This window comes from Notamacropus eugenii, chromosome 3, assembly GCF_028372415.1.
Source record: "Notamacropus eugenii isolate mMacEug1 chromosome 3, mMacEug1.pri_v2, whole genome shotgun sequence".
In the NCBI taxonomy this organism is placed as follows: domain Eukaryota; kingdom Metazoa; phylum Chordata; class Mammalia; order Diprotodontia; family Macropodidae; genus Notamacropus; species Notamacropus eugenii.
Genome location: NC_092874.1, coordinates 432,042,589 through 432,180,315, shown reverse-complemented (window position 1 = coordinate 432,180,315; position 137,727 = coordinate 432,042,589). Strand labels below are relative to the sequence as shown.

Below are 137,727 nucleotides of genomic sequence, written 5' to 3'. Positions count from 1 at the left end.
GGCTGAGGCTGGCAGATTGAGTTCAAAAGTTCAGAGCTTCAGTAGAACTAAAGACATTGGGCATTCACACTAAGTTCAGAATCAAGATGGTGAGTATCTGGGAGTGGAGAGGCACCAGGATGCCCAAAGAGGGGTAAATCAGTTCAGGATGGAAATAAAAGAAATCAAAGCTCTCATGCAAATCAGTAGTGGGATCAGGCCCATGAGTAAGTAGCCACTGTACTTCCAACCTGGGTGACAAAGGAAGGCCTAGTCAAAGGAAAGAAGGTAAAAGAAAGGAGCAAATGAGAGAAGAGAAGAGGGGAGATGAGAAGAAAAGAGAAGAGAAAAGCAAACAAATACCAAAGAGAGGGTAAAACTCTAAACACATATGTGAAAATGAAAACCCACCAAAACTGGAAAGAGCATAGTTAAGAAAAGTGTTAATCCAGCACACATTTTGTTGCAGTAAAAATAGCTAAAGGATGAGGAACTACAAAGATGAAAAAGGAACTTTATAGAAAGAGATACCACAAATGGATAGATAGCACATTTTAAAAAATTAAACAAGAACTGGTATGAGTAAGAAGTCACAAGAATAAAAAATAGGTCTTAAGGAAAGAGGTTTTTTTTTTTAGTTTTTTTTTTTTATCACAGGAGGAACCAAAGCTCAAATTAAAAGAGGCTTTTAAAAAAACTAGAAAATAAAGAAGAATATGAGCAATAAATAAAATTTAATAGAAAACTACAAAAAATCCAACAGGAGTAGCCAACAAAGGATATACTGCAGCCAAGAATGGTATGGCACATAATGGAGGGTTACTGAAATACTCAGGCTCAAAAATCACAAAATTATCCGAGGAGAGAGAAAATATACAGACTCAGTGATGGCCCTAGAGGATGGTTTTCCTCAGAATTCCAAATACTCCAGAAAATTTAGCAAAATAAAAGAATCTGAACACTATATTCTAGAAAATTTTCAAGAAAACATTTTATAATTAGAAAAAATAAGCACTATAATACAAATAGAAATAATCCACAGGACTGCGACAAGAAAGAATCTTTTATTGAAAATACCAAGAAACATTATTTTTAAACTCTAACATTCCGATGATAAAGGAAAAACACTTTAAGCTGCCAGAAGAAATAAGGAACTCACTCTCCAAAGAACAATGGGATCCTGTACTTTTCAGGGAAGACAAAGGACAGTCAGAGAAACTGGCATACAATATAGGCAAAATTAAGAAGCCTGGATTAAAACCTAGAATTCTCTACCTAGGAAAATTCACTATGCATAGTGAAGACTTGAGAAGCAGGTTTTGAAAATCTTGCAGAGAGGCACATCTACTTCAAGGAAACCTTTGAACAATAATTAAGCCCCTGAGCCAAAACCGAGTGTTTCAAACAATTCATACTTCTTAAATCAAGATAAACCAGTTGCTGACAAAATGTGAGCTACCTCAGGGTTTTGCATTGACTAAGCTTTAAGAGAAACAGGAAAAGGAAAGGTGGGACAGAAAAGGGGAGGGAAAACGGCATAGGGCAATCCCAAAGTAAAGGTCTTATCACTGATAAGTGGGAAGTCCCAATTAGAGAAAATGACATTATTAATAACATAAAACAAAACTTTGTTTATCATGATCCAGTTAAGTCTGGGTTGAATCATATAAAAACTAACAATGAGAATGTACATATTCTCTAAGAGAGGAACAGAAGAAAAAACAAACCTAAAAAGTGCTATGCTAAATATAAATTGATGAAACTCTCCAACAAAATGAACAAAACTCATAGAATAGATTTTTAAAAAAAACTCAGAATCCTAAAAAATGAAATCCATTTAAACACATTTAATACGCGAAGGAACCCTGAGCCTTGCCATATGACCTGTAGCTATGCTATTAAGACTTTTGGGCTTTTCTATCTATCCTGAAGTTGAATTCTCCTTTAAGTCTTGTTTCCAACTGTGTGGGATGGCTCAGGTCCCTACGTAAATCAATTACTCAGAGGCCTCTCAAAGTGATGACAGAAAAGAGATTTATTCGATTCTCGAGAATCTGGACAATCCTACAGCAGTTCACCTGGAGTAGGAAAGCCGAAGACAAAGAAAGGGCAGTGATTTATATAGACTCTAACGCAAGTCCCTCCCCCCCCACTGACCATTATTCTCATTAGCTGAGAATATGATCTTACATTCTAGACACGAAATCTAACCAATCCCTTTTGAAATGAAGACATTGAAGAATTAGGTAAACTTTATCCAATCATTGAGACCCCAATGTACTACATAGTTTTATATCCTTATATGGAATTATTCTGTTCTAAAAATATAGTAACCTTGAGCCTCTCAGTCTTACCTCACCCCTGGGAGAAGAATTACAATCTGAGAAGTCTTCACTAAACCTATCCCACTCACCTCCTTGCACCCTCCCTCCCCTCATGTGAGGACCCTGAGAAGAGACTGTCTAGTTTTTTCTGTTTGTATCCCCCATGCTTAGCTATTTTTTAATTCAGTCATTCAATCTGGAAAGATTTCAATAGATTCAAAATGAAAGGGTCATCAAAGAATTGTAGAATTTCAACATCAGACGGGATCTCAATGACAACCTGTCTAAAAGGTAAAACTGATCTGAGAAAAGAAACTCGTACACAACATACTTGGACTAGATCTACAATTTCCTTGGTGTAGGTAGCTTTTTGTGGGGAAACTCCCTCCCCATCAGCTTTTGCTCTGATTTATAGTTGTACATACATACAAGGTACTTGACAAGTGGGAATTCAGTCTTTGCTTTCAGAACACTAGCAAAGGGAACCCAACTCTCTTCCAAGGAAGTCCACTTTTGAGATTACTTTTAAGTTTTTCTTTGCCTAAAATCTAAATTTGCCTCTTTGCAACTTTTATCTATTACTCCTATTTCTATTCTCTGGGTTTAAGGAGAACAATGTGGCTACTAGGACTTCAAGTACTTGAGGATAGCTCTTCTATCCTTCTTAAGACTTCTCCAGGTTATACATGTTCAGTTCCCTTAAATGATTCCCATATGGTATGAACTTGCCATTTACCATCTTTGTCCCCATCCTCTGGATCTCTTCCTCTTTATCCATATCCTTCCTAAAATGGTGTTCAGAATGGAACACAACACTGCAGATGTGATTGGACCAGGACAGAGTACAAAGGGACAGTATTTCCTTCATATTCCTGAATGCTATGCCATTCTTAATGTGCACCATATGTTTGCACTAGTTTACTTGATCATCACATCACATTGTTGAATCATGCTGAGTTTGCTTTCCACTAAAACCCCCAAGTCTTTTTCACATAAACAGCTTCCTCTCTATACCTATCCAAGTAGAGAGGCTGATTTTTTTGAACCCAATTATAAGGCTTTACTTGTATTCCTACTAAATTTAATATTTGATTTGACCCAATATTCTAGCCTGATACTTTTGAAATCAAACATTTATCCAATGTGTCATTGACAAACTCCTTAACAATGCCATCTATGCTTTTACCCAAGTCAATCAATTAACAAGCATTTATGAATCATGTACAGTGATTTCTGCATAGGGTTCCTTGCTGGAAATGCAAAGACAAAATATAAAACAATCCCTCTTCTCAAGGAATTTTCATCTTATTGGAGGATGCAGTTACATAAAAAGTAGAATATGCATATACCTATATATACATAAAATAAATACAAAATTCATATTGAACCCCAAATTATGAATATAATATGGTTAAATAAAAGAGTCATGGGGGGAGGGTACTAGCAATTAGGATATCAGGAAAAGGCTCAGGTCAAAGGGGGAATTTGACCACATCTTGAAAAACTTGAGGGATTCTATAAGGTGGAGGTGAGGAAAGAGTTCATTTCAGCCATGTAAGACTTTTAGTGCAAATACAGAGATACCAGAGATGGAGTGGTTTGTGTGAAGAACAGAGAGAAGACCAGTTTATTTGGACAGTAGAATCTGGAAATATAAATGTTGTAAAGGGCATTAAAACCAAAACAGGGTGTTTTCTCCTGGAGGCAATAGGGAGTCACTATAATTTATTGAACTGGGGAGTGATATATTAAGATCTAAGCTTAAGAAAAATCACTTCAGTAGCTGTGTAGGAGATAGATTGAGGTGGGGAAAATATGAGATAGAATGACCAGTTAGGAAACAACAATGATAGCTCAAACAAGAGGTGATAAGGAGCAAAACTAAGATGGTGGTTGTGTGAATAGAGAAAAGATGCTGTATGTGAAAGGTGCTGTGGAAGTAGAAATGTCAGGATTTGGCAGTTGGTTGGATATGGGAGTGAGGGAGACTGAGGAAGAGTGTGAGATGCCATTATTATCAAATCATTATATTATTAAATTGGGTAGAGCTAAGTACAGAGTATTTAGTACTAAGTACTAGAGACGTCTTTCAAAGGGACTCTTTCTCTCTCTTCAGAATTTTTTCTTTCTGTATCTTCAGAATTTCTTTCTTTAGAACTTCTTGAGAATGTCTCATCCTTCTTGGGATGACAGTCCTGTAAATGTTAGACTGTGGCACCTACTTTCCCCTTTGTCTGGATCTTTTGAAATCTCTCCCCAAATTTAGGGTGCAAGTCAAGACTAGTCACATTTTTTTCTCCCTCTTTAATACAAAATCTGAGATGGGGGTAGTAGATCCTCTGGTCTAAGTTTCCCATTGTTTTCTTAGCAAAAACCATGACTTTCTGTCATTAACAGAAAGCTCCACAACACAATTTCCCCTTGTTGGTTCTGTCATTTTTTGAAGGACGAAAAAGGTCAGTAAGGCAAGTTAAGAGATGAATAACTCTACTGTTTCTGGGAGGCAAAAATTCCAGCTTCCCCTGGATAATTGAAACTCCCCCCCAAAATATCTTACTTCTGTGTAAGAACATGCCCTAGGAAGCTCTTTGAGACTCTAAGTCCTAGAGTAGATACTGATGTGAAGGGGGTTTCCTCTCAAGCAGTTCCCAACACCAATGAAATCCAAAAAGAGTCTAATTATGGTTACATGAATTTATATCATAGTATTAATATTACAAGGACGGACAATTCTGAAAACTTTGATAAAGTGATGAAGAATGAGATGAGTAGAACCAGAACAATTTATACAATAACACCTACATCGTAAAGACAAACAATTTTAAAAGCTGCAAGACCTATGATCAATACAATAACCATCCATGATTCCAGATCCATTATCTAGAGGACTAATGATAAAACATGTTATTCATTACAGAGACATGACAGATATATAGGGCAGAATAAGACATATTTTTATACACAGTGAATGAGGGAATTTGTTTTGCTTGATGATACATATTTATTGTAAAGGATTCTATTTTTCTTTCTTTTTCCAATGAGATGGGAGGGAAAGAAATTTCTATTAATTAAAGAAACAAAATTTTAATTAAAAAGACAATCTTCCCCCAAACAAAATCTACTTCAGCTCTGATATGTGTCCACCAATGTATATGTAACACATGTGTATGTATATATACACAATGTATGAATTCATTGCAAATACACTTATACATGTATGTTTACATACATATATGAATATGTGTGTGACTATAACAATAAGCACCCTGACATACACAGGGGGGCCTGCTATCACAGGTTCTTTGATGTGCTTCTCTAAAAGGAAAGGCAACTTTTGAGGGGTTAACAATCACTTTAATCAAGCACATGTATCATTCAGTTAGTTCAGGGGGAAAAGTCAGCAACCTGAACTTCAGAGAAAATACAGAGAAATCAAAAATCAATACACAGCTTCCAAACTGTCAGACCATTAACATACATACATCTTTACCAGAGAGGGAAGCACCAACATCTGGGTGTTCAAAGCTGGGGGGCTCTTTAGGTGCTTCCCAGAGTCATGTCTGGCACTCAAATCTTATTACAAAAACTAAGCCCCAAAGTAAAACCACACCTCAGAGTCTTAATATATTTTTTAGAGCCAGAGGGCATCACATCCCTTGAGAACCAGTGCCTCATTAACAAAAGGTATGGGCCTTCCTACAAGTCTTCCCAGGCCAGACAATGGGTGGGAAAGATCCTCCTTAATCACATTATTCAGAGGCATTATACTTCTTGGTATAAACAAAAACAGCCAAAGATCCTACTTTGCTTGTCCTCACATTCCACCCTTCCAGGATCTTTGGCCTTACAATCTAAATGGCCATGGATCCTGGAACCAATAGAGGCATTATACTTCTTGATTATACTAAAACAAAAAACAGCAAAAGATTCTATTTTACGGGCCATTACAGTGCCACACATACACATGAAAAACAAAGCCAAAAGTAACAAAACTTCAGGTTGATCAAATGCATTTTTCAGTTGTTTGTTGTTTGCTATTTCACTTAGTTCTATTTTTTTAAGCACTAAGGATTATGTAAGATTTTGTTTCCTGGAAGCTTACATCACTCAATTAGATTCCATTTAGCCCTTGGACTGCTGATTCTCATAGAACTTTTTTTTAAGAGATGGGGAAATTGTGGCTTCCAGGGGAAATGACTTTCAGTGGCCTTCTCCCAGTCCTCATGCTTACAGTGATGCATCCCTCCTCTGAACTATTGACTCTCTTACTCAAAAGGCAGTGATGTGGGTTTAGTTATTTGCACATTTACTTGTGCCTTATTTCTCCAACTATTTAGTATTTACATAGTAAGTTTACTATGTAAATACTAAATAGTAACTTTTTTCCCTTTTATCCAGGAACCCTGAGGGTCTTCCCTTCCAGTGTGATTTTTTTTTTAATTAAAAGGGGCCATCTCCTGAGTAACTACTTAAAGAGACCTATTCATTGAAAGGGTATATCTCACTCAAAGTGAGAATGTGATAAAACCTTAGCCTAAAATGGCCAGGGTCTCACACTGCATCCTGAGTCATCTCCAATCACCTTGAAGAATATCTGGCCACTGGCCCCAGAAAGCTCTGGAGGAGAAAGTGAGGCTGGTGATCTTGCAGAGCCTTCCTTCACTCAAATCAAAGTTAACTGCCAGTTATGTCATCATCTTAATGCCATGGTCCTCTTTGAAAACAAAGGACAAAGCACAATTTCCCCAACTTGATCTGATCAGTCACAGTCAGACACACAGTACCTTGATCCTGACGAAGATTTTGATCCTCTTTGAGAATGAAGGACAACAACCAACCACCCATTTCCCTAACTAGCCTTCAAGCCCATCGAAGGCAGAGACTGTTGGTTGCGTCATGTTTGTTTATATCCTCCCACCCAGTTGATGTAGGTTCCCAAAGAGGAGCAGCATGGTACAATGGCTATAGAGTCTGAGGACCTGGGTTCAAATCTTTCCTCCACTTAACCGTTCTATATGTGTGACCTTAAGGAAATTACATGACTGCCTAGCCCTTAGTTTCCTCAGTTATAGAAAGAAATGGTGGGGCTTCTGAAGTCCCTTCCAATTCTAAATCTTTGTTCTAGGAAAGTATTTGTCTGATTTCTGTTAATGATACTTCCTTCCACTCACCCCCCCCCCCCCCACATTTTATTCTATATTTACCTGTCTTTCCTGGTTATATTCCCCCAACGGGGCTTCTTAACCTGTAGCCCTGAACTTTAAGAAATATAATTTGATAACTGTATTCAATATAATTGTTTTTCTTAGTAATCTTATGTTTTTCATTTTATATACTTAAAAACATTATTAGAAGAAGGGGTCCATAGGCATCACCAGACTGCCAAAGGAGTCCATGACCTCAACGTGGATAAGAATCTCTGCCCTGGTAGAATGTAAATTCCCTGAGAACAGGGACTGTTTGTTAGCATCCTTTTTGCCCTCATCCCAAGGCACAGAGCCTCACACAGCCATGTCTGACCCTTCATGACCCCATGGACCATAGCATGCCAGGCCCTTCTATCCTCCACTATCTCTCAAAGTCTGTCCAAGTTAGTATGTGCTTAGTATCATATATATATATATAGTCTTCTCCTATTGAGAATCAGTGTGAGAGTTGGTGGCCAAGACAGATAGAGCTGGGTTTCAAGTTTTTCTTTTAACATGACACAGAACAAGTCATGTAACTTCTTGGTGCTCTTGCCAATTGTCTTAAGACTGTAAGCTTCAGAGAAAGCTCTCTAGAGTTCCCTCTACCAGTGAAATCCCTATCCTCATGATACAGTGTACACTCCTCGAGGCAGGGACCAATTTTGTCAGTCTTCTTAATCTCCAAGGACTTAAGGCAGTTTGTTGTTTAATAAATGCTCATTGACTGATTAATTGACTAAGTATTTGTTTAAATTGTAGATTTGTCTCTGGAGTCCAGGTATGGAGATTTGTTCATGGCGTCATTGGCCTTATGGCTAATGGCTAACAGAAGACTTAGAAACTCTTTCTACATGGGCCTGTTTGGTCTCCTTCTGAAGGGAAGGGGTCCTTGCTGACTGAGAGCACATCTCTAACACCGTGACCTGGGGTTAGGGTTTGGAGGAGGCCTGCCAGGTGGCTCAGGACTATTGAGTCACAGCCATGCCCTTAGAAACAATGCCAAACACTACATGAGTTAAGTGAGTTATGACAGAGTAACTAAATTCATTCAGTCAGTCAACAAATAATTGTGCTGAGCTCTGGACTAAAGACTTTGGATAATGAAGATAACTTTAATATATGATTGCTGCATGAAACTCATAACCCTAGAATGTGAGGGTTGGTTCCACCCCATTTGTTGAATAAACCAAGGTCTGAAAAGGTAAACTAACTTAACCCAAATCTCACAGCTGGTGAGTGATCTAGTCAGCACTTAAACATGGGTCTCCTGCTGCCCAGTCCAGCGTCTTCCACTATACTAAACTATATAAAATATTTGAGTGTGAAACTGAATTGGACCATCTCCCTTTTGTGGACTCTGAACTGCTCTGACTATTAGGGCAGAGGGCCTAACAATGTTGAAACAACTACACTGATGCTCCTGTGACCTCCTGGAACCAGGTCTAGGCTGTGTGATCAGTACCAAATGTACCAGAACTGGGTGAAACCCACATCCAGAAACCATTCCTTCCCCCTGCTGTTCTATCATATAGACTCCCCCTCACCCCCACCACTAAAGCCAACATTTCAAATGGCTCCATGGCTAAAGCAGTAAACATCTTGTGATTCCACCCCCCTACTTAGCTGCCCCTCCTGAGTGTTTGTAACTCCCCTCTCCACGCATCCATTTGAGAAGACAGTGCATTGCCCCAAATTGCAATTCCTTGGCCCTGCATAAAATGTCCATTAGTATTTACTGATTGTTGGGGTTGGAAGCTCAATTCCGTGCGGACAGTCTCGGGCGGGTAAAGGTGGGAGCTTCTAAATCTTAGAGCTCTCACGAGACCTCCCCAGGAAACGGCTAGGAATCGAGGTGAACCGAGCTATCTCGTGTATTTCCGCCTCTTCCCGTGAGAAACGTGATGGGAGAGAGATCTCCCCACCCTCAAGATTGTCCCGGATTGGAGCACACCTAGTTACCTAACAGGCACGGTATTCAGATGCAAACTATGCGACTGGAGAGTTAAGTAGGATCAGGGAAGCCTGAAAGCTCTCTTAGCACGTGAGGAGCCAAAGAGGACACAAGGCTCTGCTTTTCCTCTTCTCCTTCTCTCCCCTCCCCCTCTCTCCCCGCTTGTACTTCTACTTCCAATCTCTTATTGTAAGATCTTTGCCTCCTTGGGAGATTCTTCTATCCCTCCTAAGGAAGAATCCCCTGCACTTGTAACTAGACCCTGAAATAAAGCTCAACCCTTGTTTGACTCTGGAACGTCCTTTCTCTCATACGAGCATCCGGTTTGGCCAACCGAAGACCTCGGGAGGTGAGGTAAGAAGACTCGGGTAGCCCACAGGCCTCTAGGCCTGGCAACTGATCACCTAGTTAGTCTGAGTTTTTTTAGGTGGACATGAATGAAAGATGATCAAAGGGATTACAAATGACAGTTTCTTAACCCCATTTTTAAATCATGGACCCCTTTGTTAGTGTAGCGAAACCTAGAGACCCCTTCCCAGAATAATGTTTTTAAATGTGAAATGAAATACAGAGGATTACAAAAGAAAGCAATTATATCAAAATGCAATTATCCAAAAAAAATGTTTTAAGTTCATAGACACACATTAGCTATGGGGCACAGTGAATACAGTGCTGGGCCTGGAGTCAGGAAGATTTGAGTTCAAATCTGGGCTCAGATACTTTATCAGCTGTGTGACCCTGGAGAAGTTACTTAATTTCTGCCAGCCTCAGTTTTCTCAACTGTAAAAGGGGATCATAATAGCCCCTACCCCCCAGGATCAAATAAGAAAATATTTGTAAAGTATAGCGCAGTGCCTGACACCTTATAGGCATTTAATAAATGCTTATATCTGTCTTCCTTCCTTGGTTGAGCCATTGGTACAAACAATAAACACAGCTTAGGAACTTAGATTCTACTTCCTAAATTTAGAGCTGGCAAGGGCCTAGGAGGCCATTGAGTACAAATGCCCTCCTTTTACAGATGAGAAAACTGAGGCATGAGGAAGCTGACTTGTACAAGACCACACCTTTCACAGGAGGGATCTGAAACTATGTCTCAAAGTCAGTGGTCTTTCTATTGACCCAGTATTGGAAGGACAGGCTTCACAGGGTAGGGAACCAAAACAAATCCCTGGGCAGAAGGCCCCAGATCAGGTGGTCTGAAGAACTTAAGGACCTCAAGGAACAGAGTGATGTCTCGGCCATCATGAAAAACCAATAGGTCTACCAATATGGAGAAGAAAGAGGGAAATGCTCAGTTGGTGACTGTCACATTCCTCAGAGGTGCCTGCTAGCGGGTGAATAACCAACTAACCAGATCATGTCTAGTCACAAGGTGACTTCTCCTAGGTGCTCTTTGAGCAGGGCTGTAAGTCTGAGATCCACATGATTCAGACTCATCACCGGTGATGAGCTATCCATTTCTTAGCATGGCACTATGCTGATCTTTCTTAGCACATAAAAGAATGTGCATACCCAGGTGCTCCCTGAGTCTGATGGGAGTTTCCTGAAATGGATTTTCAGTCCCTGGTCCTCAGATTTCCCTTCCCTGGGGTATAAAAAATATCACTTTTTGTCGAACTGTGGAGAAACCACTGAAATCGCTATTTCATAAAGGTGTGTTAGTGGGCCCCTGGAGCTCACTGAGGAGATGCACCAGGTGTATGCTTTAGAAAACTCTTTCTGGCAGCTAAATAGAGGGTGGGCTGGAGTGGGAGAAACTAGAGGTGAGGAAACCATGAGGGCCTGGATGAGGGTGTGGTTGTAAGAGCTGCGTGCAAGGCAGCTAGATCAGAGAGGTTGTAAAAGAGGAAGGACGTGATTGGGCAATAGGGTCTAGCATCAAAAGAAAGGAAAAAATAGGGTCTAACATCAAATATACTACCCTGCTTGGATTAAAGATGATGAATTTCCCTAAACTGCTTTTTCCCCTCCCCTTTCTTTTTATTCATTGTTACTCCTTGTTATTGTTTATTCATCCTTACCCAGGATAGCTCCCTGGGCAAGGAGGGAGCAGGGATTCATTCAGAATTATAGGCTATATAAAGACAATAGATGATAAAATTTTAAAATTCAGAAAAAAAACACTCTTGTTCTGATAAGGGTTGGGAATTTTGTAGTTTTTCATAGCCTTTAGGAGAGAGTACTTGGGCAATGTGGCTTTGGAACCGAAAGACCAGAGGTGTGAGGGTAGATATTTAACAACCAGCTCTCTGAGAGAGAAAAAATTTATTCAGGACACACTTTGAAGTTTATTCTGCACTATTAATATTTTGTCCATCACTTTCTTATGTCTAGACAATCAAAAAAATAATAAATCAAACCTTGATTTGTAGTGTTTGCTGACTTCCAAGATGTAAACGCTCATACTGAAAATTTAATAATTAGCTCTTAAGAGCTGGTTTGAGCTGACTCCAGCACCCTCCTGCATTTGAATCCCACCTATGACACTGATCTCATCTCCACTTCACAAGAACTGGAGTCTGCATGTCAACAAGCCTTTTTTAAGTATCTTCTGAGGGCCAGGGACTGAAGATACAAAGAAAAAGCAAAAACAAGGTCATAATCCCAGAAGGAAGGCGTTCAGAGGTGTAGAGGGGAAAGGATTAGTCTCTGTGAATTTCTTAGGAATTTTCCGGGGCTGCATACTCCCAAGAGCTAGGAATAGAGCCCAGACCTTCAGATTCCTTTCTATCTCACCATTGTTACTAGAGGACAGCCCTCCTTCCAGAACTGTGGGGTCCAATGTGGCAGAATCTTTGATAATGCTAATCAGAGACAGCAGGATGGGCATTTCCCTTCTAGAAAGTCTACTCAATGGGCCTCTTCCTTCCTCCAGACTCCTTACACTTGACTACTCTACAGCGATCCTTGGACAAGTAGGTCCTTTTCCCTTTTTTATGATCAAAGAGTTCATATTCTAATGGAGAAGGAAATATATACGTGAACAAGTTCATACAATGTACATGCAAAGTGAATAGAAGGTCACCTTAGAAGGGAAGGTACAAGGGGCTAGAAGGACCAATAAAGATTCCTTCAGATGGAGGCATTTGAGCTGATTCTCAAGAAATCCATGGTAACTAAGAGGTAGAGGTGATGAAGGAACCATCCCAGGCTCCAGAAAGGGTGCTTATCAGAGAGCATCTTCAGAGAAACGTCACATAGGAAGTAAATAAAAGGGCTGAGATTCAAAATGACATCTGATTTCAAATCCAACAGTCTTTCTTGTTGGTATAACTAACAAGGGATAGGATCATAAAATGAGATCTGGAGGGAATCTCAGAGGGAGGGAAGAGGAGGGGGGAGCTGGGGAAGAAGAAGAACAGGGAGAGGAAGAGGAGACATCCTCAATGGAGGCAAACTTTAGAGAATGTTTTATACAGATTCTTTTGTTTAGAGTTTTGCCTTTGTATCCCCAGTCTAGTACTGTGCCCAGGACCTAGTATGTTCCAATTAAATATTTGTTTATTTAAATCTAAATAAAGTTTTGTAGTTTGGGGGATCCCAAAGAACAGGGACCCTGACTTATCCACTATTGTATTCCTGCTGTTTAATTTTTGTTGAACTAAATTCCCTTTTCTCTTCCACCGTAAAGTAAGCATTGTTTAAGATCCCACAATGATTCCCTTAGGTATTTTCTTAATTATTTTACACAATTTGTGCCTTTTTGTTAGCATTTATCCACCATAGTTTTCTCTAGACAGCACTGTACCTGTGGAATTTTCTCTTGGTCTTTGTGACCCTGCTTTCTTTGGGTTCTACCTAGGTGACAGTTCCTCCATCTCTTTTGCTTCCAGGTCACACCTGGAGGTATCTCCCAAAGCTCTGACCTGCATCCTCTTCTCTTCTCCTACTCTTACTTCTCTTGATGACCTCATCAGTTCCAATGGATTCCAATGGATCATCTCTATGCAGCTGATTTTCCAATCTATTTACCCATCCCCCACCAAACCAGCCATCTCATGCCTCCAACTCCCTAATGGATATCTCAGACTGGAAGTCCTGTACACATATATCTTAAACTCAACATGGCCAAAAAGGAATTCATTATCTTTCTTAACTTCCTTATTACTGTTCAGGGTATCACCATCCTTCTAGTCACTCAGGCTGGAAACCCAGGTGCCATCTTCAATTCCTCCCTCTTGCTAGTTTCCCATATCCAAACAGTTGCCAAATCCTATCTGTTTTATTTTCAAAACAGCCCCTTCTCTTGTCTGAAACTGCCACCATTTGGGTGCACGCTCTCAACCCTTCACACCTGGACCATTACAATAACCCAAGGATTGTCTTCCCTGCCTGACCACTCCACATTACATCCCAGCCTCCATTCAGCTGTCAGACTGATCTTAAAGCTCTTGTCTAACTATGTCTCCCACACACCTACCCACACACACACCTATTCAACAAACTCCAGCGGCTCCCTTCCGGTATAATGTAAAATCCAATCAAATATAATATCAGTCCTATTACCAATATAATATAAAATGCAATCAAATATAAAATACTGGTTTTAGCTTTCAAAGCCTTTTATACCTGAACCTTCCTACCTTTTCAATGTTCTCACACCCCACCAACCTCTATCACAATCCAGAGACACTGTTCTTGCACAACACCCTCCATCTCTCAACCCTGGCTATTTTATTCCACTATCTCCCATGCCTGGAAGAGTTTCCCTCCTTGTCTGTGCCTCCTGGCTTCTATTAAGTCCCAGTTATAATCCCACCTTCTACAGGAAGCCTTTTCTGATTCCCCTTAATTCTAGTGCCTTCTCTCTGGTAATTATTGCAAATTAATCCTGTCAGTATCTTGTTGTTGTTATGGATGCTGTCAGTATCATGGTTGTTATTTAGTCATGTCCTGACTCTTTGTGACCCCATTTAGAATTTTCTTGTCAAGGACACGGGATTGGTTTGCCATTTCCTTCTCCAGCTCATTTTATAGGTGAGGAAACTGAGGTAAACAGAGTGAAGTGACTTGCCCAGGGTCACCCAGCTAGAGAGTAAGTGTCTGAGGTCAGATTTGAACTCAGGAAGGTGACTCTTCCTGACTCCAGCCCTGTCGCTCTGTGCACTATGGTGCCACCTAATCGCCCTGTTTGTACATAGTTGTTTGGATGTGGTCTCTCCCATTAGATTGAGTTCTTCAATTGCAGGAACTGATTTTTTGCCTTTCTTTGTATCCCCAATGTGTGCAATGCCTTGGCGCATAGTAGGTGCTTGATAAATGCTAATTGACTTGACTTGAATTGTTGAAATGACTATGACTCCAAGGCTTGGTTTAAAGACTCTCAGTTCTCATACTAATTAGCTGAAGAAGCTTGGGCAGGTCGCTCCACAGATCTGAGGTCTCCTTCCCTGAGGCAGCCTGATGATCTATTAGACTAGACATGGAATCATGAAATCCCTTCATATCCTGCTTGTTCCTCACTACATGACCTTAGTCAAGTCCAATCACGTCTCTGAAACTTAGTGTCCTCATCTGGAAAATCAAGATACCAATAGCAGTAGAATCTGCCTCACAGGTTTGTTGTGAGGCTGGTGTGAAAAGAAAATATGTGTAAAGAACTTTGCACGTTTTAAAGCACCAGATTTAAATGTCAGCAGTTATATTTAAAATGTTCTGTTTGGAATAAATTCTCAGCTCTGACATTTTATATTCTAATGTACCTTCCAGCTGCTTTGTACAGTTGGATCTGACGAATTCCTGATTCCTTATCAATTTGATGAGTTTTCAGGGTCATCACCCTTTGGGACTAAGAATCTATCTTTCCAATTTTCCCATGCGGGGTGTGAAGGTACCCACTGATAATCTCCTGGGGAGAATGAGTCCCTCTTCTTTGCCTCATGGCTAAGGATTAATTGAGCATAAATATATTGACTCTGAATATTGTGGGTCTCAGGTCTCCCCTTTTGACTGGGCCTATAAAAAAAGAGGTATTTGTCCCTTTTCCTCACCTTTTTTTAGGAGAGATCCATAGGGAGTTGAAAATAGACCAAAGAACAGATACCAGAGTGGGCTTTGGTTCCTGAGGGTGACCAGCACATTGATACAGCTTCCTCCAGGAACCAGCCAACCACCTTTCCCTCGGTTCTAGAGGACCTTGGTAGAGTGAAACTGAATTGGACCATCTCCCTTTTCTGGATTTTGAACTGCCCTGACTATTAGGGCAGAGGCCCTAATAGTGCTGAAACAGCTGCCAAGACTACTGTGACCTCTTGGAACCAGGTCCAGCCTGTGTGATCAGAGCCTGTTCAAATGTACCAGAACTGGGTTAAATCTACCTCCAGAAACCATCCCTTCCCCTGCTATTCCATCCTATTGACTCCTCCTGTCCCCACTGCCAAAGCCAGCATTTCAAATGACTCCAAGGCTAAAGCAGTAAACAGCTTGTGACTTGCAGCTCCATCACTCTATCTGGCCTCCTCTCCTGAGTGTATAGAACCCCTATGGTAACTCCCCTCTCTGGGCTTCCTTGTCTAAAAAGGCAGTGCACTGCCCTGAATCACAGTTCCTTGACTGAATAAAATGCCTCATCATTATTCACTGATCACCTGATTGGTCTGAGTTTTTGTATAGATTGGCAGCAGCACCCAGAGAAGTAGTGGGGTAGCAGGAGTCCCTGGACCCAGCCCTAGAGGGATGCTGCATAGTTCATGGGACCATGATTCAGAGGCCATCAAATCCAACCTCTTTATTTAACAAATGAGGAAACTGAGGTCCAGAGGTCAAGTGACATCCAGGGTCACACAGCTAATAAATATCTGAGGATTTATGCTCAAATCTTCCATGCTCCAGGTCCAGCACTCTATCAGAGGATGTAAAATGGTGCAATGGTTATGATGCGGACACAAACAGTGCACTAGGAGTTAAAATAATATTAAGGACTGACTTTGTAAAACCCCTGGTTTATTTTCTAAGCTGAAGGTGCCCTGAAGTCTGTCCTCCTTATCTTGAAACACCATAAAACTTCCCCCCTATCCTGGACCATAAAATTCCTTGTTTCCCCCCATCCTAGGTCATAAAGTTTCCCGTATCATCCTCATCCTGTGTCTTTATCTTGCAAGACTTACCCTAGATCTCCAACCCCCTAAGGAAGCCCTAAAATCATCCTATGTAAGTTTGACCCTTTTCCTATATCACAGCCTTTGTTTAGTTTCTTGCTAAACCTCAGGGCCGTGTGCTTTTGTGTCAATACAGCCCCCTGTGGCTGCAGAGAAGGTCTAAGTGAGTTCTTTCAGATCTGAACCAGCTCTCCCATCTCTCTCTCTCTTCAACATTTAGAAGTGAACCTGGGGGAAGATCTGAGCTCAGCTTTGACTTCAGATGTTTACTACCTGGCCAAGTTACTTAACATTACTCTATCTCAGTGGCATCCCCCAAGAGAGGGGAGGAAATAATGGCACCTCCTTTCCAGAGTTGTGAAAATAAAATTAAATAGTATTTATAAAGTGTTTTTCAAACTTTTAAGTAAAATATAAACATAATTATTATTATCATCATCATCTGTGGCAATTAAAAAGGTTTGAGAGACAACATTTCTGGGTAATTTAATCATTTGATTAACAACGTCAGCATTTTAACGAAAGGATGGTCATTCGGCTTGTCTCTTGGACCCAAGAGAATCATGGTGTCACACTTACCTTACGTGTCCTTTTGAAAGAGGGCAGTTCCCCAGGGTAGCGATCAATTCTACTTGGTTAGCAATTAATGAGAGAATTAATATTACAAGAAAGGCCTGAACCTGAACTCTGATTAGGTCATTTGGTTCTCCAGTTACCCCCCAGCCTTGGGCAGTCTATTCAAAGAACTGATCTCCACCCAAACCCTTGTGGAACACAATAGCTATCCCACCTCCGTGGGGTCTGAACCAGAAGGTCATTATCACCAATGTCCTTCAAGAGACTGAACTTTTAAAATCAGGTCTTTGGAAAAAGGGGAGAACTCTAGACCTCCCCAGATCACTGGTTATTAACAAGAATTTCTCTTACCTCACTCCTGGTGTTCTCCACTGAGCCACCTAGAGGCCTAATACAAGTGTCCAACCACTTAGCCCCAGGAGAGCAAGGCCTACCATGTCTGCTTATCCATAGCTATGAAGACCTATGCATGAGCCATGGCTACATTCCGAAACTTCTCAAAGGAAATTCTGAGTGAGGGCAAGAGGAAACAAAGAGCTATCTGCCCAGGGCTGCCACCAACACCGAACCCGCTTTGTATAAGCCTAGGAAACTAGGCTCAAGTGACACTGATTTCTCTGAATTATGCTCCCAGTCTTTTGGTTGATCCAAATGAAGTATGAGTACTAATGTTTTGTAAACTAGAGTGTCATATAAATGTGAGCTCTAATCTAACAGGGGACATTAAATACATATAAATTTAAAGTGTAAACAAAACACTAGGTGGTAAGTGTTCATGGGAGCTAGGGGTGGTGGCTGCTCATACCTAATCCCTACTGCTACTGGCCTGGCTAATTTTGTTATCAATAGAGTGAGCCTCCAGGAGTGGGAGGCCACCTGGATGCCAAAGGAGAGGCCAACCAGCCTGGGGCAAAGGTTCTGAATTGATCAGCTGTGGGACTGGGCCTGTGAGGAGCCACTAGTGTTTCAGAACGAGGAAGGGAAAACCAGATTTTTAAAAAATGTTCATGGGAAATTGGAAGTAGGGGTGACACTTCTCAGTCTGGGGCTTCTGGTGAATCAGGGAGGCGATCATGCAAAATTTCCTGTAAGATGTGGCATGAACACATTGTAATCAAAATGTCCTGAAGGCAAACGCTGTCTCCAGGAGTTCTTAGGTTATGGAAGTGGAGATGATACCCAAAAAAGGCACAAGATGGCAGTGTTACAATGGGAAAACACAAGCACTTCTGATGTTTTTCTTCTTTCTGCCCTGAAAGTTAAATGCATTTGCCACCTGAAAAAGAAAAGGAGCTTTTGAAAGAAAGAAAAAAAAGCCCAAGCTCACAAACTTCATTCAGTAAGAAACTAAGGTCACAGGGTTGCACGCAGGACCACAGACTTAGAGCTAGTAGGGGCCTAAGAAATTGCCTTGTCTCACCCCCTCATTTTACAATGGAGGAAACTGAGACTCAGATTAAATAATTTGCCCAAATTCACAAATGTAGTGATAGAGATGGAATATTTTATGCTGAGTTTTAGGGGCATTTAACACATTCTCAGATAAATGAGTAAAAATAACATTTATACAGAGCTTAGTATTGTTGACCTGAAAACTTACCAAGAAAAGGCAACATGGCTAAATGCATACATTTTATGATTTAATTAATTAATTAATCAATTCCCTATTCAAGACAACGGTAACATAATGCATTATGGAGCCAGAAATGTTCTGGCTACCCAGTACAGAAATCTTCTGGCTTATATACATTTTGCCATGAGAAAAGAACTCTCCTAGTTGAACAAATCATAAATTTAGTAAGACAAGACAATTAACAAAGCAATGTCGGTCAAGTCTTGAGATTCCAAGCTGGGTAAACATATGTCCCAGGTGGTAAGGAAATCCCACCACTAGTAAGTGGCAGGCTTCCTGCCCCAAACAGGTAACTGACACAGGAAAGGGCAAACAATGTTCAATAGAAACCCAGGATGCCTATTTTTTCCTTACCATTAATATCCCATAACATAGTATGTGTCCATTATTCAAGATATGTCATAACATAGTATGTGTCTATAGATAATAAGATATAAAGGGAAGTCCCATTATTCAAGATATGTCATAGGTTAAAGGTCTCCCAAGGAATGCAGAGTCAGCTTTGGCTGGCTTTTGCTGACATAGGAAGAGGCATTCTCTGAGTTTGCTTCAGAGAGAACAAAGAGATTATTCTAAAATTTTATATTAAACATTATCAGTATGTACCAGGAACTGACTGTATTAAGTGCCTTCAAATGTTATCTCATTTGAGCCTCACAAACAACTCTGGAAGGTAGGTGCTGTTATTATACCCATTTTATAAATGAGGAAACTGAGGTAAACAGAGTTAAGTGACTTGCCCAAGTCACACAACTAGTAAGAATCTGAGGCCAGATTAAACTCAAGTCTTTCTGACTCCAGGCTCAGTGCTCTCTCTCCAAAGACATCCTCATACGTGTCTGCCTGGGGGACCCTTTGACAAGACAGGTTTTGTTTTTCCACCTATGGGTACAACCTCAATGCAATAAAAGCACGGACGTATAACACTTATTTTTTATTTACATAGAGGCAGCTTGGTGTAGTGGTTAAAGAGTCAGCTATGAAGCCAGGAAAAGCCCAGTTTTGAACTTGTCTCTGTCCCGTCCTGGCTATGTGATCCTAGGCGGGCCTTTGACTGCACTAGATAAGGATACATTTCGAAGAAAGTGTCAAGCCTGCACTGATGGGGAGAGTTGCCTCCCCTGACAGCCCCTCGTTGACAAGGCAACTGCAGACCCAGTCCCCATCCTCACTCTGGCTGCTTTGAGATGACATTTCCGGGGGAGGAGGTGTTCCTGGGGGGGGGGGGGGGGGGCGGCAGATTTTTTGGATGGATTTTCTGCAATTGAGTTTCATTCTTCAGTTTTGTAAGGGAGATTACATTTGAGGAGATTCAATTATTTTGAATAGGCCTGCTAACCCAACAGCTTCACATAATCACAGCTGTGAATTAGCATTTCAAATACTTTACAAAGCCACTACAATACCTTTCTTTCTTTTATCTGGGGATACCACTGGTTTTTTAGGAGCAAGTTTTCACATGTAAACTGTATACCAAACCTTGAAATAAAAAGGTGGTACCCTAGGAGAGTTATCAGTTAGTCTAAAGATAACCTGCTAGTTGCAAAGACTACCCAGCATTCATTGCCTTCCCTCCCCTCTAGCAATGACAAGTTAAATAATGGGTGCCTGTCTGAGGTGAGACTTGAACCCAGGTCTTTCAGATTCAGAGGGGCCTTGCTATCCACTCTGCCTAGTACTCTTCATTTCCCACAAGGTTGCGCTCTTCAGGACTTTGCCGTCAAGCCGCAGGAAAATCATCATCCAGCAAGGTCACATCAACCCTAGAATTGGAACCTCATCGCCGTTGGGGCCCCTCCCTCCCTCTGGATGGAGAGCTCCTCAGAGAACTTCCATTTATGGAGAGTGCCCAGGCCATCCATCACTTCATTTCCCACCCTGCTACACTACCCCTGGACTTCTAGGTGCCTGGTACCTTTCCCCAAACTGGCTCTATCTTCCTTTTTTCAGCTTCCTTTTGTATATTGCCTTCCCTATTATATTGTAAGCTCCTTGAAGATTCTCTCTCTGTCTCTCTCTCTGTGTCTGTCTCTGTCTGTCTGTCTGTCTCTGTAACTCTGTCTCTCTGTCTCTCTCTGTGTCTGTCTGTCCATCTGTCCGTCTGTCCATCCATCTGTCTGTCTGTCCGTCCGTCCATCCGTCCATCTGTCTCTTTCTCTCTCTGTCTCTCTCTCTCTCCCCCCTCTCTCCAGTGTTTAGCACATGCCTGGCACACAGTAAATGTTTCTCAACTGACTCCCCAAATCTCTCTCTTTCTACTATCACACAGTTGCCTAACAGGGACTGTCTTCAATCGCAACTAGGAGGAGAACAAAATGCCATCATAAACATTCATAAATGTTATTATAAACCAGCCAAGTTAATATTCTTTTTAAAAAATTCTTATTATGAACTTGACAAAAGTCAACCAACATGAACGCTTCCCCAGACATAGAACAGCCTCGTAGCCATGGAGGTAGGTGAACTAGGGCAAGAGGGCAAACAGAGTTTCCCCATAGCTCATCAGCATGGTCACATTGCATTTGAAAAGGTCCGGGCTCTTGAGGTTTGGCAGCTTCTTCAGGGGCTCCACGGTGTCGATATCCTTGATTTTGTTCCCACTCAGGTTTAGCCGGATCAGGCTGGCTGTTGGTTGGGCCAGGACCTCCAGGCCTCCAGAGAGATGGTTATCACTGAGCTCCAACTTTCGAAGTCGGGAAAGCTTGGGTAGGTTGGCCAAAGACACAAGGTTGATGTCGATCATGCTGAGAAACTCAAGGTTTTCAAATTCTGAAGGCAGGCCCCCAGTATTCCCATCATCTGAGAAGCAGCTATCCCCAAGACTAGATCCTTCACCTCCCCGGCTTCATGTTCCAGCGTAACCCTCCTCTTGATGAGCAGCCCTAGCGCAGCCCAGCCAAGGAACCCCAAGAGTCTGGAGAGCCTCCGGCACCAGAGAGACTGGCAGGAAGGCGCCAAAGGCACCCAAAGGGGCAGGGGTAGGGGCAAGGAGGAGATAGCACCCGGAGGGCCCCAGAGCACGTTCCTGGGTGCAGAGCACTCTTGTAAATCTGGACATTCTGAAGACATTTGGAGGGATTTTTCTTGATGGTGTTGTAGCTATTGAATAAATTGCTTTCCCGATTCTTCTCACGGTACTCTAGGTACTCTACATCAATTCATACAGATCTTCCAGGTTACTCTGAACACAACCCTGTCATCATTTCCCATAGTCCAATCAAGTTTCATTGGTCTTATATGCCATAATTTTTTCAAAACCATGCCCTATTTAGTAGGTACCCACTTTGATAAACCAAGCAAGTACATTTTTCTTTCTTTTCCTTCCTTCCTTCTTTCCTTCCTTTGTTCTTTCTCTCTCTCCTCTCCCTCCTTTCCTCCTTCCCTCTCTTTCTTTTTTCTCCTCCTTCATGATAATGATCATCATCATCATTTTTCTTCTTAGTCTCCTCCTTCTCCTCCTCCTTCTCCTTCTCCTCCTCCTTTTCATTCTTCTTTTTCTTCTTCTACTTCTTCTTTCTTCTCCTTCTCCTTCTTCTTCTTTCATCTTCCAGGCTCCATGAAATAGAAAGATCAAGGAAAGAAAGAGGGTAGCAGTTCAGCAGCCACCCACTTGCCATCTACATGATCACCATGATCCCATGGTGGTCTGCACAGAAACTTTGATCTGTTCCATTTCTAACTTGTACTGGTTCACCCTTTCTTAGGTAGTCCCTCCACTCCCAGACTGACCATATTGATGCCAGATGTAGTGCAGATACCTGATGGACTTTAGCCTTACTATAGCTCAGAATTCCTGAGACCAAGAGATCGACTAGCCTCAGCCTCTCCCAGTAGCAAAGATTACAGGCCTACATTACCATGTCCAGCACATGTAAATTTTTGATGAGTTTTTTAAACAAAATGACCAAAAAAGTAATCACCATTTTTGAAATGGTCAGAGATTCAAAGTGTTTCTTCATATCCTTGTTATTTTAGAATGTATAAAGGATTATTTAATTTTTAAAAATAGTATGTCTTTTGTTTTTTATATCATGATCATATTCTCCTCTATAAAACATTCCCTTGTAACAAAGAAAAGTTTTGGAGTAAGTCTACCAACACAGGAACCATGGCTGACAGCTTTAAAAAAAAAAAGAACTTCCACACTCAAGGGCCCCCACCCCTCTACCAAAGGGAGAGTTTTAGCCCAAATACACTAATTCATAACAACAGAGCAAGAATAGCACTTTTTATCTGCATTAGCCATCCCCTTCCAACCTTCTACTTTCAAAGTTCAGGATGAACCTGAGCCTCATCTTCCTCATCTGAAAACAGAAGTAATAACCCCTGCCTACATCTCTGGGAATAGGCTCTAAAAAGCTCTCTGGAATCATGGAACTCTACAAAAGCACAATGGGGAGTATTTTATTTTATTATATTATTATAACGGGTATTATATGGGTATTATACAATCAGCAAGAGATTGGGGCACATCCTACAGAAGGAACACACTTTAGGTTTAAAAAGGACAGGAATAGAATGTTAGAGAGTATTTGCTACTTTAAATTTGTTACTTTAAACACATCTCAGAAAATGTGTCAGTGCAGTCATATTCTGACACATGGAGGGTTAACCTTCAGATTCTCTGTAGTATTCCGTGGTGTCTAATCATCATCTGCTATTTTAATATCTACTCTGAGCTATTGGTACCAGAGATACAAAGAAGCATGATTTTCTAGCTACATCTTTTCTTCCTGGAGCATCATCATCCCCATAATTCCTTGAACTCTTAACTCCTCCATCCTCCTGTTCCATTCTCCCATTCATCACCCATGGAACTATTCATACCCTGGACCTCGCCATCACTCAACAATAACTATTCCCTGTTCGAGATCACAAACAACCCCTTTTGGACCCCAGTTTATGCTCCCATCCCAGTGTCTAGTCCTACCCCCTCAGTTTATAGATGAAGAAACAGAGACCCAGAGAGGTCAATAATAGCACCTACCTCCCAGGGTTACTGTAAGAATCAAATAAGATAATGTTAACTTAGCACTTAGCCTGACACATAGTAGGAACTATATTATTACTATTTTTATTATCACTGCAGGTTAGAAAAGTAGAATCAGAGGCAGGATTCAAACACAGATCTGACTCCAAAATGAACATTGTTTCTATTGGACCATTCTTATTAATGTGAGCATTATCACCAGTGGGATGACTGCAAACTATCCAATACTTTCTTGTTCTGTTTGACTCTGGTCCATTATCTTCCAATAAATCTTCCAGAGGAGTGGTACCCTAACGTCAAAATCCTTCCTTTAGGCATTTTAGCTTATGTGGTTACCATTGCAACTCTTGGACTGTTCATCTGTCACCCCTCATCTATGCTAGCCTACTTTCTTTGCTAATCATATGTGCCCTGTAGGACATCTTTTGCATTTAAAGTGCAAATTGTCATTGGAAATATGCTGCCACCCAACTACATATAACGTACACTTCCTCGTTGCCTTGCCAGTTGGGTCACTGACATGAGGTTGTGTTGTTCCATGATTCGCAGTCATAGAGAATCACAGGAAGGCTCTCTGTGTTACAGTAATAGCAACTAGGTGAAGGAGGATAACCTCAAAGGGTAATAAAACTTATGGTAAACAAGAGAAAACAAGATGTGCAACCTGGGCAATGTTAACACAGGTGGTCAAGTCATCAATAATAGAAGGGCACAGACACAGGCACAATCACTCACAAGTACTTTGTGTTCTTTTGTTTATTTGGTGGCCAGAGTACCTTTGAGTTCCTGGTTCAGTAGAAGAAAACACACACACACACACACACACACACACACACACACACACACACAACAAGAAGGTTCCTGTTACTTCGAAAGGTAGAAATGAACAGAAGTGTGTGTGTGCGGGGGAAATCCCCTAAACTCCTCATAAGCCAGAGAGGGAAAAACAAGGAAAAATCAACAACTGGAAATCTCTCTTTTCAAACCAGAAGCAGGAGTGAGAGAAAACAAGAAAGAAGGGCAAAACAAAACCTGCCTCTCCTCTTCTGTGTTTTTGTCTCTTTCAACCTGCAGAATACATACAGTAGATGTGACTGTCACTCACAGCGGAGATGCGTATATGATCATTCTTTGTTCTAAGATATCTCATTCAATTTCATTCAGTCTGGTCTTGCAAACATGTGTTTCTTTTCCACATACACCAGCAAGATAGTTACATAAAGAATGGTGCAGGGTACTTACTTCACTGTCTTTTTCAAGGACCAAACTCATTTGTTGTAGAGTTGGGGGTAGGGTGAGGAAGACCCCAGTGGGAAACTTCTGTACCTTGTGTTCTGCCAAGTATGGGTCTGGGAATTTCAGACTGATCTTGAGTAGTTTTTCTGGCTTAGTTCCTTGTAATATTGTTTTCAATCTTGGCAAAGTTTGGTTCCAGAATTGTAAATCCATGAAATTTGTCTTCATACTAACCAATGAATATACTTAGGTTTTAGGTTAACCAGGTAGGGGGCTGCCCTGTTCAAGGAGAGGAAAATGATGGGTTGTTCAGACAAGTTCTTTGGCTATATTCCTGGGGCCACTTCCCCAGTTCCTCTCACCTGGGCTGGTTCCAATATTTAGATGCATATTATAGAACCATTACTATGGGTTTAGTCTGTTTTTCAACATTTCTGAATAAGCTATTGTGTTAGATACTGGAGGAAATACAAAGTGTAGATGAGATATGGTCTCTGATCCCTTGAAGACTTATAGTCTAGTTAGGGAATAACACAGTATCTTCCTCACAACAACTCTACAAGGCAGATAGTACAAATATGCTCACCATTTCATAAATGTTATACACATACCACACACATACACACACCATTCACTCTTCTAACCCTAACTTATACTGGCAGGTTTGGTCCCTCTCTAGAAAGCATCTGACTACTCTCATCAGGGTTCTAAGAGTAACTCCAATGGACTAGGGTTTCCAATACTATCTTTGACGAGCCCTTATCCAGTGAGCTATCCCCAGTATGGACTAACTAGTTGATTTTATCGAGAAGGTTTAGCAAGCACTAAAGTTATAAAACAATCCCCCAGCTGGGGGCATATGCTCCCCTCTACACACATTTGGTCTTTGGGGAGCACGGGCTCAAATCTGAAGCACAAAGGTACTGAGGCACACGTGTATGGGTTATGTAAGGTTGGAACCAATGCTATGCAGAAACTCTGCTGAGCTGAAGTCCATTCTCCCCAGAGCCTGGGAGGGATGAGAGAGATTGTGTCTTCAAGGCGCTGGGGCAAAATGGTTGTACTTTTTTCTTGCAATGCCTTCGAAGTAAATATCTCTTTGTAAAGGCTAATTGATGTTAAGTGATTAAATGGATCAGGGACACAACTGGTAGCCAACACTTAAAGGAACACATCCATAGTGGGAGCTTGAGCCAATGGCATTAGAAAAGAGATATCTAAAACTCCTTAGGATCTTAAGTGAGAGGTGTAGTTAGCTTGACTCTAGATTACTATGCCAGAGAGTACTTGCTATGATCACATGGGGGATCAAGAGAGGCAAAAGAAGAAAATGGCATTTTTGTGGGGCTATAAATAATTGGTATAAATAAAGTAGTCAAGAAAGGAGAGGGAGGATGTTCTAGATGTACAGACTGATTTGAACAAATACAGGGGGGAAGAATGGGGATGTGCAAGGTATTTTGGGGAGGACAGAGTAGTCTATGGTGTAGAGTATGTGGAGGAGAACAATATGAAAAAGACAAAAAAAATAAAGAGTTGCCAGTTGTTAATGGAACCAGCTCATATGGGTTCTGGAGAGCCAATTGTTCAATTTCAGTATGCGTATTTACACCTTGGAATGCCACAAATGCTACCAACTTGATTTGTTGTCTTGTGGGTTATCAAGACTTAAGAAAGTGATGGCAAAAATATTAATAATGCAGATTAAACTTAAAAGAGAGTTTTCATAGAGAGTCAGCTATTAAACATCTACCAGCAAACCCTGGATGTTGCCATGCTTTGGAAGGCTTTGTATGACAAGCAAAGAAATTTGGTTGAACTTTATTCCATGAGCAATAAGGGGGTCACTGAAGCTTTGTAAGCAGAGGAGTGAGCTGACTAGATGGAGACATAAAATTAGACTGGCAGAAGGAGGAAGGCTAGAAAATAGAAGATGGGGAGAAAGTAGAAAGCCTTCTGTATGTGGGTAGTGATGGGGGCTTATACTCTCTACTAATAGTGCAGAGGAAAAAAATAGATGCAAAAAGCCAACATGGAGACCAAATTGCTAGAAACTGGGAACACCTTGTATATGAGTTATAGAAGGATATGCTACAAGTTTCATGTCTGTAGGAATTAGAAACTGAATCCATAAGACGTTCCAAAACACAGGACCACTGAAATGGGAATTCAAAACAGAGATGAAGCCACATGAGGGGTCTAGGTACAATTTTGCTTGAGAGATTGCATATATCTTGATCTTCTCACCACTCCTGTTCACGGCCTTCATCCTGAAAAGAGCAGTCTTTGAACATTCCATTCCACCCAGTTCTTTCCATGTTTTCAGCAGTTACTTTCTCCTATTTGTTGCTGGTTTGGCGGGGAGGGCGTGTGTGAGCTGAGGGTGAGAACGATGGAAAACATCTGGACTGACATTTCTGCTGCCCAGAGCAACAGATATGACATCTAAGATGCCTCTGCTATGATCAGGAGAGGGTGTGAGCTGAGATACAGACCTAGAACTGAGATGTAAGCTGCCTATTAGGACTATAGAAGTCAGCTCAGCCAGGTCAAGTCAGGGATAGAGCAGAGAAGGATTCCAGAACACCTAACTTGTAGCTTTTGAGAGTGCTATCGACTGTCAAGATAAAAGTAGAGACCAATTTGTCACCTCTGCCACTGAAAGGGGGTCTCAGATGCCTAACTCCTGCTATGAATGCTTTAATGATTTGACAAAAAAAAAAAAGAGAAAAAGAAAAGCAGGAAAAGCAATGAGAAGATTTTTGCATTTTAGGAAATGATCGGACAATTTTCCTCTTGTTTGTGTTTTGCATAATAAAATGAGTGTGGCTACAGTGGGGATAGCCTATATGAATAAAATATAAAGAGTCAGTCATATAAAGCATAATTTGCTTAATATGAGTAGGGGACTTTGGCAGAGATGACATATTTTCCCCACTTACCACCTTTGGGTGCTAAAAAGCCGTATGAGTTGGGTTTAGTGGGAGGAGGAATAATCCAGGATTTTTCAGGTTGAGACTTGGAGATGAGCAGAACACCTCAAAATACCCCGTGGTGGTGGCCTAAGGGTCGCTCCACCTGGTGGTGAAATGACATACTACTTTCTTTAATGGTTAGTGATCCCTTGCTTTTTTTGTAGGGTTGGTTGCCAAATGAGCTGGAGAAGAAAATGGCAAACCAGTCCAGTATATTTGCCAAGAAAACTTCAAATGGGGTCACAAAGATTTGGGCACGACTGAAATGACTGAAAAAAAAACAACAAAAGGTTATAGAAGGCAGGGAAACGAACCCAAAATGGGTTTTAATTCCTTTGGCAGCATCACCATATGCTGACATAACCTACCTTGACTGACACAGACATGTGGGAGAAAAGGAAGGCAATGTCAAGGTCTGGAACCTGGAATGCTGGGTTACCAATGATAGTGAAGTCTGAATGAGGATGACCAGGTCTAGAAGAAAGAGGATAAACACAGTTTTGGACATGTTCATGTTGAAGTGAGGGAGAGATGTATGACATACAGGTGGAGTTTCCTAAAGAAAATTAGAAACATGGTCCTGGAGTTCAGAAGAGAGGTCAGGACCAGATATAAGTATTTGGGAATTATGTGCACAGATGCAGTAGTTGAAGAGATAGAGATCAGTGAGAATGGATGAGAGGAGAGGGAAGCAAAATCATTTATGCTTGTAAAGTATTTTAAGGTTGGAAAAGCACTTTTCAAATATCTTAACTGATCCTCACAACAACTCTTTGAGGTAGGTGCTATTATTATCCCCATTTTACAGCTGAGGAAACTGAAGCAATCAGAGGTTAAATGACCCACCAAGAGTCACATAGTAAAGGTCTGAGGTTGGATTTGAACTCAGATCTTCTAGACTTCTGGCCCAGGTCTATCCACTGTATCACCTTAGATAGCAATGAAAAAATTAAAGGCAAAGGGAATTATAGGAAATGTGATGATACGACACATAATATATTTTCAAATGAAACTAGGGAGCTGGACTCTCCAGGAACTGCATATGAAATGTGAGAGGAGAAAGATCAAGGAATGGGAAGGAGATAGAATCTGGGGGAGAGAGGGAGAAGAGACTCCATTTTCCCAGCACCTTCTTTGTCCTCTCTCCTTCTGATCAGAATTCATCTTCTCCTTTGTTCCTTTCATCCAGGGCTCTCTTTTCTTCTTCACCACTCATTAACCTCTAGAATCTCTCTCACACCTCATTCCCCAGAGTTTGGGTCTATGCCCCCAATGAATGTAGCTATGAAAAATAAAACTCACTATTGTTACCCACTAAATTGAGACCATTACTTTACTAAACTTGAAGAATTCTTGATATGTTTTATTTTGACATCACCTGCATTTCTAAATACATCCTTCCCTCTCCCCTCCCACAAGAGCCATTCCTTCTAACAAAGAATTAAAAAGAGAGAGAAAGAAAGCACATCAGCAAAATCAACCCACAGGTCAACTGAGTCTGACAGTACATGCACTATTCCATATCCATAGTGATCCACCTCTACAAAGGAAGAAGAGAGGAGAATTTTGTCTCTTTGTTTTGTTTTTTGGGGTTTTTTTATTATTTTATTTGTTGGAGAGAGAGTATGGAGCCCCACGTAACTGCAGCAGCCAATCTACTTCTGAGACTATCAGCTCCCATATTAAATGTCTGTAAGTCACCTACTTGAACTTCAGAGAGCCAAGATGGTGGAGTTCTACTCCTCCCCTTGTTGACCTTGAAAAGCCCATAAAACATTTCCTTAGGAAAAATTCTGTAACAGTGGGATCAGTTGAAGGGGCAAACAGTGTCTTAGCCCATGAGGCTAGGAAAATCATTAACGAAGGTCCCTCTTGCTGTGACTTAAAGGGACCAGTACAGGACCAGAGCTGTCTCAGACAGCCCCACCTCAGCAAACCAGGAGAAGATCCTGAGGCCCAGGGGGGGTGAAGCCCACAACTGCCAACACCAGGACCCCAGGCATGCCTCAGCACCCTAGGGGAATAGGGAAGACACTAGTGTGTACGGGTTCACCAACTGCTGAGCTTGCCTATGCTCTAGCTCAGCAGAGTAGACCTCCTGTGGCCAGACTATCCCTCCCCACACTTAATGCAACTAGCTCCAAGGTAACTCCGGGGAAACCCAGAAAGACTTCACCTGGCCTCTGCTTTCAAACACCAGCAAGCTCAGCACCAGTTAAGCTGCATCATTTTAACTTCTAGCTGAAAGAATCAGAGTCTACAACACACAAAGCCTCAAGTTCTAAGCATAAGAACTGTGGGACAGAGCCCCCTGTGCCCCAGATGCAGAGATCTACATTAAAAGTCAGGAAAAGGGTGATCATCATGAGTAAGAAGCAAACCAGAAAAGAAAAGACCATAGAATCTTTCTATGGGGACAAGAACCAAAACACAAATACCAAAGAGGTCAGCACTGAGACTGTACTCTCATCTGAAACTTCATAAGTGAATATGAACTGATCTCAAGTCCAAAAAGCATTTTGGAAGAGCTCAAGAAGGATTTTAAAAGCCAAATTAGAGAAATAGAAGAAAAACTGGCCAATGGTTTTAAAAATATGAAAAAAGAATTCACTGATGAGAACAGCTCCTTAAAAAGGAAAATTGGACAAATAGAAAAGGAAGTATAAAACCTTACAGGAAAAATAGCTCCTTAAAAGGAACAATTGGACAGATGGAGAAGGAGATGTAAAAGTTAACTGAAGGAAACAATTTGATAAAAATTAGAATCAGGCAAGTAGAAGCTAATGACTCTATGAGACATCAAGAATCAGTCAAACAGAATCTAAAGAATGAAAAGATAGAAGTAAATATAAAATATCTAATTGGAAAAACAACTGACCTGGAAAATAAATCCAGGAGAGAAAATCTAAGAATTACTGGTCTACCAGAAAGACGTGATGAAAAAAAGATACTGGACAATATCTTCCAAGAAATCAACAAGGAAAAGTGCCCAGAAATCCTAGATCCAGAGGGCAAAATCGTCATCAAAAGAATCCAATGTTCACTTCCTGAAAGGGATCCCAAACTAAAAATACCAGACCTGTCAAGTGAAGGAGAAAATACTGCAAGCATCCAGAAAGAAACAATTCAAATATCAAAGAGTTACACTCAGAATCACACAGGACCTTGTAATTTCTACATTAAAAGATTGAAGGGAGTGGAATATGATATTTCATAAGGCAAAGGAACTGGTACTACAACCAAGAATTAATTACCCAGCAAAGCTGAGTATAATATTTCAGGAAAGGAGATGGACATTCAATGAAACAAGGGATTTCCAGACCTTCCTAATGAAAAGGTCAGAGTTCAATAGAATATTTGATCTTCAAACACAAGTCTCAGGAGAAGCATAAAAAGGTAAATGGGGAAAAAAACATGTTGTTCAATATAGGCAAACTATTTACATCCCTATAAGGGAAAATGATAATTGTTAATCTTGAGAATAGTATATTTATTATGATATATAAAAGGGATATACATAGATAGAGGGAGCAGGTATAAAGTAAATGATGTGAGAATAAAAATGTGATTTAAAGGTGCAAAAAGATTGTAATGAGAGAAGTGAAAAGGAAGAGGCAGAAAATGGTAAATTACATCACAGGAAGAGACACAAAAACATAATACAGTAGAAGAAAAGAGGGTAGGGAGATGAGCATTGTTTGAGATTTATTCTCATCTGATTTGGTTCAAGGAGGGAACAACAAACTCAGTTAAGTATAGAAATCTATCTAGCTCTATAGGCAGTAGGAGGGGAAGGGGGAAAGAAAAGGGAGAGAAGGCTAAAAGGGAGGGAAGGGAATGAAAGAACAGAGGGAAGACTGAGGGATGTGGTGGTCGAAAATTGAAACTCTATTGTGGAGGGGAAGGGAGAAGAGAGAACTAAAAGCATAAACAGGGAGAAAGAGGATGGAGAGAAAGACATATATAGTAATCATAACTGCGAATGTAAATGGGATGAATTCTCCCATAAAACGGAGATGGATAGCAGAATGGATTAAAAACCATAATCCAACAATATGTTAAAATGGGGGGAAGCACACATGGTAAAGGTAAAAGGATGGAGCAGAATATATTGTGTTTCAGCTGATGTAAAAAAAGCAGGGGTAGCAATCCTAATCTCAGACAAAGCAAAAGCAGAAATAGATCTAATCAAAAGAGATAAGGAAAGAAACTATATCCTGCTAAAAGGCACTGTAGACAACGAAGCAATGTCATTACTAAACATACATGCTTCAAGTGGTATAGCATCCAGATTCTTAGAGGAGAAGCTAAGGGAGTTACAGGAAGAAATAGACATCAAAACTATACTAATGGGAGACCTCAACTTCCCCCTGTCTGAACTTGATAAATCTAACCTCAAAATAAACAAGAAAGAAGTTAAGGAGGTGAATAAAACTCTGGATAAGGTAGATATGATAGATCTCTGGAGACAATTGATTGGGGATAGAAAGGAATATACCTTTTGTCAGTGGTACATGGCACATATATAAAAATTGACCATGTACTAGGGCATAAAAACCTCACAATCCGATGCATAAAGGCAGAGATAGTCAATACATTCTTCTCAGGTCATAATGCAACAAAAATTATATGTAATGAAAGGCCATGGAAAGATAAACCAAAAATTAATTGGAAATTAAATAATCTAATCTTAAAGTATGAGTGGGTTAAACAACAAATCATAGAAACAATCAACAACTTCATTCAAGAGAAGGATAATAATGAGAAAATCTACCAAATCTTATGGGATCTTCAAAAGCAGTTCTTAGGGGAAGTTTTATATCTTTGAATGCCTACATGAATAAAATACAGAAAGAGGAGATCAATGAATTGGGCATGTAGCTGAAAAAGCTAGAAAAAGAACAAATTGAAAATCCCTAAGTAAATACCAGATTAGAAATACTGAAAACCAAATGAGAGATTAATAAAATTGAAATTAAGAAAACTATTGAACTAATAAATAAAACAAGAGGTGGGTTTATGAAAAAACCAATAAAAGTGATAAACCTTTGGTCAATTTGATTTAAAAAAAGAAAGAAGAAAACCAAATTACCAATATCAAAAATGGAAAGGGTGAACTGACCTCCAATGAGGAGGAAATTAAAACAATAATTAGAAATGACTTGCCCAACTGTATGCCCATAAATTTGACAATCTAAATGAGATGGATGATTATTTTAAAAAAATATAAATTGCCCAGATTAACAGAAGAGGAAATTGAATACTTAAATAACCCTATCTCAGAAAAAGAAATTGAACAAGTCATCAATGAACTCCCTAGGAAAAAATCTTCAGGGCCAGATAGATCTACAAGTGAATTCTATCAAACATTTAAAGAACAGTTAATTCCAATACTATAGAGACTATTTGGGAAAATAGGGAAAGGAGTCCTACCAAATTCTTTTTGTGATCAAATATGGTTCTGATACTTAAACCAGGAAGAGCCAAAACAGAGAAAGAAAATTATAGACCAATTTCTCTAATGAATATAGATGCAAAAATTTTAAATAAGATATTAGCAAAAAGAATACAGCAACTTATGAGAACAATACATTATGATCAGGTAGGATTTATACTAGGAATGCTGGGCTGGTTCAATAGTAGGAAAACTATCAGCATTATTGATCATATCAACAACAAAACTAACAGAAACTACATGATTATCTCAATAGATGCAGAAAAAGCTTTTGACAAAATACAACACCCATTCCTATTGAAAACATTGGAGAGCATAGGAATAAATAGAACTTTCCATAAAATAATAAGCAGTATCTACATCAGCAAGCATTATATGCAATGAGGATAAGCTAAATGCATTTCCAGTAAGATCAGGGGTGAAACACGGATGGCCATTATCACCACTGTTATTCAATATCTTACTAGAAATGTTAGTTTTAGCAAAAAGAGAAGAAAAAGAAATGGAAGGAATTAGAATAGGCAAGGAAGAAACTAAGTTATCATTCTTTGCAGATGACATGATGATATACTTAGAGAATCAAGTAAAAAACTACTTGAAAATATAAACAACTTTGGCAAAGTTGCAGGTTACAAAATAGACCCACATAAATCATCTACATTTCTATATATTACTAACAAAACCCAACATCAAGAGATAGAAAGAGAAATCCCATTTAAAGCTATGGTAGACACTACAAAATATCTGGGAGTCTACCTGCCAAAACAAACCCAGGGACTATATGAACAAAATTACAAAACACTTTTAGCACAAATAAATTCAGATCTAAGCAAGTGGAAAAGCATCAGTTACTCATGGTTAGGCCAAGCCAATATAATAAAAATGACAATTCTACCTAAATTAATTTACTTATTCAGTGCCACACCAATCAAACTACCAGATAATTAATTTCTAGAGCTAGAAAAAAATAACACCAAAATTCATCTGGAAAAACAAAAGGTTCAGAATATAAAGGGAACTAATGAAAAGAAATGCTAGGGAAGGTAGCCTAGCCCTACCAGATCTCAAACTGTATTATAAAGCAGCAATCATTAAAACCACTTGGTACTGGCTAAGAAACAGAGGGGTAGGCAAGTGGAATAGATTAGGTACCCAAGACATAGTAGTCAATAATTATAGAAATCTACTTTTGATAAACCCGAGGCCCCCAGCTTCTGGGATAAGAACTCACTGTTTGGCAAAAGTTGCTGGGAAAACTGGATAACAGTGTGGCTGAACTGGGCATAGACCAATGCCTGACACTGTACACAAGAATAAAGTCCAAATGAATACATGATCTAGGCATAAAGATTGATACTATAAACAAATTAGGGGAACAAGGAGTAGTATATTTGTCAGATTTATGGAGAATGGAGAAATTTTTGACCAGACAAGAGATAGAGAACATTATAAAGTGCAAAATGGATAATTTTGATTACATTAAATTGAAAAGTTTTTGCACAAACAAACCCATTGCAACCAAGATCAGGAGGGAAACGGAAAACTGGGAAAGAATTTTTGCAGCTAGTGTCTGTGATAAAGGCCTCGTTTCTAAAATATATAGAGAATTGAGTCAAATATAGAAGAATACAAGTCATTCCCCAATTGATAAATGGTCAAAGGATACAAACAGGCAGTTTTCAGAGGAAGAAATTAAAGCTATCTATAGTAATATAAAAAGATGCTCTAAATCACTCTTGATTAGAGAGATGCAAATCAAAACAACTCTGAGGTACCACATCACACCTATCAGATTGGCTAACATGACAAAGCAGGAAGATGATAAATATTGGAGAAGATGTGGAAGAGTTGGAACACTAATTCATTGTTGGTAGAGCTGTGAACTGATCCAACCATTCTGGAGAGCAATTTGGAACTATTCCCAAAGGGCTACAAAAATGTCCATACCCTTTGACCCAGCAATATTGCTTCTAGGACTGTATCTCAAAGAGATCATAACAATGGGAAAGGGTCTCACATGTACAAAAACATTTATAGCAGCTCTCTTTGTGGTGGCCAAAAACTGGAAATCAAGGGGATGCCCACCAATTGGGGAATGAATGAACAAGTTGTGGTATATGAATGTAATGGAACACAATTGTGTTATAAGAAATGATTAACAGGAAGACTTCAGAGAGACCTGGAAAGACTTATATGAGCTGGTGCTGAGTGAAAGGAGCAGAACCAGGAGAACTTTGTACACAGCAACAACCACAGTGTGCAAGGAATTTTTCTGGTAGATTTAGTACTACATAGCAATGCAAGGGTCTAAAAAATTCCCAGTGGGCTTTTGAGGCAAAACGCCTTCCACATCCAGAGAAAGAACTATGGAATTGGATTGCAGAATGAAGCAGACAACTTTCTTTTGTTATGTTTTATCTTGTTTTGTGTTATGGTTTCTCCCATTCATTTTAATTCTTCTATTCAACATGATTATGGTAAAATTGTATTTAATAGAAATATATGTGTAGAACCTATATAAGACTGCAAGCCTCACGGGGAGGGGGAAAAGAAGGGGAGAGAGGGGGAAAATCTAAGATTAGATGGAAGTGATTGTAGAGCACTGAAAACAAATAAAATAATTATTTTAAAAAAAGATTGTGATCTTCATCTCACAAATAGACCCAACATTTTAGAATTAGAGGGTAATTAGAAGGAACCTTATTGCTCAGCCAGTTCACTCCCTTTATTTATTTAGTTTTGTCAGTTAGCAATCATTTATTAAGCTTTTACTATTAAGCTCTTTGTCAGTCAATGTGCTAAACTCTAGAGAAAGCAATAGTACTTGCCTAATTCAAATAGCTTACCTTCTCGTGCCAACTTCATTTACTGATAAGGAAATGGGGTTCAAAGAAATCAGGTAACTTGTTCAAGGTTATACAGTAAGTGCAGAGCCAGGAATAGATCCCAGATCTCCCAACTTCCCTGTTAGTTCAGTCACTAAAATGAGCTTCCTAAATGTCAGTTTCTACCATATCACCCCCCCAACATTCAATAAACTCCAGTGGTTCTCTGTTACCTCCAGGATTAAATACTAAATGTTCTCTTTGGCATTCAAAGCCCTTCACAACTTAGGCCCTTCCTACCTTTCTGGTCGTCTTATATCTTACTCCTTCCCAGTCGTCTTATACCTTACTTCCTAGCACATACTCTCCAATCTGGTGACCCTGGCTTCCTGGTTGTTCCATGATGAACAAGACATCTGTCATCTCTGGGCATTTCTTCTGGTTGTCTACCATCCCTGAAATGTTCTCCCTTCTCAATTCTACCTACTGACTTCCTTTATGTCCCAACTAAAATTCTGTATTTTACATCTCCTCTTACTTCCAGCACCTTCCCTCTGTTACTTATTTCCTATTTTCCCTGTATATAGCTTGCTTTTTTTATATTTGTTGGCATGTAGTCTCTCTCATTAGATTGTAAGTTCCTTAAGGGAAGGAATCTCTTTTGCTTCTTTTTGTATCCCTTAGCACAGGACCAAACACATAGTAGGCACTTAATGCATATTTGATTGATTCATTGATTACAATGATTCCATCTACCATACCACAAAACCTCTCATGACTGTGCAGAGCAAACGTGCAATAAGCCAATTTCCCCAAGGGACCAAGAGAAGCTGAATTTGATGGAAGTATTTATGAAGAGAGATTTTCTGCTTAGAGGCTTTTATCAAGGGAGAAAGGAAAAGTGGAAACCACTGTATACAAGTTTTGAATTTCTTTTGTCTTTGAGGATGACATTGGGATGAGAGAAATAAGAATTTTCCAAGGCAAATGTGTGTATCCTTGGCATTCTACTTGGAAGGGAAAAAATTGAGAAAGATGAAGGAAGATTGAAATTAGGTAGAGCTAAAGAAGCCAGATATTGATTGCTTCTTTGCTATTCAGAGTAATATTCCAAAATCATAGTATTGCAGAAAGAACATTGGGGTTTCAAGAGACCAGAATTCCTCCCTGGGTCTGACTTATTAGCTATCTAACCTTGGTAATATCACAACTTCTGGCTCTCTGTTTTCTTATCTATATCATGGGGATAATAATACTTGCCTTGTCTGCCTGAAACATTAGCTGTTAGACTTTCCTAAGGGCTGGCATTTATAGAGCACAGTAAGTTTTGCAAAGCAAAGCACTTACCTACATAATCTCCTAGGAGTCTCACAACAATCTTATGAGATAAGTGCTATTAGGAAAACCATCAGCATATTTGACCATATCAACCAAAACGAACAGAAATCATAGGATTATCTCATTAGATGCAGAAAAAAGTTTTTTTTGACAAAATACAATACCCATCAGAAACACTACAGAGCATAGGAATAAATGGAATTTTCCTTAAAATGATAAGAAGCATCTACCTAAAACCATTAGCAAGCATTATGTGTAATGGGATAAACTAGAATCATTTCCAATAAGATCAGGGGTGAAACAAGGATGTCCATTATCACCACTGTTATTCAATATGGTACTAGAAATGTTAGCTTTAGCAATAAGAGAAGAAAAGAAATGGAAGGAATTAGAATAGGCAATGAAAAAACAAAGCTATCACTCTTTGCAGATGGTATGATAGTATACTTAGAGAATCTTAGAAAATCAACTAAAAAAACTACTTGAAATAATTAACAAGTACAGTAAAATAGCAGGATGCAAATAAACACATAAATCATCAGCATTTATACATATTACTAACAAAGTCCAGCAGCAAGAAATAGAAAGAGAATTCTATTTAAAGTAACTGTAGACAATATAAAATATTTGTGAGTCTACTTGCCAAGGCAAACCCAGGTACTATATGAACACAATTACAGAACACTTGTCACACAAATGAAGTCAGATCTAAACAATTGAAAAAATAGCAGTTGCTCATGGGTAGGCTGAGCTAATATAATAAAAATGACAATTCTACTTAAATTAATTTACTGGTTCAGTGCCATACCAGTCAAACTACCAAAAATTCTTTTATAGTTAGAAAAAATAATAACAAAATTCATCTGGAAGAACAGAAGGTCAGAATATCAAGGGAATTAATGAAAAGAAACACAAGGGAAGGTGACCTAACTGTACCAGATCTAAAACTGTATTATAAAACAGTAACTAACAAAACAACTTGGTACTGGCTAATAAATAGAGTGGTGTATCGGTGGAATAGGTTAGGTACACAAGACACAGTAGTCAATGGCTATATAATCTACTGTTTGATAAATCCAAAGACACCAGATTCTGCGATAAGAACTCAACATTTGACAAAAACTGCTGAGAAAACTGGAAAACTGTATGGCAGAAACTAGGCATAGACCAACATTTTACACTGTATACCAAGACAAGGTCAAAATGGTAAATGATTTAGACATAAACAGTGCCAATACATGCAAATTAGGAGAGCCCCAAGGAAAAGTTTACCTGTCAGATCTATGGAGAATAGAAGAAATTATGACCAAGCAAGAGATAGAAAATGTTATAAAATGCAAAATGGATAATTTTGATTACATTAGATTAAAAAGGTTTTGTACAAACAAAGTCAATACAACCAAGATTAGAAGGGAAGCAGAGAGCTGGGAAACACTTTTTATAGCCAATGTCTCTGATAAAGGCCTGATTTCTAAAATATAAAATATATAGAACTGAGTCAAATTTATAAGAATATAAGTCATTTCCCAATTGACAGATGGTCAAATGATAAGAACAGGCAGTTTTTGCATGAAAAAAATTAAGCTATTAAATAGAGAAATGCAAATTAAAACAACTATGAGATAACACATCATACCTATTAGATTGACTAACATGACAAAAGAGGAAAATGAAAAATATTGGAGAAGACGTGGGAAAATTGGAACACTAATGCATTGTTGGTGGAGTTGTCAACTGATCTAGCCATTCTGGAGAGCAATTTGAAACTATGCCCAAAGGGCTATAAAACTGTACATACTCTTTGATCCAGTAATACCATTACTAGGTCTGTATCCCAAAGAGGTAGTTGTTGGGATTGGAAGCTCAATTCTGTGTGGACAGTCTCGGGTGGGTAAAGGTGGGAGCTTCTAAATCTTAGAGCTCTCACGAGACCCCCCCCCAGGAACCGGCAGGGGATCGAGGTGAACCGAGCTAGCTCGGGTATTTCCGCCTCTCCCCGGGAGATACGTGATGGGTGGAGTCTCCCCGCCCTCGAGATGGTCCCGGATCTGGGCACACTATTGTTATCTAACAGCACGGTATTTAGATGCAAACTATGCTGCTGGAGAGTTAAGTAGGATTGAGGAAGCCTGAAAGCTCTCTTAGCACATGAGGAGCCAAGAGGACAGTAGGCTCCGCTTCTCTTCTCTTCTCTCTCCCCTCCCCCTCTCTCCCTGCTTGTACTTCTACTTCCAATCCCTTAAGATCTTAGCCTCCTTAGGAAATCTCCCCCTCTTCCTCCTAAGGAAGACTCCCCTGCACTTGTAACTAGACCCTGAAATAAAGCTCAACCCTTGTTCGACTCTGGAACGTCCTTTCTCTCATATGTGCATCCGGCGTGGCCAGCCGAAGACCTCGGAGGTGAGGTAAGAAAGACTCGGGTAGCCCGCACAGGCCTCTAGGCTTGGCAGGTAGTAAAAAAGGGAAAAGGACCCACATGCACAAAAAAATTTATAGCAGCTCTTTTAGTGGTGCCAAAGAATTGGTAATTGAGGGAATGCTCATTAGTTGGGGAATGGCTGAACAAGATGTGGTATATGAATGTGGACAGTCTTAGCCCTCAAAAAGAGGCATAGCCTGGACTTCCTCTGTTCTGGTCAATCCATATCTTGAGTATTTCATTCAGACAGAACATTTTAGAAAGGACACTGAAAGCTGGATGGTGACTAGAAGAAGGCACCCAGGAAGGGGAAGATCTTGTTAAAGAGTCGAGTATGCATTAGCTGGAAAAGAAAAGCTTGGGTGAGGGGCTACACAAAGGAATATGAGAGCTTCCTGGAAGCATCTGAAAGACTGAAGGATTAAACTTATTTTCCTTGGCCCCCATGGGTAGAATTATAAGCAGTGGATAGAATTTGCAAAGAGCCATATTTTGACTTGGTGAAAGTAATAACTTCCTACGATTTCAAGTTATTTTAAAGTCTGAAAGACTGCATCTGAAGAACTACCTTCCCCTCACTGAAAAATCTTCAATCAAGGGCCAAGTGACCACTTTTTGGGAACAATATTTAATAGAGGGGATTCTTGTTCCTATGTTCATTCAAATACACACCTGAGTCTCTGGGATCTCTTCCAACTTTGAGATTATGTAGTAATATTCCATTATATTAATATAATACAATTACAACTTAGCCTCTCTGGGCCTGAGTTTCCTCTCCTGTAAAACTGGGATCTAGATTATGTTCCTTTCAGCTCTAGAGTTTAATTCTATAAGCCTCAAACAAAGTAAATCAAAGCAATTTTGGTGGTAATTGGAAAAATAATAGTAACGGGACAGGAATGATGACGGTCACAAAAGACCTTTTGTAGTTGCTGGCATGAGGTGAACCATGAGGTGAATTGTTCTTCAATTCCTCAGTCATTAGAGGTATGGACATATGGTTTGTTTCCAGATCTTTGATGTTATGATTATTGCTGCTAGGATTATTTTCGTACAGATAGATTTTTTTGTGTGTGCTAACAACATCCTTAGAGTATCATCGAAGTATTTGTATCAGTTGGTGAAAGAGTATGAACAGTTCTGAAGCTCTTGGTACACAATCCCATACTATTTTCCAAAGCTGACATGTGCGTACTATTTTCTACAACCTTGGTGACACTGAATTTTATAATTTTAAACGATATTTGCCATTTTAGTAAGTGGGGCAGTATCTCAGAGTTATTTCATTTGTATTTTCTTCGTTAGAGTTTCAGTATTTTTTCATGTTATTGTTGATCATTTATGTTTCTTCTTTCCAGAATTATCTATTAATAACCTTTGGCCTCTTACCTGGGAACAGATATCAGGTTCTTTTACATACTCCATTTTAAAAAAACTCTTTCTTTTTTGTTTAAAGTTCCAAATTCTCACACTCCTTCCACCCCTTCCCGTACTCATCGAGAGGGCAAGAATTTAGTCTATCATATAAGGCAAAAAAAGAAAACACTAGTAGGTAAGCAGCTCATAACCTAATTTTGGAGCTGTCCAGGGTACTGACACACCCTTTAACAGAGTTCAGAGAAAACTGAGGTAGAGAGCACTAGAAGGAATATTCAGCCATTCTACTCTCTTCCTGAAAGGCTCAAACCCAGGTTCTCTCCCAAATAGTAACCAGTTAGGTAGTCACCACACCCAATCAATTAATCTCTGGGGATGTTCCTTCCCCTAATCCTCAAAAGTGAGAGGCAGGATAATGTAGCAGATAGAGAACAAATCTTGGGGACTAAAAGACCTGGTTCAAGGCCTGAACCTGACACATGCTGGTTGCACAGAGGGAACCATCATTTAAACTCTCAGCGTTATAGGTCACTCTTTAAGACCATAAGTTGCATAGTAGATGCATATCTGTATTGAGAGAAGGTATTTCCTCACTGGGAAAGCCAATGAAATCACAGGTTAATCAGTTGATGCTTAGTTTTACTTTTTCCTTCTTTCTTTTTTATTCTTTGTTAAAAGGGATAGGATGATATACTTAGAAATGAAGAGGACAGGGTACAGTAGTAAGTGCCCTTGATGCTGGCTACTAGGGTGGCAAAGGCTGGTGGGTGTCTAGAGACTAAGAGTTCTAAGCTGCAGTGAGCTAAGTTTAGTCATCTACAGTATGCCCAGATCTCCAGAAATGTTGGGATGTGTTGGGATCCCCAGAATGTTGGGATCCCCAGAAATGAAGAGCCACAGAACTGCCTAAGGAGGGGTATCTCAGATCACGTCTCAAATGGAACAGGTAAAAGCTACTTTGTTGATCAACTGTGGGACCATTGCATAAATGGTCAGGATAGAAAGCCTGGGCAAGACAAAAGGAAGAAAGAAAAAAAGAAAGGAAGGAAAGAAAGAAGGAAGGAAGGAAGGAAGGAAGGAAGGAAGGAAGGAAGGAAGGAAGGAAGGAAGGAAAGACATATTGTGCTAGAAAGGGAGTGATCTGGATATGGTCAAATAGTAATGTCAAGGTCTATATCTGGGAAAGGGAAGATAAAAGCACATGATAGTGCCAACAGTAGAATTCAAACCAGGAGGTGGAAAAGCAAGCTGTAGTGGAAATGACATCAGGGGTGTGCTGGAGCCAGCTCTAATTGGCAACAAACCTGTTGTTAAATTTTCAGTGTGAATATTTATACCTCAGAAATAAAGGATTGCTAGATGTATTGTTTTCTTGATTATCTAGACTTAAGAAAGTCATGGAGAAAATGACAGCCACACGGAATAAACTAAAAAGTTTTAAAAACACTTTCCCCCAGACAGGCTGGTTGTTAAACATTTACTAGCACTGTGCTATAATTACATATTTTATATATGTGTATGTGTATATATATATGTGTGTATATATATATACAATAGCATTGCTCTATAAACATTGTTTGAACTCAGCAATAGTGTAGTAGAAGACTCAGGAAATGAAGTCATCACCACTGAAGAGCTGATGCCTACAGACTGATGATGATGATGATGATTGCTGGCATTTAGATAGTCATTTAAGGTTTGCAAGGTTCTTTACATCCATTATCTCATTTGAGCCTCATAACACCCCAGGGTGGCATGGTCTGGAGAAACAAGTTGTAGAACACGAATATAACTGAATATTACTGTGCTGTAAGCAATGGTGAGGGGTGCTTATATGGTGCCATAATGCACAGAACATTGGTCCTGGAGTCAGGAAGACTCATCTTCTCAAATTCAAATCTAGCCTCAGACACTTGCTCGTTGTATAATTTGAATTGTCTTAGGAAGATTCTGAAGATCACCTGGTAAGATAAGGTACCAGACACCAGTCCTTACTCGAACTAAACTGCCAGGCATTCAAATTCTGTTTCAGAGAGTGCAACTCCAATGGGCTGTCCACGTTGTGCAAAATGTAAGCCTGCCAGAAAGATTGTTCTTTGGAGAACTCACACGCAGTGGGTGTTCACATGAGGGTCAGAAGAAGCAAAACAAGAACACTGTCAAGGTCTCTCTTAAAAACTTTGGAATTGATTATGTGACATGGGGGACACTAGCACAGGACCACTCAGCATGGCCGTGCCCACATCAGAGAAGGTGCTGTGCTCTACGAGCAAAGCAGAATTGAAACAGGTCAATGGAAATGTAGGATGCACAGATTTAGAGTATCCACCCCAAATGTTCACATGGACTATTTCTGCCTGACCTGTGGTAGAGCATTCTGATCTTGTATTGGTCTGATCAGACACATTGAAACTTGACTGTAGTATAATGATATCATTTTGGTCCTCTTGGAGAATGAAGGACAACAACTAACCAACCAACCAACCAACCCTGGGCAAGTCACTTGACCCTGTTTGCCTCAGCTTCTTCACCTATAAAATGAGCTGGAGAAGAAAATGGCAAACCATTCTACTACCTTTGCCAAGAAAACCCCAAATGAGTTCATTAAGAGTTAGACTCAACTGAAACAACTGAACAGCAACAAGAAATGACGAATATGGAGAAACACAAGAAGCCCTATATGGACAATGACAAAACAATCAAATTGATTGCTGTGAAATTATGATGAACAAATCAGGTCCCAATAATAGATATGGAAATCCATTTTCATTCTTTAAAGTCGTTGTTCTAAGGAGTGGCCCTTTGGGAGAGGAAGAGGGAGAAAAATGTAGGCAATGTGAAAACTGAAGGTATCGATACAAATGTACTTAAGGAAACCCAGGGGATTGCTGGGAATTTCCCCAACTTCCAAATGAGGGAGAGAAGAGGGACAAGGAGAGAAGATATAAAGATATGTCTAAGGCTAAAAGAAAGAGCCTAAGACAGAGCCCCTCTGAGGGGTTTCCCTTAGTGTGGTCTCTCATCTGGGGTTCTGCCCAGGTGGGAGGAGTATTCATATTCTCTTGCTTAGGAGAGAGGCTGAGTCACTCCCTGATGTTACCCTCCCTCACAAAGGAAGGGATAAAGTTTGCAATAAAAGTATTTTCACAAACAATATTGCATATGAACCTCACCACAACCCTGAGGCAGACACTACATTAGATTATCCACTTTACAGATAAGAAAAACTGAGACTTGGAGAGGTTATAACTTGTCTGTGGTCCTACAGTTGGTAAGTATTTGAAGCAAGATTAGAACCTGGGCCTTCCTGATTCCAAGTCCAGTATTCTGGAGTGTGCCACTGGGGAGAAGTCCAGTAGAACTTTCTGGTTTCTTGAAATCCAATCATATCATCACTTCACCACCACCACCATCACCACCATCATGCCCTCCCAACACTGAGCCGACTTTGCTTGGGTGAGCACCCTTGTTCTTTCCCTACAACACTCAAAGATTGATTCAGCCAGGCAACAGCTCTTTCTTCAACCACCTTCAGCATCCAACCAAACCTCTCTACAATGTTCCATTCAATTCAACAACAATGAATTCAACAACCTGAATTGAATTGCATACCTTCAAGGCTGGGCTCTCAGTACCTCCCAAGATTAGCTAATATGATAGACCATTCCGTATAAATGAACTAAAGAATTCTAGGTAAGGGCTGCCAGACTTTAGATTCAAAGAACTCTCCCCTTACATTTAATAAACATGCCAAGAGTACTAGACCATCATATTTCCAAGGATTTTTTTGTCTTTAATTAAAAAATTTTTTTGGTTACATTTTGAGTTCCAAATTGTCTCCCTCCCCCCCCCCCAGCCCCACGTTAGGGAAGGCAAGCATTTGATACAGACATATAACTAGAACTTAAAACTATATACTTCCATATAACAGTTCTTTCTCTGAAGGTGGACAGCATTTTCTTTCATAAGACCTTCATAGTGATGAGGTTGAGGGGTACTTGTGGACCCCAAAATACCAACGGTCTGGGTCGTGCTCGAATGAATTCTACTCAAGCCTTCTTAAAGCCAAAGAAAACAAAGTTTATTAAAGATTCACCAAGTTGGGTTGCCTCTTAAGGAACCTAAGCATTTGTAACGCTTGTACTCACAAGCGGGCCAGATAGAATCCCAGCTAGACAGAGTCTGAGCTGGATTGAATCTGAGCGCCTTCATGGAGGCAAGATGGAACTTAAATACAGAAAAGAGTATAGGAGGGATCTGGGGGGTGGTCTGGTAGTCCAGGGTGATGGGAGGAGGGGTTTAGGAAGGGTCTTGAGGAGAAGTTCAAGGAGGGAATCCAAGGAGAGTCAAAGACTGGAAACAGCTGGAGGCAATCAGGAGACATCAGACTAGGGAGCACCTAGGTGGGAAGCAGGTGGGGTAATCAAGAGGTAATAGACAATGGCCACAGATTTGAGTATGAAAAGCCAGATTCTGTGAGGAGATACAAGGAGAGCTCAATTTGAGTATGAAAAGCCAGGTTAAGTGAGGAGATTCCAGGGAAGCTAAAGGAAGTTCCCAGAGTCGGAACCCTATCAATAGTTTATTTGAATAATCATATTACTCAAAGTGCCTTAGTCATTCACAGTTACTCTTCAAACATTAAATATTCTCTTGGTTCTGCTTATTTCACTTTGCATCAGTTCATGAAAGTCTTTCTGTGTTTTTCCCAAACCAACCCGCACTTCATTTCTTATGACACAGTAGGATTCCATCACAGTCACATACTACAGCTGATTTAGCCATTCCCTACCTTTACTGTTAAACATCACTGAGAACAAATTTGTCATAGAATTAGAATCGCAGAGCTGGGAAGGAACTGTGAAAAATTATTTTTAATAATCATTATCTTGGAGGTTCAGAGCTTCCCCTGGCCCTCTTCTTCCAAAGTTCAGTGGTTTTTGTTGTTTTTTTTTCAGGACATTACTGATAATGACACTGCATAGAGTCTCCTCATCCTGATCAAACCCCACCCGAGCCTGCAGGTAATTTAATCTAAGGTAGAGAAGATTGGGTGGAGACAGATTCTTTTGTTTAGCTAGCCCAAATCCAGGGAATCTGATAAAAGAGTTTAAGTCCTCTGTCCAGAGGTAAAATGATGATGTCACCCCTGTGTACCCTATATAAACTCTACACCCAAACCCCAACATGAGCTCTCAGTTCCAAACTGTTAGCTCCCATGCATGGATGTTGCCAGCTTTGAGAGAAGTAAAACGCTGGACACAACTTAGTCATGTTTGTCTTTCTTAGCCCAAACTGAGGGTGACCGAATTTAAGAGTTAGCAAGTTCAATTCTGCCTTTTTTTCCCCATTGGAGAAAACAGGAACAGAGAGATTAAATCACTTGTCCAAAATCACAAAACTAATTAGTGTCAGAGCCAAGACTGGAGCCAGGGGTATGCCGGTAAATGTTTAACAACTGGCTCTCTAAAAGGCATACCACACTTTTCAGTTTAATCTGTGTTAACATTTGCTCCATCACTTTCCTAAATCTAGGCATTCAAAACAACAATCAAGCCCTGATTTGTTGGTTTGCCCGTTTTGGGAAGTAAAAATGCTTATGCTAAACATTTAACAACAGGCTACCGGAGGGGGAGGGAAGGAGCTGGCCCCCGGTATATGGGGGCCAATTCTTCATTCCCTACCTGCTACTTAGCTTGGTTTTGACTCAGCAAGTATCATGCACCTAGGCAAGGTAGCCTCTGGAAGTCTCCTAGAAATAGTTGGCCTTCACCTCCTTTCTTATGTCCCCCCTTTTTTCTTCCTCTTTCCCAAATTCTCCTTTTCTCTCTTCTCCATTCCCCCCAAACTTGTTGCACATGAGAGCATCCAGTAGAATCAAAGATCTGGGATTCTGTGTGACTGTGAATTGTGCTTAGTTGGGCCATCCTGGATGGAATCCCTCTCTGAGCTTTTGTTTCTTCGTATGTAAAATGGGGATGATAATAATAAGTACTACCTATGTCACTGACTTATTATGAAGGAAGCAACCTATTCACTTTAAAGCATATAGAAATGTAAACGGTTTTTGTAAGATCCTTTCCAGTTCTAAATCTCAAGATATTCTCCCTCCTTTCCTTGTAGTTTATCCCAAATTCTGTCTCTTCTGTGCCATGCCCCTAAAATCCCCCTCCTCTGTTTACCAGTCCCCCTTCTTTTTCCAGTCTTTAACCCAAATTTCTCTTTCTCCCTTCCCCAAATCCCACCCTGGGCTGGCTCCAGTCTCCGGACCACAAATCCTTTTCCTCTCCAGTCTTCTATTCCCGAACCCCTCCCCTTTCTGGTCCCTTATTCCCAAATCCCTCCTGTCTTCCCTCTCCCCCTTCAGATACCCTAAATTTCACTCCTCTCCAGTTTTCTCTCTTACTTCCACTCCCTTTCTCTTCCCATCAACAGGAGTGCAGCCCTCCCCTCTCTGGTCGCCTATCTCCAAATCCCTCCCTCTTCTATCAACAGACCACCCCCAAACCCTCCTCTGTCTAGTTCCGTACCCTAAAATACCTCCCCTCTTCCATTAAAGATGGGAGGGGAAATGCCCCCAGTCCCTCTCTCTTTTGTCTCCTACACCCAAATTCCTCCCCTTTTCCATCCACAAACCCCCTCACGCTTCCTTTCCATTAAGAAATGCAGAATTCTAGGCCCCCCATAGCTTCCTTCTCAGGTCCCCAGACCCCAAATCCGTTCCTTCCTAGCCCCGCTAAAGACCCTCCTCCTCCCGCGCTGGGGCGGGGCTGGCACAGGTTGCTGCCGGCAGAGGGCGGCCCGAACCCCCAGCGCAGAGCCCGGAGTCTGGAGCTTGGAGCCGGCGCGGCTATTTCTATCTCATGATCACAGTGCCCGGGCTCGGGGCTTTTCCAGCGACTTCTGCCCGGGCGGGGAGCGGGCAGCGGGCAGCGGGCAGCGGGCAGCGGGCAGAGGACGGCGCCGCTCCGGCCCCAGGAAGCCATATTCTGCAGAGCCGGCTCCGGGCCCAGGGAGGCGGTGCGCTGCAGCCCCTGCGCCCCAGCCCCTGCTCCGTGCAGCCCCTGCGCCCCGGCCCCGCGCCCCGGCCCCCGCACCGCGGCCTCTGCGTTCGCTGTGCCACCCGCTCCAGCCCAGTCCCCTCCCCTCCGGCTGCTGCGGGGCCACCGCCGCCTGGCAAGATGAGCAACGTGTCCTTCCACATCTCCAACCTCTTGGAGAAGATGACGTCCACGGACAAGGATTTTAGGTAGGGTCCCCCCCGAGTCCTCCCTCCCCCACTAGAACGTCAGGTCCTTGAGGCTGGCCATCGTTTTGTCCCAAGTACCTAGCATGGTGCTTGTCACGTAGGAGGTGCATGATAAATACAGTGAGCGACAGCATGACCCCGTCACTGTCCCTGCCCTCCTGGTCCCCGGTTTCCCTAGCCCAGGACTCCACCCCTTTCCTTTGCTATATCAGTATAGGCCATTTCTTTCCCCATCTGCTCCCTGCCTCACCCCCATTGCCCCAATTCTTCTTCACCCCCATCTCCACCTTCTCCCACACTATGCCAACCCATCCTCCCTTCCCTGCATGCCCCCTAACCCAACATCTGAGCCATGGCAGTGTAGTGGGAGGAGGGCTGGTTTTGGCGTCTTGAGGACCTGAGTTCAAAAGCAGATTTTGATCATTATTACCTGAATGGCCTTGGGCAACTCACTTAAAGTCCCTTCTCGGTTAAAAGATCTCAGTGATCAATCTCTAATAATCTCAAAGAGTTCTTCCTGCTCCTAAGTATGACCCTATCATCTTCTACCTCTGTCTCTTCCTCCTCCATCCTCTCCACAACTCCACTGCCTCCTTGGGATACCCCATAACGATGTTGTAGGATGGACTTCTGTGATAAGTTGGCGCTGACCCTTCCACAGAGTCCCCTCCCTTCTGTCTTCTTTCCCTGTAGGAAGTTCGGCCTCCCAGATAATTTTCCTATAGATCTACAGATTTTTTTTTTTTTTGGAGGTGGAAGAAACCTTAACGATAATTGAATCTGACCACCTCAGTTTGACACATAAGGAAAATGGAAGTATTTGCTCAGGCTGACGTAGCCATTTAGTCTAATGCTTTGCTATTGAATGAGGGGAAATTTGTTTCCTTCTTTGTAAAATAAGGGACCTGGACGTTATAGTCCCTTCCTTTTGCACTGATTTGGCTCTGTGACAGCCTCATAGAGGCTTTGAAGATGTCCTTTCCTTGAAAGGAAGACATGGGTATGAAGAAGCAGGTAGCACTAAGCCTCCTGGGTAAATTGTGATAGAGAGTGACTGTTCAGTCCTGGGTCCTTAGGAAAGAAGGAGGTGAGACTGGGGGATGATGAAGACTCACCTCAGTCAGGAACACAGACAGAATCCCAAAGCTGAAAGGGACTGCTCAGAGAATCAGAACGCTGCAGCCAGCAAGGTCTATCTAAGGCCAATCCCCTCATTTTATAAATGCGATAACTGGGTCACACAAATGGTACTTCTCAGAGGTAGGATTTGAACCTAGGACCCAATGTCAGCTAGTCTAGCACCTGTGGCATTATAAATAAGTAGAAACTGAGGCTCAGAGAATTAAGTTGCTCAAGATCACTCAGCCAGTTAGTAGCAGAAGCACAACTAGAACTCAGATCCTACAGCTTCCAAATCTAGTACTCCAGCAATGCTGATTATGGGGTAGGCAGGTGATGAGAGAAAGAGCGGCAAAGGCGGGGATTCATGGACATAAGCCTGTCCTTGAAGTCTGGAAAACCTGAGTTCAAGTCCTGCTGCTGACCCAGGCTGGGCTACGTGACCATGGGTGAGCCCCTGAAGTTGCCAGCACTCTATTACCCCTCGCAGCTTTCTAAGAGAGACTTAGTGCAAATGGAAGGAGTTTCTACATTGCATGTTCCCTACGGAGATGAAATGGTGGGTTCTAGTTCTACACCCAAAAAAGAATTTTTTTGCGGGGGGAGATAGTAGAAGTGGATATAGACTAGTTTTGGGAGAGCAGGAGAGATATCAGTGAAATCGTTCTGCCCAGAGGGCAAGGAATGAATGGACCTTCATCCCAGCCCACCTTGATCTTGGTTAGACCCTGGGAATAAGGTGCTGGGTCTCTGGGGTCCTTCTTGTGGGTCCCCTTACTGTTGGCCAGGGGTAGGAAAAGCTGCCTGTCCCTGCCAGAAACCTGCCCTACATGGACCAACTTGCCAAGCTGGACTGCCTGCTCCTCCGTACATACCACTGTTTATGGAAATGCAGAGTCAGCCTTGTGTCTCTCAGCCCAGGGCAGGGGTGGGCCTTGCTGCCTGGTTCCCAGTGAGGCCTAATAATGTGCCTTTTATTATAATAATCCCTTACACTTGTATAGACTATTATACTTTTCAATAAAGAGTGCTTCGTGATGGGCGAAATACTTTCCTCTAGGTTGGAAATTTGGCTGTGTTAGCTTGCATTTTGCCTGTGTGACTGAGTAAGTCACTCTGTTGCCAGAGACTACTTGATTTCCTTATCTTTAAAATAAGGGGGGAGTCTGCTAACTGATCTCCAAGGTGCTTTACAGCTTCAGATCCAATATTAAAGTATATAATATAGATCTATTTATCCCCATTTTATAGATGAGAGAACTGAGGCTTTTGTATATAGTCATGCAGTTAGTATATTTCAGAGGTAGGACTCACCTTCAGATTTTAGGATTTCGGACCAGTATTCTTTCCACTGCACCACAAATGTTCCCGTGCGTGATTTCTAAAATCTCTCGACATCTCTGTGAGGTAGACAGGCAGGGGTTATTCTCTTCTATTTCTCAAATGAAGAAATTGAGACAGGTTGGCATCATGGTCCAGAATCTCAGAATCTGAGAGTTGGAGGAACCTCAGTGTCTGTTGAGTGCAACCTGTAGACAGAAAGAATCCCTACTGTATTATATCAGGGGATGGGGAGCAACACACTGGACCAGAAGTTAAAAGACCCAGGTTCTAGTTTGAATTCTGCTAGCTCTGTGACCTTGGGCAACAGCTTCTACTTTCTGCGCCTCAGTTTCCTCATCTGTAAAATGAGAGCATTAGACTAGACAGTCTCTTCTAGCTCTGATAGATGCTGATTATGGGACTGGCAGGGGGTGAGAGGAAGAGTGGCAAAGTGGGGTTCATTGACACAAGCTTGGCCTTGAAGTCAGGAAACCCTGAGTTCAAGTCCTGCCACTGACCCAGACATGGGTGATCATGGGCAAGCCCCTGAAGCTGCTGGTGCCCCACTACCCTGGGTAGTGTCCTAGCTGTGATGTTTTTTCTCATTGGAGAGTTCATGGCAGAACTGGGCCTTCTGACCTCTGGCCCAGAAGTCTTCATCCTGTTTTGATATTCTGTGGGACAGATAACCCCCTAACCTAGCCTTACAGCAGCCTAGGAAATGAGCAGAGAGAAAGTAGGAGGAATTACAAATGGAGAAACTGAGGCCCAAAGGGAAGTTATTTCTCTCAGATACCCAGAATCCCCTAGTTCTTAGTCATTGTTCCCTTTGGGATCCTTGGACTCCCTAGAAGACTTCTTTTGTACTTACCACTGGCTCACTATCAGGCTAAACAGATACTTTTCTGGTGTCTGGCTGCTGAATCAGCTGACCAAGCCAGCACATTCCATCTTCTGCGATGTAGAGATGAACTGCGCAGCCCAAGGTTATGTCATAGTCTGTGTACTTGGCTCCTAACTCTCCTAGCTATGGTGTCCTAGAACCTTAGAATATTTGTGCTTAGAAGGGCCCTTCTAGATGCTTCCACTGATCTCATTTTACAGAATGTCTTGACTCTTACCCTCTCATTTTACAGATGATAAAACTGAGTCCCTTGCCCAGAGTAAATTAGTGGCAAAACTGGGGCTTACATCCACAACTCCTCACTTCCAACTCAGGGTTCTTCCCCTCACATCAAGCCAGCTTTTGACTTAGAATCCTAGAATTATAGGATTTAGCTGGTCCAGCCCTCTCATTTTATAGATAAGGGAACCAAAGCTCTGAGAGGAGAAATCACTTGTCCAAGGTCACACATCTGCTAGGTAACAGACTAGGACTAAAATTCAAGTTTCCAGTCTTCTCTTCCATTAACAATTCCAATCCTGGAATGTAGATCTGGACCAGGCAACCTGTCAACAAACATTTAAGCAGATTATTGAGTAGATACTAGGTCTCTTTTCATTGGAAGTGACTTAGGGTATACTGGGTAGTCCCTAGTCACCACTCACCACTGCCGCCATTCACAAAAGCCAAAAGGGTACCATAGCTGTACCCAAGTTTAGTCCATCAGTCAATAGATATTTATCGAACCCATACCACATAAACTCACAGAATTGAGAGCTGGGAGCACAGGGAGAATTAGAGAAATAGAGAATTACAGCTGGGCCTTATAATATAGACATGAGAAGACAGCATTAGAGCTGTAACTCCCCACCCCGACCCCCACCCACCATTCAGTCACCTCCAGGGCCTTCCTTTTGCTCTAGGATAAAATCTAAACCCCTTCATTTAGCTTTTACAGCTGGACACAACCTGCCCCCAGCCTATCTGTTCTGCCTTAATGGACATTCTCTTTCCCATTCCACACTCTGTGATTCAACCAAGCTGGCCTTTTCTCTGTTAGTCATGCAACTTCACTCTAGTGCTCATCTCCATGGGGCACCAGATGCCCCCCCATGCCTAAAATGAGGTCCACCTGTCTTCCTTTGGAGGTCAGGCCCAGATTTTCTGGTCTTTTCTGATATCCCCAGCTGCCAAAGCCCCTCCTCCCAAAGTGCCTTAGATTGGACTCCTTTGTACATTTTGCATTTATTTATGTTTATACATGTGTACATATTTATGTGTCTTATTGTTATCTTCTCCGTCAGAGTGTAAGCTTCCTATGAGTAGGGATAGTTTCACTTTTTGTAACCCTAGCTCCTAGCGCTGCGCTTGGCACATAGTAAGTATTTAATAAATACTTGCCGATTGATTAAACACAAAATGTTACAACTGGAAAGTTTAATACTTGTAAATAATTAATGCTACTTTAATAAATGTTTAGCAAATACCTGTTGATTGAACACAGAACGTTACCATTGGAAAGAGCCTTAGCACATGTTCAGGAGAGTAGGGTCCTCACAGACCATCATTTTACAGATGTCTGAGGCTGAAACTGTGGTCCTAGAAAGGGAGCTTTTCTAGCCCAAAGTCATGCAGCTAGAGCCTGGCGGAGCTGGAGCTCTAACCTGGGATTCCTGCCTCTTAGTTCAAGATTCTTTTCTCTGGGCCAGGCTAGCTAACTGCTTTGTGCACAAGCTAGGAGTGGAGAGAGACATAGAAGCCACTGTCCTCTTTGCTCAGCCCTAGCTCCTAAAATTCCTGGGTCTCATGCAGTCCTGAGTCAGGCCATTCCTGGCACTCAAAGGCAAGAAAGGCTTTCTCCCTGTCTTTCAGGCAGAGGCCAGGCAGCCATATGCTATAAATAACGTAAAGATGGCAGCTGGATGGAAGGCCTGTTGGTGTCAATCTGAGTGGCTGTTGCTGATAGGGAGGTGCTTTTCTCTTAGTGGGTTTTCCAGATGTATTTGCACTCAGTATCTCGCAATAAAGTGGAAAGAGCACTCTGAACTTGGAGTTAGGAGGCTTGGGTTCAAATCCAGACTCTTAACTTTTAATTTTTTTTAACTTTTGTTTTATTTTCAATTTGCAAGCATTTTTCTTCTCTCCTTCTCATCTCCTCCCACCCTCATTGAGAAAAAGAAAAAAAAACCCTTGAAACAAACATTGCATAGTCAGGCAGCACAAATGCACCTATTGGCCATGTCTGAATATATGTATCTCATTCTGCGTTTTGAGTCCATCGCTTTTCTATCAGGAGGTAGGTAGCATGGTTCCTCATTAGTCCTCTAGAACCATGACTGGTCATTTAATTAGTCGGCATTCTTAAGTCTTTCAAAATTGTTGGTTGTTACAGAGTTATTTTATAAATTACCCTCTTAGTTCTGTTTACTTCACTGTGCATCAATTCATATAGTCAATCAATAAGCATTTATTAAACACCTACTATGTGCTAGTCACTGTGCTAATTGCTGGAGATGCAGAAAGAGCCAAAAGACAGTCCCTGTTTTCAATCCTTCCTACACTCTAATGGTCTGCTCTGGTTCCTCTGAGACTGTCCCTTTCATTATTTCTTATGAGACAGTGGTATTCCATTACATTCACATACCGTCATTTCTTTATAATTATAGGAAGCATTTATATAGCAATTAAGGTTTTCAAAGAATTTGATACTTGTTATCTGATTTGGTCCTTGCCACAAACTTAGGAAGTAGGTGTTATTATCATCCCCATTTGATAGTTGAGGAAGCTGAGGTAGAGTGAGGTTACCTGATTTTCTCCTGGTCACATAGCTTGTCTGAGGTGCACTTGGGTCTTCCTGATTTCAGGTCTCGTGCTCTGTCTACTGTACCATCCAGGAAAGAAGGATGCTAAATGTCATATAGGGTAACCCTCTAATTTTACAAATAACAGCTCTGGGCCTCAGTTTCCATAACAAGTCAGAGGCTAAAACTAAACTCAAACTAAACCAAACAAAACTAAAACTCAAATCTAGGTCTTGCTCTCTGTTGATGCTGTCCCATGGACCAGTCCAACGCATAGAGCTTTCCTAGTGTGCCCCTGTCCTCCCAGGTTCCTCCTTTCCTGTATCTCACCTCCTCCTTGCCACCATTCTTATTCTTATGGAGTTTCCAATTCATCTCATCCTCAGTCTGCCCTTCTCCCCTACCCCTAACAGTAACAGATGAATCTTAAGGAACCATTTTCCCCAGCATCATCTGCTTGTCCAGAAAGACAAAAGACTTGAAGAGCATCTTCAATGGACATCTTGACCATGTTGGGCAGCAAATATAATTTCCTACATCCACAGTCACTCCCCTCTGCAATGAATAATAATACTGATAATGACTAATATTTTTATAGCACTTATTATATGCTAGGTGCAGTACTAAGTGTTTTACAATTACTATCTCATTTGATCCTCATGATGACCCTGGGAGGTGGGTACTACTATTATCTCCATTTTCCAGATGAGAAAACTGAAGCAAATAGAGGTTGTGACTTGCCAAGGGCACACAGCTGTTAAGTGTGTGAGGCTGGAATTGAACTCAAGACTTCCTGATTCCAGATTCAGCACTCAATCCCAAGGGAGGACAATGCATTTTCTCAGTGTTTCTTTGGCTCAAGCTTGATCATTATCATTATACAGTATTCAGTTTTATTTTGCTTTTTTTGCTAACACTGTCGTAGTCATTGTGTGTATCTTTTTCCTGGTTGTGCCCATCTTGCTGCATCAGGTCATCTACATCTTCCTACACTTCTCCATATTCTTCATAGTCATCATTTCTTAACACTGCAGTAAGATTCCACTATGATCCCTTGTTTAGCAGGTCCCCAATCTGTGGGCATTTACTTTGTTCTCAGTCCTTTGCTACCACAAAATGTTGTGTTACAAATATTTTGGTGCATATGGGACCTTTGCTTTACTCTTTAAACAGTACAAGGATAATTTTTAATGGTGAAACATCAGGCAGTGTGATAGACTATCTAAGAAAGGTTTGGGGTCAGAACCTTCCTAGTCACTGCAAACCATGCCAGGAGTTGACCCCTGAGCCCTGCTTTGCCATCAGGTGCCCTCATTAAGGTATTATGATGACTAGGTGATATTCAGGAACAAGCATCAGGGAGAGGCTCATTCTTCTAAGGAGAGCAAAAGACCATCAGCCTTTACAACAGCAACAACTATTTATTAAGCACCTCCTGTGTGCAAAGCACTCTGCTTAGGCCTCCAAGGTTACCAAATCTATTTTAACTGCTAAAGCTGAAGACTTATTCTCAGCCTTCCTCCTTCCTAATCTCTGTAACCTTTGATGTTGTTGACTGTTGACCATTCTCTCTCTTTCTCTCTCTTTTCTCCTACACCCATTCTCCTCGCATGTTTTCATCACTGCTTCATCATGGTTTTCCTCCTCACTGTCTGGACGTTCCTTCTCTCTTTTCTCTGATAGAACTCATTGTTCTGAGTCACCCTCTCTTGCCTCTAGACTCTCTCTTAGTAACATCATCAGTTTCCATGGGTTTAACCATCATCTCTAAGCAGATGACTCCCAGATCTACACTTTCTAGAGCGCCAACCCCTCATTACCAGTTGCCCAGTGGACATCTCCAACTGGATGTTGGAGGCATCGACATCTCAAATTCAACATTTCCAAAGCTGTATTCATTATCTCTTCTCCTCCCCCTCCACACAACCACATGGGAACATATACATCCTACTGTCTTCTTAATTTCTCTATTTCTTTTGAGCATGCCACTGTCCTTCCATTCACCCAAGTTTACAGCCTCCAAGTAATCACTGCCTACTCCTCATTCTCCTTTGGTTTCTTATCCAATTGGTCATAAGTCTTATCCAGTCTTCTTACCCAATATATCTCTCACTTGTCTCGTCTCTTCCATCCATACAGTCACCAGCCTAGGTCAGGCCCTCATCACCTCTTAGCCAGACTATCAGAATGGACGTCAGCTTAATGGACATCAGCTTACTGCATTCAGTCTTGTCTCTTTCCAGTCAATCTTCCACACGGCTGCCAAATTGATATCCCTAAAGCTTAGGCTCAGAGGATCATAGGGTCATAAGTCTAGACCTGGAAGAGACCTTAGAGACTATTCAACCTCTTCATTTTACAAGAGAGAAGCCCAAGATCCACAGACACTAAGTCACTTATCCAGGGTCACACAATAACTGGCAGAGCCCAGATTCAAATTCAGGTCTAGGTTTCCAACCTCCCAATGACCTCATCACTATCACATTCCCCATTACCATGTATTTTTTTTAAGCTGACACTTTTTACAGACATATATGATAGCAACTCATTTTGGTCAGTGCTCCTCCCTGACCACTCTGCTTCCTGTCAGGTCTGATCTTGTCACTTTTAGCTCCAGAACTTTCAATAGCTCCCTTTTGCCTATAGGATAAGATACAGACTCCTCTGTTTGTTTTTATTTTAAGTCCTACACAGTAGGATTTTTGCTGTTCCTCCCCTTCATGGACTAGGTTTGCAACCCAAATGAAGTATTTGCCGTTCTCTATAGAGGAGGCTCCATATCTTTGCTCTTGGAGCCTGGAGTGTACTCTTTTCACTTCTGACTCTTGGACTCCCTAGTTTCCTCCAGAGATCAGCTCATAAAGAAAGTTTCTTGTAATGCCCCCTTCTACCACCCACCACTCCCTCTTCTCTGGAAATAAGTCTGCATATACTTTGCATATATTTGTATATATCCAAATAATAATGGGCCCACAATACAGAGTGCTTTAAGGTTTGCAAAATACTTTTGCAAATACTACCTCATTTGGGTTTTTTAAATTTTTATTCATTTTTAACTTAAATACAAGAAGACAAAAAAAGGAGAACATTTATTTCCATGCATAACATAAAAAGAGGATTTGATATAAATGCATGAATTTCCACTTCACACTGTTTACTTTTTTTGGAAAAATGATGTAATAGGTACTTTACATTGTTTTTAAAGCTACCTTGCTTTTCTGTGCTTTCTTCTAAATTTTCTTTTGTTCTCCATTGTGTGCTTTTTTTCTCTCTCCCTCCCACTCTGGCCAAGAGAAGGCTACCATTAGAAACATGTATATATATATGTATACATACATACATATACATACTCACATATATAATATATGACTCCCAGGTCTACGTGCATACATATATAAAAATACCATACTATACACACTTTTATTTATCAGTTCTTTCTCTGGATGCGGATAGCATCTTCCTTTATAGGTCCTTTGTAGTTGATTAGTATTTATAATATTCATTATACTGTGTATAATATTCTCCTCGTTTTGCCCATTTCACTCTTCATTATTTCATACAAATCTTTCCATATTATGCTAAAATCAACCAGCTCATCATTTCTTGTAGGATAATAGTATTCTATCACAATCATATACTGCGACTTGTTTAGCCATACAGATACTACAGCATTTGATCCTCACAACAACTCTGTTTTATTGGTAGTACTGGTAGGTATTACTGGTAGTATTTCTATATTTTACAGATGAGGAAACTGAGGTTAAGCAACATATCCAAAAAGCACAGCTAGTAAGTGTCTGAAGCAGGATTTGAACTCAGAGGTCTTGCTGACTCCAGGTCCAGGGTTCTAACCAGTATAACCTGTTGCCTTCTCTCCCTTCCCCTCCAGCAGAATGTAAACTCCTTGAGAAGAGGGATTGTTTTGATTTTTTTATCTTTGCATCTTAGCACTTAGTTTTAAACACTTGTTGGATAAATGAATGAATGTTCAAGTCAAAAAGGAAAGGCTTTGTAGAGTAGGTGATTTTACACTGACCTCTTCCAACATCCCAAGCAGTGCTAGGACTTTAAATAAGAAACACTTCAATCACTTGTATCAGAGAGGTACCGTGGTCTAGTGGAATGAACACCCATCTTGGAGTCCAAAGACCTTGATTTGCATCCTGGCTCTGCCTATCTAGATGGGTGACCTGTGTTAGTCCTGGCCTGTTAAGTTTTCAGAGCCTCACTTTCTTCATCTGTAAAATGGGAATAATGTTTACCCTTCCACATGAGCTCATAAAACCTTTGTAAATCTTTCTATGACCATGTGAACCATTGGCATTATAAACGAGAGGTGGGGAGGAGTGAAAGCTCCTTGCCAACATCTACAAAAAGAGAGAGTTGGAATAGATGAGGTTTTAAGTTCTGTCTAGCTCTAACTCTGTGATAAAAGCATTCAGGACATAGCTCAGCATGTCATAGGCAATAGGGTCCTGGACTTGAGTTCAAATTCTGCCCCAGGCAATTAGTAGCTGCAATTCTGGATATGGTTACTTAACCTATTTGTATCTAAGTTCCTTATCAATAAAAATGAGGGAAGTGGACTATGACCACTTCAGCACTGAAGTCTGTCATCTGTGATTCCATAGAAAGCAACTAAATGGTACACAGGATAAAGTGCTCAACTTAGAGTTACAAAGACCTGAATTCTCATTCAGCCACAGACATTTACTAGCTGTATGACCTTGGGCAAGTCACCTATATTGTTTACCTCAATGTCCTCAACTATAAAATGGGAATAATAATAACCCTTAGCCTCTCTGAGTTGTGAGATTATTAAATGAGATTATCAATCAATTATTAAATTATAAACTCCCTGTGGGCAGGGATCTCTTTTGCCTCTTTTTGTATCCCCAGCATTTTACACAGTGCCTGGCACATAGTATGGGCTTAATAAGTGTCAATTGATTGATCTGAGGTTACACTGGAATGGAATTAATTTGATCCACGGTCTCCATCTTTCCATTCACCAACGTCTCCATCCTTCCCGTTATCAATGTGTCTGTCCTTTCCTTTCTCATATCCCAGATGAGAGTGGACTCAGAGAAGGCTGGGAGCTCCTGGAAAGTCATTTCTGCTCACATGCTGGATCTGTCTATGTCAAGAGTAACATGGAGAGGAAGGCTTTCTATACCAAGTCCAAAGATCAAATGACTTGTCCAGGGTCAGCTAGGAGCACAATTGAGATTCAAACCCAGATTCTCTGACTCAGAAATCCAGAGCTCTTTCCACTGCAACATACTGCTGACCGTGGGCAGCTAGGTCATGCAGTGGATAGAACACCAGTGCAGGAGTTGGGAGGACCTGAGTTCAAATCTCACCTCAGACACTTGACACTCACTAGCTGCGTGACCCTAATTAGGCAAGTCACTTAACCCCAATTGCCTCATCCTGGGTCATCTCCAGTCATCCTGTTGAATATCTGGTCACTGAATTCAGATGGCTCTGGAGGAGAAGTGAGGCTGGTGACCTGCACAGCCCTCCCTCACTCAAAACAAAGTCAAGTGCAAGTCATGTCGTCATTTCTCTGATGGTATGGTCTTCTTTGGCAACGAAGGATGAACCCCCCCCCCCCACACACACACACACACACTGCCCTCCACATGTTTCTTTGAGAGATAGCTCTTGGTGTTCCGGAGAAAGGAGCTATGGAGTTCAAGTTGGAAGAGCTGCCTGTATTACCTTCAAGCTCTCCTACTTTTACTGCCTGGACCACCATGGACAAATCCAGAACCTTTGAACCTAAGTTTCCTATTCTTTAAAATAAGAAGGTTGTACTCTATACTGTTTAAAATTCCTTCCAAATCTGAAATACAGTGATTTTTACAAGCAGTAAAAAGAAACATTTACTAAGTACCTATTGAGTCCCAGGTACTGTGCCAGCACTGGTGATACACAGACAATAACTAGGCAATCCCCAAGGAACATATGTTCTGTTTATGAGGAAGAGAAGGGAAGAGGCCTAAGTATCTAAGAAGATACTTAGAAAAGGCCATTGGATCAGGCTTTTAATAGACCACTGATAACCTTGGAAAGGGTGGTTTCAGTTGAGTGATGACATCACAAGCCAGATTATAGGAAGTTGAAGAGTGGACATGAGATGAGAGTAGAATGTAGATAACCTCTTTTCCTTTTTCTTCCTTCCTTCCTCTTTCTTTCTTTCTTCCTTCCTTTCTTTTCTTCCTTCCTTTCTTTTTTAATGAGTTTGGTTGTAAAAAGGAAGATATAAGACAATAGCAGGATGAAGAGGAAGCATAGGCTCTTTTTTTTTTTTTTCATAGGCTCTTTTAAGGGGGAAGATCTATCTGGGTATGTTTATGAACAGTAGGGATCATGCTAGTGAGTTAGGAGAGACTGAAAATTAGGGAGAGAGGGAAGAACTACCCCTAGAGGAGATGAGGGCATGTGATCAAGGATTCAGGTAGAGGGATGAAAAAGGAGAAAGATCACCTTGTTCTAAAAGACCAGAGCAAAGTAGGGAAAGAATGGGGGACCGTTGCAGTAAACTTGAGTAGGAGTCAGGAAACCCGATTTACTTATTGGCCTTTTCTCAGTCTTCATCCTTCTTGACCTTTCTGTTGTCTTTGACACTGGTAACCCCCATTCTCTATCTCTAGGTTTTTGTGATGGCACGCTCTCTTTTTCTCCATGATCCCCACCCTTTCTCACCTAATCTCAGTTCTCCTTCTGTATATTTGATGGCTCTTTAGTCATCAGGCATAGTGGGCAAATCACCAGATATGGGGTCAGGAAGATTCATCTTCCTGAGTTCAAATTCACCCTCAGACACTAATTACCTGTGACCCTGGGTAAGTCACTTCACCCTGTTTGCCTCAGTTTCCTCATATGTAAATTGAACTGGAGAAGGAAAAGGAAAATTACTCCAGTATATTTGCAGAAAACCCCAAATGGGGACAGAAAGAGTCAGACATGATACAACAGTGTCATTAGAATATATGGCCCTAGGGAAATTTATTTTTCAATCTTTTTTTAGTTTTTAATATTCACTTTTATAAGATTTGGAGTTCCACAATTTTTTCTCCCTTCCTCACCTCCCCCTTCCCTAAGATGGCATGCAATCATATTAAACATTTCCACATTAGTTATGCTGTGAAAAAAGAATCAGAAAAAAGGGGAAAAACCATGAGAAAGAAAAAAAGAGAAAATCGTGTGCTTCAGTCTGCATTCGGACTCCATCGTTCTTTCTGTGCATGTGGATGGCATTTTCCATCATGAGTCTTGTGGAGTTGGCTTAGATCCTTGCATTACTGAGAAGAGCTAAGTCTATCACAGTCAGTCATCGCACATTGGGATTGTCACTGTGTACAAAGTTCTCCTGGTTCTGTTCACTTCACTCAGTATCAGTTCATGTAAGTCCTTCCAGGAGTCTCTGAAGTCTTCCTGTTCATCATTTCTTGTAGCACAATAGTATTCCATTACATTCACATATCGCAACTTGTTCAGCCATTCCCTAATTGATGGGTATCCCCTCAGTTTCTAATTCTTTGCTATCACAAAAAGAGCTGCTATAAATATTTTTGTACATGTGGGTCCTTTCCCCATTTTTATGATCTCTTTGAGATACAGATCTAGAAGTGATATTGCTGGGTCAAAGGGTATGCACAGTTTTATAGCCCTTTGGACATGGTTCCAAATTGCTCTTGCCCTGGGATATTTAGCCTGGAGAGGGGAACCTTAAATAAAAGAGGACACAGGGGAGCTGTCTTCAAATATTTGAAGGCCAGTCTTGTAGAAGGAGGTATTACACTTTGACCTCCAAAAGTCAAAACCAGGAATAGTGGTTGGAAACTGGTGGAGAAGTTGGATGTCAGACAAACCTTTCTAACCATTAGAGCTGTCTGGATATAAAATAGGCTGCCTAGAGCAGTGGTGGCTTCTTCCTTCCTGCTGAAAGACTTCAAGTAAAGGCATTTGGTCAGGTCATTTCAGGTGTGGGTCAGACTTGATGACCTCAGAGGTCCCTTCCAACTTTCATATTCTCTGATTTTAAATAAAAAAATTCTTCTTTAAATTTTATTTTCCCAATTACCATTCTTTTTTTTTTTTAATTTTGAGTTGCAAATTCTCTCCCTCCTTTCCCTCCCCACTCCTTGAGAAGGCAAGCAGATTCTGTGATTATGTGACCTATTACACACTCATCTCCTCTGTGCTGTCTCAAACTGGCAGACTGGCCAGTTTTCATCCCTCCCACGTGATTTTCTGTTGCCCATCTCCATGCCTTTGATATAGGCGTTTCTTGATGGGTGGAATGCACTCTTCTCAGAATCTTGGAATCAAGGCTCAGCTCAGGTAACACCCGCTATGTTGTTCCCTTCCCACACTTTTACACTGAATTTACTTCGTATCTGCTTTAAATTGATTAATATATATTGCATCCCTCTGGTAGGGATTGTTTCATTTTTGTCTTTTACTCTCCAGGGTCTAGCACAGTGCCTGGTACCATAGTAGACACTGCTTAAGTACTTGTTGAATGAATGAATGTCATTTGGCCTTCTAAGATAGCTATCTTGTAAGATAACCTTCTAAGATATCTCCATTTTACAGATGAAGAAACTGAGACTCTGAGAAATTAAGTAATTTGTCCATTGTCATCTATATCATCAAGCTCTGGTTGTCTCCTTTCTCTGCTCTTTCCACTGTAGATTCCTGTAAAGCTAGTTGGGCCTGCTTACAGCTTCTTTTCCTTGCAGATTTATGGCCACCAATGACCTGATGTTGGAGCTGCAGAAAGATTCCATTAAGCTGGATGAGGACAGTGAGAAGAAGGTGGTGAAGATGTTACTAAAGCTTCTAGAAGATAAGAATGGAGAGGTGCAGAATTTAGCAGTCAAATGGTGAGTGAGGATCTGAAGAAATTGTTAGACGTTCCCTAAGATAGCCTAGAACATGCAGGGTTAACCTCATGGGGACATGAATGGAGGGTGTCAGAATGGTGAGGAAGGAATCTCTCAGAGGGGAATTAATGACTCCCAACCAGGCAGGTTCCAGAAAGCAGAGAAGGGGGATCCCCTTCTTTAGGGAAATAGAATGCTTCTAATTGGAGAAAGGAGGGAAAATCATCACCAAATTCAGCCAAGAATGGCTGAGGTTGAAATGTGACTGTCAGAGAACCAGGAGGTCAGAACAGTAGAAAGGCCAACTTGCCAGTCATTCAGATTCCTTGGGACAAATGGTACCTCGTATCCTATCCTGACACACCTTTGGAAAGTAAGACTGAGATGGGTCAGTGTTGGGGCAGAGGGCCCCAACAGAATAGGCCAGGGGCATGGGACTTATGTGCAACAGTGATGTCAAACTCACAAGAGAAATGAATCCCTGTGGGCTACGTGTTGACTTAGAAAATCACAAATTAACATCATCTATGCTGTATTTTTATTTATTTTGTTAAGCATTTCTCAATGACATTTTAGTCTCATTTGGAAAATCTTGAATTTGACACCTGTGATGGACAGCATTTCCTTCTCCATACTTTATTCACTTGAAAGATTTTGAGCTGAGATAGATAGATTGCCCCTTTCTCCTAGCCAATTGGCCTCCTGTGGGATTCATCTATGGTTTCTTCATTTAATAATACTAACTTTCTAACCTTCGTCTAACCTTCATATCCATAGTATCCTTCAAATCTATCCCTTCCTCTTCCCTTCCTTCTCCCCCTGGTCCCACTAGGACTGAATGGTTTGTCCAGTGACACAGATATAGCTTCATACTGGTCTGCCTACATTCTCTGACCTAGCCATCTTGGTAACTGATGGCATAAACCTACTAGATGCTTGGTGGGATTAGGGGTTCAGTGTAGAATGGAGGTAAGGAGTCTCTGTGGCCAGGGCTTGGGGGTGAGGGAGGAGAAGATTAGTCCTTGATTGGTGACTCCTTTTAGCTTGTCAGCAGTTTCCTAAAATATCTCACCCAGAAGCAAACATCATTCTCAGGGCATACTCATATTGACCAGGGCACAGGAAAACAGGACTATCAACTCCTTAGATTTGACACCATTAAAATCAGCTTATCAGACTATTGACTTGTATTCACTCCTATCTAGCCCCATCTTCTCTCATCCTGTAACTGCGAGGTTGAATTTTTGAACTCAGATCTAGAACTTGAAATTTAATAGAGGCAAACATAATCTTCTTAAAACCATGTGTGTTTAACCTGGGGTCCAATAACTTGATTTTAAATATTTTAATAACTATATTTCAGTACAACTGGTAATCCTATATATTTTATTTTATTCAATTCATTTAAAAATATTCGCCTGAGGAGTCTCTAGGTTTCACCACACTGCCAAAGGGGTCTAGGTCAACAAAAGATTATTCTAAATTGTCGATCTCTTTTTTTCAATACTAATTCTGACATCCAGTATTTTCATTATCCCACACAACTTTATCACTGACAGTTTTGATACGCACTCCATCATTCCAGTCATTAATAAATACATTGAACAGAATAGGGCAAGGACAGAGCCCTGGGACACCTTCATTGGAGATTTCCCTACAAATCGATATTGAACCATTTACTAACCATGAGTTCTTGGGCCACTTTTCCAGCCAGTTTCTGAATCCACCCAATTCAAGTTGTTTCCCTCCATCTTTTCATTATATCATGGCAAACTGCCAAAAGATATTTAGACATCTAGGTGGACATTTACAGTCTAGAAACTGGATCCAAAAATGGAGATAATCTTGGTCTGGGCTGGTTTGTTCTTACCCAACTTGTGCTGACTCATAGAGTGATTCCCATTTCTCTCTCGTTCACAGAATGTTGCTTTAATAATCTGTCCTAGAATTTTGCCAGAAATCAATCAATCAACAAACATTGATTAGATAGTTTCTATGTGCCAGGCTTTGGCTAAGCTCTGGGGATATGAGCATGGTCCTTGCCCTAAAGGAGCTTAAACTCTAGGGAGAGACAATGTGCAAACAACTTGGTACCTGCAACATATATTTAATGCAAATGAAATTGATCCATGCACGGCATCTACAGGCTTATTAGGGCCTCTCGTGCTCTCCATGGACTTCCTTTGCTTTTTTGTTTATTATTTTTATATATTTAAATGTATTACTTATTTAAAATATTTATTTATTTAAAACAAAGTTAATTCTTTTTTCATTGAACAAAAAGTTGCTTTCTCCTCATGGTCTTTCGTTGGTCACTGCCCGTCGTTCAGTTTGGACATTTCCATGCTTCATTATGTTGGGGTTTTGTTAATCTAGGCTTTAACTCACTGAGGGAAGGGGGGTTGCCATCTTATTATTTCAGTGATTTTGGGCTTCAGTTTCCTTTTCACCTTTTTAGTTTAAAGATCCTTCTCCTTAGTAGAGAATTTTTTTTATAAAGATTTAATAGCAATAAAACCAAACAAACTTGCTTAGTAAATATTTGAATTTAAATGAGTTAATTTCTTAGGAGCCTAGAATAATAGATTAAGAGTTTGAAGGGAGGGGCAACTCGATGGCACAGTAGATAGAGCAGGGGCTTGCAGTCAGGAGGACCTGAGTTCAAATGCGGCCTCAGACATTTACTAGCTGTATGATCCTGGGCAAGTGATTTAACCCCAATTATCCATTCCCCCTCTCCCCCAAAAAAGTTAGAAGGGACCCTCTGGTGCTCTCAGACTCAGATAGAACTGGGGATGTCTAAACCATACCTCAGGTTCCCTATGAGCCTCATACTGACTTAGAAAATCACACGTTAACATTATCCATACTCTGTTGTGGTTTTATTTGTTTTGTTAACTATTTCCCAATTACATTTTAATCTGATCCTGACAGCAGAGTTTGACACTTTTGGTCTAGACTGGTTCCTCTGTTTTAGAGATGAGGAAACTGAGTCCCACAGAGCTGAGCTGAGCTCCTCAGTGTCACGTAGGTACTAAGGATCAGAGCCAAGATTCCACTCAGGTCCTTTGACTCCCACTCACTCAGTGTACAGTGGAGAGAGAGCTGCCTTTGGAGGTTCAAATCCTTACTACCCATCTGATCCCAGACAGGTTACTTACCTTGTCTGGGCCTCCATTTCCTCATCTGAAAAATGAGAGGGTTGCACTGGATGGATGTCTGAGATCCCTTCCAGCTCTGTGACTGTATGAGACCAAAAGTGAAGGAGACTGAAACAATGAAGAATCCAGAGGGCAGAAGAATTGTGAGGATGCTTTTTGCATGGATACTTTTCCATCCTTCTCTCAAAGCCCTCATCAGGACTCTTTCCCATTTACTTTCTTTCACTTTTAGTTTCAAATGGTAACAGTTGCCACTTCCATTCTCCTGGTTTGGTGCCTCCTGTTTAGTGTTATTTCTTTTAAATCTTCCCAGATTTCTTTGTTTTTTTTGTACGCATTGACCTTAATTACATTTTTGTGTTCTGTTCCATTAATAATGTGTTTTATTGAATTATGTATTAATGTATTTAATTTAATCAGTAATTTTATGTAATAAATGTTATTATAGATATTAACAAATACTTTTAATATTTTGATACATTTTATATAATAAATAATAAAATAATTTTATGTAATAATGCAATTTGTTTACTGCCCTTTCCGATCATTGGCCATTTTGGCTGTATTCAGTTTCTTGTTACTACCGATAATGTGCCAAGAACATCTTTGTATTCAGTTCACTCCAATCAGTCCTGTATTTCAGCTTGCAGCAGAAAGAGGACTCTAGCATTTGTCCAAATAGCTGAAGTCACCCATCAATCTTCATCATACCTCCACGCCCATTTGGTAATCTACTCTGGGCACTCATTCATTAGTAACTATTGTTTTTATGAAGCTTGTGATTTCATTGGTGTAGGGAACTTCCCATGAGAAAACTCTTATCTTTATTATCATTACATATCAATATTTGCTCTGTAGCCAAGAGTCCTAAAGACTTGTTTGGAGCACTCACAGGTTAACTATCTTTGCCTGCCATCATAGAGGCAAGATTTTAACTCAGATCTTCCTGACTTTAAGACTGGCTCTCTATTTTCTATGCCAGCCCTTCCTTTCACTCTAATAATGATATTTTTCCCCTCATAGTTCCTCACAAGGATGCTCTCCATCACACTGCTTTCCCTCTGGGTATTAGATCTCTATGTAGGTTTCTACCTTCTGGATATTGGCTGACATTATACTGACTGGAATGCATTGCCACCCACTCTGCCCCTGAGCCCTAATGACCATGCCTCTCTTGGTTGTGTGTCCACAATGTGAGCTCCTTGAGAGCAGGGACTGTTTTATATTTCCATGCCACAGGGTCGATGGCAGACTGAATGCTCAGAAAATGCTCTTTCATTCATTGAATCCAAGAAAAATCCACCAGACTCCAATCTGTCCTTTTGGAAGTAAGACAGACTCTCCCAATACCAGATCTTAGTCATGGATCCCCATCGCCCACTTTTTAGTACTATCTGTGAGGTGAAATTTACACCTTTGTGTTAAGAACTTTATTAAATCTTGTTATTAACTCATTCTACAGGTATTTGTATTTCACCTTCTGAGGCCATGGTTTGTATTACCACCCTCTAGTAAGTTGTTATTCATTAGGATCTCCATTCTCTGTATCACCCCACTACTGAAGTGGCCATATGATTAAACAATAAACACTTATTAAACAGAAAGAGAAAAGAATGAAAAAGAATGGAGATAATTAGGATGGAAAAAAATTAAATAAAGTGAGTATAGTAGGAGATAGTAGACCATGGACACCCAGCATTAACCCAGGGGTTACTCAGGGATACCATTCCATGATCTCTTCATTTAAGCCCTCAGTGGAATCTACACCCAGTCAGAGCAGCTGGGTTCAAATCTTATCTCTGATGCTCATGACCTGTGTGACCTTGGGCAACTCACCACCTCCCTAGCCTTCAGTTTGCTCTTCTATAAAATTAGATGGTTGAATTGAGTGGCATCCAAGGCCTTTTCCATCTTTAGGTCTCTGACCCTAAGATTCTAGCAAAATGGTAACCCATAGAAAGACCTCTATTATTCCTGTGAGATCTGGAGATTTACTTGGAATTCTCCTACTTCTGGTGAATTCAGAGGCGATGGTAAGGGACTCTTTGAAAGTGAGTGTGTCATTTTCTTTCCCTTCTCTCGGTAGTCTGGGCCCCCTGGTGGGCAAAGTGAAGGAGTACCAGGTGGAGACCATTGTGGACACCCTCTGCACCAACATGCTGTCTGACAAGGAGCAGCTCCGGGATATTTCTGGCATGGGCTTGAAAACTGTCATCTCTGAACTCCCACCTGTATCCACAGGTACCTAACCCCATCCTCCTCTGTAGAGAGTCCTAGGATTTCTGGATAAGCACAAGTTAACTTCCTAGATGGGTTCTATATTCCTAGGATCTTGGATTTAGAACTGGAAGAGACCTTAGAACCAACCCACTCATTTTACAGATTGGGAAACTGAGGCACAGAGAGACAAAGAGGCTTGGACAACTGGGTCACACAGTTAAAAGAGTCAGGGAGGATTTGAACCCAGATCTTCCTGACTCCCAGTTATACCATGCTGCCTCTATCCCTCTGCCTTCAGATAAAGGATCACACCCAAACCAGCCCAGTCAGTTGGGTGTGCCTCCTGTTTATTCAGAATACAGCAGCTACAACTAGGAGAATAATTCTTCTTTGAGAAGGCTAACCTCACTCCTTCCTGCTCCTTGCCCCTTTGCTAGGAACATGATAGGCATAGTGACAGCTCTATATTGTTCAGTCATTTTTTTTCAGTCATGTCTTACTCTCCATGACCCCATTTGGGGTTTTCTTGGCAAAGACACTGGAGTGATTTGCCACTTCCTTCTCCAACTCATTGTACAGATGAGGAAACTGAGGCAAATAAGTTAAATGACTTGCCCAGGGTCACACAGCTAGTAAGTGTCTGAGGCCAGATTTTGAACTTGGGTCTTTCTGACTCCAGGGCTGGCACTCCTTCCACTGCACCACCTAGACATACATTAGCTCCAACTATAACCCTGTGAGGCAAGTGGGAAGAGAAATAATATTTGCAGCAAACAGAAGCTGGGGGTTTGTGACTTACCTAAAGTCACTTGCCTAAAGCAAGTAGGTGGAAGAGTCAGGACGTGAACCCAAGGCCACAGCTCCCTTTTCAGTTCAGCTGAGTCTGAGAGAAGCAGGTCCCCACCCTCTGTGAGTGAGGAGGCTCAGTGAACCAAGCCTAGAGATACATAAAGCATTAGACTCGTATTTTTTTTTAGACAAGTTCACCCAGAGGACTTGCTGTTGCTTTCAGAATGTTCACTCAGGGATTCGGGCCTTGCTTGGCCCATTCTGGAACCTCCAGAAACCAGTTTATAAGTGAAACAAGGGAACCAGTCTTGTAACTTTGGACTTCAGTGCTTAGCACAGTGCCTCATAGATGTTTCCTGACTTTTGATATTGATTCTGAACCCCATGCTGTGTGGCTTATCCTCACTACACTCACCAGGCACTAAATCCCTCCCTTTAAGACAAAGGTGTCTTCCAGTGATGGGTCAGTGGTCATAAGCAAGCACCCCTTCCCCTGCTCCCTCAGAGGTACAAGTGCCAAGCATCTGCTGCCTGGTGGTAGATAAGCTAGAGTAAGGATGAGGCCTCATAAGGGGCAGACTCACATAGGGGTGACCCTGGTTTGAATCTAGACAGTCTGATGAGATGGGTTAACCTAATTGGGCCATTTTTCAGAAGGTGGTAAGGCAGTTCTGATTTACTGCCTATACTTTGTCTAGTTGATGGTCACTGTTTTGTCTCTAGCCAGCTGCCCTGCCTTCCTTTGCTTACTCTGTATGCCCTGGGGATGAAAAGGAAAAAGTCACATTCTTTACTGCCCTCATAGTAGGCCCTGAGGTGGTGTAAGTGGATAGAGAGCTTGGACATAGAGTCAGGAAGACCTGAATTCAAATCCTTCTCAGACATTCATTAGCTGTATGACCCTGGGCAAGTCACTAAACTTCTCTTTGCCTCTGTTTTCTCATCCTTAAAATGGTGGTAATGATAGTACCCAGCTCACAGAGTTGTTGAAGGATCAAGTGAGGCAATATGGATACATTATATATGTGTGTGTATATGTCCATATAATGTATATATGTGTGTGTGTATATGTATGTATAATACACGTATATATGTACATGTAACATATGTATATATGTACATGTAATATATAATCTATACATCTAGATAGATATGGACATAGATCTATATACATAGATATAGCTATAGATCTATATAGATATGTACAGTGTTTTACAAACCTTAAAATGGTACATAAATGTTTTGTTGTTATTCAGTCATATCCAACTCTTTGTGACTCCATTTGGGGTTTTCTTAGCAAGAATACTGGAGTGGTTTGTCATATCTTTTTTCCTGCTCATTCGACAGATAAGGAAATTGAGGCAAACAGGGCCACACAACTAGCAGGCGTCTGAGGCTGGATTTGAACTTAGGTTCTTCTTGACTCCAGGCTCAGCACTCTATCCTCTGTACCACCTAGCTGCCCTATATAAAGGCTATGATTATCCTACCTGAGGCATGAACAAGTACACTACCAAGAACAGAGAATTGGGAGTACAGAGAGCCCAGGTTCCAGCTCCAGCCCTGCTCTCAGTTCCCCTTTCTTTCCCTGGGGTTAGATCTGTAAAGCAAAGGGCTGGGAACAGACGACCTGCTAGGTCCCTGCTGGTTCTGCTGCCCTTTGGTCATGGAACCCTGCTGTTATGTCACCTAGACATAAAGCCTGGTTTGTAAAGCCTGGTTCCAGCAACTATGTGCACAATTTCCACCACCCCATGCTTTCTGATATGGCTTCACCTCATCAGCCTAAAAGCTGTAACCAAGTATTAGGATGGAGCCAGACCATGGCAACCTCAAAAGACCAAACCGCTGTTGGACAGTGGGATGGGGATGGATTTATAGAAGACTGAGGACAGTTAGGGGCAAGGGGAGGGAATATTTATTAAGTACCTACTATGTGCCAGTCACTGTTCTAAGAGCAGTCCAGATATTATCTGGCTGTGTGGGCATTCCACACATTGAGATCAGCGTCCCAGAAACACAGGCATTTTGGCAGTGCCCCACTTGTCCCTCATCTTTGTGTTCTAGGCTCCACCATGGCCGCCAATGTGTGTAAAAAGATCACATCCCAGCTCACTGGAGCTATTGGGAAGCAAGAGGACGTGTCGGTGCAGTTGGAGGCTCTGGATATCTTATCAGACATGCTAAGTAGGTAAGGAGTCTGGGAGGGAAAGCAGCCTGAAGGTCTTGGAATGGTGCTTATGGACCACAAATTGCACCTTTTATAGGACTTTGAACTTTTCAAAATGTTTTTATATTCATGATCTCATTTCATCTTTACATCATTCCTTTTTGTAAGGCAGAGCAGGAATTATAGCCATTTCATAGATGAGGAACCTGAAGCTCACAGAGCCAAGTCACACAGTGAGTTGAGGTAGATCAATGACTAGAACTCAAGGCTTTTGATTCCTAGTTTTCTTCTCTCCTACCTGGAGGATAGGGGTTTTAGGGGTTCCTCTGTTAGGCATCAAGGATGAGCTATTTTTCTGGGGCCCAGAAAGTGTAGATGCCTGGAGTTCCCACTGTGAGGTGGAGACTTGGATTAGCCTGGTTAGGAGAATAGGATGGGAAGGCAATAATGCCAGGCATCAGGGGCAAACTATTTACTGAGTCTGTGAAGGTGCAGACACCTGGGGCACCCCCTGCCAAACAGGGCTTTGAGTTGGTATGGTTAGGAGAAGAAGAGTGAAAGGACAATGATCGGGGAGGTCCAGGCACAATGAGGAGTGGCTGAGGGATAACCTGTAGAAAACATCCTCCTTCACTGTTTTTCTCATTTTAAGTACCATTTATCCTTCAGGGTGAACTCTGCCTCTCTCTAAGATACATCTCTAGTTGGGGGGACTCATGGCCTGCTAAAGCTGGGACTGTTCTCTGTGAGAAAGTGCCAGATAACAGACATCCCATTGGAACAGCTTCAATCTAGCCTTCTCAGGCCTGGGGTTAGGAGGCCAAGCCCTGGATTCTAGACTGTCTCTGCTCTGAGCTCTCAACCAAGTCCTTTAACCTCTCTAGGACTAAAGCTTCCCATCGCCTCTCAACATATGTCCTAGAGCCCAATGAGGATGAGTAAGGCCAGGTAGATCCACTATTACCTCAAATGCCCTCACTGCTCAACTGGCCATTGTGGAATGGGGTGGGTTGTAGGCTGGGTGTCAGAGGGATAGGAGTGGGGAAACTGAGTCCAGAGACTGGAGTCTGACTCCATCATCCTCCTCCCCCTTCTTTCGGCCACAGGTTGGGCGGGGCCCTCTTCTCCTTCCACTCCTCCATCTTGCACTGCCTGGTCCCCCAGCTCACCAGTCCTCGTCTGGCAGTGCGCAAGCGGGCCATTGTTGCTCTGGGCCACCTGGTCATGACCTGCAGCACCAACCTATTTTCAGAGCTCATGGAGCAGCTGTTGGCCGAGCTGGAGGGAGATGCGTCCACCTCCACCACCCGCACCTACATCCAGTGTATTGGAGGCATCAGCAGGCAGGCGGGCCATCGTGTTGGTATGGGGCTTCTAGCATTCCTGGGGAGAGAAGGCCAGGGAGTGGGGCTGACTGAGGAAGGGCAGTGGGTGATGGCTCTTGTTCCCAGGTGGGGAATAGAATGAGCGGAGGACAGTCGAGGACAGACCAACCCCCAGAAAATGGGCACTTCCTAGGGTAAAGAGATAGCTGAGCCAAGCCAAGGAAGGATGTGGGCTCCCATGGGCCCAAAATGTAAAGGAAAAACAGCTGAGGCGTGCATGTTTTTTTCCCCCTCTAATGAATAGCTCTATTTATTCTGCAAACAAGCATTATGGAAACTGTAGCTTATTTTGTACAGAACTCCAACTTTGTGGAAAATTTCTACAGCCAAGATTTAAAACAAACAAAAACAAAATCCCCACAAACTGTCTCAGTAAGGAATTGAGATAATGGCAAATAGTCACTTGTTTCCTGGTACTGGTGTTATAATTAGCAAAGCTGTCAAACATTAGGGAAAATACAAGGAAGAACATTTTAAAACCGTGTTGCTTAAGAGGGAAACAGCTGGCCTATTTAGGACTTAGAGCTCCTCCTAATTACCCGTGATTCTAAGAAACAAGCCTAGTACAGCTGTTCCAAAGGATACTGAGCTTCCAGGACAGGACTGCTTCTAAACCTTCACATGAAAGTGCTTTCAGGTGTCTCCAGCCTCTGGGAGGGACTGACCTAGAAGGGGAGGCTAATGAGAGATGAATGGAAGGTATAGAAGTGCCAGGGTTAGGAACAAAGGCCTGAAGGAATGGAAGCCAGGTGCCAGGGATGGGAAAAGATTTAGGGAATGCTTCCAGAATAGAGGCATCTATTGCCTGGCCTGGTTTGACCGACTGTGGATTCTCCTTCCCTCTGGGGGCTGCCAGGTTGAACAGAGAGCAACTAGACCTTGGCAAGGGGAGTGGGAAGGACAGGGAACATCGCATCCCTGAGGCAGGAGCGGAGTCAGTTGGTTTCCGCCTCTTGGCTCTCTGTCCTGAAGACTGCAAACCAGTCATTTTTTAAAAAATTAATCTTTATTGATAATTTTTGTTTTTATGTCATCTGTATTTCCAACTGTATCGCTCTCCCTGCTCCTTCCCAGAGAGCCCTCCTTTATGGTAAAGTGTCAAGAAAGAAAAAAGGTAGAAAAAAATTTTCCAAAAAAATGAATCTACTTAAACAAAAGAAATCTGATTTTATCGACCACATCCCTCCCCAGTTGTCCTCTACTTGTACAAGGTGGGAGAGGAGGAAGGTGCCTTCTCATGTATTCTTGATCAGTCAGTTTCATAGCTTTGTTGTTTTCTTCCTTATTGCTGTAGTCAGTGGAGCACACACGATTCATAGGTATTGTTTTCCTGGGCCTGATTCCTTCACGTTTAATCTGTTCCTAAATCATTGAACTTTGCAGAGCAGAGCTGCTAGCCTAGGCCTTTTGGGGATGGACTGAAAAGGACTCAAGATTTAGGGTCTGCCCTGAAGTAACTCTAGACCTATTATAATCTACTCATCAAAGTCCTGGGGTGGAGCAGGCTGGACTGGGGGAGGGGGGAGGGGGAAGCCTGAGGACTGGGCCACACCCCTTGGCAATAGGGAGCATGTTCTGCTGGGTGGGACTCAGCTCTGGACCCTCTCTGTCTTTCCACCCTGCAGGTGCCCACCTGCCAAGGATCGTCCCTTTAGTGGTGAAGTTTTGTGCTGTGGAGGACGATGAACTGCGAGAGTATTGTTTCCAAGCCTTTGAGTCCTTTGTGAGGAGGTGGGGAGGCCTGGGGGTCCCCAATTGGAAGCCCTGATTGGATTCAGTCTGGGGGTGGGGGTGTTAGATTGGGGCTGAGGTAGTCCTGGGCACACACAGAAGCTCCTGCCTCCCTGGCTCTTCTCTGGCCTTCTGAAAACATTTTCTTTCCTTCAGCCACTCCTCCCTCTTTTTAAATCAGTCTCAGTTATAAATAATAAACACAAAGAAAAACAAAAGATCAGAGAATCCTAGGATTTCCATGCAGGAAATCAAGCAGTCAAGTAAGAAGCATTTATTAGGCACCTATTGTATGCTAAATCCTGGGCACACGAAGGCATAAATGAAACAGCTCTTACCCTCACACAGCTTACGTTGGATGAATCCAGTCCATTTGTGTGTGTGTGTTGAATCCTTTCTATAAAACTCTAAACTCTTTAAAGGCCAAGGCCATCTTTGTCCCTTTTCTGACCTCAAGTATACAGTAGGGTCTCAATGAGTGTTTTTTTAATTGAATTGACTTGGAAGCCAAAGGTGTAGTAACTAGTTGGTGGAGGATGTGATCACGTTTCCTCTGTCCACACATACAGAGCCTGAAAGAGAGACAAAAGACAAGAAAGTGTGGTAGGGAAAGAGTCCTGGATTGAGAGTCGAGTCCTGGGTTCAAACCAGATTCTAACTCTGCCTGGTGGGAAACACACACTCACACTCTCTCTCTCTCTCTCTCTCTCTCTCTCTCTCTCTCTCTCTCTCTCACTCCGTTAAGGGGGCTGGTAGTGATCCATAATAGAAGGTGACTGGTTTGAAGTGGCTAAAGATAGACCTTTTGCCAGAGAACCTCCCAATTTGGAGACTAGGGAAAGCCAAGGCCTCTAAATCCCATCAACTAGGAGAGAAGCCTGTATTTGAGGACAGGGATTAGGGGATGAGGAGAGAAGCCTTGGAGGTCAGTGCTGGACTTACAGACTCATGATATATAAGACATTGAGGCACAAAGTGGGGAGTCAGGAGATCTGGGTTCCATGCCTGGATCTCTATCACTATCTGGGTGATCTCAGACAAATTACTTCACCCCATTGGCTCCCAGTTCCCTCATCCATAAAATGAGAGACTAGAATCACATGCTATGAACTTGTCCATTAGCTAAATTCTCAGCCAAAATCTTAAAGGCCAATACTTTCTACTTCTAAGGGGAGTGAGTATGGCTAAGGCCTCTGGGAACCATTCATTCTAGGAGAGTAACTTTAGCCCCTCGTTCTCACTATTTATAAAAATGACTATGTTCCCTCTCTCCACTCAATCTTCAGGTGTCCCAAGGAGATGGGACCCTACATTCCCAGCGTGACCAACCTCTGCCTGAAGTACCTGACCCATGACCCCAACTACAACTATGACAGTGATGAGGATGAGATGATGGAGACAGAAGATGGAGAAGATGATGAACAAGGTAGCTGTGGCTGTTGAGATGGGGCATGGGCCTCTGGCAGGGTGGTCCTCTTGTCTCCACCAGACCAAGTCCTAGACCCTCCACTGGACCAAGGCCTAGACCCTCCACTGGACCAAGGCCTAGACCCTTCATCACACCAAGGCCTAGATCCTCCACTGGACCAAGGCCTAGACCCTCTACCATACAAGGCCTAGACCCTCCACCAGACAAGGCCTACATCCTCCACCACACCAAGTCCTAGACCCTCCATCAGACCAAGGTCTTAGACTCTCCACTGGTTCCCATCATCCTTAATAGCTAGCATTTATAGAGAGATTTCAGTTTTGCAAAATGATTTACAAATGTTATCTCATTTTACCCATATAACAACCCCAAGAAATAGGTGCTATTGTTATCTCCATTTTACAGTTAAGGAAACTGAGGCAGACACAAGTTAAGTGACTTACCCAGGGTCCCACAGGTAGTAAGTGTCTGAGACCAAATTTGAATTCAGATCTTCCTAATTCCAGGCCCAATACTATATCTACTGTACCACCTCGCTTCTTTGAAGATAACATATTTTGTTTTAGATTTGATGTGAGATGAGCTCACTAATTAATCTCTGCATTCAGGACACTGGCTTCACCTCTAAAGTCCAGAGGCCTCTTTGTGATCTTCACCTTTTCTTCCACCCTCATTTATTACAGTTCCTTTTGCATCTGGAGGAAAGAGGAGGGATTTTGGGGAATGAGATGTCTCTAAAGTGGTCATAGAAGTGTTTGGATAAGTGTTCTTGGCTCAGGGAATCATAGGATCAGAGATCTCACCTGTAAAATGGGAACAATAATAGACTTTCACATTGGAGTTGCACGCCTTCCTCATGGACTTGGGATATTTTTTTTTTTTGGTTAATTGTAAATTTAGGCATAGAAATGGCCAGCAAGTAAATGAGGAAACTGAGGCCCAGAGAGGTCAAGCAATTTACACAAGGTCATACCTATATAGGTAGATAAGCACAGAGGCAGGATTGAACCAAGTTCTCTGACTTCTGGGAGGTTCAAATGGGTAATATCCAAAGAATTTTTAAATTTTAAAGGGTTGTGCCTGTGGTAGCTGTTATTAATTAATGATATCGTTAATAACCATTCCTTATGTTATAATTACCATTACAATATATTATATGGATAGACTCATTGATAATAACAGGATAATGGATGAGTAACGATCATAGGTGATATGCTACTGCTAATGAAAAGTGGGTGTCTCCCAGTTTAACATAAGATGTTAGCCCCATGAAACCCCATGTGGTTCTGCCATCCCCAGAAAGTGACGATGAGTACAGTGACGATGATGACATGAGTTGGAAGGTCCGAAGAGCCTCGGCCAAGTGCGTGGCCACCGTCATTAGCACCAGGCATGACCTATTGCAGGATTTCTACCAGGTCCTCTCGCCCGTGCTCATCAGCAGGTTCAAGGAACGGGAGGAGAATGTCAAGGCTGACATCTTTGGGGCCTACATCTCTCTGCTAAGACAGACGCATCCCGGGCAAAGCTGGTTCCGGACATCAGAGGTGGCCAGCAAGGAAAATGTGCCCCTCACCATGCTGCAGAATCAGGTGGGGAAGCAGGGCCAGGAGAATGGGTGCAGCAGGGAGCAGGGCGGGGAGTCTTTGCTGGAGAGACCTCAGGATCATGGTGCTCTTTGGGGGATCCCCCCTGTGAGTGGGGCAGCGATCAGGGGCAGGTGATAGACACAGTGGGGATCTTGGGACCAGAATGATGGGTCCAAGTCCCAGTAACTGCCACCTCCAGCTGCGCCTCCCTCTCCATTGTCCTTTAAGTTTGAAGAGGGTCCATTCCCCTGTTCTCCTTCCTGCCCCTCTGCAGAACCATCCAAATGGCCAATCACCTGTTCTTTTGGACACTCTTGGAAAGAATATTGTCTTCAGAATCAGAAAACCAGCATTCCAATGCTGCTTCTGCCCCTCGCTATCCTCTGTCAGCCTCAGTTTCCTCATCCTTAAAATAAGGGGGTTAGATTCAATTGGTCTCAAGATTGTCTTCCATAGGATTCTATGAGCTGTGCAGAAGGCTGGTGAGGCCTTCTTCCCTGAACTCTGCGGTCTTTGATGTAATATGTTAATGGGCCACTAGGTGGTGCAGTGATAAAGCGCTGGGCCTGGAGTCAGGAAGACTTGTTTTAATCCAGCCTCAGGCACTTACTAGTTGTGTGACCCTGGGCATCTGTAAAGTGAGGTGGAGAAGGAATGACAAGCCACCATAGTGTCTTTGCCAAGAAAACCCCTAATGGGGTCACAAAGAGTCAGCCATGTCTGAAATGATCAAACAAATTAATAATTTGATTATTAATGATTAAATTTAAGTTAAATTTAAAAATATACAGTTCTTCCTCAAATCTGGGAATTCTCAATTCCCAGATGCCTTATGGTCCCAGAGGACTTTGATGAGTAGAGAGGATGTCATGTGAGCCTTCTTCATTCTTCTTTCACTGGCTGAATCCATATCATTCCTGAGGGTGGGATAGGATGAGAATTGGGTTTGGACTCTGGAGGGACAGGGTTCAAATCCCAGGTCTGCTGCTAGCCACCTGAGCAAATCATCTCTCTTTTTTGGACCTTAGTTTCTCTATCATCAGTGAAATGAGGAAACTGAAGTAGAAGGCCCTTGGGGCCCCTTGAAGCTCCAAATCTGTGATACCTGGGATCAGGGATAGAAGGCCCAGGGCCTTTCCCAGGCTCAGCCAACTCCAGACCAGGAGCCCCTTTGTGAGCCTAAAGGACAATGAAGACACATGAGTAGCTTGATAAGAATGCCTCAGTGCTTTGGGAGGAGGGAGGGAGACAGGCTCCTGCTGGTCACTGAATGCCTCAGATGTCCTGTAGGTACCCCATATTGTCAAGGCTCTCCAGAGACAACTCAAAGACCGGAGTGTCAAGTCCCGTCAAGGCTGCTTCAGCGTCCTCACAGAACTAGCTGGAGTCTTGCCTGGGAGCCTGGCTGAGCACATTCCTGCCTTGGTGCCAGGTAATCTAGACTGGGGATGGAGGGCGGAGTTAAGGCTGGGGGCAGCATCCTCCTTGTGAGGAGCTAGGCAAACCTTCTAAACAACATAGGACCACCTCCCCTCACACTAGTTCTGGTCAGGATCACTTTTATCAGGGTGGTGTTTTGGAAAGAGCTCGGGATTGGAGTTTGAAGACCTAGAATCACATCTTGGCCCCTCTTGGCCTCAGTTTCCTCCTCTGTAAAATAAGGGTCTTGTACTAGCTCAGGGGTAAGCAAAGTTTGGCCAAAAGGTCAAATCCAACCCAGTGCCTCTACATATAAAAATGTAAAAAGCATTTTTGGCTTATGGGGCCATGCAAAACTGTGTAGTAGACAAGATTTGGCCCATGGGCTGTCGTTTGCTGACCCCTAAACTAGGTCCCTCCCAACTGTAACTCTAAGATCCTGTGATCACTTTAACCACATTATGGCCCCATCCCATTCCTAGTCTGGCTGTAGACCGGCACCTCTGCCTCCCACCATCATCCTTTATTTTGATAGTCCTGGTCATTGTCTAGACCCTCATCCTCTTCCCAGTTGCACTGATTGGAAGCTGTAACTATACTGGAGCATTTGGTCCTTTCCCCCATAGGGAACTGGCTGAATCTTACTCAGAACCACTCCCTTCTCTACCTTACTACACCCCCTGTCCTCCCTTCCCAACTCACCCAGTTACTGAGGAAGATAGTGAAGTAGCAATACCCTGAGTGTTCCTGAAGCAGCAGATGATGCCTCGTATGCTTGGGCTGTGGTCCAGACTTCTTTTTTTAATGCTGCATTGCCTTCTTGGAAAGGAGAGGAATGACCCATCCAGCAAGGGTAGGGGTATGACCCATCCAAGGGTCTCCAGGAGGCTCTCTTGTTGCTGGATGACTGATCTTTCACTCAGTAGTACAGCAGCCAATGAAAACTTTCACTGGCTGGCCTGGTTTTTTTCCATTTGCCCAGGCAATACATAGTTTGTTGGAACTGCCATGTGCAAAGTCTTGCACTAGGAGCCTTGGGAGACGTAAAGAGGAATAAAGAAACCAAAGTCTCAGTCCTGTGTGGACTTTAGTATTTCCACTAGTCAGGGACCTCGGGAGAAGGAAGGTGTCTTCTCTAGGTTTGGCGAAAGAAAGAAGGCATCTTCGCTATACTTTTTGTCCTGTAATTTTTGGGACCCCATTAATATTGGGGGAAAAAAAATACTGAGGATGATCCTGAGACAAGGATTGCACTAACTAGACAGTCTGTGTTAGGGAATGGGCTGTGGAAGCTTGGTGCTGCTGAGCTACAGATTCTCCATAAAGAATCTGGTTCTCCTGGTAATGTGGTTTTCATCTTCTCTCCCCCGATATATTTTAGGCATTATCTTCTCCCTGACAGACAGGGCTAGCTCTTCTAACATGCGTATTGATACTTTGGCCTTCCTGCATGTGCTCCTGTGTACCCACCCTCCTGAGGCCTTCCATACCCACCTGCCAGTCCTGCTGCCCCCGGTGGTGGCTTGTGTGTCTGACCCCTTCTACAAGATAACCTCCGAGGCTTTGCTGGTGACCCAGCAATTGGTGAAGGTCCTCCGGCCTCTCGATCAGCCCTTGGCCTTGGATCCCCAACCCTACGTTAAGGATATCTTCACTGCTACCCTCATGAGGCTGAAGGCAGCTGATCTGGACCAGGAGGTGAAGGAGCGAGCCATCGCCTGCATGGGCCACATCATAGCCCACCTGAGAGACTGGCTGGGGGGCGAGCTAAAGCCCACCCTCCTCATTTTCTTGGAGCGGCTAAAGAATGAGATCACCCGACTGCCCACAGTCAAGGCACTGATTCTGGTGGCGGGATCCCCACTCCGTGTCGACCTGCAGCCCATTATCGACGATGCTTTGCCCATCTTAGCTTCCTTCCTGCGGAAGAACCAGAGGGCCCTAAAGCTGGCGACCCTGGCAGCCCTTGATGTCCTGGCTCAGAATTACAAGACCGTGCTTCCACCAGCCACAATCGAGGCAGTGCTGGCAGAACTTCCCCCACTCATTGGGGAGAGTGACATGCATGTGGCGCAGGTGGCTGTGGGTTTCCTCACCACTGTGACCCAGGCTCACCCCTCCTCACTGGCCAAGGCCAGTGGCCCCATCCTTTCTGAAATCCTGCAGCTGGTATACTCACCGCTGTTACAGGCTGGAGCACTGACGGCCATCACAGGTTTCCTCCAGGCCCTCATGGGCACACGGGCCCCACGCCTGAGCTATGGCGAGCTGAAGAAGCAGCTCATAAGCCCCATCTACAATGCAGGTCCAAATTCGCCTCCCCTCCACAAACAGGTGCACCACTCAGTGGCCAAGTGCTTGGCAGCCTTGGTGGTTGCCTGTCCCCAGGAGGCAGCAGGCACCGTGGGCCAGTTCATTCGAGATGCCCAATCCTCCCGATCCAGTGCAGGCGTCAAGGTCCTGGCCTTCCTGGCACTGGCTGAGATGGGTCATGTGGTGGCTGGGATGGGACCACAGCGGGAGCTGAAAACAGTTCTGCTCGAGGCTTTCTCATCACCCAGTGAGGAGGTGAGGTCAGCAGCCTCCTACACACTGGGCTGTGTGGGTGCCCGGAACCTCCCTGAATACTTGCCCTTCCTGCTCGGGGAGATCGGCACCCAGCCCAAGAGGCAGTACCTGCTGCTGCATTCACTGAAGGAAACCATTGGTGCAGCCCCAGCTGAAGGCCTCAAGCCCTACGTGGATGACATCTGGGCCCTGCTGTTCAGGCACTGTGAGTGCAGTGAGGAAGGCACCCGCAATGTGGTGGCCGAGTGCCTGGGGAAGCTGGCCCTGGTGAACCCTTCCCAGCTGCTGCCCCAGCTGCAGAAGCAGCTCCTTGCAGGTAAAAATGGAGGGAGGTGCTGGGGAGTCAGCTCCCTGGGTGGGATCAGAGGATCTCCAGAATCATGGGGAGCACCTGCAGATTGCTTCCCCTTCCCCCTCAAAGTGCCTCCTTTCATCCAGAAAAGAAGAAAAGGGGAAAGCAGGTCAGCTCTCAGTTATCCACATGAGGCCCATGCTGGCTTCATTCCAGCCCACTTGGGGAAAAAATTCAGCAAAATCAAGCAGCAAAGACTGTCCCTGACAGTATATGCAGTATTCCATACCCACGGCCCCTCACCTTTGCAAAGAGACCACTGCCCACTTTAGATGGGGCTGTCTATAAAGTCAGCCTCATTTCGATAATATCACCTAACCTCTGTCTCCCTCAGGTTCCTCAACTGTTAAATGGGAGTCAAATAGCTCTTACCTCCCAGGGTTGTTGTGAAGGTCAGGTGAGATAACATTGTAAAGTTCTCTGCACACTCCAGAGCACTGTATAAATCCTCCTACTCATTAGTATTGTCATGGTAGCGCTCTGTGACTGCCCTCTTCCTTCTCAGCTGTTGTAGATAATGCAATTACCATTGGCCCCCAAAACATTACTCTTCTTTGGGTCTAGATCTATGATTTCCCCATGAGCACAGGGAACTCCACTGTTGCCCAAAGATATTGGCTGTTGTTCTGTGAGCCCTTGTGTTGGAGAATCTCCCCGAGCTTTGCCCAGGGTCACACAGCCAACGCAGGTTAGGGACAGGGCTTCCTCACTCCAATGCCAGACCTGTCATTGTTACCTGGCTCCATCTCTGGTTTCCCTACCAGGTAAGAGGCTTAGGAAGGCAGTGGCTTGTCCCTGGCTGGTTTCAGAGCCACAATGCTCTTTATTTCAGAGAACACTGCAAAAATCATCGTGGAAAAGAGACCACATTTCACACCCCACTCCAAAACAGAAGTGGGCTGTAGTGTCTTCTGTGTATCATTCCTCTTGTTCCCCTTCCTCAGAGTGGGCACTTGAGAGCTGGCAGTAAGTAGGGTCCTTTTCCCAAACATTGAGAACAGAAGGCAAAGGCCCAAGTTGCCCCAGCCACGATAAGAGGTTCCAGATCTGAAGGAGTGGCAGTGCCAGCTGTGAAATGTTGACATTGCTGTCTCACAAGACGGGAGGAAGGGAAACTGGGCTTCCTATGGAGGCAGGGAAGCCAGGAGGGCCCACCCCACCCACAATGCCAGGACTGTTATCTTGAATTGGTCTTGTTCCCCTTGGGTCATGCTTTCTCCTGGGTCCCACCAGGTTCACCACATGCACGTAGCACCGTCGTCACCGCCATTAAATTCACCATCTCAGACCAGCCCCAGCCTGTCGACGTTCTTCTGAAGGATTGCATTGGTGAGTCCAGAGCCCTGGCTTTTTGTTACCTGGCAAGACTTTTACCATCAAGAACAAAGGGGGCAGAGGGCGGAACCTCTCTGGCAAAGATTGAGGTCCCACATCCGAAGGGGCTCCATGCTGGCACAGGCTGCAGAATGAAGCGTTGACACCACCTTCCCTGTGGAGGAGGGGGCTCTTCTTAGTGTTTGCTCCCTCCTCCAATTATTAGCCCTTTTCTTATTTGTTTAAATGTAGTAAAATGTAAGCTAAGGAGGGCAAGGCTTGTCTTTTGTTATGATATCCGTGGTGGTTTAGCGCAGTGTTTTGTAAATAGTAGTACTACAGTATATAGTATATATAGTGTATAATCAATGTGTATTCATATTGAATTAGATTGATTGGTAAAATGGGCACAGTAATCCCTGCCCTGTTTCCCTTATGGAAGATGCCGAGAGGATCAAATGAAATAATGGACAGAAGGCCTTTGAAAAGGAAGATTCTTATACAAAAGTATGGGAACAAAGATGAATGGGTGAAGCTGGGACTCACTCTGACTCTGCTTCTCCCATATATGGACCATAGGGTGGGAAGGGTGTGAGTGTATATGTATGTGAGAGAGAAAGTATGGGGTGTGTGTCTGTGTGCGTGTCTCTGTGTGTGCGCACGTGTATGTATCTGTGTGTGTCTGTGTGTGTGTGTATGTATCTGTGTGTGTGTCTGTGTATCTGTGTGCGTGTCTGTGCGTGTGTATCTCAGTGTGTCTGTGTGTGTGTGTATCTGTGTGTGTGCGTGTGTATCTCCGTGTATCTGTGTGTTTCCCTGAGGAGATAAGGCCTTATTCATATTCGTCTTTAGGGATAGGGACCAGACCTGCAATTTCAGTGCTGTATGAATAGATGAATGAATGAAGCATTTATTAAGCTCTTACTGTGTGCAGCCCTGCACTGTGAGCTGGACATGCAATGGAGAAGTAGTGGGGGAGGAAGGTATCAGCTGCTGGTCAAAGGCAAAGGTCCCTTGATCCTTAGGGAACAGTGGCTAGGCAGATGGACACTCCCCTTCTTTCGTATCATTTTCCCTACTAAAATCACTTCACTTGCTGATGTTAAAACTTTCGAGGGTAACAAGAACTTTTTTCTTGGATAAGGAAGTCCCAGGTGAGGAAACTCTCTCTACCAATGCATATTGGCACCTTTTCTATAACTTCCAGTCTTAGAGATTTTCCGGGTCACACAGTCTACATGTGTTGGAGATGGGACTTGAACTCAGATGTTCCAGATTTTGAGGCAAACATTCTATCTGCTACACTGTGATGCCTCTCCTCATGATGTCTATAGGGGATTTGTCATTTTTCCTAGGACTCATTCATTATCTCATTTGATCCTTTCCATACCAGGTCACCTGGTTGACTTCTGGTAAGCTTCAGGTCTTTTTCAGACAAACTGCTGCCTGTCCATGTCTATGCCCATCTTCTACATGTAAAGTTGGCTTTTTGAAATTCAAGCCATAGGACTTCATGTGTATCTCTATTAAATGCCATCATATTCCATTTGATTCACTGCTCCAGACTGGCAGGATCTTTTTGGACTCTGAATGCCATCCTTGTGAGAGGGCTCCCAGGGTTGCTGGGTCATTACAAAGTGTGGTAAGAGCTCTGGCCTTGGAGTTATGAGCAGGAGCTGAGGGTGAACGCCACCTCTGAGGCTCTCTACTGATGCCCTTGGATGTATCACTTTGTCTCCTCAGGTCTCCCTGCTTTAAGTGAGAGGGTTGGATCGGGTGTCCTCGGAAATCCCTTCCCATCTCATTAGACTCTGAGGTCCTCGAGGGTAGACGTTGTTTTCTACCTTTCTTTGTGTCCTCAGAGCTTAGCATGGTGCACACAGCAGAAGGTTAATAAATGCTTGTTGAGTTGATTTGACTGTAAATATGAGCATGTGAATACAACTTCTATTAGCCAGGTTATAGTACCCAGATAAGTGAGGCATAATTATAGAACTTGGTTTTCTGTTGTTTTTATTTAAAAGCTAGATAATTTCATGGCTGCCCCCCTAACTCGTGTGTGTGTGTGTGTGTGTGTGTGTGTGTGTGTGTGTGTGTGTGTGTGTGTTGTTTTCATTTTCTCCTTCTTACTCTCCCTCTCCCACCCTGCAGGAGATTTCTTAAAGACCCTTCAGGACTCAGACCTAAATGTCCGAAGGGTGGCTCTGGCCTTATTCAACTCTGCTGCTCACAACAAGCCCTCCCTCATCCGAGACTTTCTGGACAACACACTTCCCCATTTGTACACCGAGACCAAGGTCCGAAAGGAGCTCATCCGAGAGGTCAGTGGGCAACAGGGTAGTGGCAGGATGAGGATAGCGCAGGGGACATGGAGGAAGGTACAGACCATTCTGCATCCTTACCAGCTGGGTGAATAAGAACTGCAAATTATTGCCAAATTCCCCTCCCATTTCTAACAACTTCTCCCTAGGGGATGGCAAGGTGGAATACTGAAGAAGAGCTCTGAATTTGGAATTGGGAAGATCTGGGTTCAAATCCAGCCTCAGATATTTAATGCCTGTGTGACCTCAGCAAGTCATTTAACCTCTTAAAAGTCTTGGTTTCTTCATCTGTGAAATGGGGATGACAATAGCACCTTCCTCCCAAGGGTGGTTGTGAGGATTAAATGAGAGACTATTTGTAAAGCACTACGTAAACGCTGCTGGCTGCTGCTCAGCTGGTAGAAACCCCAGGAGATCTCTAGATGTGCTCTGGTCCAACCACAGCTGGAGTAATTTTTAGATGTCAAATTTTAAGAAGAACATTGCCAAGCTTGGGTGTGTCCAAGAGAGGAAGAGGAAAATGGCGGGGAGGACTAGAGTCAAACATTAGGTGAAGAAACCAAATGTATTTATTTTAGAAAAAACTTAGGAATCAGTCATTAAACATTTATTAAATGCCAACTACGTGCCAAGTACCATATGCTAAACACCAGAGATACAAAGAAAAGGAGGAAGCTGAAAGTAGGTCCTCAAGTATTTAAAGGATTCTCAAGTTTCAGTGAAATCAGGCTCATTTTGCTGGGACCTTGAGGAGGAGCCCTGGGTGGAAGAAATGTGGAAAAGATGGTTTCAGTTCAAATAGGAGGAAAAGTTTCCTGACAATAACTGCCCCTAAATAAAACTGGATGCTTTGAAAGGTAGTGAGTTCAGGGGATGGAGCCAAGATGGTAGAGGAGAGGCAGTAACCCCAATGAATTCTCCCAATATTTCCCTCCAAAAAACTTCAAAATAATGCCTCAAATCAAATTTTGGAGCGACGGAGCCAACCAAAGGTCACAGTGAGACATTTTTTCCAGCCTTAGACAAATTAGTTTGGAAGGCAAGGTCTGTGATATTGGGGTGAGGTCAGCCTGGAGCAAATGCAGGGTTAGCCACAGTGGTGAGCTTTGAAGGTGGCAGCTGCAGCTTTAGGAGCTGCAGGGCAGAGAAGAGCACTGCAGGGGAGCAGGGGCTGTTCCTGGGTAAAAACCAGACAACCTATCTTGGAAGCACCGAAAACCTGCAGGCCCCCAGAACTGTCTGTGAGACACCAGTTCAACAAAAGCCTGGAGCTTGGGACATCCCCAAGCGAACAGAGCCAGCTTTAACATAAAGTAGAAAATCAAGAAATAGACTGGAAAAATGAGCAAATAACAACAAAAAATCTGACCATAAAAAAGTTACTATGGTGAAAGGGAAGGTCCAGACACAAACTTAGCAGAAGACAGTGATGTGGAAAGAGTTACAAACAAAGCCTCAAAGCGAGAAAAAGTATAAAGTGGACACAAACTCAGTAAGAATTCCTGGGAGAGCTAGAAGAAGAGCCAAAAAAATTATTTTAAAAATCAGAGTTGTAGAGGAAAAATTGGGAAAAGAAATGAGGGTGATGCAAGAAAATTATGAAAAGAGGCACCAAAAATTACTTAAGAAAATAACAATTTAAAAAGCAGAATTGGCCAAATGGAAAAAAAGAGGTACAAAAACTCACTGAAGAAATAATCCTTTAAAAAATAGAATTGGGCAGATGGAAGATAATAACTCTATGAGACATTAAGAAGCAATAAAACAAAGTCTTCAAAAGAATGAAAAAATAGAATAACTTGAAATTTCTCATCAAATAAACAACTGACCTTGAAAATAGATCAAGGAAAGGTAATTTATGAATTCTTGGAGTACCTGAAATCTATGATCAAAAAGAGAGCCTAGATGTCATCTTTCAGGAAATTATAAAGGAAAACTGTTTCACTGTCCTAGAACCAAAAAGCAAAACAGAAATTGAAAGAATCCACCAGTCACCTCTTGAAAGAGATCTCAAAGTGAAATCACCCAGGAATATTATAGCTAAATTCCAGAGCTTCCAGGTTAAGGAGAAAAATTGCAAGTAGCCAGAAAGAAACCATTTAAATATTATTCAGTCAGGATCACATAAAATGTAACAACGTCCACATTAAAGGAGAGGAGGGCTTGGAATATGAGATTCCAGGAGTCAAAGGAGCTAGGATTACAACCAAGAACCACCTATCCAGCACAACTGAGTATAATCCTGCAGGGAAGCTAACGGCTATTTAATGAAATTGGGGACTCCCAAGCTTTCCTGATGAAAAAACCAGAATTGAAGAGAAAACACAAGATTCATGAGAAGTGTAGAAAGGTAAACATGACAAAGAAATCATAAGGGACTTAATAAGGTTAAACTGTTCACATTCCTATATAGGAAGATGAGACATAACTCCCAAGAACTTTATCATTAGGAGGGCATTTAGAAAGCAGCTCCATAGACAGAGGGCCTGGGTCTGAGTCAGTTATATTGGGATGATCTGCCCCTTCCCCCCTCAAAAATGACGGAGTAGTAAAGAGGGATGCACTGGGAGATGGGGAAAATGATCTCAGATAAAAGAGCCATGCAAGGAAGGCTTTTACAACGGAAGTAAAAATGAATGGGGGTGGCAGGTCAAGGCAGCACTTGGTCTTACTCTTACTGAAATTGGTTCAAAGAGAGAAGAAAACACACACGTACATACATATGGAGCAGAGTATAAAGGTCTATCTTACTCACCAGGGAAGGAGGAGAAAAGGGGTAAGAGAAAGGAGGGGAAGGGTATAAAAAGGAGCACATTAGAATAGCGAGTAGAAGCAAAACCAGCTTTTGAGGAGGGACAGGATAAAAGCAGAGAGATGGATAAACAGAAGAAAATCGGAGGGAAATGCATAGTTAGTCATCATAACCATGAATATGAATGGGATGAAATCCCCCATTAAATGGAAGGACATAACAGAATGGATGATGAAGCAGAATCCAACAATATCTTGTTTACAAGAGACACACTTGAAACAGAAAGACACAAGTTAAAATAAAAGACGAGCAATATCTATTGTGCTTCGGCTGAGATAAGAAGAGCAATCATGATCTTAGAACAAAAACCAAAAAAGATCTAGAGAGATAATCAGGGAAACGGCATTTTGCTCAGTTTATAATAAATAATGAAGTAATGTCAGTACAAAACAGATATGCACCAAATGGCAGAACATCCATATTCTTAAAGGCACAAACATAAATACAGGCAAAATTAGAAGGAAAGCAGGAAACTGGAAGAAATTTTATAGCAAGTTTCTCTAGTAAAGGACTTGTTTCTCAGATTTGTTGGGAACTGAGTCAAGTATATAAAAATAAGAGTCATTCCCTAACTGATAAATGGTCAAAGGATATGAACAGTTTTCAGAAGAAGAATCCAAACTCTCTATAGTCATATGAAAAAATGTTCTAAATCACTATTGATTAGGTAAATGCAAATTAAAACACCTCTGAAGTACCACCTCACTCCTGTCATTAGCTGACATGACAGATAAGGAACATGATAAATAATGGAGGGACTGGGGAAAAATTGGGACACTGATGCACTGTTGGTAGAATTGAGAACTGATCCAATTTGGAACTATACCCAAAGGGCATAACCCTTTTGACCCAGCAATACCCCTACTAGGTCTGTACCCCAAAGAGATTAAAGAAAGGGGAAAAGGACCCTATGTACAAAAATATTTATAGCAGTTCTTTTTGTGGTGGCAAAGAACTGGAAATTGAAAGGATGCCCATCCATTAGGGAATGGCTGAACAAGTTATAGTATATGAATGTGATGAAATACTATTGTGCTTTAAGAAATGATAAGCAGGATACTTGAAAAACTTGGGAAGACTTATACGAATTGATGCAGAATGAAGTGAGCAGAACCAAGTCATTGTACGCAATCACAGCAGTAGCGTAGTGATGATCAACTGTGAATGAATCCATTTTTCTGAAAAATACGATTCCAGACAATTCCAAAGAACCCATGATGAAAAATGCTCTCTACCTCTAGAGAGGAAACTGATGAACTCTGAGGGCAGATTGAAGTATAAGTTTTTCACTTCATTTTTCTGCAACATGGATAATATGGAAATATGTTTTACATGATTTCACATGTATAACTGATATATTTACTTGCCTTCTCAATATGTGGGAGAAGGGTTGGGGAAGGGAAAGAATTTGGAACTCAGTCTTTTTAAAATGAATGTTAAATGGAAATATGTTTTGCATGACCCGAGCAAGTGTAACCTCTGTCAAATTGCTTGCCTTCTCAATGGAAGAGGGGAGGGAAGGAGGGAAAGTAATTTGGATCTCAAAATTTTAAAATGAATGCTAAAAATTGTTTTCACATGTAATTGGGGGAAAATAAAATATTAACTTTTTAAAATGTTAGAAGTATATTAATAAAGAAAGAGAAAAAAAGGTAGTGAGTTTCCCATCCCTGGAGGTCTTCAGTGGACCTTTTGTGGATGGAGATGTTGTAGAGTTGAGTCCATCTTTTGTATAAACTATACTAGATGTGACAGCTAAAAAGAAAGGTCCTTTTCACAAAACTCTGACATTGTTTTCTCTGAGTTTAGGATATCGGTAGAGCTTTCTGGGCCAGCAATTCCCCTCAATGGTCACTGTGGCTACCAAGGGAGCCACTCTCTCCCTTGTGGTCACTCCTACAAAATCTGCCCTCCGCTCAAATTTTGTGTTGACTTCTCCCACAGGTAGAGATGGGGCCATTCAAGCATACCGTGGATGATGGGCTGGATGTCAGGAAAGCTGCCTTTGAATGCATGTACACACTCTTGGAGAGCTGCCTGGACCGACTGGACATCTATGAATATTTAAACCATGTGGAAGATGGCCTTAAGGATCACTATGACATCAGGGTAAGGCTGGCCTCCTGACTCTCCTTCCCAGAATATAATTAATTACCTTTTGTTTTTAGTCACTGACACCATTATTTCTCAACCAAAACTATGGGTCCCATTCCAACGCTGACATTCTGTTCCAAGGTTCCTTCTAGCTCTAATATTCTCTGTTCTAACATCTTTCCCAATCTCAGTCTGTTTTTTTTTCTTTTTAATTAATAGCTTTGTTTTCCTATAACTTTCATTTCCAGTTACATCTTCCCCTTCTTATATCCACTGAGCCATCCCTCATGACAAAGAATAAACAAAGAAAAAGGTGGGGAGGGGGAAAGAGTTCAGAAAAATTTAACCAAATGTAATCAAATCAGCTGATTCAGATAGTGTAAGTAGATTGTTCATATCCATAATCACTTCCCCTCCAAACAAGGGAGTGAAGTGAATGTTCGATAAGAGACTATTTCTGCAGGAATATATACACTTATATGCACGTGTGTCACACATGTATAGGCATGTGTGTATTTATGTTAGATATACATACATGCATACGCGTAGTATAGTGTATGTATGCATGTATGTATGTATGTATGTTGGGTGAAATGATCTCTACCGTCCCTTCCATCTCTAAAAGCCAGTGTTCTTATCCAGGCTTTGTGCTCTCATCCCCATGAAGTTGCTAATACCACGTATGAGAATCACAGAGCTGGGAGGGCACTTGGGCAGCTTAGAATGGATGGAAAGCCCACCATCTAGAGCTTCCCCAACAACTGTCCATCCAACTCCTGCTTGAGGACCTCCAGTGACAGGGAGCTAACCTGCAGACAAAGATTATTCACTTTGAAAACCCATCTCATCTTTACCTCTTTTTTTTTTTTTTTTGACACAATTGGGATTAAGTGACTGCATCAGAGTCACACAGCTAGTAAGTGTCTGGGGCCATATTTTGAACTCAAGTCCTCCTGACTCCAGGGCCAGCACTCTATCCACAGGGCCACACAGCTTTTTTTTTTTTTTTTTTGGAGAGTCGGGGAAAGGGAGTTACGCCAAGGTAATTATTTATTCTCTGCCCTCTTCCCATCCCCACCTTCATTTTTTCTGGAGTTTCAAAGGAAGGCATTTGAGTCAGGAGGTGGAGCAGTCTCCTGATCTTCAGGGCTAGAAGGCACCTTAGGTCAAGTTCAGTTCCTTCCCTTTCCAGATAATGAAACCGAGGCCTAGAGTTTAAGTGGTTTGGCTTCCAGACAGTGACAGTAAGCCAATTTCCCAGTTCATATTTCCCAGTTATATGGATATAACTGTTCCTGTCACGTGTGGTGGTGTACACCTGTGATCCCTGGCTAAAATCAATTAGGTATCCACACTAAAATCAGTCCTCCTGGGCAGCAGGGTGTCTGAGGAGGTTAAAGACAGCCCCAGCTGGAGATGGAACAGGTCTGAGCTTCTCTAGTGCCAAAGCAGCAGTGTGGTTAGGCTGTGAGTAGTCAATGCCCCTCCAGCCTTGGCAAGAGAGGAATGTTGTTCAGGTATTTTTCAGTTGTGTTCAACTCTACCTGACCCCATTTGGGGTTTTCATGGAAGACATAGTGGAGTGGTTTGCCATTTCCTTCTCTAGCTCATTTTACAGATGAGGAAACTGAGGCAAGTAGGTTAAGTAACTTGTACAGTTATATAACAGCTAGTCAGTGTCTGAGGCTGGATTTAAACTCAGAGAAAGAGCCAGTCTCAAAGAAAACAAAACAAATACATGTCCTGGGGTGACTGTTTTCTTATTTCTCTCTTATGAGACAAATTTTTAAAAAAAATATTAGAAGCAACTAGATCAAGGGTGAGGAACCTGCAGCCTCAAGGCCACATGTGGTCCTTGGGTGTGGCCTTTTGACTGAGCCCAAGTTTTACAGACCAAATCCTTTTATTAAGGAGATTTATTCTGTGAAGTTTGGATTCCATCAAAGGGCGACATTTGAGGACCTAGAGGGTCACATGTGGCCTCGAGGCCACAGGTTCCCCACCCCAGTGGTTCAAGGAATAGGGCTGGGCCTGGAGTTGAGAAGACCTGATTTCACCATGGTAGATGTGTGGAGATGAGTCTTTTTAAGCAGAATCCTTCCTTTTGCTCTTTAGACTCCTTCAACTCCTTTCTTTCCCCTAGAGTCCACAGAATCAGAATTGTTTCATAGCTTTTACCAGCTGAGCTGTGGGGGAGTAAGTAGGAAGAATATGGATTCTGGGGGATGTCTAGAATTCTGTTTGTCCTTTCACAACCAATCTCTTTCTTCCCCTGCTTGGCAGATGCTGACTTTCATCATGCTGGCCCGACTGTCTACTCTGTGCCCCAACACTGTCCTGCAGAGGCTGGATCGTCTGGTGGAACCACTGCGAGCCACCTGCACCTCCAAGGTAGGTTCCTCCCTCCCTAATGGGAGCACTTTGGCCCTGGGCCTTGGAGGATAGAACCAGCAACACAAGCTAGTATATGAGATTATGGCACAGTTAGGGGACCCACCCTATGGGAAAGGGTATGGTTTGATCCTGGTCTCTGAAGAGGACTAGAATGAGGGGAAGGCCTTAGACAGTCAAGATTCCTGAGAGTATGGAGGCAAGGATGTTGACAGTGTATTCAGGATGAGCAGTGTCAGGCTAACATCCACTGCAGGATCAGGTCAGGGAATGGACTTGAGATTTCATTGGCATAGGATGCTCAACAGATGAAGGACCTCCTTCCAAGATAGACTACGTACTTCTCTGCACTTTCTGGTCTTAGAGGCTTTAAGATCAGTCTTCTGTTATGCCTCAGTGATTCCAGAGTGGGCAGTGACTAGATTGTGGAGGGCCATAGAGGAGGAATGATGGACAGCCTCCAAGTTTTGTTATCCATTGTATGAGATAGGATTTGCTTTTTGTCTTAAACTTCAAGCTTAACAGGGAGAGCTGTTATTCTGGGATTTTGTGAAATGAAGGTCCTTGTGACTTAGTGGGTAGTTTGTTGGACTTGGTTCTAAGACCTGGGTTTAAATCCTGCCTTAAGGTACCACCAGTTGTACATGACTAAAGTGAAAATGTATTTAATAAGAATGTATATGTAGAACCTATATAAGATTGCACACCATCTTGGGGAGGGAGAAAAAGTCTTAAGATACATGGAAGTGATTGTAGAGTACTGAAAACAAATTAATTAATTTTTAAAAAAGATGCCGGTTGCAGAAGCTGCATCTACTATGTCATTATCTGGGGGCAGGTCACTTAACATGTTGGGGCCTGTTTTTTCTTGGGGAGAGTAGCACCCACCTCACAGGGATGTTATGAGCCCTAAGGGGAAGAGAAAGGAATAAACACTTATATAGCCCCTACTATGCTGGGCACTGCACTTAAGTGCTTTACAAATAGTATCTCATCTGATCCTCACAACCCTGGGAGGTAGGTACTATTACAGTTGGGGAAACTGAGGCAGACAAGGGTTAAATAACTTGCTCAGGGTCACACAGTTAGTGTCTTGAGGCTAGATATGAACTTGAGTCTTCCTCACTCCAAGGCTAGTGCTAATAATATACATGAAGTACTTTGCAAACCTGAAGGCACTTCACAAATGATAGTTAATGCCACGCACTTTATTCACTGTTCTTTATTTGAGCTGACTAGTGCCAATAGAGAATTTCCTCATGGTCCATCTTGCCTTTTAGTGGACTGGTTATTACCTGTTTTGATTCTCAGGCTGGCATTTTCTCTACAACCTTCCTAAAAGCTAAGTTTCATTGACCCCTTTGGCTTAGTATCAGTCATTTTCCACTAATCCTTCTTTCTTGTGATGGAGCCACCAAAATCTCTTATGGAACATGCTGTCTGATGACAAATACAATGTTCCGTACTAGGTAGGCCTCATGTTTCCTCATCTCTCCACTAGTGTTTTTTCAACATTTTTAGTATTTTAAAAAGTTGTTATAAATCATTGGGTTTTTTGTACTCTTGATTTTGCATTAGTTCATACAAATCATTCCCCATTCCTTTGAATTCCTTACTCATTTCCTAAGTACAAAACAGTATTTCACCATTCATATTACCCACTTTTGTCTCTAGCTTTTTTCATTTATCATGTACCCTGTGAACCTCTCCACTGCCATGGAGAGCTCAGAACATCACAAGTATACATTAGAAGACATCCATCCCTTTCAGGTTATAGGAGCAAACCAAGGCCCAGAGAAGACGGAAGCTACAGAGCTAGTCAGCAGCTGACTAGTTCTCAAAATGAGAAATCAGTTCACTGGCAATCCCTTTTGTGTTGAGTTTCTTATTTCCCATTTTAGGTAAAAGCTGGTTCAGTCAAACAAGAATTTGAAAAGCAAGATGAACTTAAGCGCTCGGCTATGAGAGCTGTAGCTGCCTTACTGACCATACCGGAGGTGGAAAAAAGCCCAGTGATGGCGGAATTCTCTTCCCAGATCAGATCCAACCCTGAAATGGCAGCTCTCTTTGAAAGCATTCAGAAGGACTCAGCTTCCTTATACGCTCCAGAGTCAATGGATCTAAGTTAACGGCCTCTGCTTTTCTGGTCAATTATAAACCCTCTATTAGTGGAACTGATTCCTAAAGAGCATCACCTGCTACAATTTAAGGCACACCCACTTATCTTGTTTTGGCCTCCATTGGGGAGCTGTGCCCAGAATGGTGCTATCCCAATTCTTTCTCCAGAGACCCCACCGTGATGGCACAGAGGCCAGAGCTGAAGGGTCGAGCAGAATGCCAGGGAATAACTAAGCCCTTTCAGTTCAAGGACATGTCTGCGACTATTAAGCTGAATCACTAGGGAGAAAATACACTTCTGAAAGGTTTTTGTCTTTATGTAAAAATGAGGGTTTTTAGAGTTTCTATGTTGCACATTGTCTGAAATGTCCCCATGTTCCACTTTTAGAGACTCAGTGGATATCTGGGAAGACACTGTGAAAAAAGCAAGATTGCTAACTTAAGGGAACTTCCCTGAAGGGAGATAGACTCCCTTCCAATACTTTGCCTTTATGGCTTGAAATTTTTTAGTTTAATGAATTACTCAATTGGGTAAATATAGCATTCTTTAAAAAATTAAATACACCTCTGGTAAAGTTAGGTCCTTGTCAATCATTTACTATCAAGTATGAATTGGTTTTAAAAACCTGTTCTCTTCACCTATTCTTCCTCTAGACTCTGACAGTACTGATTCCATGGATGGCTGAGTACAAGAGTATTTATTTTGATGAGGGAGACAAAAGGGAGGAAAACAATTTTGGAATCTGTCCATGAAATCACTCCCTCCCAACCCTAGGTAGGGAATAGTTCTCTTCAAAGGTGATTTCCTTACTTAAGGGACTGGTCTCCTGAGCCTAAATAGAACAAGTATTATTATATAAATGATATTAGTTAGCAAATTTAAGGCAGTATTTAAGGATTTGGAGTTCTAAGGAGATAGGGAGGAAGTAGACTATCTATACTCAAAACTCCCAGACTCCAGTATTTGCACACTGCGGCCAGACTGGGGATTGAATCCTGCCTGCTACTGGCCCTGGGATCCTGGGAAGTGTTTCCCTGTGTGTATCATCTGGAAGCACCTGAAGTCATCACAATTAGTGCCCCAGTGCTCCCTTCTAGCCTGCAATGTTAAGCAGCTGTTTGCAGGAATGTTATTTATCACCTCAGAACAGGATCCTTAGCTTCAGTTTCTGTGACTAGCTTTATATCTACAAGACTGTACTCCAAGCCACACAAGGCTTGTCAAACCACAAGGGTCAAGGATGCCTTTCTCTGAGGCCCATTCTGCTAGTTTAATATTCACATAATTTGGGGTGTTGGGTTTCTATTGTTTGACAAAGACAATGAATAAAAGGTAAAACACCTGCTTCCACTGCAGTTTCTCTCCAAACTCATCCATCAAAAGGTACTAATAACAAGCCCCCAAAGTTAAGAAATGTACTGCCTAACTTGATCCACCCTCTTTACCTTTGTGAGTAATGATCAAAGAAGGTACTTGTGGAAAAAGAGGGTTGGAGATAATGAGCAACTTTGCACCAAACCTAGGAGAAAGGGAACCTCTCTGCAGATGTAAGTATGATCTAGTAGAAAAAGGCCAGGTAGTATAAAGTGGAACCAGATTTCTCCTGGTCTTCTTTTATAAAAACAAGGAAAAGGAGAAGCATTCCTAACCCCTAAACAGCGATACAAGTTCCAAATAATGACTTAAACCTCCACAAAAACAAAACCAGATGGTGATTTCAAGGTTTATTTAACACAAAAGAAACATGCCAAGCTTTTTACTCATTTTCTTCGCTCCTCAGTCGAGCATTTGGATTGGTGATCTTGATGGCTAGCTGAGCCGCCCTCTCAACAATCACTTTGCGATTCTTAGAGGAAACGTTGTGGGCAATCTCAGCACAGTAAGATCTGTGAAAAGATCAAACAAGCAGATTGAAAACAAGCCAGGTCACCGAGCCCTCAGTAGAGAGGTGAGCACTGTTATCAAGCACCTGCTAGGGGCCAATCCCGGAGATAAGCATTGTTTTAAACAAAGATTACCTCATAAAATATCACTGGAGGAAATACAACTGGTTTAATTAAGAGACAGGAAAAGCCCAAGGAAATGGGCTTTTAATTTAAATGGCTTTAGCTGCTATTTCCCGGAAAGCCCGTATTTATTACAACCTTCTGAAGAGCTCAGGAAGCTATCTGTTCTTCAAGATATTTAAAGTCCAAGATATCGTGCATATGAGACCACCTCCTGCCCTGTTGCAGTTGCCTTGTCTCAACTCCCTAACACATACCCCCAGGGTAAGCATTTAAGGTAAGTAAATGGAAGGTTTTGGATCCCTGAAGTAACACACTGAAATGAGTACTGGCACAGACAAGGACTGGTTTGGCACCATGAAAAATGAATTGGAGGAGAGGGTACAAACAAATAGCCATGACCAGCAGGCTGATAACTGCCAAAGTTTCAAGCCAGGGTGATTGTAAAATTGGTTGTACCACCAAATTACAAAATATAGTCAGGTTGCCTTCATTCCCAGGAAGTCAGAAGACCCTATTCTCCTTCTAAATAACTACAAAACTTTCACTAAGTCACATTTACCCCATTTCAAACCACAAGAAAAGGGATCAGTCAGATAAGGCCCTGAATACCTTAACATAGAGGTATACATTTTTAACAGTTTCATATGTAAAAGGGAAAGCTATCAAAGTCTCACAGACTCCTAGTCATAGCACACAAAATAGTTTCATAAGCAATCTGGCAAACACTAAGCTACAGGTTAGGAAACCTATGGAGAGCCAAGCACAACAGCCACAATATTTCAAGAGCAGGAAGGTATTGATGTTCATATCAGCTTACTTGTTGCACATCAGAAGCACTTCTAGCTCTTTGACATTGTGCACCAAAAACTTCCTGAATCCACTTGGTAGCATGTGTTTTGTCTTCTTATTGCTTCCATAACCAATATTTGGCATCAAGATCTGGCCCTTGAATCGTCTTCGCACCCTGTTGTCAATGCCTCTTGGTTTACGCCAGTTTCTCTGTGATTAAAAAAAAAAAAGGGGTAGGAATCAACATGTGACCCCAAACTCAGGGTATCACAGCCTCCCACGACTGCTTTTCTACCCCATCACCCAGACCAAGCCTCAACACCCTGGGGCTGGTATAGCCTCATTAGCAGGTAAATGAATACTCACCTAACCACCCAGCCCCAAAGCATACTTCATGCCCCATTCTGCCATCCACCAGGAAAACCAGAGCCTGACCTCCAAGAAGACACATACCTAGCCTGCCTGCCCACTTTCCATCTCTATCTGTTGAAATGCTAGCATCAAAACCACACTATAGGAGTAAGTGTAACCATGTAACTGCCCCCAGACCTCAGGCACAACCCCAGAACAAAATTTCATTCCTTTGCCTCCAGTCCCCTGTGTTTTGTATCTCCCTATAAAAATACAAACTAGAAGCAAGGAAGAGTTTCTCTTCATCTCTGGTGCCTGACACAAAGTGCTCATTCATTCAATAAACAACTTTTTTTGAAAGGGCACAATATTTTAGGGACTTCAAGAAACAAAAGAAACATGCATTTTTAGAGCAGGAAGTAACCTAGAAGCTATCCAGTCCAATCTCCCTATTTTACAGATGAGGAAACTAAGTGGCAGAATATGGGAGTAGAACCCAGGTCCTCCCATCTCATGCTCCTGCCATTATACTCTGCTAAGAAATGCCTCCCTGAAGCCTATCTGCCAAGACAAACCCAGGAACTATAGGAATATAATTAAATAATACTTTTCACACAAATAAAGTCATATCTAAACAACTGGAAAAATATCAATTGTTCATGGGTAAGCCCGTCCAATATGATAAAAATGACAATTCTACCTAACTACTTTTTAGTGCCATGTTAATCAAAACTACCAAAAAAAATAAAGATAGAAACAAAATAATAACAAAATTCATCTGGAAGAACAAAAGATAAAGAATATCAAGGGAACTGATGGAAAAAAAAATGTGAAGATGACCTCGACATACCAGATCTCAAATTGCATTACAAAGTGTTCAATCATAAAAACAATCCTGTACTCGGTAAGAAATAAATAAGAGTGGTGGATTAGTAGAATAGATTGATTAGGTGACCAAAGTATTCTACTGTTTGATCATCCCAAAGACCCAAGCTTTTGGGACAAGAACTCACTATCTGACAAAAACTGCCGGGAAAACTAGAAAATAGTATGGCAGAAAGTAGGCAGAGACCAAGATCTTATACCATATACCAACCTAAGTTCAAAATGGGTACATGATTTGGACATGAGCAATTTAAGGGAACATGGAATAAATTATCCATTAAATCTATGGAAAAGAGAATAACTTGGGACCAAACAAGAGATTGAGAGCATTATAAGATGCAAAATGTTAAAGTTCTGCATAAACAAATTCAGTGCAACAAAGATTAGGAGGAAAACAGAAAGGTGGGCATTTTTTCTTTTTACAATATCTCTGATAAGGGTCTTACTTCCCAAACATATAAAGAACTAAGTTAAATTTATAAGAATATAAGTTATTCCCCAAGTGATAAATTGTCAAAGGATAGGAACAGGCAGTTTTCAAAGAAATCAGAGTTAGCTATAATCATATGAAAACATGCTCATTTAAATCACTATAGATCAGAAAAATGCAAATTAAAACACCTGGGACATACCACCTCACTGCCTATCAGATTGGCTAAAGACAGAAAAGGAAAATAACAAATGTTGGAGAGGATCTGGGAAAACTGGGACCCTAACACATGGCTGGAGTTGTGAACTGATCCAAACGTTCTGTAGAGCAATTTGGAACTATGCCCAAAGAGCTCTGATACAGCACCACCACTACTAGGTCTGTATCCCCAAGGATTAAAAAAAAAGGGGGGGGGGGAGAACTGATCTGCACAACAATATTCACAGCAGCTTTCCGTTGTGGCCAACGATGTGAAATCCTAGGGATGCCCACCAACTGAGGCCTGGCGACCCAAGCTGCGGTCTGTGACTGTAACGGAATGCCAGCGTACTATTAATACTACGAGGAGCAGCACGGATGGTTTCAGAGAGGCCTGGCGAGACTTACATGATGCCGAGCGAAGGGGGCAGGCCTGAAGAACACGCACACTACCAGCTGTGGACACCCGGCTCTGCAGCCCCGCAAGGCCTGCCGAGGAGCCGGACAGACCGGCTGCCGGACAGACAGACCCGCTGCCGCCGGAGCGCGCCCGTCTTCACTTTTTTAGGGTTTTTACCTACTCTCTTTCACAGCAAGACTAACCACGTTTTACAGGACAGCCTCTCTCACGGAGGGGCAGAAGGGCACGACAAGTCTTACAGAAGGGATGTTACCCAGTTGTTCTTTACGCGGAACTGGGAAAAAATGACGTTATTCCAAAAGAAACCACCATCGGACCTAAGGAATCAGGCTGTCCACCCAAAGAGCGTCCCCGCGCTGAGCAGCCCTCGGTCCAGGCCCCATTTCTGTCTCACACACACCGTGTTCGGCACGCCGGACCAGCACCGGACGACAACAGCCACGACACCGGGGTTCCGGTCCAGCTCTACTCCTCTGACCCTATGGAAGTCGCATCTCCCAAGGGGGGGGGCTGCTCCACGAGGACCCCCCCGCCCCCGTTCCGGCTTCCCAGCCTCCCTAGCGCTGCGCGTGGCCTTGGACCCGAGGCGGACCCCTCCGACCCCGCGCATCCAGCAGGCGCCTCATAAAGGCGACGCGCGTACCTTGATCTTGACATATCTGTCGGACTGGTGCCGGATGAACTTCTTCGTCCTCTTCTTGACGATCTTGGGCTTCACCAGGGGCCTGAGGGCGGGCATGGCGCCTGTAAGACAAAAGCTCGGCGGTGAGCGGCCGCGGGGGCACCCCCGCCCCGGGCCTGGTCCCCGCCGTTTGTCGCAGATTTTCTTCCGCTCGCCAGCCACGGGCCGCGCTAGGAGCGGAATGGGTGTCCTCTGCGGCCTCACTCTCCCTCCCGTAGCCGAAGCTGGAAGAGCACGGGGAGCTCTCCAGATGCGATCCGAGGAGGTCCACGGGCGCTAGGGCTGGGAGGAAGGGGCGGCCTCCACAGGCGGCGAGGCCTGGGCCTTTGGGGCCCGGACGGTCTGGGCGCCTCCTTCCCCAAACGGCGCCCGGCTCGTCCCCCTCCAGGACCCACCGGCTGCTGCTTCCCGAGATGGGTGACCCCCGGGGCCGCCGACGGGGCGAGGATGGTGACGGATTGTAACTTACCGGCGAGAGGAGAGCCACCTCTCCTCTGGAAGCGCCTACAGAAAGAGAGAGAGAAAGAAGGAAAGACGTAACACAGGGGCTGATGGGACTTTACGTCCGAGTCCTATAAGGGGAAAGGAGACGGCCGCCGCTCCCGCGCAATCTAGCTGGGTCAAGTTATGAAGAAAAACAAAATTCTGAAAGACAGAGACTCTATCAATCTTATCACTTACCAGAATACGGTCAGAGTCCTTAGGAAAGAGCACGGGTTCCTTATTTAAAACTTTATGTTGTAATTTGTAAACTTCCAGGACCTGATAAGAAGGTACTTCCTTCCGCCAGAAGTTGAAGTCATTCCCAAGAGCCGGACGAGTCTGGGAGCACTTCCGCCAGTTCCTCTTCTCTACAGTCGTCCTCCCCCTAGCGGTTGGGATGAACCCAAACTGGAAGAGCTGAGTCACCCACGTGGATATATGTAAAGGGTTTTTGGTTCCTTTCATTTTCCAACAGTCTATTTTAAACCTATATGTAGTATATACCCCGCTCTGTACTAGTTGCAGAGATGCAATAGATTGCAATAACCGTTAAGAAATATTTAATTCCTACTAGATTGCAGTAAATTCGGATGTTGCAATGACAATTCATGTATTCAGCCAACATTTGTTAGTTTCTGCTGGGTGCAGAGCACTGTGCTAGTGCTAAGAAATAATTCTTTTATTCATTCATTTATTATCTCGCCCTCCCATTAGCCCCGACTGCACCATAAAACAATAAAAAAAAAAAACCCTCCTAATAAATGTGGATGGTCCAACAAAACAAACCCCGCCACTGACCGTGTCCCATTCTAGATTTAGATCTATCCCTTCTCAGGTAGGAGGTAGGTGACCTGCTCCTCTTTCGTCTTCAGGTCTCGTGATACGTCATTACATCCCTCAGAGCTCTAACGTGTCGCAACATGTTGCTTTTCTCTGTCATATCATTGTATACATTGTTTCACTTCGCATCACTGCGCAGAAATCTCTTTTTCCTCTAAAACTGTTTTGTCATTTCTTCATGGCATAATAAAACTGAATTACATTCATCTATATTCTGGGGACAGCTAGGTGGTCCAGGGGATAGAATGCCTGGAAGACCTAAGTTCCAATCCAGCCTCAGATACTTACTAGCTGGGTAACACTGTTAGGGAAGTCACTTCACCTCTGCTTGCCTCAGTTTCCTCATCTGAAAATGAGGATAATAATAGCATCCGCTTTCGAGGACTGTTGTGAGAATCAAATAAGGTAATAATAGTATAGTATCTCAGTACTATGTAAATGTTAATTATATTAATATATTATTATTATATTCATTCCTTAACATGAGGGTAGCCTAGGTGCCTTAGGTATCTAATTTTATGGTGCTTAGGTTTTTTTATATTGTGAAAAAAGCCATTATAAATTTTTTTTATTTGTAGACCCTGTTCCTCTTTGATCTCTTTGGGGCAGCCTAGTAGTGCTAAAGCTGCATCAAAGGGTATGGGCATTTTGGTTACTTTCTGGACAGAGTTCCAAATTGCTTTCCGGAGGGGTGGGACCAATTCACAAAACTAGTGTACCTAGTTTTCTTATAGCCCCTTCAACATTGTAATTTTCCTTTTTTTCCCCAACTTTGTGAATCTGATAGGTATGAGGTAGAATCTCAGATTTACTTTAATTTGCATTTATCTAATTATTAGTGATTTGAAGTATCATATATTGTACTTAAGAGCTTGTATTACTTCTTTTGAAAAACTATTTTGTTCATATCTTTCAACAATTTTTCAATTGTGGAATGATTCTTAGTCAATAAATTTGAATCAGTTTATATATCTTCGATGCAAGAGAAACTTGCTGTAAAGAGATATTTCCCTATTTACCTGTCTCCTAAGCTCAACTGCAGTTAGATTCGTTTCTGGTAGACTTAGCCCTTCACAGCAATGCAAGAACCTAAAGCATTCCCAAAGGACTCTTGAGGCAAAATGCCATCCCCATCCAGAGAAAGAATGTTGGAATCAGAACGCAGAATGAAGCAGAATATTTTCTCTTGTGTTTTGTTTTGTTATTTCTCATGGTTTCTCCCATTCATTTTAATTCTTCTATGCAACATGACTAATGTGAAAATGTGTTTAATAAAAATATAAGTGTAGAACCCACATAAGACTGGGGAAGGGAGGGGGAGAAAATTTAAAACTTATGGAAGTGATTGTTGAAAACTGAAAACAAATAAATTAATTAAATTTTAAAAAAAAGAAAAAAGAAAATTGCCTCTCCCTATCCTTTGACCATCTGTTAATTGGAATGTGGCTCTTATTTTTATAAATTTGGCTCAATTCCCTATATATTTGAGAAATGAGGCTTTTATTAGAGAAACTTGCTGTAAAGATTTTTTCCTCAATTGCCGACTTTCCTTCTAATTTTGACTACATTCGTTTTATTATGCAAAATGTTTTTAATTTCATGTAACCCAATTTTCCCCTTGGCTTCCCATAATCCTCTCTGTCTCTTATTTGGTCACAAACTCTTCCCTTATCCGTAGATCTGACAGGTATATTTTTGCATGCTCCCCTAATTTGCTTTATGATTAAACCATTTATTCATTTTGACTTTACCTGGGTACATGATGTGAGATGCTGGTCTATGCACACTTTCTATCAAACTGCTTTCCAGTTTTCCCAGCAATTGTTGTCAGATGTTAAGTTCTTACTCCAAAAGTTTGGATCTTTGGGTTTGTCAAGGTGTGGTTGATTTGTCATATGATACAGCAAGGCTTGATTTTAAAGACTGGGTTTTTGGCCCAATGTCTTATAATTTTTATTAGTCATTTAGCTTCTTATATACTCATTATAATATCTATTGGTTCTGTGATCAGCTTTAGGAAGGTGGGGGGAAGGTCTGTACTAGATTTGGGTCCAGATAGCTATAGATCTGTAGCCTAATGGACAGTTGGGACCAACACTGCTGCTGTATTGGGTCTCCCAGTCTCTACCCAACCTGTGTTAACAGAATCTTTTAAGGCTATCAAAATTGCCATAGGTTATATAGCCTGCATCTGAAATGGGCCAAAAGCGATCAGGACGGTAGGTGGCTGCGTAGGCATGAGGCAACTTATCTACCCGGCTGAAAAGAACCATTTGCCTTTCCGACTTCTTGTTAGGGAGATATAGCAGCAGTTTATCCAGGAGGTGTCCTGGCCAGAAGAAATTGGGGTGGGTGCCCCGAACCCCACTGTACATCTTACAAGAGCTCCTTTGCCTGAGTTTCCTAGGAAGTGAAATGAGATAGGAGGTGAGGAAGAGGAGATGTTGATCACTGTGAGACCTGGACCTGTCAGATTGTCTGGAATACAGCTACTTCTGGAGGAGAGCCTAGACAGTTGTTGGCCTGTCCCTTTCACAAAGGGAGCATTACTAAGCCCTAGGAGATGGGGTGTAACACATAGCTAGGAAAGGGGAGGGAGATGGTTGATAGTGAGAAAGGATAAAGGATGTCAAATGGTATGGGTTTGATGTATCCTGTGGGCCAAGGACCACAGAAGGTTATCCAATGCCTCCCAAACTCCCAGTTTTGGGTAGCAGGTAGATTTCAGACGCTGGCTCTTCCCCAGCTGCTGGCTGTGGACAGGAGGCCCGCCCCCCCCCATTCCCAAGTTTAACTCTAACCAACTTCAGATAATCTAATGGTAACCAAGGATGAGGAGGCCTTGGATCATTAGAATGGACAAATAATCTCCAATATTAATTTCTGTCAATAATTTCAGCCTGCTTTTCAAGGCTTTTACCGTGGTTTACCAACAAGGAGTTAAAGTGACAAATATAAATGTCATCTCTCACTTATCCTCCTCCCATGTCCATCAGAGGTGCTAACAGCCAGTGGCTTTGGGGAGGAAGGGAGTTGAATGTCTCAACCCTAAGTATCTGAGTGGAGCTTCCTTACAGGCTTCCTTCCACTAGAAGGGAACTTGGAGACTACCAACATTTCATAAAGAGACTGAAACCCACAAATGGAGGAGTGATTTGTCCCAGATTAGAGAGGATCGTAGTTCTAAAACCACAGAGTCCTTCAGAGGCCAATTGCTTATTTTACAGATAAGAAAACAAGACCTCTAGGAGATGAAGTAAATTGCCCAAGATTTCATAGGAATCAGCCTCAGAATTAGAATTTGAAACTAGGACCACTGATTCCAAAGCCATTGTATCCCATTGCCTTATAAAAATTGGTTAGTGAATAGCGAAGCTGTGACTAGCACCCAAGGGTCTTGACTTCCAGACTAGTGTGCTTTCTTACCATGCTGATTTCTGGAAGGGTGTTAGCTTATATCAGGAGCTACGTCTGCTTTCTTTCAGTGCCAAAAAGTAGCCTATGAGGATGTTCAGATTAGAGGGATGGAAGAAGAGACCTGTCCTTTCCTCCCTAAAGCAGCCTCTAGTCCTCCCTTGCTACCTTGGTTTCCTTTAAGCATCTCAAATCCCATTTTCTTCCAAAAGTCTTTCCTGGACACTGGACACCGTCCTCTCCCTCCCTCTGACCTCAGTGCCTTCCCTCTGAATTACCCTCCCTTTACACTGTATATTGACTTCCATTTCTAACCTCCCCCTTACCCCTATCCTTGACATTTCTTCCAGGATTCTAAGGGGTAGCTGGACAATGCTTGAAGTTGTTCACAAAATGTCTCTTCAAAGTGTCTAGATTTATGATGGGGATCGACACCTGGTCCCACTCTTAGGCTGTGGATCTCCGCCCCCCCCCCCTCCCCTGCCCCCAATCTCACACACACGCGCACACACACACACACACACACACACACACACACACACACACACACACACACACACACACACACACACACACACAACCTCTGTGATCCACCTGTCTGTCCACAGTCTATACAGACCTGGTCAGAGCCTCAAACTCTCCAAAGCTCATTTTCTTCTTTGGCTTCTGTAACTTCCTGGAAGGGGTAAGAGAAAGACTCCTGGTTAAAAGAGGAGGAAATTCAAGTCTCCAGCAACAGCTGGGGGTGGGGAGTAGGAGAGGGGAGCTGCATCTAAAAAGACAAAAGGGGGCCCCCCAGAATGCTCCAGGATTGCCACCTAAGCTTTAGCTCTCAAGTGAAGCTGGGCCCTGCCTTCCTGAGAGAAAGGTCAGAACTGTCCTAAGGGCAATATCTTCTTTGAAAATCAGGACACATGGTACAGCAACCACCACAGTGTGTGAGAGTGTTTTCTGGTAGACTTGGAACTTTGTAGCAATGCAAGGATTTAAAAAAAAAAATTCCCAATGGTCTTCTAAGGCAAAATGCCTTCCCCATCCAGAGAAAGATCTATGGAATTCAATCGCAGAATGTAGCAGATCATTTTTTTGTGTGTGTATTGCGTTCCGGTTTGCTAGATGATTTCTCCCATTCATTTTAATTCTTCTACACAGCCTGACTATAGTGAAAGTGTATTTAATAGGAATGTATGTGTAGAACTTATATAAGACTGTATGCCGTCTCGGGGAGGGAGCGGGGAGGGAGGAGGGAGGGAAGGAAAAATAATAATCTAAGTTGTATGGTAGTGATTGTGGAACACTGAAAATAAATAAAATTAATTTAAAAAAAGAAAAGAAAATCATGACACATCGCCCCTAGTACACTCCTCTGCTACACACCTCTTAGCTGTCCTAGCTGCTTCATAAGCACACCACCTCTCCATAGAAGTATATCCCAGTTGTTGAGACAGAAATGAATAGGAGAGGCTGATGGTTGCTATTTTTCTGATCAAAAGATCAGCAGCCCAGACCTCTCCCCTGGGTTGGGAGATGAGGTAGGGGTTGCCATCATGCCTTTTTGAGAACATTCTTCCCTCCCCATGACACAGGACCATGATCCAGCATATTCATGACTGCCCTTCCTCGACCTGCCACTAAGTCATGATCAGCTATTTGGGACCTCAGTTTTGAAGAAAGAGGAGCCCAGGCTTAGGGTATCAGTATAAGGTGAAAACATTCTGATCCACAGTTCCAGCAGCACAATGTAGAGATAGACCATATCTCTCAAATGAGCCATAGGGGGAAAATAATGAACATCTATGTAATATTTTGAGGTTTGTAAGGCATTTTACATGTGTCACATGTGATCCTCACACAAAAACCCTGTGGGATAGGTGCTATTATTTTCCCCATTTTATACATGAGGAAACTGAGTCTGAGAGCAGTTCCATGACTGGCTAGTAAGGTAAGGTGGAGGCAAGGTTGGAGAAGCTAGAAACCAGCTGAACATACTTCTTAGCTACTGATTCTTCTATTGTATGGAACTTGACTGTAGTTGGCAGAAATTCTTTCACTTCATCATAATAGCCTCCTGGTTGTCTGATCTTGAGAACATTCCCTTTCTCCATCATGAGTTTGTCTCCAGGGTAAAGTAGAGCTGTCAACAACAAGAGGAAAACAGCAGGTTGGGAGAGGGCTCTGTAATTGGGTCTTCTTTGATTTTAGGATGTGGAGAAATACTTTTCTAAGAGTCTAGATAAGCCTATGGCCAATGGCTTGCCTTCTCAATGGGTGTGGGTGAGGAGGGAGGAAGGGAGAGAATTTGGAACTCAAAGTTTTAAAAACAAATGTTAAAAATTGTTTTTACTCCCACATATACAAAAATATTTTTAGCAGCTCTCTCTGTGGTGGCCAAGAACTGGAAATCAAGGGAATGCCTATCAATTGGGGAATGGCTGAACAAGTTGTGGTATATGAATGTAATGGAATACTATTGTGCTATAAGAAATGATGAACAGGAGGACTTCAAAAAAACCTGGAAAGATTTATATGAACTGATGCTGAGCAAAAGGAGCAGAACCAGGAAAACATTGTACACAGTATCAGCCAGGGTGTGTGAGGATTGTTTCTGATAAACTTAGCCCTTCACAGCAATGCAAGGACCTAAAACATTCCCAAAGGACTCTTGAGGCAAAATACCATCCACATCCAGAGAAAAAACTTTGGAATCAGAATGCAGAATGAAGCAGAATATTTTCTCTTGTGTTATGTTTTGTTTTGTTGTGTTATTTATCATGGTTTCTCCCATTCATTTTAATTCTTCTGTGCAACATGACTAATGTGAAAATGTGTTTAATAAGAATGTATGTGTAGAACCCATATAAGATTGCATGCCATCTCAGGAAGGAAGTGGGGAGAGAGGGGGAGAAAATCTAAGACTTATGGAAGTGATTTTAAAAAACTGAAAACAAATACATTAATTGAAAAAAAAAAGAAAAGTCCAAAGTTTTATTGGGTAAAAAGCTTTGGCTTTTTTTGAGTCTCATTTTCATCAATGAATAAACCATTGGATTGGAAATTCAAAAAAAATTGTTTTTACACACAACTGGGAAATAAGACATACAGGCAATGGGTCTGTCTTGTCCTACAAGAAAATAGAGGAAATGATGATAAGAGAAGGGAGGGGTGTAATAGAAGGCAGGGAAGATTGAGGGAAGGAGAAATCAGAATGCACAGTGTCTTGGGGTGGGGGGAAGGGAGAGATGGGGAGAAATTTTGGAACTCAAAATCTTGTGGAAGTGAATGTTGAAAAGTAAAAATAAATTAATTTTTAGAAAAGAAAAGAACCTAGATAAGTAAGGGACTCCAAGTTCTGGGTGAAGGGGCCTTCCCTCATCTGCTTCGTAAACCAATCCAATCCAACAAGTATTCAAGGTAAGTTCCTTGAGGGAAGTGAATGTTGCATCTTTGTCTTTGTATCTTCAGTCTCTATCTAGCACAGTGCTTGGCACATGGCAGACACTTGGTAGATGCTCATTGACTGATTTCATGCTTCTTACAGGCAAGGCTTAATAAGTGGAGATACAAAGTTAGAGAACATAATCTCTGCTCTCATGAGTTTCAATTCAACTGGATTCGCATACTCTGTATCTACTTCTCCTGTTAACTCCATCAACCAACCAGTCAATCAACAAACATTTATTAAACATTTCTTCTATGCCAAGCACTGTGTTAGATGCTAGAGATACAAGTAGTGAAACAATTTCTACTCCCAAGGAGTGTATAGTCTAATAAAAGAGATAAGTATATGTACAAGAATTTAAAGAATAAACAAAAGTGAGAAATACATATAAGGTAGTTAAATACAAGGTATCTCAGGAGAGAAGGCACTAACAGTTAAGGGAATCAGGAAAGGCTTCATTTCTTGACATGATAGAAGGAGGTGAGGGGGAAGAGTATTCTAGACATGAGGGATAGCCAATGTGAAGGCATGGAGATGGTAGATAGAGCCCTATGACAGAGATGTGGGAATCATCTGCACTGAGCTGTGGAAGGATCAAAGGGACCTGGGGTAAGAACATTCTCAGGTGGGAGGAAGGGGAAGGGTGGAACCGGGATCTGTCAGAGCTGAGCACAATTCCCTGTGTGAAACAGATAATTTATAAAGATTTAACTTGACCCTTTAATGTGGAGCATTGGTAGAGATCACACTGTTCTCTCCAATTCTCTCTTTTCTCACGTGGAGTTGGCTTACTCACCTGTCTTCACTCTGATAAGTTGGGGATTTTCAGAGAGGGAATTCATGCTGCTCCAACTTACTCTCAGGGTCCAAGGTAATCCTGTTGTAGGGAATACACTCCTACTACTCACAGCTTTTGTAGTAGTAGTGGCAATAGTGGTGGTAGGAGTAGTAGTGGTGGTGGTGGTAGAATAGTAATAGTAGTAGTAGTAGTAGTAGTAGTGATGGTGGTGGTGGTGTTGCTTGTAGTGGTGGTAGTGGTAGTGGCAGTAGTAGTAGGAGTAGTAATAGTGGTAGGAGTAGTAATAGTGGTAGTAGGTAGTAGTAGTGGTGGTAGTAGTGGTGGTGATGGTGGTAGTAGTGGTAGTGGTGGTGGTGGTAGTAGAAGTGGTGGTAGAAGTAATAGTAGCCCTGACATTTAGTAAATCAGCCAAACCTTAAACTTATTGCACTCTCAAATTGGGACTCCAATGGGCCCCTGCCAAGGGCCCTTGGACCCCTCTAACTTTAGAGTGATTATCAATAGTAACTGTGGCTGTTTCCCACCCAGCCTGATGTCTTTGTTTTTCTTGACTTCATTAAAGGGGCCATGCCCAGGCTACTTCTTAAACAGGCCTATTCAATGAATGGGTGTTGCTTCACCCTAAGTGAGTGCCTGTAAAGACCTTGGCCTAAGGGTCCAAGGTCTCCCAGTGCATCCTGGGCCATCTCCAGTCATCCTGAGGAATATCAGGTCACTGGATTCAGATGGCTCTGGAGAAGAAGTGTGGCTGGTGACCTGCACAGCCCTCCCTCACTCAAAGCAAAGTCAAGTGCAGGTCATGTCATCATCTCTCTGATGGCGTGGTCTTCTTCGGCAACAAGGGATGAACACGAAATCAGTCAAATGACCGCAATAACTCTTAATCAGAAACATTTACTAAACAGAAAGCAAAGCAGGAAAAGTTAAAACATATTCCTCCTAGAACATTTTGTTGTTGTTCAGTCGTTTCTGACTCTTCGTGACCCCATCTGGGGTTTTCTTGGCAAAGATACCAGAGTGGTTTGCTATTTCCTTCTCCAACTCATTTTACAGATGAGAAAACTGAGGCAAACAGTAATTTGCCCAGGGTCACACATCTAGTAAGTGTCTGAGGCTGGATTTGAACTCAGGGAGATGAGCCTTCCTTACTCCAGTCCTGACTGAATCCACTGAATCACCTCGATGCTCAAAAAGCAGAGCCAGTAGGGTGGGAGTGGGACTGGAGTAGAGAATGGGCCCAAACTTATAGAACCATATATAGCAGGGAAGCTCATGATTAGGAAACACATCTGCCCAGGGCCACTCACAGCTCTTGACCGTGAGCCTTGATGTCCTTGTTTCCCTTAGGTTTCCTGGTTCACTGATGGGAAAAGCTGTTCCTCTTCTGGGCTTCTGCATCCTTGCTGGGTGGGGCTGCAGCTACCAGAGCAGTGTTAAAGTCTTCCAGCAGAAGCAATATCCCCCTAAGCCTGGAATCTTCTGAGCTTTTTTTTTTCTGGGCACACTCCCTTGGCTGGACTCTGAGGGATCTCCAACTTTCAGACAATAGATGATTGTTTACAGACATGCCTTCCAATCAGCTCCTTCAATAAGCAAAGGTTTGTCTAGCAGTCCAACTTCCAAGAAGCACGTGACAGTGTTGAGACCCTGAGGTCTTTCTGTGACCTAACTCTGAGAGTCTTCTCAGGCAGTCCCACAAGTCTAGTCTTGACCAACTCTATTGCAAAAATAGGATCTCTTGTGTGAAATGACTCACCTCTGTCTTACGGTGAGAAACCCAAATCTACATTTCTATCAGCCAAGCCACAAGTACGCAATATACAGTTGTCTCATAGCCACCAAATAGCTCTAGGTATCAGGGTTTCCAGCCAATCTCAAAGTCCTTATGTCAGTAATATGTAAATTCAGACGTTAGCACTGTGCCAGTCCTCTGGGGCTGTGTGAAGGATATAAAAGAAAGAGAGTATACAGCTCTCACTGAGTGGACAGAATATACATGTACGTGTGTAAAATGACACCCTTTCCTGATTGGGACAATTTTTTGATTCAAAGGGGCGGAATCAGATAATTGTGGGAGAAGCACTGAAAAAACATCTTTCCCAGAAGTTTCTGTGTATACTCTTTATTTCTTTTACATTTTTCGCATAGCCCTATAGGACCAGCTGTGGCAGATTAGTTGATAATCCATTCAAATGTGTTTCTAGTTCTACATGAGTATACATCAGAAGGGGAATTAAGGACTGGGGGTGGGAGGAGGAGAGTAAATATGATCCTCTAAATTATCTCTACACAATGACTCAATCTATATGTCCAGCCCTCATTTCTCTTATTCATTTATATTCAACAAGCATTTAGTAAGTTCCTACTATGTGTGAGATATTGTGCTAAGTGATGGAGATGCAGAGATATTGGACATTCTCCTGAACTCCTATCTTTCACTGTCATCTACTTGCTGGACATTTCTGTGTGTCCATCAAATTTAGTATGTCCAAAACAAAATTAATTAGCTTCTTCCACAAACCCAGCCCTCCACTAGACTCTTCTATAATCCACTGAAGGTATCATCATCTTTCTAGTTTCCAGGTGCCATCATCTTTCAAGCTATCTTGCAAATATTAAATTAACTGCCAAATTACATCAATTCTACCTTTACAATATCTTTCATGTACCTGTCCTCTCCACCGACATGGCTACTTCATAATGCAGAAGGACTTATGATGAAAAATGCTATCTACCTCCAGAGAAAGAACTGATGAATTCTGTGTGCAAATTGAAGTATAATTTTTTTCAGTTTATTTTTCTTGCTTTTTTTACGACATGGCTAATATGGAAACATATTTTGCATTATTTCATATGCAAATCTGATATAGTGCTTGCTTTCTCAGTGGATAGAGGAAGGGACTGTAGAGGAGAAAATTTGGAATTCAAAATTTTAAAAAAGTGAATGTTAAAAATAAATAAATAAATCAACAAACATGTATTAAGTACCTACTATGGGCCAGGCACTTAGTACACAAAGACAAAAACAGTGTCCACCTTGGTGGAAACCTTATGAACTGGAGAGATCAAAGCACCTGGGGCCCACAATAAGTGTCAACACCAGAGGTATCAAACACACACGTTGCCGCAACATTCTGGTGTGCAAGAGTCAGATTAAAATGTAATTGGGAATGTTTAACAAAATTAATGAAAATACAATAAAATTTAGATAATGTTAATTTGTAGTTTTCTAAGTCAAAATGCAATGTGAAAATTGTGCCCTACATCCACTTCAGTACTTGTGCAGCTTACTAGCAAGTAGGAAGATGAACCCAAGTCATGACCCAGCTCACCAGAAGATAAAGACAAAGGAACTTGTTTGGACAGTGCAGTGTTGAGGTAAAAAGCAAAATTTTTTTTAGCAGTTCTGCAAACTGCAATAAGTACTTTTCTCCCATGAGAATATTGTATTGAAACTGTATTCTGTTCTAAGTTTTTCTGTCAATGCATTCTTGTGACAACCTTTTTGTGTTTAGTATTTCTTTTGTGTGTTGGAAATAAATAGCTGTCCTAAACCTGAAATAAAAGAACTTCATAATTGGTTTCATTGCCTCAAGTCTATTTCCCTATTTCAATCCATCTTCCACATAGCTGCCAAAGTAGTTCTACATAAATCAGTTCCCTGCTCAAGGACCTGTTGCTTCGAGGACAAAATAAAAATTTTTCAGTTTTCAAACGTTTTTCACAGCCTGGCACTAGTCCACCTTTCCATTCCTGCCCTTCATGCGCTCTATGTTGCAACCAAACTTATTTGCTGTTTTCTAAACTCAGTTCCAAATTCCTGTGTGGGTTCCTTTGCACTATCTCCCATGCCTAGAAGGTATTTCTCCTTACCTCTGATTCTTAGAATCCTTAGTTTCTTTCAGGGTTCACCTCACATGCCACCTCCTACAGGAAGCCTCCCCATCTTCATTAGAGAACTTTCTCAGATTATCTTGTATTTATTTATCAACGTATATATTTTATGTCTTCAGTGAAATTTAAATTCCTTAAGGTCAAGGGCTATCTTAATTTTGTCTGTACATTCTAAGTGCCAGGCACATTTCTTTTTTTAATATGACCTGTGACTTGAATTGATATGAGGTGTTTCCTATGAAGAAACAACCTCTGCTAGTATAGATTAACAACTGTCTTACAATTTATAGTCAGTGATTGGGGGGTGAGGGGCACTGAAGATTGAATGACTTGTCTGTGGTCATACAGTGTGTTTTACAGATGGGACTTGAACTCAGATATTCCTGGCTCCAAAGGCAGCTCTCTATCCATTACACCAGAGGTATCAAACATGCACATTGCCACAACATTCTGGTGTGAAGGAGCCAGAACCAGATTAAAATGTAGTTGGGAAATATTTAACAAAATTAATTAAAATACAATAAAATTTAGATGATGTTAATTTGTAGTTTTCTAAGTCAATATGCAGCCCATAGGGATCCTTCCTACGGTTTAGTGACCCTCATTTGAATCTGAGATGGAAATGCAATCTTTATATCAGGCTGCCAAATTGGTGCTTAATTTAATTTTACTAAAACGACCTGGAAAAACAGCCTAGTAGAACATATACTGAGGAAGATTTTCACTAGAGCCCACAATATACATAGTAGCAGATCAAATTTACCCTTTCTATAAGTCTTTTGGGCCACATTCTTACCTCATGAAAAACAGCCCCACCCCCAACTCCTTTGCAGAGGTGGGGGGTCCACAGGTGTGGAACATTACATGCAATGTCAGATTTTTTCCAACATATTTGTGTGGATTTCATGTAGGTTCAATGTATTTCAATGTATTGGTTTGCAGATTTTTTTTTCTCTTCCTATTTTTCTTTTAAAAATTTTTTATTATATGTCAGAGCTTCTTGGGAGGAGAAAAAGGAAAGAACAGCAGGAAGTAAAGGTGATCTAAAGACAAAAGATATAAATGAAAATCTATTTTTAAAAAAAGTTAATGTTTTAGAAACGTGACCCACAACATTCTATGTCCTAGAACTTCAAACTCTAGAATCCATATCCAGGATGTTCAGATTCTTGAGTCAGCCAAACAGCAAGCATTTTAAAAATTCATATTATGCTCCAGGCACTAGAATGGCAAAGACAAAAATGAAGCCGTTTCCTCCCTCAAGGTGTAGGAGACAACACATACAGATCAGGGAGAAGTTTGAGAATGGCTTGAGAAACCCCTTGGACTTGTGGGAATTGTAGTTCAGACGGAGAATGACTGTCCTTTCACTCTGAAATGTTATTGCAAAGCAAAATGGAGAAGCTGAAGTTGGAGGAATTCATTCTTCTGAGGCAATAGCTATTTGGCTGGCCGTTTTTGAGCAGTTTTTACGAGGATTGAGTGCTTGAGGCAGCATGACAGGGGACAGACATCAGTCAGCGTGATGGGGTGTTGCTGAAGGAGAGATGGATGCCAAGACATTGGCTTCATCCCAGCTGTCAGTGCTGTGATGAGGGAGCCTGCTGACTTGTCCTCCAGGAGAGCAGTAAAGGTCTATTCCTGGCTTCTTGGGTCCCTACCAACTCTAAACTCTGTGTTTCTATGAATTTCTCTCTTCCTCCTCTCCCTGCAGATGGGGTCATTCACTCCTAGACTTTTCCCTATCTTTGTTCATGGAGTGGTTTACAATTTCCGATTTGTTTATTGTTTCCTTTTTGGAGAAAGTTTTTGATGGATCTTTACTTTTTTGTGACGTGTTAAATCTTTATTTGAAAATTTGAGAGCTTCAAAGGAAGAGCCAGTGAAGGACTCATGACGTAGAAAGAAAGAGGACAAACCTCCTTCTCTATCATAAATCAAGAAAAGGAATTATTTTCTTCTCTTAATGTTCAGTTAACAAGCATTTATAAAGTGCCTACTATGTGTCAAGAATTGGGCGAAGAGGTATATATAGTGTTTTAAGGTTCCCAAAGCACTTTACATACATCTCATTTATCTTCACAACAACCCTGGGAGGTAGGTACTATTATTATCCTCATTTAACAAATGAGGAAACTGAGGCAAACAGAATTTAAGTGACTTGTTCAGAATCACACAGCTAGTAAGTGTATGAGGCTGGATTTAAAGTCAGGTTTTCTGGAGCTCAATTTGGCTGGACTATAGTATTTGTGAAGGGTAATGATCTATAAGGCTGGAATGATATATAAGGCTGGAATGATATATAAGGCTAGGGCAGAGCTATGCTATAAAGGACTTTAAATGTCAAATAAAGGTAATAGGGGTCACTAAAGTGTTATTGAGTAAGGGAATAACAAAAATCTGTGCTTTAGGAAAATCACTTCCATAGCTGTCTGAAGGATGGATTGGAGTGGGAAGAGACGAGTCATAGAGACCAACCAGGAGGCTGTTTCAATAGCTCAAAGGAAAGTGATAAGCATTTTAACTAAATCAGTGACTGTGATTGAAGAGAAGAGGACTGATATAGGAGATGCCATGAAAATTAAATCTGCAACCTTGGGCTAGTTAAAAGCCAAGCTAGGTCACGTTCCCTTGATGGTTGCTTTGGCAGGATTCTTAAGAAATGAAGAGTTTACTCAGGAGTGTTTTAACTAAAGGAAGAACTATAGAGGTGGCTTGTTGACAGCCACATATCCGAGTTTCATTCCCTGTACGTTCAAACCACCTTGCCTTTCATGAGGATCTTTTCAGTCAGTGGGACTTTGTAGATTTCACATGCCTTCACACACTTCAGGTAAGCCAGAAAGGTAGCCTGTCGGAAGGCATTAGTCAACTCTCCGAACTCATCTTTCAGAGTGGATGGGAGGCAGTGGTCATCATAAGCCTTGATGCCAGTTCGTACTAGGCGACACCTTTCCATAAACAATAAGGGATTGATTTTTTTCTGTAAAAGATAACAGAACAGACATTTTCCCATTATAATCCCTAGAAAAGATATGTCATTCAGTTCCATTCCAACTAAGAACCCAGTTAACCATTCCACTTTCCCCTTTCCCTCATTCTTTGCTCCTGTGGTCCTAGAAGACTTTCTATGGGTAACTTTGTTGGGCCAGATTCATATCAGGACCACATCATGAAAATCAGCATGCTACCAGAAAAATGAAATGCCAAATGACTTCAGAGGAATGTAAATAGAAAAATTAAACATACAAAAAAAAATGAGACTCAATGCTGTGTGATTATATTGATCAAACTTGGCTCCGAGGAAGAAATTAGAAAATGCATCTCCCTCCCTTGGGGGACAAAAACCCATCAAAATGAAACTGAATACTGTGTAATCATGGCCCAAACTTGGACGTGAATGAAGTCATATGTGAATGACTTTCTCTGCAGAGGTTGGGAAGTTACCTTAGCTTGTCGCCTCATCTCCCGGTATCGTTTCCCGGCTTCCTCCATATCTTCATAGGTCAGATGCATTCTGTCTGGCTCCGTGTTAATTGGAGGCACTTCCAAAAAACCACTTTGTGGTTTTGGAGAGGAGGGTGGGGGAGTCAAAATCTTTACCTTATTAGGTTTGGCAAAATGTCTTCGGAGTCTGCTTTTCCAGTAGTTAAAATCTGAGGTGGGGGCAAGGGAAAATGGGGAATAAGAAATATGTCATTACCATACTGGACTAGGAGGAAACCCCTCCCCCCCATCCCCACCTCGATCCACCAAAAATATTTATTGAACATTGATTATGGCAAAGGCACTCTACTAGATGGTGTGGAGGGAGTCTTTAAAGAAAGTAGTCTTAAGAAAACTTAAGGATAAGCCCTTAAGGACATTAGAATTTATGATAAGGAAATAAACCATAAATAAATTTTAAAAAGGCTAATAATAAGTAGGATCACAGATTTAGAGCTAGAATGGACCTTGCAGATGAGTTTGGTAAGTATGGAGAAGTTAACTATTCCACAAACATCTGTCCTTCCTTTGTCTGTATCACTCCTTTGGCACACTGTGGAGCACTGCCTTGTGAAGTTTGTGAATTTTTATTTTTCACTGCTGCCTTGCATTTTTTATTTCATTCTTCCTAGATGATGTCACCTGTGAAGACTGGTGAGTAAGAAGTAGCAACACAGGTATTCCACAGGACTTGTGAGATTGGAAAAAGAGTTGGTCTGGTTACAGAGACGGTCATGGGAAAAGGAGGTGATCTGGTCATAGAGAAAATGATTTGATTGCTGCACAGTTACCTATGAAATGTGAACAGTACCAATCTAGGGGTTCTTAACCTTTTTCTGTATCATAGACACTGATACCTGGTGAACTCCTTTCTTAGAATAAGGTTGTTAAATGCATAAAAAAATACAAAGGATTACGAGAAAAACTAATCATATAAAAATAAAAATGTAATTTTTTTCTTCCCATCCAAGTTCATAGACTCCTTGAAATCTATCCCATAGACATGTTGGGGATCTGTGAACTCCAGGTTAAGAGACTGACTTACAGAAAGGTCACCTTTAAGTGCCTTGTATAGATGTGGAAGATATATTGGCATTGACAACGATATTGACAAAGATCCCTCAGGATGACAGAGTATGGATAGGTTGAAATTCATCCCTGTAGAGAGAGTGCCCATGTAGTAACAGTAAGAGCTGATAATTATATAGTATCTTTAAGTTTTCATACCACCTTTACATACAGGAGCTCACTGGAGCCTCTGGACCTTCCTGTGAGGGAGGTGCTATTATTCTCCCCCATTTTACAAATGAAGAAAGAGGCAGAGAGAGGTTAAGGGATTTGCCCAGGATCCTGTAGCTCATAACAGTGCCAGAGCATTAGAAAAATTGGAATCAAAGAGCATCAACTCTAGTCTCATCTCAGATACTCCCTATGCATGTGACTGGGACTTGGTTTCCTAATCTGCAAAATGGAGGGCGGATTAGAGAGCTGCTAACTTTCCTTCCATTGGAAGACCCAATCTCCATGACAGGATAAGGGTTCAAGTTTTCCTGCCTCCAAGACAGCATGTAGTCTCAGATCCAATGAATTATTGTCCTCTCCCCATCCCACCCCCCACTAGACTGTAAGAGCCTTGAGGACAGGGCCTATGATTCTTTGTCATTCCCTCAGTACTTAGGTTAAATACTGTAAATGTTTGGCACTTGACTGACTGTAGAAGAAGGGAGCTCCTTGAGAGCAGGGCACAGGACCTGGTACATTGTAAGCACTTAATAAATGTCTATTGATTGTTCCGAGGAGTGGAAGGCTGCAGCCCATCACCCTGGGTCCTTACTTTTCCTTTTCTCTTGAATTTCATTTTTCTTGGCAGTAACCCAGCATTTATATGAAGCTACCAGGTCTTCTCGGTAGATAATGTTGTTCTTATTCCTGCAGCTTAGAAAGATCACCACATCCTCAAACTCCTGCTCAGTCAGAGGTGCGCCAACCTGAATGTACAAGCAAAAGACTCATTAAAGGGTAGGAGGTAACAACCAAACCAAGTACCCAACGCTCTTGCTCTTTAGGGGTTGAAAAGCATTATGGGGCCTCAGATCTCTCTAACACAGGTACCATACTGACTCCTCCTGGGGAAGGAAGGAAGTAGAAGCAGTTAAAGTGACATAACTCCATCTAGATCACTCAGTTCTAGGTTCCAGACCCCTTCTCTCTTTACCACGTGGGAGTGTACCCTATTGTTAAAGTTTCAGGGTCAGCATTTGCACTTCTAAAATCAGCAAATACTGTACATATCCAGGCTTGATTTACTGTTCTGTTTAGATTTAAGGAAATGATGGAGAAAATGTTTATTGTAGATTAAACTGATGTCTACAGTTAATGTAGATTTAGATAATGTAGATTAAACTGAAAAGTGTCATACATAAATACGTATACACGTCATATATATATAATATACATATATGCATACATACATACAAATATACATATATATGTTTCCCAGAGAGCAAACTGTTAAACATTCACCAACACACCCCTGATCCTGGCCCTATAATATTTGCAGTCCTTAGGGATCCTTAGCTTTTGACTTTTCCTCTAATTATTAAATTGGTTCATCCAACTAGCTCTGACTCAAAGTATGTCCTGACCCTGCTTCTTGTGTGTACTCTTGCTTGGACTGCTCTGTGGTAGACTCCTTTCCCCTCACGGACTCTGCTATAGACAGTTCATTGCACTTCAGATCCTGTCACCCCCATTCCATTCCTCCTCCTAAACTCTTAATTTGTAGTTGAGGTGAATAGTCCTCAAATCCTTCTGGGGCTGGAGTGGAGGAGGGTATGGAGAGGGGTGAGTAAACTGCTTCCTCGACCAGAAATGAAGAGAAGAAGGAAAATGACAATGAATCTTGCTAACTAGGTGCTAGTCAGTTATTTCTAGGATGCTGAAGGACAAGTACTCCCTGTAATCATTGGCACTCTGGGAAAAATTCGGTCATGCCCTTGTTATGTGGCTCTGGATCCTGGGGCAGGTAGACAACAACTACTTCTCCATGGGTGCCACACTTTGGCTACCTGCACTCTGGTGGTGTCTTGGCTTGGTCTTCATAGACTTAATAGTTAAGAACCTTCCCTCCCTCCCTTCCTCCCTTTCTTTCTCTCCTTCCTTCCTTTCCTTCTTCCCCTCTGATTTATACAATATATATACTATATATACAACCCATGTATAGTAAAAATACATTGTATACACATCTATATGTAGTATAAATATAGACAGTATGTATACACTATATAGTACAAGTATATACCATATATACACCCATCTATATGTAATATAGATATATGGTGCATATATACATATATAGCATGAATATAGACGGTGTGTACACATACATCTATGCATAGGATAAATATATGATATATACACACCTATACATAATAATATAGATACACCCCCTATATATATAGATAGATGTGTATGGAGCCTTATGCGTATATATCCATATCTATAAAATTATTTGCCTGTTGTCTCCCTCAGTAGATTGTGTGATCCTTGAGGGCAAGAACAGTCCTTGCCCTTCTTCGTATGCAAGTGTTTAGCACAGTGCAGGCACGTTGTAAATTTAATAAATACTCGTTGGTTGATTGACTTTGATCTCTTCCATTAATTCATTCTTTCTTAAAGGGGCCAAGCTCTCACTCTCCTACAAACACGGTAAACCCACCCAAACACAGCAGAATCCTTTCTTAGATTCTGAAATGCAGCACAAACCACGCGCTCCCTTTTTTTTTCCGGCTCCATGAGCTGATTCTAGAGACCCCAGAACCTGATTCTGAAGAACCATCATTTCTAATCACCCAGCATCGCCTTACACTTTTCATTCCTTCCACGAACTCTTCCCTGGTGGTCTGATGTTCCCAGTCTCCCTTCCAGAACATTTCTATTACTTTGATCTTGTGGCTGAACAAATACTCATATAGGACTGACAGGCACGGGGGTTCGGGCACATCGAGGGAGGGAACGTTTCTGCGGACCCGCCGGGCAGGTTTCTGTTGAAAGAAATTAAAGGAAACAAGGGAATGAATGACTTCGTCAGGGCACTGTCCCGTTCTTGGGGAGCTGGAGTCAATGGAATGCATCTCTTGGGAGGCAAGACACCTTAAATGAGGGTGTCACAGAGGAACTGAATAGCGGCTCCCGGAAGACATCGGTGGATGTCTTCTGAATTCTCATTTTTATTGGAATCCCTAAGTAGAAGGAAATCTGCCTGGCTTTCATGATCTGGCTGCAATTTTTTTCTACTTCGTCTAATATATTACTGGAGTCACCCTCTCATGGTCATTTGCCGAGTCATGCGGCTTCCGCTATAGTGTCTTTGCTTATCATTTTCCCTACATGAAATGTCCTATCTCCCCCGCTCCCCCCAACCCTCGCCCCCACCCCGCTTGCCCTTGCCTATTCAAGGTCTTGCTCATTATCAAAAGTTGTTTAAAGGCTGAGGTTTTTATTGGGCTATGGTACATTGTATGAATACATCATGGGCAACTCCCTCCACCAAATTAGATTACAATGACTTTAAAAAATCTTTTTTCCTTTGAGGGAAGAGGAAGGCAAAGTAATTGGGGTTAAGGGACTTGCCCAAGGTCACAGAGCTAGTAAGTGTCAAATGTCTAAATCACATTTGAACTCAGGTCCTACTGACTCCAGGACCAGTGCTCTATTTACAGAGCCACCTAGCTACCCCTTAGATAAATCTTAAAATGTTGCCTGAGGCAAAGAGAAGTTAAGGGATTAGTGTAAAATAATTCAACTAGTAATGTCAAAGGCAGCAATTGAACTCAGGACTTCCTTAGTCTAAGCCCAGCACTCCCTCCATTATGTCAAGCTGCCTCACAATATATAACATAGATTTTAAAATGAAAGTACCCTTCTGGTCAAATGAAAGAGAATTACTTTTCTTCCATAGAAGCTTCTGGATTATCCCTAGTCACATGTCACCACTGGAGGAAGCCTTAAGGTATGTACTAGCAGTAGAGACTTGTTATTCTTGACTTCTAAACCCCAGCTGGTCACTGATGACAACCTTTCAGTGCCTTAGTTTTTCCCTTTGCAAAAAGAAGTTAATCATCTCTGTCCTACCTGCCTACACAGCCTTATAATCAAATGATGTAATGGGTGAGAAAATTTTCTTCTGGAAAATGGGGTTGCTTACTATCTTTGCAGCAGAAGCAATCTCAGCTGCTCTCTGAGCAGCCCGCTCATTCTCTTGATCCCTTAAAATCTTCCTTAACACTTGGTTCTCTGACCTTGTTGTCCTGGGCTTGCAATAGACCCATTTCTGAAGGTTCACAAAAGTGTCCAGATCTCTCTTTATTTTTAGCCTCTGGGCCAGCCATATGTGTGCCTCATCTGCACTCTCCGTCTGCTTCTCCTCCTGCTGAATGTTTGCTGTTTTGGAGGATTGGATTGGAGAATCCACTTCAAATGGAGGAGCAGTTCCCACTGTAATCATGGGTTCGCTGGCAACATGCTCTGTCATGGGAGGTGCAATGATAATACGGTGGCGGCACGGGGGCATTTTAAAGCCAGGCTTCTTGGAAACCTTGAAATGCTGGAACCAAGAACTCATCTTTGCTTTTTCTTCTTGTGGTGATCTACAAATCCTCTGATAAACAATCCATCATTCTCTGAACTTGACAAACCCTTAGAAAAAGATGGCAGACAGATTATAATGCCAACTCAAGAGATTGCACTTCAATTTGACTCAATTCCGTAAACATTTTGTAGGCTTGTTTAATATTTTATTTTCCCCAATTACATGTATAAATACTTTAAATATTCACTTCTAAGACTTTGAGTTCCAAATTCTCTCTCTTCCTTCTTCCCTCCCAACTCCCCTCATTGAGAAGGCAAGCAATTAGATATAGGTTATGCATGTGTAGTTATAAAAAAAATATTTCTATAATAGTCATATTGTGAAAGAAAACATAGATTAAAAAACCCTCAAGAAAAATAAAGTTAAAAAAGTAAGCATTAATCTTTATTCAGACACCATTAGTTCTTTCTCTAGGGATGAAAAGCATTTTTCTTAAGTCCTTTAGAGTTGTTCTGGATCATTGTATTACTGAGAAAAGCTAAGTCATTCACAGATGATCATCTTACAATATTATTGTTACTTTGTACACAGTACATATCACTTTGCATTAGCTTCTATAAGTCGTTTCAGGTTTTTCTGAGAGCATCCTGCTCATCATTTCTTATAGTACAATAGTATACCATAATAATCACAAAAGACAGTTTGTTCAGTCATTTCCCAATTGGTGGGTATCCCTTCAATTTCCAATTCTTTGCCATCAGATAATAGCTGCTAGAAATATTTTCACACACATTTTTGTCCTTTTCCTTCTTAAATTTCTTTTTGGATACAGACCTAACAGTGGCATTGCTAGGTAAAAAGGTTTTATGGGGTTCCAAATTGCTCTACAGAATGGTTGAATCAGATCAAACTCCACCAACAATGCATAAATGTCTCATTTTTCCCACATCCTCTCTAACATTTGTCATTTTCCTTTTCTGTCGTTTAGTCAGTCTAATAGGTATGAGGCAGTACCTCAGAATTGCTCTAATTTGCATTTCTCCAATCAACAGATTGTATAAAATGTACAAAAACACCGATGAGAAGAATGGTTGAAAAACAATTGGAGCATTTTATCATATGGCTATAAATAGCTTTGATTATCTGAAAACTGTTTATATATTTTGATCATTTATCAATTAAGGAATGGCTCTTATTTTTATAAATTTGACTCAGTTCTCTATGTGTTTGAGAAGTGAAATCTTTATCAGAAAACTTGCTTCAAAATTTTTTTCACTGTTACAATTGCTAACTGTATTTCCCTCCACCCTATTTTCCCATCTGTTTATACTATTTTCTCTCGTTTCAACCTCTCTCCTCAAAAGCATTTTGCTTCTGACTACCACTTCCCTGAATCAGCCTTCCCGTCTATTACTCCACCACCTTCTCTTATTCCCTTCCTCTCCTACTTTGTTGTAGGGTAAGATAAATTTCTGTAACCAGTTGAGTGAGTCTCTTATTCCTTCTTTCAGTCAATTCCAATGAAAGTAAAGTTCACTCACTCCTTCTCACCTCTCCTATCTTCCCCTTCACTATAAAAGCTTTTTCTTGCCTCTTTATATGCGACAATTTGCCCTGCTCTGCCTTTCCCTTTCCCTTTCTCCCAGTGTATTCCTCTCTCACCCCTTAATTTAATTTTTAAAGATATTCTTTCTTCATATTCAACTCACACCTTTACCCTCTTTCTATATATACTCCTTCTAACTTCCCTAATAATGAGAAACTTCTTATGAGTTACAAGTATCATCTTCCCATGTAAGATTATAAACAGTTTAACCTTATTAAGTCCCTTATGATTTTTCTTTCTTGCTTACTTCTTTATGCTTCTCTTGAGTCTTATATTTAAAAGTCAAGTTTTTCTATCCAGCTCTGGTCTTTTCATCAAGAATGCATGAAAATTCATTGAATATACATTTTTTCCCCTGAAGGATTATACTCAGTTTTGCCTGGTAGGTGATTCTTGGTTGTAATTTTAGATCGTTTGCACTCTGGAATATCATCTTCCAAACCTTCTGATCCTTTCATAGAAAAGCTGCTAAATCTTATTTGACTGTGGTTCCACAATACTTGGATTGTTTCCTTCTGGCTGCTTGAATTATTTTCTCCTTGACCTGGGAACTCTGTAATTTGGATATAATTCTGGGAGTTTTCATTTTGAGATTTCTTGCAGGAGATGATCGAATATCAGGAAAGTTTTCCTTGATAATTTTTTGAAATATGATATCTAGGCTTTTTTTTTTTTTATCAAAGCTTTCAGGTAGTCTAGTAATTTAAAAATTATCTCTCCTGAATCTATTCTCCAGGTCTGTTATTTTTCCAATGAGATATTTCACATTGTTTTCTATTTTTTTCATTCTTTTGGTTTTGTTTGATTGCTTCTTGATTTCTCATATAAAGTCATTAGTTTCCATTTGCTCAATTCTGATTTTTAAGGAATTATTTTCTTCAGTGAGCTTTTGTATCTCCTTTTCCATTTGACCAATTCTACTTTTTAAGGAGCGTTTTTTCTTCATGACTTTTTGTGCCTCTTTTTTCCATTCAGCCATTTCTGCTTTTCAATCATACTTCTCATTGGTGTTTTTGTACATCTTTCAACATTTGGCCTAGTCTATTTTTTAAGGTGTTGTTTTCTTTAGCATTTTTTTGTGTGTCTCCTTTACCAAGCTGTTGACTCTTTTTTCATTATTTTCTTAAATCACTCTCATTTCTCTTACCAAATTTTCCTCTACCTCTCTTGCTTGATTTTCAAATTCCTTTTTGAGTTCTTCCATGGCCTGAGACCAATTCCTATTTTTCTTGGAGGCTTTGGATACAGGAGCTTTGACTTCGTTACCTTCTGAATGTGTGTTTTGATCTTCCTTGTCACCATAGTAGCTTTCCATGATCAGAATTCTTTTCCTTTGTTTGCTAATTTTTCTGGTCTATTTCTTGACTTTTAACTCTTTGGTAAAGTGGGGCTCTGCTTCCAGCATGGATGGAGTTTAGGAGTTTTGTGCAGTTGTTTTCAGAGATATTTCTAGGGACCTGTAAGTTTTCAGTTTTTCCAAGGTGGTATGATCTAAGGAGGGGTGTGTTTACTATTCTCCAGACCTGTGCTTTTTCTGTGAGTGACCACAAGCACTCTTTTCTTCCCTGGAACCATGATGAGAGTCTCTGACCCACTGCTGCCACAAGTTCTGGTGTGCTAGTGCTCCTCCTTGTCCTGGGACTGCCACCCAGGACTGTGACCTGGATGTGAGTATGGGCAAAGCAACAGAGTCCTGTTCCCAGTGCTAGCAAAGAGACCCCTGTGATCTCCTTGTGATCAGTTGTTCAACCCCCTTACTCTCTGTGAGCTGAGAGCTCCAGAAACAGCCTCTGTTGCTGCAGGTTCTGTAGCTCCCAAGGACTGCTCCTGGTTTGCTGTACTCCTGTAGCCTGCATTGGACTGTACTTCACTCTTACTCTGTTGTAACAGTCCTTTCCTGCCAATCATCCGAGTTGTCTTTGGCTGGAAAATTATTTCACCCTATCCTTTTGTGGATTCTGCTGCTCCAAAAACTGTTCTATGGCATTATTCAAAGGTGTACAAAGGAGTTTTGGGGAGAGTTCAATTGAGTTGTTGTCTTTTCTCTGCCATTTTAGCTCTGCCTCTCATTTTTTAAGCACCTAAGGTATGCCAGACACTCTGCCCAGCACTGAGGACACAAAGAGGCAAAAGACAGTCTCAGGGATCTCACAGTCTAATGGGGGAGATGACATGCAAACAAATATATACAGAGCAAGCTTTGGACAGGATAAGTAGGAAGCAATTAAAAAAAGAAAAGCGCTGGAATTATCCCCTGTCCAAGGGGAGATTTTAGTTGGGACTTAAAGGAAGCCAGGGAGGTCAGTAGTGGGAGCAGAGGAGGGAGAGCATCCCAGGCATGGGGGTCAGCCAGAGAAAATGCTCAGAGCTGAGAGATGAAGTATCTTGTTCATGGAATAGTGAGTAAGTCAGTGTCAATGGATCAAAGATTACGTGTTGGAGAATAAGTATAAGAAGCTTGGATAGGTAGGAGGGGGCTGGTTACGACAGGATTTAAATACCAAACAAAACATTTTGCATTTTATTCTGGAGGCAATAAGAAGTCACTGGAGTTTATTGATTGGGGTGGGATGCGTGAGATATGATCAGACCTGTACTTTAGGAAAATCACTTAAGTGGCTGAATGGAGGATGGATTGAAGTAGGAAGAGACTTGAAGCAAATAGATCCACCAGGGGGCTACTGCAATAATCCAGGTGTGCAATGATGAGGGCTTGCATCTGAGTGAGGGCAGTATCAGAGGTGAAGAGGGGGCATATTGGAGAGAGGTTGCAGAGGGGGACTCAATAGCCTTTGGCAACAGTTTGGGTATGGGCGTGGGGTGGTGAAAGATAGTAGGAAAACTCCTAGGTTGTGAGTCTAAAGGGTTTGGAAGATGATGTGTTGCCTTCTACAGTAACCAGAAGGTAGGAGGCGAGGAGGTAGGGGGAAAGATAATGAGTTTCATTTTGGACATACCGAGTTTAAGATGTCTCTGACCATCCACTTTGAGATGTCTGAAAGGCATTTGGAGATGTGAGGTTAGAGATTAGCAGAGAGACTGGGGTAGGAAAGGTAGGAAGGATTTGAGCGTCATCAGCATAGAGATGGTCATTAAATCATGGCAGCTGAGATCACCAAGGGAAGTAATATAGAGAAGAGGGCCCAGGACAGTATCCTGAGGGACACCTGGGGTTAAGGCGCATGATCTGGAGAGTTTGACCAGGGGTCAAACTGAACCTATAGGAAGCCTGGTCTTATCCTGTCAGGACTGACATTCTCATAAAATAACATAGAGGAGCACTGGGCTGGGGGTCAGGAAACAGGGATTTTAGTTTTGTTTTTGTCATTGACTTACTCGTTGCCTCATCTTAAAATGGAGGTTCAATAGTATTGAACATCGTGGCGGGTGTTTTGGAAGATACAAGGCCTGGTACTTTAGGAGACACAAAAGTAAATGAGGTATGGTCCCTGCCTCTGGTAAATGCTCAGTTTCACAGACAGTGATGAAATATGTGTGAAAAGAATGATATTCTCAAGTTAGAATGTGGTAAGCAAATGAAATAATAGACATTGCATTATTTCTGACTCTCCATGAATCCATTTGGGTTTTGTTTTGTTTTGGGTTTTTTTTTGGCAAGTTTATTGGGGTGGTTTGTAATTTCCTTCCTCAGCTCATTTTACATATGAGGAAATTGAGGCAGAATTAAATGATTTACCCAGGGTTATACAACTGGTAAGCCTCTGAGGTCAAATTTGAGCTCAGGAAGATGAGTTTTCCTAACTCTGGGCCTGGCACTCTGTGCACTATGGAGCCACCCAGCACCATAACTGGGTGTCAGCCCATTTAAGAAGAATAGAAAGAGCCATTAAAACATAGGATAGGGAGAGTATTTTTCAGCCAGAGGGAATCATGGAACGTTTCATGGAGGTGAAGCCATTTGAGATGGGTCTTTGAAGAATGGGTAGAATGAGAAGAAGTTGGGGTAGGGATAGTGTGGATTCTAATACTTGTGCCTATTTCATGAAGTTGTTGTAAAGATGAGATGACATAATATTAGTGAAAATGTCACACATATAAAAGGGGTTGTTAATTATTAATCATTCATATTCTTACCATCACCTTTATTATGATGTAATTATCACATGGGAAAACAGGCCCTTTTTGGCATTATTTTTCTCCTTGGGGCCCAGAGGGTAACTTATGAAGATGGTTGGAGTTTTTTTAGAATTAATGAGGCCCCTGCTGAAACCATCATGATTTACAAAAAAATGGAATGATACAGAGGAAAGAATTCTGGTCTTGGAGTCAAAAACAGCTGGGGTCAGACCCTGCTTCAGATACTTTTTCGGCTGTGTGACTCCAGGCAAACCACTTAACCCATCTCTACCTCAATTTCCTAATGGATAATGATAATAATATCTGCAGTAGTATCAACGTTGCATGTTTATTGCGAAGATAAAATGAGATAATGGATATAAAATGCTATGTACACATCACTTATTATTACTATCATTCTGTCGAAGGCTGTTTATTGTGTCTGAAATAAATAGGATTCTTCTATTTTATCACCAGCATTGAGAAATGATTCCCATTTATAACAGAGGCAGTATGGAGTCAGTCTGTCAACTGGCATTTATTAAGAACCTACTATGGGCCTACTATGTGCTAAGAGCTGGGGGATACAAAGAAAGGTAAAAAAAAATTCCCTACTCTGAAAAGAGGTAGGTGGTACAGTGCCTGGAGGCAGGAGGACTGGAGTTCAATTTCAGCCGTATACACCAACTAGTTGTGGGATCCTGGGTAAGTCACTTACCCCTATCTGCTTCAGTTTCCTCCTCTGTAAAAGAAGCTGGAGAAAGAAATGGCAAATGACTGCTAAGAAAACCCTAAATGGGGTTACAAAGAGTGAGACATTTCTCAACAACAAATGGTCTAAAGGGTCTCAGTCTAATGGGGACAACATGCAACCAGCTACATACAAAGGAGTTACGGAGTAATAAATAATAAACTGGAGTAATCTCAGAGGGAAGGCACTAAGATGAAGGGCTGAGAAAGGCTTCTCAAAGAAGAAGACTTTCGTTGGGACCTGAAGGAATTCAGAGAAGCCAAGAAGGAAAGATGAGGAGGGAAAGCATTCCAAGACTAGGGGATAGCCAGGGAACATGCCTGGAGTCAGGAGTTGGTAGTGTCTCATATATGGAACATCTAGGAGGCCAGTGTCCCCGGATAACAAAGTATGTGAAGGAGAAAGAAGACTGAAAAGGTAGGAAAGGGTCAGGTTACCTAGGACTTTGCAATTCAGAAAGAGGATTTCATATGTAATTCTGGAGATAACAGCAAGCCAATAGTTTAGTGAATGGGGTGTGTGTGTGTGTGTGTGTGTGTGTGTGTGTGTGTGTGTGTGTGTGTGTGTGAGACATGGTCAGACCTATTTTAGGAGTAGTAGAAAGATCCCTGAAGCAAGAATCAGAAGACCTGACTCAATAAAAGAAAGAATTTAGGGCTGTCCAAAAATGAATGTCAGACCTCTTAAGGTAGTGAGTTTCCTGTCACTGGAGGTGTTCAAAATTTATCAGCTATATTCCAGAGAAGACTCACACTTCTGGTGGTTGGATTGATTGAACTTGGTGAATGCTGATGATGCTGGTTGAGTCCTGATATTTCCTAGAGGTGTGGTCTTAGGTACTTTCCTTCTCTGGCCTCGTCCTTGTAGGCAAAATGATGGGATTAGGCCAGATGACCTCCAGTCTCCAGTAGTTCTAATGTGCTGGCAAAGGTTCTCAAAGGATACCCAGATGTCCAGCTAAAAATGCCACTGAATGAAATCTTTTCTGTTGCTGGACCCGAGAATGGGTTTTTGGTCTCTTGTGGCAATGGAAGGAAATACAGCACTTCTGTGTGTTATATATTCCACTGCTCAAGTTTTGATGGCATAGAGTGAGTGTAAATAGCAATTGTTTCTGTTTTGTCCAGAAACCCTGAAGATCTTCCGCTCCCAAATTTATTTTATTTTATTTTTACTTGATAAAAGAGGCCATTCTTTGCCTCATTTCTGACCTAACCTTAATCACTGAATGGGCATTGCCTCAGTTAAGCTGGTAAAGACATTAGCTTTAAAAGGCCAAGGTCTCCCACTGTATCTGGGTCCATCTCCAGTTGTCCTGATGTATATCTTACTGCTGGCCCCAGATGGTTTTAGAGGAGAGAATGAGGCTGATGACTTTGCACAGCCCTCTCTTACTTAAATCCAATTCACTTTCATGTCAAGATATCACTGATATCATGGTTTTCTTCTAGAACAAAGGTCAAATGAACTCCCCTGCTCAAGTATTTTCAGTGGCTCCCCATTATCTATCAAATAAAGTCCTAATTTCCTTGCCCCCTATTCCAAGTTTTCCAGAATTTGCCCCCAAACTACCTTTCCCAGACTCTTCTCAGGCTGTTGCCCTTTACATATTTCATGGACCTATCATTTCATTGGTATTGGGAACCTTCTACCAATGCAGATCAGCATCTTCTCTATTAATTTATAATTTTAAAGAATTGCCTGAGGCACTGAAAGGGTAAGCGATTTACCTAGAAATACAGTCAGTATGTGTCAGAGATTCTAGATCTTCCTGATTCCAAGGCCACGCTAACATACTGTCTTTCACTATGGTGACATTACAACATAATCATAGTAACTGACATCAATCAATTAATCTATCTCTCTGTCTCCTCCTCCTGGATCACTGCCTTGTCATGGAGGAGGGGCTTGTGTAGCTCCATGAAACTGGGAGCTCTTCTGTGTAGGGGTATGCAAGATGGACGGGTCATAGTGGAGAGTTCTGACAAAAGGTGATCTACTAGAGGAGGAATAACAAACCACTGTAATATCTTTGCCAGTAAAAGTCCAGGGATTGTATTAAAATGTAAAAAGATATGATACCAGAAGATGAGTCCCTCAGATCCAATGGTGTCCAACACACTATGGGGGAAGAGTTAAGGACAACTACAAGTAACTCCAGTACTAATGCAGGGGCTGTGCCAAAGCTGAAAGCAAGCTCAGCTGCGGGTGCATCTGGTGAGGAAAGGAAAGTCGGATGCTGTGAAGATCAGTATTGCATAGGAACCTGGAATGTGAGATCTATGAACCAAGGTAAGCTGTATGTGGTCAGATGGGCGATGGAAAGATTAAACATCAATGTCTTCTTGGGTGTCAGAGAACTTAAATGGATGGGAATGGGTGAATTTAATTCAGATGATCACTACATAAATGACTGTGGGCAAAAATCTCTTAGAAGAAATGACATAGCCCTCCTAGTCAAGAATAGGGTGAGAAAAGCAGTACTGGGATATAATCTCAAAAATGACAGAATGATATTTGTTTGAATCCAAGGCAACATCAACACCACCATAATACAAGTCTATGGTCCACAATTATGCCAAAGAGACCAAAGTTGATCAGTTCTATGAAGACCTACAACATCTTCTAACACCAAATAATGACAACAAAACCCCCTCACCAAATCTCTGTCTCTCATACACACACACACACACACACACACACACACACACACACAGACATCATATTCATTATAGGGAATTGGAATGCTAAAGTAGGAAATCAAAAGATAACTGGAATAATGGGCAAGTGTGACCTTGGAGTATAAAAATGAAGTAGGGCAGAGACTAACTTGGTGGTCATAGCAAACACTCTTTTTCAACAACCCAAAAGTAGACTCTACACATGGATATCACCAGATGGTCAATATCAAAATCTGACAGGATGATATACTTTACAGCCAAAGGCAGAGAAGTTCTATACAGTCAGTTAAAATAAGACATGGACCTGAGTGTGGCTCAGATCATGAGTTTCTGATTACAAAATTCAGACATAAATTGAAGAAAGCAGGGAAAACCATCAGACCATATAGATACGACCTAAGTAACATCCATTATAAATATGAAATGGAAGTGATGAATAGATTTAAGGGATTAGATCTGTTAGAGGGCCTGAAGAACTATGGACAAAGGTACACAATATTGTACAACAACAGAAAACATTCCAAAGGAAAAGAAGAGCAAAAATGCAAAATGGTTGTCTGATGAGTCTTTATAAATAGCTGAGGAAAGAAGGAAAGAGAAAGAGAAAAGAGAAAGGGGAAGATGTATCCAACTGAATGAAGAATTCCAGAGAATGAAAAGGAGAGATAAGGTTTTCTTAAGTGAGCAACACAAAACAAGCAAACAAACAAACAATAGAATGAGAAGGACAAGCAATTTCTTCAAGAAAATTAGAGATGCTAAGGTAACGTTTCATGCAAAAATGGGCAGGATAAAGGGACTTCACAGAAGCAGAAGAGATTAAGAAGAGATAGCCGGAATAGACAAAACTACACAAGCAAGATTTTAACATTGCCAGTGACCATGATGGTGTGGTTACTGATCGAGGGCCAGATATCCTGCAGAATGAAGTCGAGTGGGTCTGGTTGTAGTTATAATTATTGCTAACAATCTGGCTACTGGAGGGGATGGAATTCCAGCTGAGCTATTTAAAATCCTAAAAGATGATGCTGTTAAAGTGCTGCACTCAATATGCCAGTAAATTTGGAAAACTCAACGGTGGCCACAGGACTGGAAAAAATCAGTTCACCTTCCAATCTTAAAGAAGGGCAATGCCAGGAATGTTCAAATGACTGAACAATTGCACTCATTTCACCAGCAAGGTTATGCTTAAAGTTCTGTAAGCTAGGCTTCAGCAATGTGTGAACTGAGAATTTACCAGAAGAGCAGGCTGGTTTTCAAAGAGGCAACTTGCCAACATTTGCTGGATTATAGAGAAAGCATGGGAATTACAGAAAAATGTCTACTTCTGCTTTATGGACTACAGTAAAGCCTTCGATTGTGTGGATCAAAACAAAATATGGCAAGTCCTCCAAGAGATGGGAGTACCAGACCATCTTACTTGTCTCCTGAGGAACCTGTATGCAGGCCAAGAAACATGAAACAAATGAGTAGTTTAAGATTGGAAAAGAAGTATGACAAGGCTGTATATTGTCACCTTATTTATTTAACTCACATGGGACATGCTACACTGGATGACTCAAAAGCTGGAATTAAGGTTGCTGGAGAAATATCAACAATCTCAGATACGCAGATGATACTGCTCTGATGGCAGAAAGAGAAGAATTAAGAAACCTCTTGATGAGGGTGAAAGAAGAGTGTAAAAGCTGGTTTGAAGCTTAACATTAAAAAAACTAAGATCTTGGCAACTGGTCCTATCACTTCCTGGCAAATAGAGGGAGAAGAAATGGAAGCAGTGTCAGATTTTACATTCTTGAGCTCAAAGATCACTGCAGATGGTGAGTGCTGCTATGAAATTAAAAGACACTTGCTGCTTGGAAGGAAAGCTCTGGCAAATCTGGACAGCAAACTAAAAAGCAGAGAGATCCGTCATTTTGCCAGCAAAGGTTCTTAGAGTCAAATCTAATGGTTTTTCCAGTAGTCCTGACAGTTGGACTATCAGGAAAGCTAAATGCTGCAGAATCAATGCTTTTGAATTGCAGTACTGGAGAAAACTTTTGAGAGTCTGTTGGACGACTGGGAGATCAAATCAATCGATACTTGATTTACTCCAGACCATTTATTCACTCGAAGGTCAAATACTGAAGCTGAAGCTTAAATACTTTGGTCATATAATAAGAAGATGGGACTCATTGGAAAAAACCCTGATATTGGGAAAGATTGAAGGTAAAAGGAAAAGGCAATGGCAGAAAATGAGATGGATAGATAGTGCGATGGAAGCAATGAATGTGAGCTTGGGTAACCTTTGAGATACAGTGGAGGATAGAAGGACCTTGTGTGCTGTGGTCCATGGGGTCACAAAGAGTCGGTTGGTGAATGACTCACCACCACCACCAAAAATCTATCATCTACCTACCTAGCTAGCTAGCCAGCTGGTCAGAATGGCACAATGGACAGAGCTAGCCTCAAACTCAGGAAGTTCAAATCTCAAGTCTGACTGTGTGACTTTGGGCAAGTCACTTAACTTCTTAGTGTTCCAGGCAACTTTCTAACTGCATAAGCCATCAGGAGTGGAAGTGCTCATCTGCATTGGTAGAAGAAATTTCTGCAACTGAGGCTCCTCTCCACCAAAGAAATCACAGGTCCTGTTCCTATCCTTATTCTATAACACTTTAAAGTGTGTGCAGCTTTTTGCACACCTTCCCTCATTTGGTCCTCACAACCAACTTGTGAAGTAGGTACTATTATTATCCCCATTTCAGAGATCAGAAAACAGGTGATTTGCTTAGGGTCATGCTGCTTGTAATTATATGAGGTGGTATTTGAACTTACCAAGTCCAACACTGTCTACTTCACCAAGATGACTCTCAACATGGACACAGATAAGTAAATGCAAGGTAATGAAGGAGGGAGAGAACTCTAATGAACTGGGGAAGAAGTCATGAAGGAAGAGGTAGCATCCCAGTTGAGCCTTGAAGGAAGCTAAGAAAGAGGTGGTGAGAAAGGAATGCATTTTAGGGTTAGGGTTAGGAAAGAAGAGGGACCGCTTGTGTAAATGCAGGGGAAGGCCAACCATAGTGGGGAACAGTAGTCCTCTTTGCTTGTGACTCTCATTTTTTTAAGTTAATATGTTATAAATTATAAGTTTATGTATTATAAACTATTATATTATTAAAAGATATTAAATATATTTTAATTGAATCTGGAACTCAAAATTTTAAAAATGAATGTAAAAAATTCTTTTTACGTGGAGCTGGGAAATAAAAAGTACAGGCAATGGGATATAGAAATCTATTTTGCCCTACAGGAAAATAGAAGGGAGGAGATGGGGGGGTGATGGGAGGACAGATTGGGGGAAGGGGTAATCAGAATGCACCCCCTTTTGGGGTGGGAGGGGACAGATGGGGAGAAAATTTGGAATTCAAAATCTTGTGGAAGTGAATGTTGAAAACTAAAAATAAATTAATTGATAAAAGAGGCTGTAAATATATTTTAATTAAATGTATAAATATATTATATAAATAGACATTTATAGATTATGAAAATTATGGATTATAAATCTAACATTGACCATCAAGAAAAACAATCTGAGTAACTTTTTACATGCAAATTAATTTTCTTTAAAAAAAAGACCACACAAGAACTTTTGAGCTTTCCCTCCATCTCCTGATCAAGATTTTGTCCATTCTCATTCCCATTTCCTTACTTATGATTGGGGTTGTTATAGATTTCATTCCTCTTTTTGTTGTGTTTTGTTGTTTTTTTCTTTATTTCATAAGAGGCTTTTTTGATGATTTTTTATTTGAACTTGTCTTATGGTAATCTTTGTACACATCTTATCTTCTGTACTAGAAGCCTCTTGAGGGCAGGGGCTTTAAACCCTTCCCCCCCAATTTTGTCTAAGGACAGCCATTTTGCAGGCTTAATGTTTGTTGAATGCGACTGAATGCAGAAAAACTCTGTGGTCCTTTGCCGGTCAGTACGAGCACACAGACTGAAAGTGTGACTTGAGGAATGAAATCAGACTGAATATTAAAATAAAGCCCAGGAGAGGCACACTAGGTATTATTGATTTTGTGGTATCTACTCACATGTTACAAGGAAGCCTTAAAGGCTTTGGTGGATGATAGAGCAGAGGCTTAATTTTTAAACACTGCCAGGGATTTAGCCAATAGATAAATCACAGACTCGAAACAGTATTGGAGCCCACAGTTCAAATCCTTGTCTCTGCTTCCCAGTTGGGAGACCTTCAGCAAGTCACTTGACCTTCCGTTTCCTTCTCTGTAAAATCAGGGACTTGGACTAGATGATCTCGAAAAGGTCCTTTTAACCCCAGTTATCTATGACTTTCTGGTTAGTTCTGCCTGGCTACCTAGATTCCATTGCAAACTAGTCCAGCCACTGCTGCCGGGCACCGCCCAACGTGCAAACCGTTCTGTGAGTGATGAGAACTTCAGTTCCCCCAAGCGGAGCAAGAAAGTCCAGGAACTACTCCCAACCTCAGGCTATCCACTTTGCGTGCAGTCCTTGGAACTTTTCTAAGACCTCAGTAACAGAGTGGATGAGGCTCCAGTGTCTTAGAATTTTAGTTAGAATGGCCCTTAGAGGTCGATAATGGGGCCTACACACACCCCTCTTTGTTTGATACCTAAGATCTTGTTCAGAAGTTCACAGAAGGGGGAATGACCTGTCCAAGGTCACACAGCGGTACAGGAAGGACTAGAATCCAAGATTCCTGAAAAGCCATGCTTTTCACACCTTTAATAGCCGGCTCTTGCCTCATCTGGCCAAGGATCCCGAGGGTCTGCTGCCAGAGGAATCTTACCTAACATCACATGTATATAAGTGGGTCCATCATGTTGTGCTGGTAGATCATCTGAAGGCTGTGGGAAATTGTGGGAAGGTGTGTAATGGACACACCTTTTGATGGACAACAAATAAGTCTTTAGTCTTAAAGTTCGACTGACCTGACCCGCTGCACTCTTAGTGGGTGTAGCAGCTCCGAACCGTGTGCTGCAAAATTCGATGTCATGACTACAGTCTCGCAGCTCCGATTGTGTAGAAGGGCAGATGAGAATGTTGGGGTGCCTGCGAACTTGCTACGTCAATGTCAACCACGTTTGCGGTCACGCGACAGCTGCCGATACCTACGCACCTACCTTGGGGGTAATAGGAGGGGTGCCTGGGGCAGCCATCGGGAAATCTAAAGAGTCACGTCACTCTTTGGGCTCTCTTAGGAAGAAGTCTGGCCGTCTCCTACCAGGAGAACAAAGGCCAGGACCAAAGAGATGTTCAATTCAACGCAATAGACATTGGTTATGTTTAAACGCTGATTACGGGCAGGGAGCTGTGTTAGGTACTGACAGAGAGACAGACCTCACGTAATAACTCAGGTGGGGTGGTTAGAACATCGGAAACGT

The 137,727-nt window shown here is 41.9% G+C and overlaps 3 protein-coding genes and 1 non-coding gene across 10 annotated transcripts; 1 reads left to right on the top strand and 3 right to left on the bottom strand.

Annotated features, from left to right (window-relative positions):
* The first annotated feature begins 48,200 nt into the window (after positions 1 to 48,200).
* CAND2 (cullin associated and neddylation dissociated 2 (putative)) lies at positions 48,201 to 98,476 on the top strand. The gene is made up of 15 exons (XM_072598423.1): positions 48,201 to 48,616; positions 63,496 to 63,639; positions 68,887 to 69,041; positions 71,877 to 72,000; positions 73,086 to 73,342; positions 74,990 to 75,095; positions 76,382 to 76,521; positions 77,824 to 78,116; positions 79,404 to 79,545; positions 80,914 to 82,416; positions 83,686 to 83,781; positions 85,918 to 86,087; positions 90,844 to 91,008; positions 93,277 to 93,384; positions 95,286 to 98,476. The coding sequence occupies exons 1-15, from the start codon at positions 48,231 to 48,233 to the stop codon at positions 95,511 to 95,513; spliced, it is 4,017 nt and encodes a 1,338-aa protein (XP_072454524.1). The 5' UTR covers positions 48,201 to 48,230; the 3' UTR covers positions 95,514 to 98,476.
* On the bottom strand, positions 97,213 to 101,879 carry RPL32 (ribosomal protein L32). Its single transcript, XM_072598431.1, has 4 exons — positions 101,738 to 101,879; positions 101,230 to 101,330; positions 98,330 to 98,511; positions 97,213 to 97,389 (listed from the first exon to the last, which is right to left on the bottom strand). The coding sequence occupies exons 2-4, from the start codon at positions 101,323 to 101,325 to the stop codon at positions 97,260 to 97,262; spliced, it is 408 nt and encodes a 135-aa protein (XP_072454532.1). The 5' UTR covers positions 101,326 to 101,330; positions 101,738 to 101,879; the 3' UTR covers positions 97,213 to 97,259.
* Positions 101,397 to 101,536, bottom strand: LOC140497921 (small nucleolar RNA SNORA7). Its single transcript, XR_011964924.1, has one exon. It is a non-coding gene; the product is annotated as a small nucleolar RNA SNORA7 (small nucleolar RNA).
* Positions 101,880 to 104,501: 2,622 nt separating the features above from the next.
* On the bottom strand, positions 104,502 to 137,381 carry EFCAB12 (EF-hand calcium binding domain 12). 7 transcript variants are annotated; one of them, XM_072598426.1, is made up of 10 exons: positions 137,133 to 137,345; positions 135,140 to 135,289; positions 122,830 to 123,320; positions 121,490 to 121,666; positions 119,458 to 119,611; positions 117,585 to 117,793; positions 116,907 to 117,120; positions 107,995 to 108,139; positions 106,625 to 106,681; positions 104,502 to 104,994 (listed from the first exon to the last, which is right to left on the bottom strand). In XM_072598426.1, the coding sequence occupies exons 3-10, from the start codon at positions 123,244 to 123,246 to the stop codon at positions 104,730 to 104,732; spliced, it is 1,638 nt and encodes a 545-aa protein (XP_072454527.1). In that variant the 5' UTR covers positions 123,247 to 123,320; positions 135,140 to 135,289; positions 137,133 to 137,345; the 3' UTR covers positions 104,502 to 104,729. The 7 variants fall into 7 exon arrangements, with proteins under 7 accessions (XP_072454527.1, XP_072454525.1, XP_072454526.1 ...); XM_072598424.1 differs by lacking the exon at positions 135,140 to 135,289 and having other exon boundaries at positions 137,275 to 137,381; XM_072598425.1 differs by lacking the exon at positions 135,140 to 135,289.
* Positions 137,382 to 137,727: the final 346 nt, after the last annotated feature.

What these genes read in the sequence shown, in the direction of transcription:
- CAND2 (XM_072598423.1), top strand. Translation starts at nt 48,231, where the DNA reads ATGATCACAGTGCCCGGGCTCGGGGCTTTTCCAGCGACTTCTGCCCGG. An exon ending in GCAGGCGGGCCATCGTGTTG is followed by an intron (nt 73,343 to 74,989) that starts GTATGGGGCTTC and finishes TCCACCCTGCAG; the next exon opens with GTGCCCACCTGCCAAGGATC. An exon ending in TCTTCTGAAGGATTGCATTG is followed by an intron (nt 83,782 to 85,917) that starts GTGAGTCCAGAG and finishes CCCACCCTGCAG; the next exon opens with GAGATTTCTTAAAGACCCTT.
- RPL32 (XM_072598431.1), bottom strand. Translation starts at nt 101,325, where the DNA reads ATGCCCGCCCTCAGGCCCCTGGTGAAGCCCAAGATCGTCAAGAAGAGG. An exon ending in ACAGATATGTCAAGATCAAG is followed by an intron (nt 98,512 to 101,229) that starts GTACGCGCGTCG and finishes TTTTAATCACAG; the next exon opens with AGAAACTGGCGTAAACCAAG. An exon ending in GTGCTTCTGATGTGCAACAA is followed by an intron (nt 97,390 to 98,329) that starts GTAAGCTGATAT and finishes ATCTTTTCACAG; the next exon opens with ATCTTACTGTGCTGAGATTG.
- EFCAB12 (XM_072598424.1), bottom strand. Translation starts at nt 123,246, where the DNA reads ATGAGTTCTTGGTTCCAGCATTTCAAGGTTTCCAAGAAGCCTGGCTTT. An exon ending in AATTCAAGAGAAAAGGAAAA is followed by an intron (nt 117,794 to 119,457) that starts GTAAGGACCCAG and finishes CCCCCACCTCAG; the next exon opens with ATTTTAACTACTGGAAAAGC. An exon ending in GAAGAATCAGTAGCTAAGAA is followed by an intron (nt 106,682 to 107,994) that starts GTATGTTCAGCT and finishes TACCCCTTCCAG; the next exon opens with GAAGTTACAGAAGCCAAAGA.